This window comes from Callorhinus ursinus, unplaced genomic scaffold (genome assembly GCF_003265705.2).
Source record: "Callorhinus ursinus isolate GAN/ISIS: 27379988/994484 unplaced genomic scaffold, GSC_fseal_2.0 scaffold3, whole genome shotgun sequence".
In the NCBI taxonomy this organism is placed as follows: domain Eukaryota; kingdom Metazoa; phylum Chordata; class Mammalia; order Carnivora; family Otariidae; genus Callorhinus; species Callorhinus ursinus.
The window spans coordinates 45,253,103-45,397,281 of NW_027397065.1; the positions used below are offsets into that span (position 1 = coordinate 45,253,103).

The following is a 144,179-nucleotide window of genomic DNA, read 5'->3' on the forward strand; positions in this document are numbered from 1 at the left end:
TGGAAGGGTTTGAAAGTTCAGGTCCAAGTCAGAATATTAGAGCAGGGAGCTGCACCTATGTCACCGAACACAATTTCCTCATTTTATAAATGAAAGAACCGAAATCCAGCAAGGTTATATGACACAGCCCAATTTGTGTCAGTACAAGGCAAAGAATGAAGCTCAGGAAAGGAGTGGAAAGGGCCCATAAATGTGAGGATAAGGAAGATGCCATTCATCCTGGTATTCTCCAGCTCCCTGTCCAGTTCCTGACACACAGTAGCTACGAGCTTCATTAACATTGGTCACGTGACCAACCAACAGCCTGATCTGACTGAATGAATGCATGGATGCTATGTTCCTACCTTGTGTTCCCTGGTAACCAGCTGGACCCACACACCATCCATTTCACACAGAGGATTATTTCATTGGAGGTGCTAAGAGGCCTCTCTCTACTTGCTGAGAGTTTTCTTTCTTTCTTTTTTTTTTTTTTAGAGAGAGAGAGAGTGAGAGAGAGTGCACAAGAGGGGGTAGGGTCAGAGGGAGAAGCAGACTCCCCACTGAGCAAGGAGTCCGATGCAGGACTCAATCCCAGGACTCCAGGATCATAACCTGAGCTGAAGGCAGTCACCCAATCAACTGAGCCACCCAGGCGCCTGAGAGTTTTCTTGACTGAGAGACACTTTGCTTCTTCTGAGTGTCGCTTCCTCATCGTTGATACTAAGGGTTAAATACCAGAGACTGACAGGATGTCTGTGGTGTAGCATGACAGAGAACTGGGGTTTCCTTTGATGTAACTGTGTACTTGGAAGCAATAACAGAGGGAAGATTGGTAGTCAGATGTCCTGGTGTACTGGGCCAGCAGTTGGGGATGGTGGCCACAGCTCCTGTGATTGCAGAGGAGATTGTATTGCAAAAGCCACCCAGTTCCACTGGAGAATTAAAACTAAACAGAGCCATTATTTGACTTGGCCTCTTCCGAATCCATGGTTTCACCTCTTTGCTTTGACTGTGTCCTGGTGTGGCTGCTAGTACTCACAGGTAAGTCTGGGCACGGACCTTCACAATTGGATACTACAGGATAAAGATACAAGGATGGTCATTGCAATGTTTGCAGTAGCAAGTTTGGAAACAACCTAAATGCCCACCAGTGGGGGAGTAGGTGAGTAAGCTGTGATAGATGCTGCAAACAGGGAGGCCAACTACACAGAGATATGGAATGTCTCTGAGTCCAAATGTCAATTGAAAAAGGTGCGGAAGGATGCGTATATTAGATTTTATTTGTGTATGTATGTTGCAGGAGTGGGAATACATGGGTGCTTCTTACTGTATGGACTCTGGGAAGGGGGACTGGAACATGGGAAGGAGGAGAGAGAGGGAGTATCCTTCTCATATACCTTTTATATGGTTTAAAGATTTTACTATATACATATATTTATTAATATGTATATGTAAAGGCAATTAATTTTAAACCTCAAAATAGCCTGAGTGGTTTCAAATACACAAGCTTCATATTCAGCCAATGGTTTTTATTCATTATGTGCCAAGTGCTTAAAAAAAATGAGAGAGGGGCGCCTGGGTGGCTCAGTCGGTTGAGTGTCTGACTTTGGCTCAGATCACAATCTCAGGGTCCTGGGATCGAGCCCCGCATCAGGCTTTCTGCTCAGCTGGGAGTCCGCTTCTCCCTCTCCCTCTGCCTGCCACTCCCCCTGCTTATGTTCTCTCTCTGTCAAATAAATAAATAAAATCTTTAAAAAAATTTAAAAATTAAAAAAGAGAGAGAGAGATTTATGTCAGTTTAACTGCCTTTCTTCAATGAGCGGCCAACTAGCCCAGACCGCTGAGCTGTTTTACTGGCTGACAATGACTCATTTTCTGATTATCTATTTCCATTGGCCTTACCCTCCAGTGTTCACAGGGTTGGACCACAATTCTCTCTTAGGGCATTGGTTTTCAAAGTGAGTTTCCAAGACTGGCCATCTCAACAGCTCCTGGGAACTTGCTAGAAATTCAAATTCTTTTACCCCACCCCAGACCTATTGAATCAGGATCTCTAGCAGTTGAGCCCAGCCATCTGTGTTTTAATACATCTTCCCAGTGATTCTGATGCTCCTCAAGTCTGAGAATCATTGTCATAATGAATCATCTTCCAAACAGGATGGCAGCACTGGTTTGCTTTTTATTCTATAAGGCATTACAGTTTTCTTGAAACCAACCAACCTCACTCATTGCCTGATCTTCCTCTCTTTCCCTGTCTATTTAGGGTCTTTGGAAGGGGTATACGTAGCTGAAGTGGGTCAGAATGCTGATATACCCTGCACCTACTCTCCAACCACTTCTGATGATCTTGTGCCTGTCTGCTGGGGCAGGGGACCCTGTCCTGTGTTTGAATGTCATAGTATGGTGCTCAGCACAGATGGAAGGAACTTGAAATATCAGACATCCAACAGATACCAGCTAAAGAGGAATATCCACAAAGGAGATGTGTCCTTGACTATAGAGAACGTGACTAAAACAGACAGTGGGACCTATTGCTGCCGGATCCAATTCCCCGGCCCAATGAATGATAAAAAATTAAACGTGGAATTGTTCATCAAACCAGGTGAGTGGACCTTTGCATGCCTTCTTGAATAAAATCACCTGCAGGCAATAGTAAATATACTGCTTGGTCTCTCTTCTGATCTCCCCAGTTACAGCCGTGGGGGTGGGTCACTAAGACCTGAAGTTTAACATGTTCCACCAGCGATGGCCAGCCACTTTTAATTACCTTCATCTATTTTAAAACTCATGGACAGGATCTACAGAATGGGAGGAAAGTCAAGATTGGTGGTTCGAGAACCTGACTGCTCATTAGAATCACCTGGACAGTTTTTTAACACCTATAGGTCCTTGGTCCCTACCCACGAACCAGAGAAATGGCATCTCTGGAGGTAAAGCCCCAGCACTAGGATTTTCCAAAGTCTACCTTAAACGATTCTCCCCCTTGTGCAGCCAGGATTGAGAACCACTGGACAGTGTACAGGTGGGGTGCATGTGCTCACACGTTTTAAGATTTATAGAGCATAGGGGTGCCTGGGTGGCTCAGCTGTTGAGCATCTGCCTTCAGCTCAGGTCATGATCCCAGGGTCCTGGAATGGAGCCCCACGTCTGGCTCCCTGCTCCTTGGTAAGCCTGTTCTCCCTCTCCCACTCCCCCTGCTTGTGTTCCCACTCTCGCTGTGTCTCTCTCTGTTAAATAAATAAATAAATAAAATCTTAAAAAAAAAAAAGATTTATAGAGCATATAGTGTGTGGCTGATGGAGCTGAGTTCAAATCCAACTTTGCCTTTTAACTATCTGTGTGATCTTGGGCAAGTTATCCAAACTCCGTGAACTCCTCCTCTGTGAAATATGGTAATTCCTACCATGCAGGCCCCTGGAGGGATTTTATGAGGTGTTTTATGGAAAGCATTTAGCATGGCCATTTGGGTGGCTGTTAGTTCTATTATTAACAATTAGACTGTGGCAATGATGACTGTAACACGCCTCTGCCCAACAATTTAAGAGTGTCGTACACTCTCAAGGAAGGTGTTCAGGTAGGTTTGGCAGTTGGGCATCTGCTTCTCTTCATTTGTCGCGTTTCCTATTTTTTCTGCTGCCCCTTTGATTCCCTGCCACAATCTCTCTGCTCTCAGAGGAGCCACATCCTTATGTGATTATTATTCTGATTATTAGCCAAGGTCACCTCTGCTCGGACTCCATGGAAGGACTTCACTGCAGCCTTTCCACGGATGCTCACCACCAAGGGACATGGCGCAGGTAATGATATGGGAAGTGTAGCAGGAAGCCCTCAGGTGTTTTCAGAGTTCGGAGGATTTTGAGTATGGGAAAGAGAGGAGAAAAGGGTTTGAGTGGAGGCGTGAATATCCCTGGGCACATGAGATGTTGTGCGTGGGGAGGGGAGTGGTGGGGACAAACCTTTGCTGGGAAAAAGGGGTCCTGAGCTAGGATTCGGAATTAGTCACAAGCAGCCCTGTGACCTGGCCGAAACCTTTCACTTCTCTGAATCTCTGCTTCTTGTTCTCTCCAAGGAGAGGGTTTAGAGACTTTGGATTTTGTAACCTAGTAAAATTCCCACTCCCCCCAAAACCAAAATTCTGGTGATCTACATATTTTGCCACATAAGAAAAAAAAATTCTACTAATGCTATTATTGCATTAAAAAAGACATGTTTATAAATTAAATAAATTTAATCTAATAAAAAACTCATTACATTGTCATTATTTTCCAATTGACTCCCAAACTGGGATGTTTTGTCATGGATTGGCTCAAGTCCATATTTGGGGTTGGATTCAGTGATTTAAGGATCTCTTCTAACGAGAATGAAGCCCACCATCTTCTTTCGATTCCAGCCTCAGGAAGAGCAGCTAAATTCTTTGAGTAATTTGGCAAGGATTTTTTCATGCTGCTCTGGTAGAGAAGATGGGGTCAAAAGAGCAGACCTCAGGTCACACTGAGCAGACCTCAGGTCACACTGAGCAGGGAGATTAATCTTAAATGTCTCCTGTCAGATTCCTGGTCCTTCTTATACTCTCTGGAGCTCAGTCTTCCATTCAGTAAGATGAGGGTAATGACCGGCACATCCCGTATCTTAATCTCATAAATCTCTTAAGTCCCACCTCATGAGATATTAAGTAAGAAAGGGTGTCTCAAGTGCTTAGCCCAGTATTTGGTCATAGTATGTACTCAGTACATGTTGCTTATTGTCTTTAATGTGACCAGTAAGATCTGGAGGCAGAATGAGATTGTGGTTAAGTATGTCAGTGACAGGGTTCCAATATCAGCTCTTCATACTACCTTTGTGAGCTCAAAGGAAAACTGCTCAAACTCTATGCGGCTCAATTTCCCTACCTCTTCACTGGGGGTAATCCCAGTGTTTATTGCATAAGATTGTTGTAAAAATTGAGTGTGACAATGTATGCAAAGTGCTCAGTGTAGTACCTGGCTCACAGAAAGCACTGGAATATTAGTTATTATTATAAGTATTAACTCCAGCTCTCTACTGGCTTAATCTTTGGTGGTTCTTTAGTGATTGGTAGCCAATATCTCTTATGCAATTAGTGAGAAAACTAAATATGGTGGGGCCAGATGACAACCCTCATCCCGAAAGGAATTTAAAGTTTAAGAACCACATTGGTGGAACTGCTAAGTAAACATGAATCTTAACCACACGCAAGATTTTCTAATGCAAATGCAGTTTCTGCTTCCCTGTAATTAACCCTAATCAAGTCATACCCCATATTTATTGTATGCCCATGTTCCCATCCTGGCCTCCAATGTTCTTTACAATGTCACCACCAAGTGGGCATTCACTGTATGCCCACACACCTTCCTCACGAGGCAGTGCATTTCCTCAGGGTTGTCGAGATCATAAACAAGTCCTTTTCTCTTGAGTTTTTACTTGTTAGTTCCTTCCCTCTAGGGCAACAAAGATGGGGTCTCCTCTTGCAAGTCAACTTGGTGTAGGTATATATACCTTTTCTTTTAGTGTGGAACGTGGGTACATTGAATATGTTTGCTATTAAGTGGAGTGGAGCATTAACAAGTAAAAGTTCCAAGAGTCTTGGAAGCTCCTAAACATACCTTGAACACAAAACAATGTCCTGTCTCTTCCACCTGAAGGAGGCAGAACCAGGTTATGGTGAGTCCTCAGCTCTGAAGGTAGACTTGGTTTGAATCTCAGGTTTGCCAATTACTGGTTGTGTGATCTTAGGGAAAGTACTTCTCTGAGACTCAGGTTCTTCATCTGAAAAATGGAAAAATAATAGTACCTATATATTGAGGTGAAGATTAAAAGCTATTATGCAAATAAAGTGCTAAGCACCATGTCTGGCAGGTAATATGTGCTAGATGGTAACTATAGTTTTATGTACTTTTAAGAACATTGCATCCCACCCCTATTACCCTCTCCACTCCAGCCGAGTCTTGGGTTCTCTAGGGAAACCAATGCAGATTTTTCTAACTGTGCCAGTCACCTTGGTTGATGGCTATCTATGCAAAATTAAGCTGTGATAATCAATAAAATAGAGTGCTGTCGGAGTATTTTCACTGTAAATTGAAAAAAAAATAGAAGTCAGTCTTACCTTTTAGACCAAGAAAAATAATTATAGGGAAGCAGAAACTGGAATTACATTAGAAAATCTTATGTGTGGTTAAGATTCATGTTTACTTAGCAGTTCCACCAATGTGCTTTTTACACTTTAAATTCCTTTTGGGTAGTAATAAGAGCAAAGGTAAGTGGAAGAGAATCTCTTTTATTTCCTTTTTTAAAAAATATTTTTAGGCTGAGAATATTAAAATTTTAGTATTAAAATCATGGTTTGTTAAACCAGGGGCTCTACATGAAAGGACTTAGACCTTTAGGCTTTCAGAAAGTGGCCATGACATTTAAGAAGTTTCAGAGCCTGGAGTGGTGGGGGGTGGGAGGGGTGGGGCCGCTGGTGATAGACATTGGGGAGGGTATGTGTATGGTGAGCGCTGTGAATTGTGTAAGCCTGATGAATCACAGACCTGTACCTCTGAAACAAATAATACATTATATGTTAAAAAAAAAAAAAGTAGGAAGAGAAAAATGAAGGGGGGGAAATCGGAGGGGGAGACGAACCATGAGAGACTATGGACTCTGAGAAACAAACTGAGGGTTCTAGAGGGGAGCGGGGCTGGGGGATGGGTTAGCCTGGTGATGGGTATTAGAGAGGGCACGTTCTGCTTGGAGCACTGGGTGTTATACGTAAACAATGAATCATGGAACACTACATCAAAAACTAATGATGTAATGTATGGTGACTAACATAACATAATAAAATAAAATTAAAAAAAAAAAAGAAGTTTCAGAGCCTCCGACTCAGCCAGAGACAGGCGCAGGCATCCTTAATTTTCCCAAGGCTGACAATCTATTGATTTTTAGAAGGCTGTGTCTGTGAGGTTGTGGCCTGTGCCCATGCTGTTGGCCGCTCTGCTCCCTGTGCCTGGCACAGAGTAGGGGTATAGACATGTTCATCAAATACATAGACAAATAAATAAATGGTAAAAAGGAAAGAAGCTGAGCTGGCAACTGGGCGATGTGACCACTTAGTAGTGACCGTGCCAAGGTGAAGGTTGTTGAAGGCAGCATAGTTAAGAGTATATGTTTGAAGCCATGCAGACCTAAACTGGAAGGCCATTTCTGTTATTCATTAAGCTGTGTAACCCTGGGTAAGTCCCTTCCCTTCTGAATTCTCAGCTTCTTCATCTGTGTAATGGGCCTAATAGTCCCTACTTTAGGATAATTGTTTTGTACGCTGAATGAGATCCCTTGCTCAAAGAATTTAGCACAATGTCTGCTCATGATAAATTAGAGCCATGGTTATTATTATTTTCCTTTTTAGACAACTAAATATCCTGTCTCCCTCTTAATGAGTAAAGGTTAAATTTTTTCAGGAAAATTAACTTGTTATCTTTCAAAGTCTAATTACAATATAATGCCTGCTTGAGTGTTATCAATGTTGTTGGAATTCTGCAGCCCTCTTTGGGGCCCTGTGGACACAACAAACCACATACTCAACAGAGGTCTTCCTGGCAGAGGTCTCCTTTTCATGGAACCTAAGTAGTTGGGTTCATTATCTGGTTAAAAAAGATACGGTCATCCTAAAATTGATTTGCAAGTGTTTAGAAAATTTTGTTCTCACAATAAATTGTTGTGAAGAGTATAGAGTAAAATTAATTTCAAATAGGATTATAGGCATAGGCATCTTTAGGATTTTTTAAAAAGCCAGATAAAAGAAAACATTCTAAACTGTTCTTTTGGCTATTTTTTTTCTCTTTATGGCAGAGACACAGACACTGGAGGCCCTCCATGATAACCAACAAACAGTAAGTGACTTTGTGTGTGTGTGTGTGTGTGTGTGTGTGTGTATGTGGGTGTGTGCACTAACCTCATGCTCAACCCAGAGAAAAGGAAGTTCAGCTTTAGTCTTCCTTCTTGTTTGCTCTGTGCTTGGGGAAGAAAAAATGCCTTAATCTCCCTTAGCCTCAGAGCCCTTGGCTGTGACATGTTGATGATACCAGTTCTAACTGCATAGGCCTATTGTAAGGGTGAAATGAGGGGATGGAGGTAAAGTGCCCAGCACGTGGTAAGTGCTGGGAAACCCAAATGAAGAAACACTACCCCCTTGTCCCTCTTCTCCTATTTCAGAACTGTATGCCACTGTGGATGGTTCAAGGACCCTCCAGCTCCCTAGAGTATATTTCTTCTCATTTCCATGGCAACCCTAATGAGAAAGATTATTTAAATTTTTTTATATGTGACAAGACACCAGTCAGGAATATTTTAAGCCAAGAATTTCTATATCCAACTATAAATAAATCAATATTTTAATTAACCACAAATTTAGTGTCTCCCACCTTTTCAGAATAAAAGGGAATCCCCTAGATAGCAAGCTTACAGTAGCGACTTAGAGATTCTTTGGGGACATATCCAGGAGTCTGCCTTCATTTGACTAAGTCCCCTACTTGTGTGTTCACTACCGAGGCTCAGCACTTTGTGTTTGTCCCTCCCCCTCTCTGCGACCAAGGACTGACTCTAAGTACCTCTGGACATCCATAGTGTTTAATGCGTAGTATCTTGCATATAGCACTCCTGCAGTAAATGTTTATTGAGTAAATGGAAGATTTAATTCCTTTGACATCTTTTTTTTTTTAAAGATTTTATCTATTTATTTGGGAGAGAGAGAAGGAGATAAAGAGAGAAAGCATGAGGAGGGGAGGGTCAGAGGGAGAAGTAGACTCCCTGCTGAGCAGGGAGCCTGATGCGGGACTTGATCCCAGGACTCCAGGATCATGACCTGAGCCGAAGGCAGTCGTTTAACCAACTGAGCCACCGAGGTGCCCCTGCATCTTTGTTTTAAAAGTGTTTACTATTATTGTTTTTAAAGGGGGAACATCGGCTGAAGTTTTGAAAGCAGAAGAATTTTCTGACTCTCAGTTAAAAAATCCAATTGATTAGAGCAATAGCCATAATAGTTGTCACTGCTTAAGCATTTATTTGTATACAAGGCCCTGTGCCAAGCATTTTATATATCTCATCACCTAATTTTCCCAAGAACTCTACACAATGGTGGCAGAGCTGGGGCTTGAACTCAGAACTGTCTGACTGCAAAGGCCCGGCTCTTAAATCGCTGTCTTTCTGTGAGTGTGGGTGTTTCTCTGCAAGACACCAAATTTTGACCACTCTGAAACTCCCTGGAATGCCAGGGACCTTGAATGAATGGGGTTCCACTCTAAAGCCCATTCTTATTTGAGGGGGAGGGGATTCCATTTACTAAGGGCTCCTTGTGCCCCTAACAGCATAGAAGTGACACATTTTATTCCCTTACTAACTCTGAAGAGTATGCTCATCCCTTTCTTTGGTGGTTTGAGGCCTGTCTGGAAGGAGACACGTCACGAGTAGTCTCAAGGTCCCTGCACCGCTGTGGTGCTGTAAAAGGGACTGTCTGGTGCACAAGTCACGAGAGTGGCTGAGCACACAACTGATTTCTGGCCATCTGCTGCAGTCCAGTTTGTGTTTCCCTAGCAAATACCTACATGGGCTAATGAGTTACAAGACGCTGGTACGACCACCAGAATGGCTGTCTACATCGGAGCAGGGATCTCTGCTGGACTGGCTCTCCTTCTTATCATTGGCGCTTTAATTCTCACATGTAAGTTGGTTCATGTTGCTTCTCTCTCTCTCTGATGAGGAACTGTTAACAAAGGAAACAACACAAACCTAGATATAAATATAAGCTTATATTTATACCTGAAGGTGATAAAACTGAATACTCTGTAGTCCTCCTGAACCTACCAATAGTAATAGCTATTTTTTACTCAACGTTTACCGTGTAATATGCAGGCATTGTGCCAAATGTTTTTACCTCCATTTTATCATCACCGTCTTATGCAGTGGGAAGTATTTATAACTATTTTGTAATGTAGGAAGTAGAGCTACGAGAGAGTAAGCTGCTTTGCCAAGTTTTCAGAATCCCTAAGAGGCAAAGCTGGAATTCAAACCCAGGCAGGCTGATTCTAGCACCTAGTCTCTTACCTTTGGCTAGGAACACAAAACTCTTTAAGTAATGCATTAGGTTTATTAGGAAGCACAACAACAAACGTAGTTTCTTTCTGTGAATTTTCCTATCTTATTTGTTCCTTAGCACAGGTCTTTAGAGAGAGATGACAAGTCCTTTTACCAATGGGCCATTGGCCGGGATTACAGCATTTGTGTTTTGCTTCATGGCACTCACACACACATTGTTTTCTAAGTTATTTTTATTTAAAAAAACCTTAAGGTATGGTTTATATACTCTTTTTTTTCTATATAATTTATTGTGAGGTGATCAATGTTAAATATTAATATTCATCTGTTTCAATTCATGTCTTCTTGACCAATTCTTCTTTTTTTCCTTCCAATTGCATGGCTTTGAGGCAATGAATTTTAACCACAATAGTTTTGCACTTGAATATTCATCTGTACTACCTATATGCTCATTACATGCAGTTGTGGTCCTAGTGGTTTTATCAGAGCCATCCTGTGAACAGTTTCTGGAAAACATCAGGACAACCTTCATTCATCTTCACCTCATAGGGCTCTATTGCACCTCGAAGAGCCCAGCAACTGGCCCGCAGACCCTGCAGCCCGGCCCGTGTGGCCGACAGTGCCCCACACCTGGTTTATATACTCTAACTGCATATTTAAAGTATGTTCAACTTGATGAATTTCAGTAGAGAATCACACTTTGGGACCTATCACTACAATCAAGACCCAACTATTGCCATTGCCCCAGAAGCCTCACACACTGTTGTAATTGCAATATATTGTCTTCTCTTCGAGGGCAGAGGCCAAGGCCTTATACCACAGGGCTTAGTACATTCTAGCAGCCTTTCCTACTAATACTTAAACATGGATGGCATATCAGGTGACCAAACATCCCAGATTTTCCCAGGTATGACGGGGTTCCTAGGTTGTGGGATTCCAGTGCTAAAACTGGGACAGTGCAGGGAAAACCAGGACGAATTGGTCACCCTAGTTGTGCGGCTTAAAGCTGCTGAGTGCTTTATGTGCATTAAATCCTCATAACTACCCTCCTGAGAAAGATACTCATATTATATTCTAATTTACCAAATGGAGAACTAGCAGCTGTCCAAAGTCATATGGTTAATTGATAGATATGGAATCTGAAGACAAGATTCTCCTGTTCCTCTCCATTATGCTGTTCTGCCATTATCGGTAAATGGATTGTTCAAAGAAAGAAGCTACCCCATCCACACTTACCTGGGTTTACTGAGAGGTAGCAGGGGAGTTTGTGAATCGATCACATGAATGTAACGCCTACAGATTGATCAAGAGCAATAATAGCCCTCACTACCTTTCTGAGTTCTGCCATGGCCTGGATATTAGGGGCCATTCTAGTTCATTTAAAGAGGCTTGAAGTGAGGTTTAAAACCAAGGTGACAGGTGTTTAAGTCAGGACATCAAAGCCATTAACTGGCAGCAATACAACCGGCAATCCTGTATCTTTCTAGTGCGCTCTCTGCAATGAGCATCCACACCTCAGTACTACTCAAACCTCCCTCATTTCTCACTCAACTGATGAAGTATCAAAGACCTGTTCCTTCACCTTTGCCTTAGCCAAGACTTCATTCCTCCTTTTACCCCTTTCTCTGGAATCATCTACCTCTTCCTTTCTATTTATTCTACTGTCATTAGCATAAAAATACGTTCTAACTCACACATTCCTCCTTAGCTACTCCCGTTTCTCTGTTCTCCTTCACAGGCAAATCTCTCAGATGAGTTTTTCCTACTTCTTATCCCCTGAACTCCTCCAACCCATCCTTTAGCTTCTGCACCCGAAGCACCGAGGAAATAGTTTTAGTCAAGCTCACCGACGACCTCCATTTTCTAAATCCAGTAGACACCTCTGTCTTCATTGTTGTCAATCTTTTAGCAATATTTAACCAAATCAATCCTCACTCATTCTATAAAGTCTTCCTTCTCTGGCCTTCTAGAACACCACTCTCCTACTTCATTGGCCATTTCTTTTCAGTCATTTTTGTTATTTCTTTTTCTGCTTGACCTTTAGATGTTGATATTCTTCAGGGCTGGCCCTTTCCCTTTCTTCTACACCCTTTAGGTGATGATCTATATTTCCACAGGCTTACAGGTCATCCTTAATTTCCCTCTCCAACTCAGAGTGTTTGTATTGTTGATATCTCCACTTAGATGTCTCCCACATTTAACATGTCCAAAATGGAGGTCTAGAGTCCATATTCCACCTTCCCAGAACACAACTTCTGTCTCTCTGGTCTTCCCCATTATAGTGTTTTTCTACCATCCATCTGGTTGCTTAAGCCAGAAAGCCAGAGGACGTCCTTGAATCCTGTTTCCTCCTAAGACAAAATCCAGTTTTAATTCCTGCAGACTTTCTCCAAAATACATGTAAAATCCATTTATTATTCTGCATCTCCCTTGGTCACCACCTTACTCTGATCTGAGGCATCATGATCTCTACTTCTTCATTTTTTTTTTTATACCTCCTTTTATCTTTTCCTCACATAGCAGCTAGGGTGATCTTAAAACCCAATCAGCTCTCATATTTCTGCTCTCCAATTATATCTTAAAGGTCTTGGAATAGAATCCAAAATCTTGATTATGACTTAAAGGGTCCTTTGAAGCTAGCCCCAGCCTAGCTCTCAGAACTTATCTTGGGCCACTCTCTTATTTCAGTTTCAGGAACCCACCATCATCTTTATTAGGGGTTCCCTCTACCTGAATTCTCCCCCTGGCTCTTCACTTGGCTGACATATTCTCTTTGTTCAGAACTGAGCTTAAAATTCACCTCTTCAGAGAGATTTTTCCTGACTGCCTTCTCCGTCATCTGTTCCAGTACATTGTTAGTTCCACCATTAGAGGTTATTATTTTAAATGCCTCCCTCACTAGAACACAAGTTTTAAGAAGTCAGGGCTCACAATTCACTTTTGCATCCCCAGTGCCTAGCATACTACCAGGCACATAGTAGATTTTCCATATATTTGCTGAATGTAAGAAATGCATCTTTATTACTTACTGGCATTATCCATGTAATAAATCAAGACACACACTGGTAGTTTGATTTATTTCAATCCAAGGGGAGACCAGATTTCCCTAAACAATCCTTGCCTCCAGTGTGTTCATTTTATTTCTTATCTCATTTGTTTTATGAGAGCATTTTTAATCGACTTTTCTTCCACCTTTTACCTAGGGTATTCTTATAGAAAAGAGAAGTTACAGAATTCAAGGTAAGAATAATGGGTGGGGTAGGGGAAGGTGGGAATCTTGGAGGCCCCTACTCTATGGCTTTGCTCTTAGAAGTCCTGCCCTAGGATTTAAACTTATACTTCGTTCCTACCTTAGGCATGGATTAATGCAATACCAGTTAAACACTGCTCTGTTTTCCTTTCTTATTTCTCTAGCTTCCTTGCCTAAAGTTACAGAATTCATCTCGCTATTGATAGGAAGTGCTTTTATTGTATATTAATATATATATATATTTTCCCAATGAATTGACCCTTCCAGTGATTGAGCTACATTCAGGCTCTCGTTGGGCACTGGGTTACAAAAGTGAGCAAGAAACCCAGAATCTACTCTTAGGGCTTTTATAGCTAAGCCCAGGCATTCTTAACTTACATGTCTATTAGAATCACCTAGGGCACTTGAACATATTGCTGCCAACCCCAGAGCAAATAAATCAGAATCTTTGGGGATGAGACCTAAGCATAGGTGTTTTTCTAAAAGTTTTCCAGGTCATACTAGTGTGGGAACAGGGTTAAGATCTACGGGTCTATTATACTGCAGTCTTGGTATCCATTTTTGACTATATACACATGTATACATATACACACATGCACACACACGTCCATTCCAAATACACAAAGCTTAAATAACTTCTAGTAGAATTTAGTGATATTTGGTACATGGGTAGAATGCAGTAAAAAAAAAATGACTCTGCCTATTGAATACTATCTAAACCACGAGTAATTATAGACAAAGTATAGATAGTGTATTTATGAAGACAAAATACTCTACAGTAAAAAAGTCCAATAAGGCCAAATAAAATATTTAATTATCATTGGCTTTCAATCATCTGTACCAGGATTTGTTATTAGAGCTGAAACTTGAAATGTGATACTACCCATAGGTAATATTTACATGCATTAATTCATTATTTGGTTGAAATTATTTGGTTAATGTTCATCTCTATCTATATATGTAACCTCATAGAAAATTAAGGCATTATTGCCACATTAGCATCTATATCCCTTGATACAGCACATGATGCTTAGTAGGCACTTAAATATCTGATGATTGAGTGAATAAATATTCCTTATGGCAGCCCTGTGAAATAGAATGCTTATTATTCCCATTTTATAGACTAGGACACTGAGACGCAAAGTTTACTAACATGCAGCCTTCATGGGATTTTCGTGTATTGTTCACTGAAGCATTTCTTGCTTCTTAGAACAATATGTAACACATTAAATATTTCTGGATTGAGTGAATGAAAAAAGAAACAATCAGCCACCCAATTTACCCAAGGTCATATGGCTGGTTAAGAGACAGAATTCAAACTCAAGTCTGATTGGGTCCATTACATATTCATATTTTTTTTCTTTTTGAAATTGTTCAAGCCCACAGAAGAACTGAAGTTACCGTACAAGGAACAATAGAAACTTTCAAGGAAACTCGTGATTTAACATTTTGATGTACTTGCTTGGTCTGTTTCTCTGTTTATATAAACAGTTTTTTTCCTGAACCATTTGTAAGGGCATTTCAGGCATCTTGACACTTCACCTCAACACCTCATTCTGTCCCTCCTTATAATACGATGCCATTTTTGTGCTTAAGAAAATGAAGATGAATTCAAATTTCCTCAATTGTTCCACACATTATTTTATTGATGTATTATGGCCTTTTCCTCCTAGTTAGGACCTGATCAAGGATCATGGGCTACATTTGGTTGTTGTCTCTTCAGCCAAGCTTGTTGTCTTAACTCTATTCTATGCTGCCTAGGAGATGCTGAACTCAACTGCAACATTTCTTTCCACAGCCTCGTCACTTTGGCCAACCTCCCTCCCTCGGGGTTAACAAATACAGGAGCAGGAGGAATGCACTTGCAGGAAAACATCTATATCATTGAAGAGAACATATATGAAATGGAAGATCCATATGAATACTACTGCTATGTCAACAATGGGCAGCAATCCTGACAACCTAGAAGTTTAACTCTTTAAAGGCCACCAGATCCCACTATGTCATTTTTGAGTGTGGTTTCATCTTTGGAAACTATGAAATGTGTCAGCTCATTGGTTTTAGAGACTCTGTCCACAGCCACCGAGCAGAGTTTTTACATTTTCTGAAGATAATTAGCTCCCACAGGGAGGGAACTGTGACCTGCACTGTAGTTAGGCACAACATTACCTCTGTGTTTCAGCCACCAGGGCTACCCAACTCAGAGACTGCTTAATAGGAGCATTAGAGCTCAAATGGGCTTTTATATAGAGTAGGAATTCTTAATATGCGGTCCCTGAAATGCTGGGAAATTCAGTCACATGATGGATCCACAAAACTCCTGAAAATATAGGAAAAATTACATGTTGAGATACATGCATGTCTTTTTGGACAGAAAGTCAAAAGGGGCCGCTGATTTTCAAAGAGATCTGTGACCTATAAAAAGTTAAGCTACTGGAGGGGGAGGAGATGGTCTCGAATGTTCTCTCTGAGTCTCAAGACTTATGCTTCTCTGAATCTTGATTCTTTGACAGTGTCACTGCAGAGCTCTCCTTTGCCAGTTAGGTAGACTGCCCATCAGTTCCTGTGGTGTGGCAGGAGCTCCCAGAGAAAAAGGAAGTGTGCTCTGAGTGTGTTGTGCCAAGTTTTGTCTGGGGCGCACTCAACGGGAAATATCTCCCAGCAACTTCTCCATTCATGGAGAGAACTGGAACTCTGTTTTTCATAGAAGAAGAAGAAGCAGTGACTGGGACACAAATTCTGGTGGAAAGAAGGCAAAGGCCTCCATCCAGCAATCTATATTTATCAGCATCAAGTCTTTGGTGGAAAGACTGTAGTCCCCAAGCTTCAATTTCAAGGTGGTGGCGACTCTGTTTATCTTGCTTATTTGTTGCCTGCCCAGTGCCTGACACAGCTCTTACACATCACAGAAATTTACTAAATAATCTTTGGAGTGAAAAAACATAAGAAATGTAGCCTTCTGTAGTCTTTTCCATTGCAGGGCTTAGATAGAGCTCTTCTCGGAGAACTCACAGATACTCCTAAGATCCCATATCTGCTCTTACCCAGTTCAAAGTGGTGTTTGTTTCTTAGCATCATCTCCAGCTCAGGCCTTTGGAGGTCTGTTACTCTCTTGTCTGTGTCCTCCTTTCTCTTCTCTTCTCTCCTCTCCTCTCCTCCTTTCCCCTCCCCTCCCCCCTCCCCTCTTCTCCTCTTCTTTCCTCTTCCCTTCCCTTCTCTTCTTCTCTTTTCTTCTTCTTCTTCTTCTTCTTCTTCTTCTTCTTCTCTTTTTTTGGAGAGGGGCAGAGGGAGAGGGAGAGAGAGAATATTAAGCAGGCTCCATGCCTGGCATGGAGCCCCATGTGGGGCTCAATCTCACAACCCTGAGATCATGACCTGAGCTGAAATCAAGAGTCAGACACATAACTGACTGAGCCATCCAGGCACCCCAATATTCCTCTTTCTGCTGAACCTCCTTAGCACATAAAGAATCAACAATAAAGACCTGCTGCTGCCTTAAAACCACCCCTCCCCAGGTAATAACTAAACAGCTACCATGCTCTAAGCAGAAAATGTTGGTCACCAAGGATGTAGGCAGGTTGTTTTCTTCTAAGAGTCTTTCTGGCAGTCTTGTGTGAGTCATAATGTTCAGGCTGCTTTTAGACGGTTTTAGGAAGTACTGGCTTTCTACAGAGAGATATAGAAGGGAGATCATTTTGCAAAATTATAGGCAGTAGCTCTCATACAAGACTAAAAGTTAATCATAAGTATTTTAAAGTTATGAAATTCTAGAGGGAAGGGACCTCAGAACATATTGAGACCAGCTCAATGGTTTCCCCAGGAGAAAGAGATTCTTACCCAACAAAAATCTTTAAACAAGGGTAATATATACGGGATGATCATTGCAATGGTGCTTGTCAGAGACTTTTTTCATCAACTGGGGAATAGTCGGTTATTGTGATGTCAGCATGCTGGTGCAGTTAAAAAGAATTAAGTGGTTTCCTCATTGAGGTGTTTTGCTAATTGAATGAATATTTAAGTGTCTACTGTATGTCAGGTACTCTGGTGCTGAGACCCTAGAGAGATACCAAATAGACAGACATATCCCTGACCCCATAGAACTTGTATTTGATCGGATGTAAGGAGGTTTCATTCCATTCATTTAGTCAGTGAGCATTTATTGGCATCTACTTTGTGCCAGACACTGTTCTAGTCCCTAGAAATACAGCCATGAGGGAAATAGACAAAATCCCTACTCTCAGAGAGCTTATGTCACTTGTTTGAGGAGAACGCTATCTTGCTAACAAAAAAAAAAAAAAAAAAAAAAAAGAAGGTTTTTTTTCTTTCACCTTAAAGAAATCTGGAAGAATATACCAAAATTAATATGGCAACCCCATAGGGGTAAATGGCCATGAGACAGACTTTTTCCTTTTATGTGCTTTTATAATTGTTTGAATTATTTTCTTTTGTAATAGAAAATGAGATTTCAGCATTAGAGTAATGTTTTCCTGTCTGCCTTCCTGAACACAGAAAGAAATGAAGACTCGGATAGTTAGATTCAAGATCAAGGCTGGCAGTAAAGCCAGAACTGGAATCCCGGTTTTCAGAGTAGGATCTACTCTATGTCAATGATGTGGAAAGGGGAAGTTGGCAGAAAGGAGAAAGAACCCCTACAAGACTACTACAAAGAGCCCAGGAGAGAAGTGGTCACTTAATTAAAAACAGTCAAATAAGATTGAAAGTGTGGCTTGCTCTTAGAAGTTTAGGATTTTTCTTCCATAGGAGATCCACAGGATGAGAGGGGGCTCCTGGATCTTTTGAGACTGAGAAACATGGTGAAACCATGTTTTATCTGCATATCACTTCCTTCTAGATTTGGGATTCCTGAGGCAGAAGTTCCAAGCAGTTCAATCCCTCCTTAGTTGATTTTTGGGTACCCCCTCATGCCTATGCTCATTTAAACTTAATTTTCATTTAAATATAAATTTGAAAAATGAAGCTGAACACACTTTTGGCTCCAGTTTCTATTCAGAAAATCTGTATCCTTCTGGAGATCAGTATAGATAGATGCCCTAGAGCAGCAATTTTTGAGATTTTTCCACCATCCTTTTCTGGGACCTAGCTGGGAGGAGAGGAAAAGGGAAGGGGCAGCTGGATCATTTGGCTGAAAGGTTCTCAAGCTTGGCTCAGATTTTAGTCCATTTTCACTGGAAAATCTATGCCAAGAAGCAATATGAATCAGAAATGTTTCAGGCTTGTAGATCCTCTGTGCCATTTCTTCAGTAATGGTGACCACAATTATAGAGATCATTCCAAGTCACTCATTTACTCATAGCAGTGATAATCTTTTGTGAATTCTTGTTCAAATTCCTTCTGCTTATGGTGTGACTCTCCTTTTCCAGAGAAAGCAGTGAGTTTTTTTTTTTAAATGATTATTTAAGCTATTCATGTGTGGTGGCAGTGGGACATCTGTTTAAAAGTGCACATTATTTTAATGTAATTGTTTTGTGGGTGGGTCACCTTTGGAAAATATTTCATTATAGTTTTATATTCTATACCTGCAAGCTGTTTCATGATAAGTTGATACATTGTCCTTTGTAATTTCTACATTTTGTGTTTGTACTTTTTCATTCATTTTAAACCCAGTTCATGTAAAATAGAGATATTTTATACTCCAATGCAGTGTTTACCTTCTTTTGATCAGCTCTGAAATATCCATAATCTATACATCTATATCTAATCTGTTTTAAATTTTACTTGCAGTTTCATTTGCCATTACTGATCAACTGCATGCTGAATTTAGTTCTTGTTCAGAAAACACTTCAGTAAAAAGTAGTATAAACATAGGGGAAGATTGTTTCCCACAGTTTTGTTATATTGTAACAAATAGACTATATACTCTAATATATATAGCTATATTATGATACAGACTTTTTGATTCATTTCTTTGTCCCAAAGTTCACCACTATGTCTTAGCAAAAATATCTTGACCTTAATATTGGTTGAATCTGAAAATTTAAAGTAGGGATCCAAGGGAAATGAGCTTAAAAGCCTTCAGCTACCTGGGTCTCTGAAAGGTTCTTGGGGGGAGCGGTGCCTTCCATCATTCTCTCCAGCAACCCTCCGACTTCAACAATTCCTATTATGTAAACAGCAGCCAAATAGCTTCTGATCGCCATGGGAGAAAAGAGTTATCCAAACTTATGGAATCTCAGGTAAAAACTAAGAAATATGATGCTATCCTAGTTCCCTTATTTTAAGCAAGTGTGTTTACAAGAGGCAGTTTGGGTGGGACAGCCGATTTGGAGCCTTATAATTGTTCGAATTATTTTCTTTTGTAATAGAAAATGAGATTTCAGCATTAGAGCAATGTTTTCCTGTCTGCCTTCCTGACCATAGAAAGACTAAGTAAGAATCTATGAAATGGAAGATACACATGTTGTTAGATTGCTGTTTCCTTATTATTGTTTTTTAACTTTTTATTTTGAAATACTTTAGGGTTTACAGAAAAATTGCAATGATAGTACAAAATTCCTATATTCATTCACCAGTTTCCTCTAATGTTAACTAGCTTATGTAACCATGGTACATTTGCCCAAACTAAGACATTAGCATTGCTATAATATTATTAAGTACAGACTCTGGAACTGTTATTGATTTTTAAAATTTTAAATTAAATGTTTTTTGATAAATATAACAGAGTTTAGGCTAAAGGTCAGTGTCCCTATTCCCTGTCCTCTTTATCAAAATTTCTCCCCAGTCCCACTCCCCAGGAATAATCAGTGTTATTGCTTCATTCTTTTCAGCCAGTACCATCTAGTAGAAATACAATGAAAGCCACGTAGGTAATTTAAAAAAAAATTCTACTAACCACATTTAAAAAGGTAAGAAGAAACAGGTGAAATTAATTTTTAATAGATTTTTTTAACTCAACTATCTGAAGTATTATTTTAATGTAGAATAACTATAAACATCCTTAATGAGTTCCTTCCCCCCCATTTTATGCCTCAAAATCCAGTGAGTATTTTTTATTTAGAGCACATCTCATTTCTGACTAGTCACATTTTAAGAGCACTATAGCCACATGTGGCTAGTGGCTACGGTATTAGTACTGTTCTAGATCATTCCCTATTCTCTCTCATACACAAAGACACACATTGCAACTTCCTTTTTCCACTGTTTGTAGAGGTCCATCAGTCCATGTCAGATTATATGGGATAGAAACATTCATTGAGATAACTGTGTAGTATTAAGTAGAACAAATGTGCATAATCTATTAAATCATTTCTCCATGCATAGATATTTAGCTTTTTTTCCATTTCAGATAAGGCTGCAATAAACATCCTTTATACAAAAACCTGTGTGTACTTGTGTACTTCCAAGGCATAGAGTTCTAGATATGGAACTGTAGTATCAAAAGCGATGATTGTGTTTCAAGTATTATGACTATAGAACAATATATTTTTAAATAGATATGCCAGTCATTGTATTGCTAAATGTGTATTATCTTCCTCAAGGCAGTCATTTTAGAAAACTATTTACTCCAAAGTTCCTTTATCTCAAAATAGTTTTTGTTTTTTGAAATTTGACTTAAGAACCAGTTTAATCTAAAAATACACAGGCCAAGAGAATCTCTTAGGCCTGTTCCTTTGTAATCACAGCTATCATTCATTTATTCACTTCCTTCCTTCTTCTCTCCCTCCCTTCCTCCCTTCCCTCCTCCCTTCCTTCCTTCATTCCATCCATGCACCCACTCATCCATCCCAGGAATAGCTTCCTGTCGTTATCCCCCATTCCACTTTTGCTCTCCTAGGAATCCATTCTCCTTACACAGCGGCGCAAGTATTTTCTTTTTCTTTTTTAAATTCATCACCCAGGTTCAATTGCTCTGTTATTTAAAACCTTTCAACAGCTTCTCATGGGACTGGATTTTTTCTGACCTCACCAACCTCTTATTCACTCTATTTCAGCCATGCTGATCTCCTTTCTGCTTCCAGAACAAACTAAGTTCTTTCTGGTTCCAGCACCTTTTCAGTGGATTGTTCCCTCTGTTTGGAATACATCTCTCAGAACATCTGCAGAGCTGCCTTCCTCATCTTTCTTGGTTAAATGTCATCTGAGGGCTTCCCTGACCACCCAGTTGAAAGTACCAACCTACCTAGCTTTAGTTTAGTTTACTTCCTACATAGTTTTTGAGGTGGAGATTCCCTTATTTGTTTACGTGTGTGTGTGTGTGAGATTTGTCTTCCCCAATGCTCAACTATATTCTATCCTTCATCTCCTATCCTGGATGCCTAGTACAATACTTGGCTCATAGCGGGTGCCAAATAAGACAGAATGAATCTCTGCCTGCTCTGTTACAAACTCAAGCCATGACACAGGTGCCACAGAAACAAAGATTTGTAAGTTTTCCTTCAACGAAGTCAGAGTTCATCAGGGCAGCCCCAAAGCCAAACAACTGATTACAATGAAAGACCGTAAGCATATAGCAGACCGGGCTACTAGATTCTGAATAATACAGAAAAGTATTTTTTGGTGATGTCTTCATTTTTTTTTCTCTTTCCTTCCTATTCTAGTCCTTGTCTTTACCACTTCCTTAATATAACTCTGTAAAATTCCAAGTGACTCTCATAGAATAAAGACGGCCTGGCACACAGCACCTGCTCAATAAATATTAATTGGGTGAATTCATGAAGCAATATAGGTGTCATAGATTCTAATGGCAGAACCCACGAGTAAACATAGAGGGACTTGATGTATTTTCTCTTTTGTAGAAAACATGTGCTTTACAGTATAAGCATTTGTATATTGATTAAAGCATTATTTCATAATCTGCCATCTTTCTAGGTGCTTGGTGATATCTGAATGTGGCTTTAGGCAACTTAAGCTGCTTTCTTTTCTGTCTGGGATAAAGAAAAGGATGGTTGTAATTAGGTTGTGAAAAATATATTACATGAATGTAAAAGACTTCTGCTTTTGTGAGAGCATGCAGTTTGGGGACTTGCTTGATTTTTTTATTTTTATTTAGTTAAAACAATTTACATACATTATTTAAGCAGTACATTGGTACATTCTTGTTTTAAAATATTGAAATGAGGGCGCCTGGGTGGCTCAGTCGGTTAAGCGTCTGCCTTCGGCTCAGGTTGTGATCTTGGGGTTCTGGGATGGAGTCCTGTCCGGGCTCCCTGCTCAGCGGGGAGTCTGCTTCTCCCTCTGCCACCCCCCTCCCCACTCATGCTTGTTCTCTCTCCCTCAAAAAAAAAAAATTAAAAAAAAAATACTGAAATGATACATACATAGCCTTAAACTGAAAGTCCCCCTTGCTTCTGCTTGCCTCCCTGCCAGAGAGGACACTCTGACCATGTTGGATGTGTATCCCTGCTGTTGTCATTTGCTCACACTGTTTTTTTTTTTTTTTTAAAGATTTTATTTATTTATTTGACAGAGAGATAGAGAGCACAAGTAGGCAGAGTGGCAGGCAGAGGGAGAGGGAGAAGCAGGCTCTCCGCTGAGCAGGGAGCCGGACATGGGGCTCGATCCCAGGACCCTGGGATCATGACCTGAGCCGAAGGCAGCCGCTTAACCGACTGAGCCACCCAGGCGCCCCATGCTCACACTGTTTTTACAAAAATGGGTTTCTATGAAATAGATTGTTGTGTGAACTTTTTTCCCCCTACTTAATATTTCTTGGGAACAGTTCTATGTGAGTGCTCTAATAAAATGTTGACACCCTATCAAAGTATATTATTAATGAGCAGAGGGTGTTGCGGACATTGTTGAAAGTCTCAATGCCCACCACCAACATGGTGCCTTGCCTAGGGTTTCGACAGAACTCTGTGTATTTTGCCTAACTCTCCTAGCACAGGCAGTTTACTTACCTTGGTGCCGCAGTCCTGCAATGGTCTTGGTTTGGGAGAGTCCTTTTGAAAACTACCCTAACTCTATCTAACAAAAGCCCATACTTCTACCTGTCTTTGATCCCCCATTTCCCCTAAAATTGGTGTGGGTGAAATGTCTCAGGATCATGTGATTATGCAGCAAGACACAGGGAAAGACTGAAAGTTTTAATCCAAAAACAAATCTGTGATGTCGTTGTTTTTAAAGAAGACGACATTGTTTTAGTTTCAGGCAGAAAAAAAAAGGGCCTGTCTCGTGTCTTGGGAAAACATTCTGCTTTAAACAAATAGTGCCCCCTAGCTGTATGAGCAGGAGCTTGGCTTACAGCCAGCTTTCTGACATTCTTGTCATACACAACTTCAAAACTCTGAGTCGCAATCGGCATGTTATTAACATCTGAAAGATGAATATATAAATTCTGTTGGAGCATAGTATAGCTCTACTTCTTTCTTATTAAAGGTGGCAGCTTGTTTTCCTAAACTTCTGAGGGCAGAGACTGGAGATCCGCTTTATGTGCTTAGAATGTTCCGTTGCTTAGCATGGGTGCTTAATAAATACTTGGTGAAATAATGTTTGTTGAGTGACAAGAATAGTAGGGTAGGGAAACCTGGCTTTCGCTACTGCATCTGCCCCGAGTGACCTCTATGGGTCTCACACTCTTCCTCTTTTTATTCTTCATTTTATTCATCTATGGATTGAGAGGTTTGGCCCCCATTTCAGGTCCCATCAGGTGTAAGCAATCTCAAAGTCCATATGGCTTTCCAGGCCTGAAGCCTGACCTAACACCAAGATCTGTGCTGAATCTTTAAAAAACGACCTAGCAGAGAACACATACGGTTCCAGCACACCAACATCTCCTTACAATCTATGTGAGGTAGTAAATAGATCAATTCCAGCAAAAAAGATTGGGAGACTGGAGAAGCTTAACTTTCAAAGATACAGGTGTGGCAAAGAGATAAAGAATGGAATGCTGGGAGAAGGTTGTCTTTCTCCATAAAATCTTTTGAGGGAGGATCAGTGACAGACCACCAGAGGAGCAGGAAAACTACCTCCTAGCTTGGCTGTACGTAAGTCCTCCGGAAACCAGAAGCTTTGCCGCTTGACCTTTTTCAGTATTATGTGGGATCTTAGGACAGTGATGATGGAGCCAAGAACTAGGGGAAATTTGCATAAAATTGGATAAATCTTTGCATTTCTTGGGAGGTAGATGTCTCAAATAGATAGAATCATGGACTTACACAGTCGGAGTTATTTATGCTTTTCCTGGGCAACATCAGTGAGAGGAATAGTGTCACTTTGGAGGCAGCCATATTCATTTAGGCTTACTTGAGGGCTGTGTGGCCTTAGAGTCAACACATACCTTTGTTGAGCCTCTCCTCCTCTGTGAAGTGGGTATTATATAATATTATGGAAATGGGAATATGTGTGTCTACAGCATAGCTACATTAGCAGTTTGGCTTATTGACTTTTGTGATTTGTAAAGTAAAAATATTTGTGATTTGTAAAAGATAATTAGTTGTATAAAGTGTAATGATCAGTCAAGGAGGAGGCTCGTATTGGCTTCTGACTTTCACAGGTTTCATCGTAGTCTCTTCTGTGTCAGAAACTACTGGGCTTACAAAACTTAGCAGATACTGATGGTTTAGTTTGGTGGGAGTTTTGTGAGGCTCTGGGTGGACCGGTGTGGTCAGCTTGGGAGGGTAGGCTGCTTTCAGAGTTTGGACTTTGGCATTGGGAAATCATTGAATGCTTTTAAGGTGGGGGCACTGGATTAGATTAGAGAGAGAGAGAGAGAGAGAGAGACTGGAGAAGATTAAAAAACAAAAAAGCTGTACTCCGATGTGGAGTCTCCCACCCCTCTGCCATCGCATGTGCCTACGGGTAGCTGGAGAGCACCGCCAGCCTCTTGGGCTGCTCTCATGTTCACGCCCCTACCTCCAGGGGCACTTTCCTGCTGCCAGATGGTCCTACATTAGTTCCTCGTCCATTTGTTCTTATGAGGTACTGCCCTGGTCATGTCCAAGTGAAATCCTATACTCGGACACTGGATCTCATCCCTTCATTACTCCACACATTTTTCCTCTCCTAGGTCAATTTTTCTTCCTCCTCTGGATCATCACCAGATCATAAAAACTGCTGCTAATTTTTATCATTTTCAAAATTTTTCTCGACCCTTCTCCCCAACTCCCTTTTCCATTTTTTTTCCCTGTAAAACTCCTTGAAAGAGTTCCCTGTCACCAATTCTCTCTCATTTTCCCTTTCCTTGTGAACCTCTTTCTCCAAGGGGTAACATCCATGGGGAAAGTGAATGGTCACTCAGCTGTTTTCACCACAGCTGCTTTTGTCAAGGTCATTGGTGATTCCCAGGTGGCACCGCCCGTGGAAAAATCTCATCCCTTTCCTTTGTAACATGTGCTGCATGATAATTGCCTCTTCATTGGATGCATTTGTTTCACTTGACTTCCAGGATCCCATTTACCTTTTGCTTTTCTTCCTACCTCCTTGCTCTGCTTCTCTGTGTGTGCTGGTGCCTCTCCCACTCCAGCCTTCAGGGGGAATGCCCCCGGGCCTAGTCCTTGGCCTCAAGCATTCCCTTGAGTGTCTCGTCCAGGTTCATGACTTTGAAATACCATTTCTGTACCCATGACTCCCAGATATGTATCTTTGTCCAAGACCTGTCTCCTGAACTCCCAACAGCCTCCCCCTGAAACTCAGCACTTTCAAAATCCAGACTGTTCCTTCCCAAACCCAGGTCACATGCAGCTTTCCCTGTGTCAGTTGGTGGCACTTCCAGTTCGTCCAGTTGCTCAGGCCAAAATCCCTTGGAGTCATGTTTAAGCTCTTACACCTCATATCCTGTAAGAAATTCTGTTTGCTCTACTTTGTAAACATCTAGAGCCTGCACTATCCACTCTCTTCCTTTCCTCTCTCCTGACATGCTGCAAAAGTCTCCTGACAGGTCTTCATGCTTCTCAACTTAGCAGCTACAGAGCCCTTCTCAAAGGTAAGCCTGATGTTGTCACTTCTGTGCTCCTTCTCAGGTAGAGTAAAGCCCCCGGAAATTCGTGTTTGGTGCCTGAGCATTGCCACCCACTGAGCCTTACCCCTTAACTCGGGATGTAACCTTCAAGAGTAAAGAGTAGTGATTCATGGAGGTTGTTTAGTTCAAATTAAAAACAAAACAGAACCACACTATGCTGTTGGGGAGCCTTTGGGACACAATAGAGGTTGTCATGGATGATGGACTTGCCAGAAAATTCAGTCCTACAAAATTGTACAGTCAATGGACATCTTGGAGCCCTGGTTCTGTGTCCCTGTTGTGGCTTTTGCTCGTTATTACTTCCACTTAAAACACCTTCTGCCCTTCCCCTATTTTCTGATGATGAACCTCACAGGTCACTTTTTTAAGGGATTTTTCTGCCACTCCCTCCCTTCCCCCCCGACCCAGTCAATGAATGATCTCCCCCCATGCCTTCATGCTTCTATTAGTTTATTTAATCAATACTAATTGGATCCCTTACAATGTTTCAGGAATACAGCAGGAATACTGTCTTAGAGGAGACTATGGTCTAGAATTGAGTACTTTCTAAGACTGTTGGCATGCATGGCTATTTAAGTTAATTAAAATTAAATTAATTTTTTTTTAACTTCTCAGTTGTGCTAGTTACATATCCAGTGCTCAATAATCAGATGTGCCTAGCAGCTACTATGTTACACAATACCCATGTGCTGGATTAACCCCATCTTCATGGAAAGTTCTAACAGTACAAGAGAGGGGGGATGAACAACACACACACACACACACACACACACACACACACACACACAGAGTCAAGGGAATAAATGCTGCGTAGAGAACTGAAATAGTGTCGTAGAGTGACTGGTTGGCTATTTTAGACAGAGGGACCCAAGGGATGTCTGAGAAGGTGGCATTTAAGCAGGGGTTGAGAAGAAAAGGAGCAATCTGAAATTGGTGGGGTGAAGGAATGGAGATCAAGGCAGAGGGCACCACTAGGGGAGAAGTCCTAATGTGGGGACACATTTGAAAGAACCCCAAATGGCTGGAGCCCTGTGGGAGGGGAGAGAGACACAGAAGAAATCTGAGAGGTGGGCCGGGGCCAGATCACTGTGAGGGACTTTGTGAATTTGGGTAGGAAGTGAGTGCTTTTTTTTGTTTATTTGTTTGTTTGTTTTCTGAGACAGCCATGGGAGTGTTCTAAGGGGAAGAGTAACACAGTCTGATTATATATTTACCATTTACATCATTCTACCCAATTTTATTAGTTGCTTACTTACCAGTCTCTCCACCTGATTGCACAATCCTGGGTTTTTTTCATTCTTAGTTTGTTGAGTCATGTCCTGTTAGCCTCCATATATGGATAATAACTGTGGTAGGATTGAATTAAATTAGAAAAGTCCTTATCACTGACCTGCTGGGCTATGGCTGAGTCTCAGAGTATAACAAAACTAGTCATGACATATTTTGCTTCCCAAATAAATATAAGGTATGACCTACTTCTTTGTGAGGCATTTCAGAATTTGTCCCCTCACTTTTGGTGGTGGTCAAGGTGGGGGTAAATATTTTTCCCTTCAAGTATATAAAGGTGGAGAATAAGAGCAAAATGGGTGTCCAGAAATGAGCGTTTCCCTTGTGAGAACTCATCTTGTTGCCTAATTGAATTCAAGTGTGTGGCATTGAAAAGCCAGGAGGGCTATTACAGATCATATAGTACAACTGTTTTATAGAAGAGGTGAATTTCAGCAACTAGGCCAGGGGATATCTTGTGTGAAGTCCCGGTGTCAGGAAGGAACTTGTGTTCATGGAGGTGGAGCAGAGTCTAAAGCAAGGGCTTCCTCTAGTCAAGGCCTTCTTCAGACATGGCTGGACCAGTGTAGTGGCAGGCTTGAGAGGGCACACTCTAAGGGCACTGGGTGGTACGGGCCATGTATGGCCGTCTAATTATATCTCATAACAAAGCTGAAAAGCTGAGTTCTCACACGGGCTCTCTAGATTTCTAAATCTTGGCCATTAATTAAGAAATGAATTTTTAAACACTGTGGTACAAAGTACTTCTGTGGGCCAAGTATAGTCTTCGGGCCACCAGTTTGTAGCATCAGGCTCTAGGTCTTTCTCCAAGTGCGGAGACTGCTGGAGTCCAGGGTTTGTGTTCCCGGGCAGCACAGGACCTAGTGCCAGAGTATATCCAGCCCATCATCCATGTCTCCATGAAGCCTGTGATGGGCTGCAAGCAGCCTAGAAATGGAGCATCAGTGCTTCCTTGGGAGGAAATTACTGAATCTTTAGACCAGAAGGGCAGTTAATGAAGTACTAGGCAGGCTTACACATACTTGTATGGCTTAATAATTAAGAGCAAAAGTCAGAAGACCTGGGCTGGAACCTCAGCTCACTTAACCTCCCTAAGCCTCAGTTTCCTCCTCCATGAATGAGGTTAGTAGCAACACCTGCCTAAGGGGGTCTGTGAGGATTTAGTGCATGTGGGTGCTTGGCATAGAACCTGCTACACAGTTCTCCAAAAATCTTGCTTAGCATTAATGCGCATTTAGGTTTCATTTTCAAACGTCTCCCACATCACTTTTGCTCACTATAACAATCCCTTGAGGGAGACAGAGCAAGTATTTTAAATGCTATTTTTACAAATGAGGAAATCAAGGCTTGAAGGCACTCAGTAACTGGCAGGTCTACCCAGCTTCGCAGGTGGCAGAGCTGGGATCTGAACCCAAGTGTGATCCAGAATCTGCTTCCTGAAACATTCTCCTGTCATCACTCAGTAAGATGTGGTCTGAGTCATCACTTCCGTAACACGAATGGTTGGGCACAGTGATTCATGTTCTTGATTAATTCTTGCTACCGGCAGACTTGACAGTATGACAAAGACTGGGGACTGATCATTGTAGCCACAGAGCCCAGGGTACCCTGCACTCACCAACGGGCCAGTTGATGCTCCTCTCAGAGGCCAAGGGTAGGTGAAGACTAGCCTTTGCTGTGATGTTCCCCTCATCGAACCTGCCTCTGGTTTCTTTCCCGTTTGCTCCCTTATTCCTTGTGTCGACATCAGGCGTCAGTTTGGACTCTGTGGGGAAGGAGCTGAACCTGAGGGGCTGCTCTATGTTGCAAGGTGCAGATCCGTCAGCCACCCCGGAGCTAACTGCGACCTGCAGCTGTTGTGCTTGGTTTCTCATCGCTAACGGGACAGGCTTATGTGATTCACCCAATTAGGGAGAAAGGAGAAGTTGTGAACAGAATTGAGAAATGTTCTAAGACCATCTGGTAAGAGGAACACTTACCCGTCTGCTTTCTTTTTCTTTCAGGCCATGACCATCATGCAACCTTGGGTAGCCATCTCCAGCTTCATACTACTTCTGACGGGTAAGCAAATAGGTGGGCTGGGGTCTGGAAGTCCTGAGGATGGGAGACTGTAGGAGATGTGTGAGTGTACTATAGGAAGATGGACGTGCTTGGGCTTTGGTGGAAACTAGTGGGTCAGCTAGTGAGCAAAGAACCAGGCTAAGTCTTACTCAAATAAATTGCTTAAATGCTATGAATTGCAAAATCCATGGGTAAATGAACGAGGCACAATGCAGAACAGTGTATCATATCTTGCCATTTGTGTTTGAACGAACAAACAAAAAGGGGTGGGTAGATAGTCCTGTGAGCATGGACTACTCAAGTCTATATAAGACATAGTAACAGTGTTAGCATAGGTGGGAGGGGATGGGGAGAAGAAACTGGACTAAGATGGAAAGAAGATCAGTCCTTCACTGTCCTTTGATTTTTAAAAAATGATGTGCAATTATCTCTTTTAAAAATATTTTAGTTCAAGCATTCCATGAGATAGAGGGGAAAGTTAGGAATAGATGTAATCTGAAATTTTAAAAACAATAATCTCTAGAAGTCAGATTATGGGGGAAAGTTCATTTCTTATTATAACTCTTATATTGATTTTTATGATTAGCATATATTATATTTGTAATCCAAAAATGATGTTAGGCAAAATGAAATATTATAAGAATTCAGTGAAAAAGTTATTTTCTTATTTTATGTAACAATGAGCATTTTTATTCCCAAAGCATTTCCCAAAGTCATAGCATTATTAAATATGGGTGATTGGTGAATTTCCAACTTCTTTTAAGGGCTACCTTGACTGCATTTGGCACTATAGGGTTTTCATGCCACTGTTCCAGAAGAGACTTCTTGTTTTATTTTTTAAGTGGCATAATTTAGTACATGATTGAGTATTTTCCAATTCTCTCTTTTCACGGAGAAAGTGGGCCTCACTCAACTGTGGGGCTGTTATCAACTTATGAGAAGCGGTTCCTATTGGATTTTTTTGGACTGATCCTAAAGCCCCTGGTAAACCTCAGCTCCTCCTAGAAGTATTAGAAACACATTTTCTTTTCTTTTTTAAAAAAGATTTTATTTATTTATTTTAGAGAGAGAGTGTGAGCAGGGGGAGGGGCAGAGGGAGAGGGAGAGAGAGAATCTCAAGCCAACTCCTCACTGAGTGCAGAGCCTGATGCAGGGCTCGATCTCATGACCCTGAGATGATGACTGGAGCAGAAACCAAGAGTCGGACACTTAACCTATTGAGCCACTGTCAGACACAGAATGAAATACACACTCATGTATTATTGGAGTGTCATTTGGTTCAAACCTTTTAGAAAGAAATTTGGCCATGTTCATCAAGAGACTGAAAATATTGCTGCCCTTTGTCTTGGTAATTTCTCTCTTAGATGTCTGTGCTATTCCTAAATACAGAAAAAAAGTTTAAATTATATTTTATCTACAAATATCAAATAAATAATGCTTTTAAAGAACATGTTAATGTAAAAATGCTTATAATTTTTTAAATTGAAGATATAAAGTCCTATCATTACAAATGAAATAAACTATGTAAAAAGAAAAAAGTGAAAATACATGTAAAATTAAAAGACTGAGGCCTCATGCTCTGTTTTCTCTTTATTTATAGATGCTGTAGTTTCTTACACTCAAGTGATTGGAGTGGTGGGTCATTCCGCCATGCTACCCTGCACCTACTCAACAGCTAATGGAGTCACAACCATGTGCTGGGGCCGGGGGCCGTGTCCCATGTCCCATTGCTCAGATGAACTGGTCTGGACTGACGGATCCCATGTCACTGTTCAGAAGCACCCGCGTTATAAGCTAAAGGGAAACATTTTAGGAGGGAACGTGTCTTTGACCATAGAGAACGTGGCCCAGACTGATAGAGGTCTGTACTGTTGCCGTGTTGAGCACAAGGGGTGGTTCAATGATATGAAACTCACCATCTCATTGGAGATAATGCCAGGTGAGCTTGTCTTTCCATCTTCCTTTGATCACTTCATATGGGTGAACTGAGATGTTTCCTGTTTGGTAGTAACTTTCTCTTCCTTTAATAGGGAAAGGGGAGGTTCCTCCAGTCTTGTTTTTCAGTAAGTGTTGGAAAATAGAATAATTTCTATTGGTATAAAATGAAGTGTTCAGACCAATCTTGAGCAAGACTATAGGTGAGAGGATCTTTCCAGTCAGCAAACTATCTCCTAAAGCAGGGCTTCAAAAGTGCTAGTTGGTGCAGGGGCACCTGGATGGCTCAGTTGGTTGGGCGTCTGCCTTTGGCTCAGGTCATGATCCCAGGGTCCTGGGATCAAGCCCCAAGTCAGGCTCCCTGCTCAGCCAGGAGCCTGCTTTTCCCTCTCCTCCCACTTGTACTATCTCTGTTGCTATCTCTGTTTTTCTGTCTCAAATAAATAAATTAAAAAAATGCTAGTTGGTTCATGAAAAAGCATTCAGTGTTCCATTGTGAAATAGAGTGAACATTCCTATCAAGCTGAATTTGCTCAACTTAAAGAACTGCCCTTTTTTTTCTCTGAGATTATGTTTTAGAAGAATTTTTAAATGTCCTTAACATTTTAAAACTGTTTTGGAGAATTTCAAACATATAAAGTAGGTAATATAATATAAGGTCTTATCAAGTAGGGATATCACCCAGCTCTAACAGTTGTCAACTCGATCTAGTTGCATATACATCGTAAAGGGATATATAGTTTCATCCTTCCCTCTGCCCTGCCTGAGATTTTTTGAAGCATATTTCATATCATATCACAAAATTGCTTGTTTAAAAATTAAAGTGACCTATTGCAATATGAAAACATTTATATCCCAACAACTATTCAACAGTTGCTTTTAAGAATTTGATGAAATTGAAAAATCTGTCTTGATGTGAACATCCTTATTTTTGTTACCTTGGATGAATGGAGTGGATTCTTCAGGATTTCCTGGTTTCTGGTGTTCCTTCCTAATGAATTTCCTTCCACTAAGCTCTGATATTGACCACAGAACCCAATACCTGTGGCCTTAATAAACTATGTGTCTCTCTCTTTCTTTCTTTCTTTCTTTCTTTCTTTCTTTCTTTCTTTCTTTCTTTCTTTCTTTTTTAATTAAGAGGAACTTGGTTTTGCAATTGGTTTTGCAGTCTCCCAACTTTTGGACTTGGTTTGTTTCTTTTGTGAAGACTAGTGACATAAGGTCAGTTCTGATGGAGAAAATAGCTGACCGTGGGGAAAATCATCTATGGGAAGCAATTTAGGGAAGCCAAAAGAGGCTGGTGATAATTGTGTGCTCTAGACAGATGCAAGGAAGCAGCATGTGGAGAAAAGATTATGATTGCAACTTTTTTGGATTTGTGAAATTTATTATTGTTTTGGCTGAATGTTAAGAATTGACATAGCCGGGAAATTAGTAGGACACTTGTGAAGTGCTCCGAAATTTTTTAATAGGTGGGCACTTCCAAGGGCGGTGCTCTTGTCAAGTGGGAAGAGGGTCCTTAACTGAGCCAAGGAGACTGCCTCCGATAACCAATTCTTTGCTTAAGTTTGCTTGCATTTTTCACCGGCTGAGCTTATTCTTCAAGCTTCTGTTCAGGCTTTTTTTCACCAGCATCTACAGTTACAGTTTCCTTGCTTCCGCCGGGGAAAATATTTGCCACTGAAGATACCAAGTTCATTAGACAATTTGATTAGGTTACCTCCTCTATTGTTTCCCTTACTCTCCTTTGATCAGATTTTCTGCATATGTGCTTTTTCCCCTGTAGATTAGATTTTTTAAACTGGAAGGAGGGAATTGGATTGTACTCTTTTTGAAAGTAGCTAACTACACCTTAGATCAGGGTCAGCAGACTGAAGCCCCAGGGCTAGATCAGATTACAAAACAGGCCTGCTGTTTTATATGTTTTTATCTGAGCAGCCATACCCATTTGATATATACATTGTCCACCGTGGCTTCCCCATAGGCAGAGTGGAGCAAGTGCCCCGGAAGCTTAAAGCATTTACTGTCTGGACCTTTCCAGAAACTTTGCTGATCTCTGCTTTGGACTAATGCTTTGCATATAATAGACAAATATTTGTTGAAAACAAATTTTTCCTCTTCTGATTCTAAATTAAATTGGATCTTTCAGAAAGAAAAGTTTTCAAAGCAACTGTCCCCTATTTACGTGACATGGGTTTTCTTTTGTAGTAAGTCAAGTCGAAATTTAAGGAAACTTCTTACAGAGAAAAAAGGTGCCTAGTGAGATCAAGAGTATACATTCTTGATTCAGTCCTTCATTGGTTTGCTTTTGTTTGGGCTAACTTCTGGTTTTAGCTCCGTCTGGGTAGCCCTGACACATTCACTAAGTGATTTGGAATCCCGCTGCCGAATTGGAAAGAGCGAGTCAACGTTACTAGCTGTTGTTACCTCTTAGGTGGGAAGGAATGCAAAAGGTCTAGTTTACCTTCTAACCAAATGTATAAATCATCTGTGTGATTTATCTAGCATATGCTAATGGGTGTGAGTTAGTCCTCATTTAGGATGCAGGTCCTTCTTTCGGTATGCCTCCCTCAGGCCTGACTGGACTGAATGCTATTTATTTGGTAAGCATTCTAGGCCTGGGAACTACTGTTGAAGTCTTAGTCATTCACCACGGAGAGGATAAAGGCAGCTCCAGGCTCTAGACATTTTCCTTATCTCACAAATGTTTATGAAGATACAGAGATCTGATATGCATGACCGGTCTTTCAAAGTGCTTCAGTGCAAATCCCAGGTGACATTTTTCACCTCTGAACCTCCCCAAATATATCCTTTTAATGCAGCTGTTTCCTTTTTGCAAGTATGTCTTCAGAGCCCTCTGTCACAGATTCTAGTTGATCAGTGACAAGAACTCTGCTTTCAGGGAAGATCAGTGCCTAATTCTGTCTGGGGACAGTCTCTCATTGGTTGCATTAGTACATGCGTCCAGCACAAGGCTCTTGTTTCTTGCTGCTTGATTAATCCTTGCTTTCATGTTGGTTTCTAACTCCAGCTGAGGTCACCAGTGTTCCAACGTCACCTAGGGTCTTTACCTCTACTTCTTCAACGCCAGCACCCATGCAGAACCTCAAGTCAGGTAAACAAATGTGTTTCTTGAGCCCGGAGATCATCTAATGAGATGTCGACCATCCAAGGCATTGTGTTAAGGTAGAAGTACAGTCTAGGCTAAGAGTTCTTACCTGGGTTCCAAACATGGGCTTCACAGGGTCTGTCCCAGATTATATGCACCCTTCTACATATAATCATTTTTAGAGCAAGGGAACTCATAGCTTTTGGTCAGATTCTCCAAGGCATTCATTATTAACAACACCCCCCCAAAAAGCCAGACCATTGATCTTAGACATCTAACGAGGGTGGAGTGGATTTAGCCCAATTGAGCACAGGTTTTTGAGACAAAAATAGGAATACCAGAGAATAGGGGTCAGGTTAATGAGATTCTGTCCTTACAAGGAGCTCTGAGTAGAGATCAGTTAGTCCATTCTCAAGTGAGACCTCCACTTGAGGATGAGATTTCAGTGAAGTTAACATTTACTATTTCCTGTGTGACGGGACCCATGCTAAGTGCTTTACAAGTATTATATTGCTTAATTCTTATGACAACCCCTATGCACTATAGGTGTGATTCAGTTCCATTTTATAGTTGTGAGAACTAAGGCACAGAGTCTGAGTTCATGGTGGAAAGTTATATGGATAGAAACTACTCGAAATAGGATTCCTTCTCCATGTATTTGAATTTTGGGCCTGTGCTTTTAACGACTTGACTGTGCCTTCTGCCATGAGCACTGAGCTTATGTTTCGGTGAATTTGTCTCGATCTGACATCCTCACTGAAAAATACTTTATACAATTACCCTGTCTTCTCTGGGCAGTTAATCTACTTACACAGTTTTGCTTCCAGCCTCCTTTAATTTATTTATGTAGCATGGAAATAGCAAAAGATGCTATTTATACTGATGAAAAAGTAAACATCAGATTAAAGACTTCAGGGATTTAGAATTTACACATCTTTTTTTTTTTTTTATTCAGGCCACATGGTTCATACTTCAAACTTCTGATAAATAAGAGCTTAGATTTAATACGAGTGGAGAATAATTTGACCTAAAGGTATAGAAATAGCTTGCCATTCTGAGGACAAGGTTAGGTTCAAACCTTCTATCTCTAGGATTAAAAAGATAACTTTTAGTGAAGATTCTTAAAGCCTCCGAAACTCTTTGACCCCTTGGGGTAACGCTGGATTCTGAGGAATAATAGAGATGTCACAACCTCTTAGCCAGAAAAATATGATGAAACATACTGATTTCCCCTGACTCCTATTGAACCATGTGTATACTTAATCAGGAGGCATCTGAAGGATTGGGCTTTGAGCTGAGTTTGGAAGAGAGGGCTTTAGGTTAAAACTGGGATTTTAGAGCCATAAAAGTTTGTAAGAAAAACAGCTCTGTTCATTCTAGGCAGCTGAACACACTAGAGAATCTGTTGACTTTCTCAATATTGATTTAGCTTTGTAATACTTAGTTTGTGCCTGCAAATGTGGGTGGATTAGTAGACTTGGTTTGGTGAATATGCATGTTTAAAGCAAAGATTCAGAAGAAAGGTGTTGGCTTATATGTCCCTGTGACCTCCTCAGGGATAGTATTAATTGAGCCTTATCCTTGTCTTGATGGTTTTCTCATGAGTTTCAGTTGAGTTGAACAGGAAGGAGGTGCACTCTGGAGCAGATCCAATGTAGGGACATTTATCTTTACATCCACGCTCTTCCTGTGCTCAGTGCCTCTTGTGTATACTAGTTGCCTAAAATATTCATGGAATGGTTGGATGTAAGGTTGTAGAAACAGGGAGAAAAGAAAGATGCCTGCTAAGACCCAGACTTGGAAAAAAAAGTTAAGCCCAAGAGGTCTTTTGCACAGATCCAAGTTGAATAAAGTTTCTAATCACCTAACTTCATTGTATTGTCCTGTTCTTAGTTCTTAAACAGAGCTACATCCTGTTATGGATTTGAGCATTAGAGAGAAGCAGGAAAATAGTTCAGAACATGAAAAAGGGTGATGTTGAAATGTGGAGGCCACTGTGGGGAAGGGAAAACAGAAAGACCAATGAAAGGCAAGAAAAGCGCCGGTTTGGGAATTCTTGTCCAGCCAGCACCACTAACTTGCTCTAAAACTTGTGGTGCTCTAGGAGTAAAGTGTATAAAAATAAAATATTTAAAATGTTAATAAAATACACAGAGGCAAGTGATCAGTGCTGCATGTAAGGTGAGATATCTGACAAAAAATACAGGAGTGATTTTAGAAAGGAAAGGGAAACCTAGCCCTGTACTGGAAGATTCTTAGTGAAGCTTTTTGGTGCAAAACTGAAGATAAGTCAGGTAACAGAGTAAATCAGTCTTACAAAAGGAGTGACCAGAATGCCAGTGCTAAAGGAACCAGGTTAAGGTCCACCGAGAACGAGGCTTTGAGAGTTATTAATTATCACCAAGGTTCAGACATTGGACAGTGTTGTCACCTCAAAAGAGACCTCAGGGAATTAAATATTGTTGGGTATATGTTCTGCGCTGATCCATATGTGCGTCTCCCTGGAAAGATGTGTGGATGGATAATGGGGAACTTGAATAAAGCCAGGAAATCTAGATTGGGCTGTTGTGAAGGGGGACGGGCAAATTAGCACAAACTCCCATGCCCTGTTTCGTGCAAGTGAAATGTCACTTGTATGAATAAAAGCTTAATTGGATGTCCTATGTAAGGTGTGCTATTGTAGGCTTTGGACATTTAGAGGGATCCTAGGAGTAGAAGAAGTGTGAAATAACCCTAGATATTGAAACTGCAGATCGCTATCTAGATCAGATTTCTTCATGATAATGGTATGCCTAGATAGCAGTGTATTTCCTCAAGGCCATCTTTCAATACATTTCTAAGATGAAGTTGGAAGGAGTAGAAGTGGGTGGGTGCAAGGCATGCCTTCAGGGGATGGTTGGGTGTGGGCACTGCGGGGAAGTTGATGGTGATTCCTGATTTTAGTTTTGTTTTTTCTTTTTGTTGGGGGTGGGAATTTTCCTCTACAAAGAGAGCACAGTTCTTTCATTCTTTTCATTTCAGTAGCTACCTCGTCTTCTACAGTGCAGACAGCAGGAACCCAGCCCACTGTGCCACCACAGGAAACGAGCACAAGGCAATCCACCAATTTACCACTGTACTCCTGTCCAACAGGTAACTTCATTTTCTTTCCTGGATGCCTGGGCATACTCACTTTGGATAATCGTTGATGCATTGTTAAAAGACCACATTCTGAAAAAGGCAAATCTGACATGAATGCTCATACTGGCCACTCGAATCAGCCATGTGACTTGAGCAAGTGTCTTATTTAGAATCTGTTTTTATCATTTGTGAAATGGGTGGAATAACAATGATCTTGCTTTTGAGGATTAAATAAGGTGAAAAACCTAAGACATAGTTAAAATGTGGTAAGTAATAGATAAAATAGCAACTGCGACTCTTACTTCCAAAGTCCAGAATCCATATACCTGACTGGCCCAGGGAGCTTGTATGATTTGGGAACATCCACGTGCATAATACCCACATGCAAATCACTCTTTTTCTTATTCAAATGAGCCGCTCTTGACTCCAGACTTCTTAGTGGGCTTGCTCTCTTGGGCCAGAGCCATAAAATAGTTGAATCCAGCCCTCCATTATCCAGGCCCAACTGGTCAACTATATTCATGCTTCATTGAAGACCCAGACCCTAAGTACATCTAGGAAGTTCCCCTGCTGCCCTGTGAGGCTTGCACATGGACATTTTGAGATGGGCTGAGGACATCAGCACCCAGCACCAAGAGGCATATCCGCTGAGAATGTTTATTGCTTTCTCCAATTTTTTCCCACTGTCCCCATTCTGGGCAGGTTTCATATAATCTTTGCTTTTTTGAAACCTAAGATTCACCTGTCTTTCCTGTGGTAGAGAAAGGTGATGCTAAATCCTCTCATTTGCCCCAGATAATTCTGTTACCCATAGTGGTTATTTTGGGGAGTGCCACAGGCTGAACCCCTTTGTAATGTGGAGCTGGTTTATATGTGCTTGTGTCTGTGCTGAATCCAGACAAGGTCCAGCCTTGCAAGACTCCTCCTTGATGTCTATGACTCACTGTGCTCAGGAGTTGCCAATCTGTAGGGGGCCCCCCTGTATGGCTTACCTTTCGCCAATCATTCCTGGAAGCTGGTTAATTTAAAATGGACCTGCAGTGAGATTCACAGAGGGGCCTATTCAGCTGGAATGAGATAATGGTGACATTTGGTTTTGAAAGTGGAATCCTTAGTGTCAACTGTTTCTGGGCACAAAAACAGAGTGAAAATAAATAGAAACACAAGGTAGCAGCAGCAGTAGGAAGCAGACGTATTGCACACTTCTTGGGTTTGAGTGGGAAGCGCATCAGAGTAGGGAATCATAGGACTAAAACCTGGTCAAGGTAGAGCTTTCCAGAGTGGAACAGACATGGGAGCAGCTGTGTCCCCTATGACTTATGTGATCATTGCCACCTTGGCTGTGTACCTGAGGGTCTCAAGCCAAATCCTCACTGTGCCTGTGTCAGCCTTCAGTGAACTGAAGACTCACAGGAGCAAAGAATGTTAGTTGGATCTGGAAGGGATTTTGGTGCTCATATGGCCCGCCACCCACATTGGATAGATGTATGTGCCAGGCGACTGTCATACGTTATCTCACTTAATTCTTTGAAGGCAGGTCTCACTGATTGCCATTGCTAGATTAGGGAGGCCCTATAGTTCTGCTTTAGAGACAGGCAGCTCCCAATTCAATGGCCAGCTACTAGCTGCATGCCCATGGGCAAGATGTGGCATTCGTCCCCGGATGTTAACCATTATAGAAGGATATGATGTTTGGGAGGTGCATTACACAGTGTCTCTCTCCCCACTGCTCCCTCCAATGTAACATAATAATTAATAACAGCTAGTATTTATCAAATATGATGTTCAGTCCTTTACTTACATGATCTAATTCGACAGCTTTATGAGAGGGGTACTGTTATAGCTTGTAGTTCTAGCTATATTTACAAAATCGATATTTCAAAACTCTAGTAAAGCTTGAACAATTGAAGCTTTAAGGTATAATATCCTTTTATATTAGGATTTTTGGCAGTATAAGATATATTAGTTTCACAGCTGATATAACAGATATTTTATAAAATACTTCTGGATCAAAGTCTGGGCATATTGGCATATAATGTAGGAGTTATATACCACTTGTTTTAGATCTCTTAGTACATTTTACTCATGTTCTGAATAAAGCCAATGTAATGTCCATTCGGAATAGAGTGGTCCTGATCTTTGGATGTACATGTGGCCTTTGGGGAACTCACCGACAGGTTCTTAGCTGGCATGAAAATATTGATTACCTATCATTAAGTGGCATTCTTAACCCAGTTCCAAAAATGGGCCTCTGTAATTCCCCTAAAACTGTAGGTAAAACTTTGTGTATACATGCATTTTTTTTCCATAAGGAAGACAGTGTCCATTTTTGAAGGGTCCAAGACAAAATGGTCAAGAAACACAACCTTACAGGATAAATTAATACAGCTTAGTAACTTGGTATGACTTTTGCAATGTCTGCAGCATTTGGCCATATTATTATTCAACTTTTTATTTACCACCAGAAGGCAATGTGAATATATTTAGTATCTACAGTGAAAATTCAATATTTTTTGTAATTATGACTAATTTTCTTTCTTGTTGAGCAGATGGGAATGGCACTGTGACACAGTCTTCAGATGGCCTTTGGCATAGCAATCAAACTGTAAGCATTTTTCTTCCTACTTTACTAGCCAGATTCACTTGTATATCTCCCTGGAAGCAAGTTACATTTAGAGATTATTTCTGTAAGACTAACCCAAAGATTGATTCTTTCTAGTTAAAATAAAAAAAGAGGAAAATAATTTGACTCAAATAGGGATACTTTAATTAATTTGAAAAGTTCATACAGGTAGACTGGTTTGTTAGAGTTTGCCTGATAAACAAGATATACACACAAAACATACTACAGACTTTCTCCTGGCCAAAAATTAGGAAGAAAGAGTGAACTAATTCAAGGAGAATGAGTTAACTAACCAAGGAAGACTTCAGTTATCATTAGGGAAATAACACACTTCGAATCAGTGGAGTGGAGGCCACCCAAAACAAAAATACTATGTCAGTGAATGTGAGTTTGCTTAAGCAGATCCTGCCTCATATTCTTTTCTAACCCAATTGCCATCCTTTATAGAAATTTTGAGGCCACTGTTGAGTTTTTCTATACATAAACCTCCCCATATGATGACTTATTAAGGTATTAACATCTTAAATAAATTTGTGATTTTTTTTTAAAAAAGATTTTATTTGAGAGAAAGAGAAAGTGAGAGAGAGCATGAGCAGGGGGGAGGGGCAGAGGGAGAAGCAGACTCCCCACTGAGCAGGGAGCCAAGCAGGGAGCCAAGCAGGGAGCCAAGCAGGGAGCCAGACATGGAGCTCAATTCCAGGACTCTGGGACCATGACCTGAGCCGAAGGCAGATGCTTTAACTGACTGAGCCACCCGGGCACCCCATATAAATTTATGACTTTGAAAGATGTTCTTATACTTTTTCCACAGTGAGCTTGAGAAAAATCTTAGGGGTCTTAGTCTCATGATGCTCATCAAAGTCTCATCTTTGCAAATAAGTTAGACAAATTTATCAATAGGACTTTTTCTTTTGGTTCCTCTGGGAGAAATAAGTTTCCTTTTAGTATGTGCAAATAACTCTTAGAAACAGCAAACTAAAAGAGTTTGATGTATGAGAATAATCTTACTGGTCTCAAGTAGTGAGAAATGACAACACAGCCATGATAAGAGAAATTCAAGCTCAGGCATGGTGGGGTTATTTAGCATGGGGTCAAATGGCTTTATGTTGTATACATCAGTGACAATAAGAACACTACATAGGAGTGATATAAAAATTTTGAACAACTTATGTGGCATGGGCACTGATTGATCTAATGGATATGGGTTGAATTACTGAATGTTGGAACTGCCACTGTGTGAATGATTCTTCTATTGCTATGTGGCCAGACCTATGCTGGATTAAAAAAAAAAAAAAAAAAACCCTTCTGAGTGGGGAGATTGTTCTTGACCTCAGTTACCTGTAGATAGGTATGTTTAGCAGCAAGTAGAAACGATTTAGAAGCAAGTTCACAACAGGCAGCAGTGAAATCATGGGCCTTTTGTGTCTTGACTCTGAGGATGTGGAGAGGTATCCCATGTATCTTGAAAACATGCTGCATATATTTTGACCCAATAGGTCAGCTTTCTGGACTCTATTTTAAGGAGAGAATTGAACAAGTACATGAAGATGTAGGAGAAAAGATGTTCATTGTTGCTATTTATAATCATGAAAATGTTAAAAACAACTTAAATGTTTAATAGTAAGGGATTAATTACTTAGTCAATTAAGTGTGCCCGCATACTGCCATTAAGAATGGAGTCACTGCAGTGCATTTACTGACATGGGAAGACAGTTACTACTGATTGTTAAGGGAAAAAAAAAAACTGTTAAAATAGTGTGTGTGTGTGTGTGTGTGTGTGTGTGTGTACATGTGTAGTAGCATATATTGAATATAGTAATTGTTTATGTTAAGAAAAACACTAGGAAGATAAAATTCTAGAAGAGTATATAATAAAAATGGTAATAGTGTTTGTTCTGGATGTTAGGATTATGGTTGTTTTTAGTTTTCCTTTTTTCATGCTTAGCTGCACATTCTAAAATGAACATGTAGTGTTTATGTCATATTTTTAAAAACGAAAGCAAAGCCTCCCTCCTGCAGCTCCATGTTCCATCTAACCACTTTACCGCCCATTGGTAAGGTAATGACAGCACAAGCTCTTCTGTCCCGGACCCTGGCTGTTTCCCCTTTAAGCCCAAACACTAAGTATTTTCCCTTATCCCTATCTTCCTCATAGTATTATCAGGGGGTACCTAAAAGTACCTTTCTCAAGAACCCTGTTTAATCCATAGTTGACAGACACAAACACAGAGGTTCAGAGAGGCTGAATAACTTGTCCAGGGTCACACAGCAACTAAGTTGAAGAGAGGAGATCCTGACTCCAGAGATTAAACTTTTATACAGAAGAGACTTGATCCTTCTCTCTGATCTTTTCTCTTAAATACTTATCCTCTGGGATCTCTTTAGGATTAGAACTAAGCTATGTAAAAGGGTTGAGTGTGATGCTTGGCATATTTCAGGCTTATTCCAGAAGGTAGTGATCCTTTACAAACTGCACTAAGATGTTTAAACAAATTTCTGCATCTCCACCCAATTGACAGCATTTCAGGTTGGTTGTTAAAGAGGGCCATGTCTGTGAGCACCTACTTTCAAGTCCATTTATGTAGACAAAGAATCTTAAATTATAGCTTAAAAAAAAAAAGGACTATAATCAAGGACCAATTTCAATAACTGAGCATATTCAGGCAACATCACTAGGTCAACTTATATATGAACAAAAATTATGTTTTCTTTTTTAATATCAGGATATATTTATGGAACTAGCTTATTGATTTTTAAAAATATGTATAATTTACATACAATAAAGTACACCCATTTGAAGCATACAGTTTGAGTTTTGAGAAATGCATACACCTTTGTAAATACCACCCACTCAAGATACAAAACATTTTTACCATCCCCAAATACATTTTGAATTTTAAATGGTCTTTGAATTTCACCATATGGTTATAACCTCGGATCACTTGGTCTTAGCTTTCTTGAGCCAGAAATAGCCAAGGGCCAACAAAGATAAATGGGTCCAAGTACATTATTTTAGGGAATGTCTTTTTTTTTTTTTTTTTTTAGAGAGGGAGAGAGAGAGCATGGGGTGGCTGTGTGGAGTGGGGGAAGTGAAGGGGCAGAGGGAAAGGGAGAGAGAAAGAATCTTAAGCAGGCTCCAAGCCAAGCTCGGAGCCCAATGTGGGCTCAATCTCATAACCCTGAGATCATGACCTGAGCTGAAATCAAGAGTCACACACTTAACTGACTGAGCCACCCAGGTGCCCCTTAGGGAATGTCTTCTATCCATAACTCTAACATGATGCTTTTCTGATCCACCAATGTTTCCTTAGCATGTGTTGCTGGCACAAAATCCATGGATGACCACCAGTAAGGGACTCTACATTGGCATCTGCATTACTGCTACGGTATTGCTCTCTGTGCTGGTTGTCGTGATTACCAAAAGTAAGTTATTTCAGGATTGTACCTAAGGGAACAGAGCAAGGGGTCCTCGAGGCAAACTGCCATGTGATTGAGATTTCACCTAAATTTCTGTTTCCTAAACTATTTTCTTTTTTTAAATTATTGACCTACAAAGAGAAAGATGCAATATAAATTCTCCAGATGTGGAATTAAATATTAAAAAATGAGAATGTTTTGGGTAGACTGGGGATTTGGAAGACAACAAACCATATATGATTTGTTCACTCCTTTTCCACTCCCCTCAAGAACCAGTTTTTGTCCCCATGAGGGATGATGTTGTTGAGTTTTATAAGACCCATTTAACAGGAGAGGCAAATGAAACATTGGAAGGGAAACTGACTTCAGGGCTAGGGCTAGAAGCAGGACTTCAAGAGGTAGCAATCCAGCTGTTGTGTTTGGGTATATTGTGTGCGTACGTGTGTATGTGCACGTGATGTGTGTGGCATGTGTGGTGTGTGTATGGGTGTGTGTGTGTGGTGTGTGTGCATGGTGTATGGTGTGTGTGATGTGTGTGTGTGTGTGTGTGTGCATGTGGTGTGGTATGTGTGTGTGTAGCCTGTCTCCTATGAAAGAGCCACATTCATTTTTTTAAAAATGATATTTAATTATTAATAATTGCATTAAAAGTAAGCCTGGGCATATGGGTGAATACACTAAACCATTCATGAAAATGAAATACTTTATACTCAGAAATTTGTTTGGATCTTACTGATTCAAAAGGAGTTACCTGAGTAACTTGGGAATCGTCCAGTCTGGGTTTTTTTTTTTTTAAACATACTTTCTTCTAAATTTATTTTTTTAGGCTCTAGCTCTGTACAGATTTTGTTCATAGGAAAGTAATAGAAATAATATACTTGTTTGAAAAAAGATTTCATAAACTCTTTGGCCAATGTGTTTAATTTTTTCTTCAACTCCTCTCCAATTTAGAATACTTATGCATAAGAAACAAGCTGGAACAACTAAAGTAAGTTTGAAAGAGTTTTTGTCAGTACCTTTTGATATTTCTACTCTACCAAAAATAAAGAAAAATTTCTCTCTGTCCTCTTTTTCTCCTAAACTCTTCATTTTATACCCTAGATCCTGAAAAATCTAGCTTAATGAGCACCTCTATTGTTATCTACAACTTCTAGTGATATTTTTAGCTATCTATATTTCTCTGGAATTGTCCCCTAACGCTACAGAAGGAGCATCTCAGTCTTAACCTCTTAGAGCAAGAGATCACAAATTTTGTTTGATGGAACATTTGAATGAGTTGTTTGGTTTGTTCTTTAATTTCATTCAGTGCTTTGTTTATTGAATGTCTACTATATTTCAAAGAGATGAACAAAACAGAAAACACATAAGCAAATAAACAGAGTCCTTTTAATGCTTCTAGACAAATACCATGGGGGAAAACAGAGCAAGGTAATGGGCTATTTGAGGGAGTCTCAAAGGAACAGAAGGCAGCTCTGCAAAGATCTGGAAGAAGACAACTCCAGACTGAAGAAGTGCAAAGGCACTGTGGTGGGGCAAATGCCTTCAGCTCTCCACAGTTCCTGTCTTCCCCTGCTGTTCCATTCCCAGCCTGTTCTGCTCATTTGCATTGGTTTTCTGGGCTCATAGGCATTGGAATTTACAATTTTTGTAAATCCATCCTACTGCCCAATTAAAACTTAAATCCCCTTTACTTGCATATGGCCTGTGGTCATCTGCTAGAATAGTTACAATAGTAGGAAGCTACTACTTCCAAATCCAAGTAGCTTGCTTCATTTGGTACAGCTTGGGCTTTAAGCAAGGTCTTTGATTCAAAATCCATCCCTCTTAGATTGCCACACATTATTTCTAGTGCTCTTTCATTGGATGTTTGCACACAGTCTTGCCTAGATCTGTGTTAATTACATGAGCCAATCTGCTGAATGCACCTTGAACAATGCCCACCACATTGTAAATGCTCCATAAATCCTGGTTTTCTCTTATTGCAGTTATGCCTGTTGCGGCAATACACCCAAGAGATAGGCGCTATTATTCTCAGCGTACAGACTGGAGAACAGGTTTAGAAGTGTTAAGTGACATCCAAAGTCACACCATACAGCAGTTAAAAGACTCAGTCTTAGATCTTTTAAAGTCCCATACCCATACTTATAGAAGTTTTTGACTATGTGCTTCCAAGAATGGAAGAAAGAAATTGCTCCAAACAGGCAGAAAAGCATGGAACGTAGCATCTGTTTAGCTGATCTCTGTTCTTTCACTGCTAACTTTTTCTAGAGGCTTTTTATCACCTAATCATAAAAGAAAATAGTTACTGTAGAAAATCTTATAAAATATATAAAAAAAAAAACAAGAACAAAAAACCCTGAGCATTTCATCATAACTTTTTTCATTTTTTTTTTCATTTTTGCAGTTCACACTGACTCATTTCAAGCTACTGACACCTAACCTATTCTCACACATGCGTGAGTGGTCACTTAAAGATCAAAGCTGAGTGAAGCCTCAGCATGTTCCATTATCATTTCTGGGCAGGCTTAAGTAATAAAAACAGGCACTCTCTACCAATTAGAAAACAGCAGCTGTATCAAAATGGCACACATGCCCTTTCTGTACACTTACGTATGAGTGTATATGTTATGAACGTTGTCTAACCCGTGGCTTTCAAATTCGGATCATTAAGACACTATGTTTTCTGTAAGATTTCTGACACCATGATCCAGTACACACTTATGTGAAGCAATACTATTTTGCTGTATCCAGTATGTTCTGATATATTTTGTATTCTGTATATATCCTAAATGCAGGTTGTAGACTGCTAAATAGACTTAATGACCCTCTCTGGAAGAGTACAATCCACAGTTAGAAAAACAGCAACCAAACCATTTCTTAGTTACCCTTGAGAATAGGCATCTTGATTTAGGACTTCAATTCGATGTTTGACACCAGTCTTCTTAGATTTTCAATTTTTGTATTCTATTGCATGAGTTTTCTCAAGAAGAATACTTAGGTTTTCTACCTGCTTATTAAACAGACTCCAGCAACTTAATATGGATCTCCTATTCACTATTTCATAGGGCTCTGGGAGTTGCAAATACTCAGCCTTGCCTGCATGTACATAAATGTGCTCATCATACTTTAGAAGTGGTCTGCTTTTCCTTAAAGACTCATATTATTCTTTCTGTAGCATGGTTTCGTTGAATGACTCTCGGACTGGAGCTTTGCAAAGTGCAGCTGAAGTGGGTGTCCGAGCAGAAGACAATATCTACATTATCGAGGACAATCTTTATGTCATGGATTAAGACCCAGTGGCCCTCTGAGGATTTATGTCCTTGACTGCAGAAGACAGTGACAAGATATCACCATGTCAGAGTTCTTTTAAGCTCTAGAATGATTTTTCTGTCAATTTCCAATGATATTCTAACATGTCAGTTATGTTGGGTAGAGTGACTTGGTTTTATCTGTGTACAGTCAACCTCATTGGTCATAGAGTTTTAATTTTTTGTGCTAAAACTTTTTCAATCTTTCTCCCAAACATGAACACTGTAGAATTACATATTCTCACTGGTGAGACAGGAGAAGAACTACCACCTTGGTCACCAAAGCTGTCAAGAAGAGCAGAGTAGGAGTTAAAATCAGTAAATCTGATTTGGGACTTAAAGGACTTCACTTGGAAGCATTTCATGATAATCTCTTGTTTTTTACCTTGTAACTCCAAATGTTATATTTCTTAGGTTCCCCAAGGCTTTCAAATCACAGGGTTACACAGGTCTTTATTTCCCCATGGGGAAATAGAAGTGAATGTGATTTTGCCATTATAGGTCAATCTGATTTCTCATGGCTCTGGAAATATACCATATTAAGGCTTTCCCTGGACCCAAAGTGGGTATTTTAGCAGTTAGAAGAAACTAAGGTAGTAAGTGGACCAAGTAGATACCAGGGAAAGATAATCAGTTGCCATATGATTTATTGCATGCTATTTCTCCTACATCTGTTCCACAGTTTCAAGCACTTGTATAGACAATTGCCATGCTCTCTGAACTAATTTTTAGAATGAGGCAGGGCAGAAATAAATAGAAGAAAAAAAGGGAGAAGGCTAAAAGGCTTCCTGCTTTAGAAAAGTTTCTTTACAAATATAATAGTGTTGTTTGAGAGTGTTACTAGTTTGAATCAAAATTCTAAATTGTCCTCATACCACTGCAGTTTTTAAAATTGTTTTGGAAAGATGAAGGGTGGGTTTTTTTTTTTTAAATCTTCTCTTTAAATTTTTATTATGTTAATCACCATACATTACATCATTAGTTTTTTTTTTTTTGCTAAATGATTTTTATTATTTTTTTTTAATTTTTTTATTGTTATGTTAATCCCCATATATTACATCATTAGTTTTTGATGCAGTGTTCCATGATTCATTGTTTGTTCATAACACCCAGTGCTCCATGCAGAACGTGCCCTCCTCAATACCCATCACCAGGCTAACCCATCCCCCCACCCCCCTACCCTCTAGAACCCTCAGTTTGTTTTTCAGAGTCCATCGTCTCTCATGGTTTGTCTCCCCCTCCAATTTACCCCCCTTCATTCTTCCCCTCCTGCTATCTTCTTCTTTTTTTTTTCTTAACATATATTGCATTATTTGTTTCAGAAGTACAGATCTGTGATTCATCAGTCTTGCACAATTCACAACACTCACCATAGCACATACCCTCCCCAATGTCTATCACCCAGGCACCCCATCCCTCCCACCCACCACCACTCCAGCAACCCTCAGTTTGTTTCCTGAGATTAAGAATTCCTCATATCAGTGAGGTCATATGATACATGTCTTTCTCTGATTTTTTTTTTTTAATAGCAAACCAATTCCAATGCTATTCCTTTTTTCACAGTTCAATTAAATTTTTGGTTTTTCCAAGAGTTAAACAAAGGCTAATGGCGAGGATATCTGTGGTCACCAGAAGATTTGCTACGTGAACAGTTAAGGAGGCTGGGTATTAATTTCAGTCTGAGTACACACTGAAATAACTCCTGCTTAGGAGTAACTCCTCCATAGTGGTCTAGGAGGGCAGGATGTTAGTTTATTTCTGAAGACAACATCTTTGACATTGTTCTGCAGAGTCCTAGGAAATGGACAGGACCTCTGAATAAAGGTTATATGGGGCAAATAAGATTGTTAAACATGCTATACTGGGTTTCCTAATTGGGGCCAAGACCTGATCTGGCCCAGGACATTTTGTTTAAACTGTAGTGTTTTTCTTTTAAATTCAAGACAACATGCATAAACATGGAGATCTTGGGTTAAAGCCTGGATTTGTAGCTTCTCTGGAAAGACCTGGCAACATTCCTACATTGTCAGGGCCCCATTAAATGGTGCTACATCCCTTCTGCCCCTAGTCCTCACCTTGCCTGCACACACACACACACACACACACACACACACACACACACACACATTTGTTCCCTGCTTTGTGACTGGGACTTTGAATTTATGACAGCCCTATTCTCCATTCCCTTCCTGGAGATTTATGATGCCACATTAAAATTCTGGGAGTCTGGTTAATTCTGTTAATCCAGCATTTTCAAAATTTGCTTGAAACCCATGAACACGGTGACTACTGGCCTATCCAGGAGCATTCTGTGAAACAATATATAAGGACATGTGGGAAGGAGGTGGTACACAGAATCAGGACTAGGACCTGAGTTCTAGTCTTAACTCTTAACAGAAACACTGGATGACATTAGGGTAAATCTTTCTTGTTGCCTACATTTTCTAATCTATCAGGCATAATTATTTCCATAATTATATTGGTGTGTAGCAGTAATTCCAATGACATGTTACTTCAACTCTTTGGAAAGTAGAAAACACTACAGAAATACAAAGAGCTTTTTTGTTTTGTTTTTGTTTTTTGGTTGAGTTTGCAGTAATAGCAGATTTAGCCTTAGCACTGAGTAAATAATTTCAATGGTGTTGCATTCATATGTCTTTTGCTATATGGTACTTTTTTGGGGGTGGGTGGGTGGGAGTAATGTATCTTTTTTGGAAAAGTTGATATTGGGTAATTTGGCTAATTTTATACTGTAGAAAAATGTGTACTGTAGAGGATGAACAGGTGGGAAGAGAGGAAGGGGAGGTATTTAGTTAATACTTAATTCTTTTCTGTGACTATATCCATCTTGTAGAATGTATTGACATTTGTTTTCAATCCTTCGAGACAATTGAGGTTCCATTTTCTATAATCTATCTTGAGACATTGGGACCCTGGTGTAAGTAGGATATTTAAACCTGGGAAATTTTGCATGTCTTTAAGAAGTAGCAGAACCAAGCTTTCACTAATGGCTAATCACTAATCACTAAGATAATTTTGTGAGTACATGAAAGTATGAGGGACTCTTTGTGACTAGTTTCATTTATAGGTACACTCATTAATAAAAGAAATTTTTGTTTTCATTTTGAAAAATTGACTTGTTGCTTTCTCAGTTTCATCTGTTAGTTGGAGCCTGGCATCTTCAACTTGCTGTGGGCTCCCAGGAAAAGGGCAAGTGGGGCAAGATTTAACTCCAGTTCCTGAGGAGCACCAATTTAGTAGGGGAGAAACCCCCAAACTATCAGTTCTGGTACTAATTAATATGGAGGGGAAAAAGAAGATAGTGGTAGCTGGGCTTCTCAACTATGGCATTGGGGCCAGATAACCCTTTGTTATGGAGGTGGTCCTGTGCATTGTAGGATATTTGGCAGCATCCCTGTCCTCTACCCACTGGAGGAGACAGTTGGGCCCCTCCAATTGCAACAACTACAAACGTCTCCTGAGAGGTACTATCACCTCTGGTTGAAAGCCACTGTGAGAGAGAGACCTGGAGGATGTGGGTGTTGTGGGGACTGGTGTCACTTTAGCTGGGTTAGTTGGTCAGGAGCTGCCTCTGAATAAGACGTGACATTTAAGTTGAAACCAAATGAATGTGTAGGCAGCAGTCTCTTCAGGGAGTCCACCAAATGCAAAGGCCCTACGTCAGGAGGAAGCTTGCATATTGAGAGAGTGAAAGCAGGGTGTGTTCTGAGGACTGAAAACCAGTATGGCTGCAGCAGTCACCCCCCAGAGGACTGGCAACAAACGGCGCTGGAGAAGTGGGCACAGTAACTGGCAAGATGCTGGGTGGAAAGGGCTCTACGAACACAACTATGGGAGGAGTCCCACTCTTGGAAAACAATTGCATATTTGGGATTAAACCTGCTATCCATCACCAAATTATATTGTAATGTGCCTTAATGTGCTTCACTGACACTGTTCTCAGATTGGTCCCTAGGAGTTAGTTTGGTTGGGGTAACAGAAGAAGGGGAAGGAGAAGGGAAGGGGGATGCATCCTGGAAGTGAGGGGCTTCCTACAGGGCTGTGTGAGGGCACTCAGGCCTAGCAAGAGGCCTCCCGGAGGAACGGGGATAGGGTGCCAGTTTGGCTCCTATCACCCTGGGCCCGGCAGCAGCTGGACCCACTCCTCCCAAACTTGCTGCTTTCAGTGGTAGGGTGGTGCAGGGGTGCCTTCAGCTGGCCCATAAGAAATTTTTAAAATAGTTAGGTTTTGATGTGTATTTTTGGAAAACAGTGCATTAAAATTGTGATGTAATGGATATTGTTTAGGATGACTACAATTTTACAGTTCATCTAAAACAACTTGAGTCAAACAGCCAAAGGGGCAATGTGAGGATAGCAAAGGTCCTGTGGATGCATGAAGTCAGGGAGGCAATAGGTTAGATCGGCTGGGAGGTTATTAAAATACGGACTCCTGGGCCCCATTCCTAGAGATTCAGTTCGTAAGACAGGTGGGACCTAGGTATTTATTTATTTTTAAAAGCTATATTTATTGATTTGAGGGAAGGTGGGGAGGGGCAGGGGAAGAGGGAGAGAGAATCTCAAACAGACTTTCCACTGAGCACAGAGCCCGATGTGGGGCTTGATTGCAGGACCCTGAGGTCATGACCTGAGCCAAAATCAAGAGTCGGAAGCTTAATCGACTGAGCCATTCAGGTGTGCCTAAGTATTTATTTTTTGTTTGTTTAAATTACAGAAGGCAAGCTACTACAAAGTATTTCACATTTCAACCAAAATACTCAGATTTCATGAAAGAGTATGTAGAAATAAGAGCATGTAATTGTCCTTCTTTTCTACCTATTTCAGAAGTGACTCTCAGGAAATGAATGCAGCAACTTGATAATTAGAATGGGTGGGTATTTTGATGCCAGTTTTGAGGATAAATAAAATTCCTCAGAGTCCCCCACATATAGGAAAACCATAAGAAATGTAGGGGAGGCATATCTACACTGCATTTCATAGCCTAGTTTGTGCAGAACTGTTTCTTCTGGGTTCATAGTGCTCTCTAGAAGGAAAGAAATAACAATTTGTCATTTGTTCTTCCTCTGATCAAGGTCTTTTGTCGGTTGATTGTGGGCTGCTTTAGATACACATCCTCCCAAGACCTGGTTTCTTCTTTGGCTCTTGATGGCATAACAGAAGGGCAGTCCTCCACCCACAGCAAAGGCAATGACAGACGACTACAACAAGTTTCTTTGATGTGACATGTGAGCATGGTGTACAATGGGCTGTGGGAGAGTCTCATCATTAGGACTCCAAGGAATCTAACTGTAAAGTTCCCTTGGGCCTCTCAAGGGCCCTTCCAGCTCTGACTTCTGAGTCTTTGGTTGCCATTAGTGTCTTTCCCCACTTCTTCCCGTCCTACCCCCACAGGGCCATCAGTGTAGTCTAAAACACCGAGATCTGATTGTGCAGCATGTTAGCCGAAAAGCTCCCACTGCTCACCAGCGGGTAAAAGTTCCACTGTGTCATAAGCCCTTCCCAGCTTCCTTGTCTGCCTCGCGCAGCCCCTCTCTGCTGTGCTCTGGTGGATAGAAATGCCTCGGATACCCACTCTGTACTCTGTAGGTCAACTCATCTTCCGGGGACACTTGTCTCCTCCCTTTCCACTGGCTATGTCATCCTTTAAGGCTCAGCTCAAGGGTTACCTCTTCAGCTTGTCTGGACCTCATCCTCCTCGACAGTTTTATGAATACTTCTGTTTGGCTCTTTTGCTCACTCGGGGAATATAGTGGAGTGCCTCGCCAATGCCAACCATGGTGCTGACGCCTAGCCCAGCACCTTATTCTGCATGATGCCAGGACCCTCCCTAGCATGTGTGGCATCTTTGAGTGAATTAGGAACAGGCTCCCTCCTCCTTCTGGCTGACACGGCTCTGAGCTAGGGCAGACACCTGTCAAATGGAGCCTGTACAAACTACAACCAAAAATAGTAACCCTATAACTCAGTCCTTTGTATTAAAGGTGTTTGTTTGATAATGCTTTTTATACTGAGTTCTTTGAGGGAAGTATTTAGTTTCTTAGCACCTAGCATTCACATGTAGGTGCTTAATACATATCTGTGAACAGGAATGAATAAATTGTCTGAAAGAACATTTCCTAGAACCTTCCTGTATGTGCTGGGATGGGGTGGGGAAGGGAAGAGTGTTTTTAAAACTCGTTTATGAGATAGAAACAACTCTTTTCTTTCTTTTCTTTTTTTAAAGATTTTATTTTACTTATTTGACAGAGAGAGACAGCGAGAGAGGGAACACAAGCAGGGGGAGTGGAAGAGGGAGAAGCAGGCTTCCCGCTGAGCAGGGAGCCTGACGCGGGGCTCGATCCCAGGACCCCGGGATCATGACCCGAGCCGAAGGCAGACGCTTAATGACTGAGCCACCCAGGTGCCCCACATCTCTTCATATGACTGGCTGGAACGTAGGAGTCTCTGTGAATCTCAAGGACTCTCTGAGACCAGTAATTTGCAATCTTGGCAATAAATTATAATCACCTGCGAAGCTTGGCCAACCTACCCGTGCCCCGACCAATTGAATCAGAATTTCAGGAGGCGGGGGCCCAGATGTTACAGGTCTTCAATCTCGCCAGGTGATTTCAATTTACAGCTGAGGTTGCAAACCACTGACCTAGAGAGAGGGGGAGGGAAAATGACAGCATGTTTTCTTGTTCTGTGTGACCAGTGCTCTGGCAAACATGACACAGTACAAACTAAAACAAGAAAATATCAACAATGGGCCGAGGCAGGTGAACAGCCAAGTAGGAAAGGGCATGCCACTGGGTTAACAGTAGACCTGTCCTACCTGGCTTCCATGGTAACAGCATTATATTGGCAGCCCTGGGAATGAGAAGTCTGGATGCTGCCATGCTTTTGTAAAGCTTCTCAGGAAGTTGGCCCATGGCTGTCTAGCTGACTGTCCCTGGGCCCCCTAAGAACTAAATGTTTTCTTTCACAAGTTGTAAAAATAAGCAAAGAAGAAAATCCCCTTCGGCCTGTGAGGAAATGCTCTAAGGTAACCTCCTTTGTTTTGTACTATGGATTGCTGAGATGGGGTTTGTTCTATCTGGCAGTTCCTGCACCTTGGATGATCGCCGATTCACACATTTTTCAATAGACTTTTTTTTAGAGCAGTTTTAGGCTCACAGCAAAATTGAGTGGAAAGTACAGAGTTTCCATATAAGCACCCTCCTCTCTCCTAAACATGCATTCTCCACCATCAACAGCTCTTCCCAGTGTGGGACATTTGGTACAACTGGTGAACCGACACCTCATTATCAACCGAAGCCCATAGTTTACATGAGGGTTCATGTTTTGCTTTGTACATTCTGTGGGTTTGGGAAAAGTTATAAGGATGTGTATCACCATCATAGTATCATAGAGAATAGTTGTACTGCCCTAAAAAGGCGCTTTATGTCCCACCTCTTCATCCCTCACTCCCTCCAAACCTGGAACAACCACTAACCTTTTTTTTGGTCTCACCTTTTCCAGTACGTTATGTGGTTGGAATTATATGGTATGTGGTCTTTTCAGATTCACTTCTTTCACTAAGCAGTATGCATTTAAGGTCCCTCTATTTCTTTTTGTGCCTTCACAGCTAATTTCTTTTATCGTGGAATAATAATTCATTGTTTTGATGTACCACAGCTTGTTTATTCATGGACCTGTTGAAGGACATTTTGGTTACTTTCAAGTTTGGGCAGCTATGAATAAAGCTGCTATTAACATTCACATGCAGGTTAAGGAACATATTTGATGGATTGCATGGGAAGAGTAGGTTTAGTTTTGTAGGAAACTATTAAACTATCTTCCAAAGTGGCCATTTTGCAGTCCCATCAGCAGTGAATGAGAGTTCCTGAGGCTCCATATCCTTGCCAGCAGTTGGTGCTGAACTTTAGCCGTTCTAGTAGGTATGTAGTAACATCATTGTTTTAGTTAGCATTTCTAATAACATATGATGTTGAACGTGTTTTTATATGTTTATTTGCCATCTATGTATCTTCTTTGGTGAGGTGTCTATTCAGATATTTTGACCATTTTTTAATCAGGTTGTTGATTTTCTTACTGTTGAGTTTTAAGAGTTATTTGCATATTTTGCATTTTGCATTTGGTCATATCAGATATGTCTTTTGCAAAAATTTTCTCCCAATATGTGACTCGTTTTCCCATTCTCTTGACAGGGTCTTTTGCAGAGCGGAAGTTTTTTAATTTTAATGTAGTCCAGCTTATCATTGTTTTCCTTACATGGATCATAACTTTGGTCTTGTATCTAAAAAGTCATTGCCATGCCTAAGGTCATCCAGATTTTTCCCTACATTATCTTCTAGGACTTTTATAGTTTGCACTTTATATTTCAGGCTATGAGCCATTTTGAGGATTTTTTTGAGGGTGTAAGGTCTGTATCTAGATTTGCTTTTTTTGCCCACGAATATCCAGTTGTTTCAGCACCACTGGTTGAAAAAACATTCCTTTCTCCATTGAATTGCCTTTGCTCCTTTGTCAAAGAGCAGATGACTGTTATCTGTGTGGTTCTCTTTCTTGGCTCTCTATTTTGTCCATGTATTTCTTTTTCTAACCTCTGGTTAATAGAACACTGTCTTGATTGCTGCAGATTTATAATAAAGTTGAAATTGGGTAGTATCAATCCTCTGACTTTGTTCTTCAATGTTATGTTGACTACTCTGGGTCTTTTGCCTCTCTCTATACAGAGAGAATCAGTTTGTCAATATCCACAAAATACCTTTCTGGGATTTTGATGGGATTGTATTGAGTGTCTAGATCAAGTTGGGAGGGACTGACCTCTTGACAATACTGAGTCTTCTGATCCAGGAACATGGAATATCTGTACATTTATTTAATTCTTTGATTTCTTTCATCAGTTTTGTAGCTTTCCTCATATATATCTTATACAAATTTTATTAGATTTATACCTAAGTATTTCATTTTTTTGGTACTAATATAGATGGTTTTATGTTTCTAATTTCAAGTTCCAATTTTTCATTGCTGATATAGAGGAAAGCAATAGACTTTGGATATTAATCTTGTATCTTTCAATCTTGCTGTGATGGCTTATTCCAGGAATTTTTTTGGGGGGGCAATTCTTTGGGATTTCCTATGTGGACGATTATGTCACATGTGAACAAAAGAGTTTTATTTCTTCCTTCCCCATCTATATACCTTTTATTTCTTTTTCTTGTCTTTTTGCATTGGTTAAGACTGCCAGTATGATGTCAAAAAGGAGAGAGCATACCTTGCTTTGTTCCTGATCTTAGTGGAAAAGCATTTAGTTTGGGCTTTGAACAAGGACCATGACTATGAGAACTTTATAAGAGGTCTTGATATATGCACATTCCATTCTTATCTATATCTCTGGTCTTTTGCTTTCTTTTGGAGCCTTCCCCTCTGCCTGTGAGCATAACAAACAAAAGCCCCTAACAACTTTCCGTTGACCCCTTAGCAACCTCTGGCTACTCTTCTTTCTCTTTCCTTTACTTCTGAGCCAAACTTTTCTGTTCCAAATATCCATTTCTCTGCCTCCTATTTACTCCTTAAACTAATGCAATCTGGCTTCTGGCTCTGGTCCTCCAATGAAGCCATTAAGCAAAGGTTCAGTATAAGTGCAGTAGCTATTTCTTAATCTTTATCACACTTGACCTTTTGGTAGCATTTGACCCCACTATCTAAACAATACTTCTTAAAACTTTCTCTTCCTTTTGCTCTCAGGGAGCAATACCATTTATACTGATTTTCTTCCTATTGTTCTTTGTTTGTTCTTAGTATCTGTGGCTGGATCCTCTTTTTCTATGTCCCTAAGTGTTAATGTGCCCCAGGACTCAACCTACCACTTCTTTTTTGACATCTATTCCCCATTTCCTGGAGAGCCCCAAATCTCTATTACAGTCAGATTCTCTTTAGCTTCAGACCCAGTTGTGATCATTATATTATCAATGTTTTTTGAAGTGGAGTGTTGAGCAGATTACACACAATTTAGTAGCAGAAAATCCCTTTCCACAGATGAAGAAACTGAGTTCAGAGACTGACACTTAGAAAGTTCTAGAAACAGGATGTGATTCCATCCGTTTTGATTCTAGAATTGTGCTGTCCAATAAGTTAGCTGCTAGCCATATATGGTTGTTTAAAATTTAAATTAATTAAAATTAAATAAAAAATTCAGTTTCTTGGGGTGCCTGGCTGGCTCAGTCGGAAGAGCATCTGATTCTTGGGCTTGTGAGTTCATGCCCCACATTGGGTGTAGAGCCTACTTAAAAAAAAATCAGTTTCTTAGTCACACTAGCCGCATTTCAGTTGCTCAATTGCCACATGTGGCTAGCGGCTTCCCTACTGGAAAGCACAGTATAAAACATTTCCATCATCCCTGAATGTTCTATTGAATATTGCTGCTCTAGAGACTTCCTCTCATCACATCTGGAAAAAGTACTTTCCTCGGTCTTTCTCATTCTGCAATGAAGAGGTAACCCTTATTCACAGTTTCCAGTATATCCCTCCAGACTTTCTCTAAACAAATGCAAATATAAATACCCATATAATACACATTTTGTTCTGTGTTGTGTGTTTTTTAAAACAGGATCAAATTATACATATTGTTCTGTAACTTGCTTTGTTACTTAAAATAGATCTTGGACCTACTTCCTTGTCAGATATTTTAAAACTGCCAAACTGTTTTCCAGAGCAGATGTGCCATTTACATTTTCACCAGCAATTATAGGTTATCCAGTGTCTCTGGATACTTGTCAGCATTTGGTGTTGTCACCATGTTAAATTTTAGCCAATCTGATGGTTATGGTGGTATCTCATTATGGTCTTAATTTGTATTTCACTATTGACTAATCAGGTTGAACATCTTATCATGTGCTTCTTTGTCATCTGTATCTCCTCTTAAGTAAAATTTCAATTCATGTCTTTTGTTTATCTTGTGACTGGAATTTTTTGTTTTGTTTACTGTTGAGTTTTGAGAATTTTTCATACATTCTAGATACTAGTCTTTTGTTGGATATGTGGTTTGCAAATATATTCTCCTAGTCTGTAACTTATCTTATTTCCTCCTAACAGGATCTTTCACAGAGAAAATGTTTACAATTTTGATATAGTCCAATTTATCAATTCTTCCTTATGTGAAGCATGTTTTTAGTGTCTAGTCTGAAAAGCCTTTGCTGAGCCTTAGATCCAGAAGATTTTTCTCCTATAATTTTTCCTAAACAATTAATAGTTTTATGTTTTATATTTAAATTCATGACCCATTTTAAAGATTAATTTTTGTATAAGGTTTGAAGTTAGGTTGAGGTTCATTTTTTTTTTGCCTATGGATTTCAGTTGTTCTAGCACCATTTGTTGAAAGGGTATCTTTTCTCCATTGAGTTGCATTCGTACCTTTGTCAAAAAATTTATTGGTTATATATATATATGGGTTTATTTCTGGGTTCTCTTTTTTGTATTGAGGTATAATTGACATTATATTATATTAATAATGACCTTAATTTCAGGTACGCAATGTAATGGTTTGATATATGCATATACTGCAAAATGATCACCACAATAAATCTAGTTAACATCTGTCATCATACATAGTTACAAAATTTTCAAGGTTCTTTTAGCAGCTTTCAGGTTTGCAATACAGTATCATGAGCCACACCATCAACTGATGTGGTCGTATGATTTTTCAGTGGATTATATTGGTTGATTTTTTTGTTGTTGTTGTATCAGTCCTGTACCCTTGAAATAAATCCCATTTGGCCATAGTGTGTAATTCCATTTATATATTGCTGAATTCTACTTTCTAATATTTTGTTAAATATTTGTGTGTCTATATTCTTGAGGGATATTGGTACATAGTCTTTTTTGTATGTCTTTGTCTGGTTTTGGTATCAGGGTAATACCAGCTTTATGAAATGAATTGGGAGTTTTCTCCTCTTCCATTTTCTTGAGAATATTGTGTAGAATTGATATTAATTCTTCTTTAAATATTTGGCGAAATTCTCCAATGAATTGGAGATTTCTTCTCTTTTTTTTAAGATTTTTTTTTTTTTTAAGATTTACCTGTGTATGAGAGAGAGAGAGAGAGAGCACAGAGGAAGGAGCGGAGGGAGAGGGAAAGAGAGAATCCCGAGCTGACGCCACGCTGAGCATGGAGCCTGATGTGGGGCTTGATCCCAGAACCCTGAAATCATGACCTGAGCTGAAACCAAGAGTCAGACACTTAGCGGACTGAGCCACACAGGTGCCCTGAGATTTCTTTTGGGGAAAGTTTTAAGTTATAAATTCAGTTTGCTTTAATACTTAGAGAGCTATTCAAATTATCTATTTCATATTGGGTGACTTGTGAAATTTGTGTTCCCCAAGAAATTGGTCCATTTTAAATAAATTGTCAAATTTATCTGGGTAGAGTTGCTCTTAGTATTTCCTTATTATGTTTTTGATATTGGCAGGGCCTTCAGTGGTTTCCTGTTTCTTTTGTGATATTGGTAGTTTGTGTTTTCTGTTTTTCTTTCCTTTTACATTTTTTTTGTCAATCTTGCTAGAGGTTTGTCAATTTTACTGTTCTTTCAAAGAATCAGCTCTTTGTTCCATTGATTTCCATTATTGCTTTTCTGTTCTAAATTTCATAGATTTTTGCTCCTTTATTATTTTTTTCCTTCTTTTGGCTTAGGTTTCTTTTACTCATCTTTTTGCAAGTGTCTGGGGTAGAAGCTCAGATTACTGATTGAGATTTTTCTCCTTTCCTAATGTATGCCTTAGTGCCATAAATTTTCCTCTCCACATTGCTTTAGCTGTGTCCCACAAGTTCCAGCATGATTTTTATTCAGCTCAGCATATTTTTTTACTTCCTTGAGAGATCCTCTTTGATTCATGGACTATTTAGAAGTGTGTTGTTTAGTTCCCAAGTGTTTGGAGATTTTCTTGGTAGCTTTTTGTTACTGATTTCTAGTTTGATTTCACTGTGGACAGAGAATATACTCTAGATGATTTCAATTTTTAAACATTTGTTGAGTTTGTTTAATGACCCAAGATATTGTCTATCTTGGTATATGTTCTGTGATAACTTGAAGAAAATGTGTATTCTGCTATTGAGGGGCATTTATAAAGGTTGATTAGATCTTGGTGGCTGTAGTGTTGTGGAATTCTTCTATATCATTGCTGATTTTATGTCCAGTTACTCTTTCAGTTATTGAGAGAGGAGTCTTGAGGTCTCCAACTATAATTGTGAATTTTTCTACTTCTTTTAGTTCTGTCAGTTTTTGCTTCACATATTTTGCAGCTCTGTTTCATGCATATACATTTAGGATTGCTATATCTGGCTAGATGGGTCATTGTCCCTTCCTGCCTCTGGTAATATTTTTTGGTCTGAAGTATACTTTATATGATGGTAATATAACAACTCATGCTTTCTGAGATTAATGTTTACGTTAGTGTTTGCATGGTAGTATTTGTATTAGTTTGCTAGAACTGCCATAACAAAATACCATAGACTGGGTGGTTTAAAAAATAAATTTTTGGGATGCCTGAGTGGTTCAGTCAGTTAAGCTTCTGCCTTCATGGCTCAGGTCATGATCCCAGGGTCCTGGAATTGAACCGCATGTCAGGATCTCTGCTCAGTTGGGAGTCTGCTTCTCCCTCTCCCCCTGCCCCTCCCCCTGTTCATGCTTTCTCTCTCTCTCCATCTCAAATAAATAAATAAAATCTTTAAAAATATATACATGTATATTTTCTCACAATTCTGGAAGGTAGAAGTCTGAGATCAAGGTATCAGCAGGTTTGGTTTCTTCTGAGGTTGCTCTGGCTTAGAGATGGCTGCTAAGTCTTACTGTGTCTTCACTTTGTCATCCCTCTATTTTTGTGTCCTATTCTCTCTTCTTATAGGGACACTAATCATATTGGATTAGGATCAACCCCATGGCCCTTTTAACTTAGTTACCTCTTTAAAGGCCCTATTGCCAAATACTGTTACATTTTGCCTTACTGGAAGTTAATATATCAACGTGAATTTGGGGGCAATACAATTCAGCGCGTTATAGTATATTTCCATCCTTTTATTTTCAATCTGTTTATCTGTGTACATTTGAAGTGTAGACAGCTGATCATGCTTATAAACTGATCATGCTTTTTAATCCACTCTTCTAATCTCTCTTTTTAAGTGAGGTATTTAGACCATTTTCATTTAGTGAAATTATTGATACATTAAGAACTAAGTCTTCCATTTGATGTTTCATTTTTAAATTTATTCTGTTTTTCTTTCTCTTTTCTTTTTCTTGACTTCTTGTGGGTTACTTGAATTTTTTTTAGAGTTCCAATCTGATTGTTCTGTCATGTTTTAAAGTGTGTCTCTTTGTACAGATTTTTAGTGGTTTCTCTCTGTATTGCATAATATATGCATAACTTGTCATAGTCTACTAGTGTCAATATTTTACCAGTTTGGATGAAGTATGGAAACTTAATCTCCCTTCACCTTCTCCCACTCATAATTGTTTTAAATAGTTCCTCTACATTAATTAAGAATTTCCTTCATTTGAGAATGTTTTTATTTCCCCTTTGTTCCTGAAGGTATTTTTGCCAGATATAGAATTCATGTTTGACAGTTCTTTTCTTTATGACTTGAAAATGTGTCACTTCCTTTGACCTCTATGGTATCAAATGAGGAATCCACTGTCACTCAAATTAGTGTTTTCCCCCAAAACAATGAGTCATTTCTCTCTTCTGCTTTTAAGATCTTTTTCTTTGTCTTTAACTTCAGATATGTGACTATGATTTTTCTTGGTGTGGAATGATTTTTTGATTTCTCTTATTTGAGGTTTTCTCAGGTCCTTGAATATATGTTTCTTTCTTGCCAGTTGAAAAGTTTCTAGCCATTATTTCTCCCCATTATTTCACTTCCACTCTTTCTATCCTCTCCTTCTGGAACTCCAATGATATGAATGTTAGCTCTTTTGTTTTAGTAGTTCAGGTTGCTAAGACTCTGGGTTTGTTTTTTGTTGTTGTCGTTGCTGTTTTTGTCTTTTTTCTCTCTGTCATTCAGGTTGGGTAAATTCTATTAATCTGTCCTCAAGTTCTCTGCTTTTCTCCTCTATTACCTCCACTTTAGTATTGAGCCCATCTGTCAAGCTCTCATTTCAGTTATTGTATTTATTGTATTTTTCAGTTCCATGATTGCCATTTGCTTCATCTTTGTGTGTGTGTGTCTGTGTGTGTGTGTGTGTGTGTATGTATATGTATGTATACTGGTCCATATTTGAATTTCCTGATTTCCCCCAAGTGTCTGTTTATAATTGACTCATCCAAATTAGTATCCCAACAAGACCTATAGAATGTATTTTGTTTTTTTTGTCTTTTAGTTTCTTCTCATCTTGAATAGTGACTACTCCCTTTTGTCCATGCCATTGACTTGTTGAAAAACTAGATGAACTGTTCTTTGAAATGTCCCAACTTGTGGACTTTTCAAATTGTTTCATTTCTGTAAACTGGAAGTTATACTAAGTGCTTGATTAGATCCAGTTTCAATATTTTTGTGAAAAATACTTCATAAGAGGTATTATTAAATGCTGTTTCTAACAGTAAAACACTGAGGGGAAGAACTTAACTATCTAGTAAAGGAGACTTATTTAAATAAATTATGACATTCCCATAGTGGGCAACCAATACTGAAGACATTAAAAAATACACAGTAAAAAGAGCATTTGAATAAAAATTTGAGAATATGGAGCATGTTCATATTGCAAGAAATGAAAAAAGCTGATCACCAAAGCTAAGATATGCCCTGTGTGATTATGAATGGCAGGATCTACATCATAACACTATCGATTAGTGGTGGGATCAATAAGCTGTTTGTCCTGTTTTTCCTTTGTAGGAAATAAAGAAAAGAGAGTTACATAATTATGATTCATTACTTGGTGATAATACTAATATAAAACCAATGGATGTCATCTTATAATAAATATTTTAAATACTAATAAAAAATAATAAAATTTTAAAAATTAAAAACTTAAATAAATAATTTAAATTTGCACCCCAGAAATAAAATGCTGTAAAGTGGGTATAAACCTCTGTGGCTTCCTGCAGGTCCTCCAGTGCTCCCAGAGTGAAGCCAAGCAACACATGCCTGGCTTCAGGATCCTCTTACATCAGGAGTCCAGAACCCGGGAAAGGAGGTAGACAAGACAAATTAGAAACAAAATGTAAATGTCCCCCAGTTTAACAAGGAGGTTTGTTAGCTGCTCCTTTTCAACCCAGAGATTCAGGGAGCCTTCAGCACATGAATGCCCCACCCCGTGACTGAGACACACTGGGCAGTCACCCTAGGCACAGTCCAGGCTGTGTCATGTGGGCACCCCTCCCCCATGCCCACGGTAAGGGGCACCAGAGGCCAGCTAGGCCACAGCTGTGAAGGGAGGACCTGACTTCGGAGGCCTCACCATTTCCTCTCTGGGCTCCTTCTCCTTGTATACCCCCCAACCTTTCACACTTCTTATTTCCAAAAATCTTCCTCCTCCCAGACTCCCTCACCAGACCCACATTGATTCTTACTGTATATGTATTCTGCAGAAAGCTTCTCTTTGAGGCAGAGTAGGGTGGTGACCAGGTGTCCAGGCTCCGAGCACGTGGAAGCATCTGGCTTACCCAACTTGCTAGCAGGAGTCTTCAAGCAAGTAATGTACAGCTCTGAGTCCGTTTCTCTAAAGTGTCATTAGAAACAGAGAATGTGAGCGTGAAGGTTTTCCAAATATGTGACATCCAATGGCAGTTTTGGAGGTTTCCAATGGCAGGTTTTGGAGTTGAAACTGAGGATGTTTTTTCTCCTCTCTACTTTCCAACTAAGTATTTAGCAGAGAAAAGAATTAAAATAATTTAAAGGATATATATTTTTCCCCTGAACTCTTACATAAAATTTAACACTGTTGAAAAGAAAAAGGAACAGACAACAATTATTCTTTTTCTATTTGCTTACACCCACTCCCTCACTTATCAAAGGGAAATTTTCATTAGCTGGATATATTCCAAGGTAGTTTCTTTGTGCATTTTTTAGTTTTAAGAGAAATAAACTTAAGAAAAATTCCTTACATTTCCATAGGGCTTTACATTTTACAATGTATTTTTACATACTTGGCTGGATAGTGTATTTTTTTCCCCTTAAGTTCTGCTGTGTGCTTTTATTTTTTATTTATTTATTTATTTATTTATTTATTTATTTATTTTTGCTGCTGTGTGCTTTTAAAAGCAGCTATATGAAGGTATAATTTACATATAATAAAATTCACTCATTTTAACCATATATCCTATTGGCAAATATGTACGTTTATGTAACCACCACCACATTCAAGATACAGAGCTTTCCATCACTCCGGCGAGGTCCCATGGACCTCTTCGCAGGCAGTCCCCTCCCTTCCTCTCCAGCCCCAAGCACTACTGATCTGTTTCTTTATCTCTACAGTTTTCCCTTGTTTTAGAATCTCATACAGATGACACAGTATATAGTCTTTTGTGTGTAGATTTTTCACCTGACCTCATGTTTTTGAGTTTCATCGATGTTGTTGTATGTATCGGTAGTTTCCTCTTTTTTTTATTGCCAACTAGCATTTTGTTGTGTGAATATTCCAGTTTTTGATTACTGGGAATATTACAGACACTTATGTACTTGTGTGGACAGATTTTTATTTCTCTTGGGTAAATATCTAAGAGTGGAATTGCTGTGTCTTTGGCAAGTGTACATTTAACTTAGTGCTAATTTTTTGCAGGAAGATGTTTTGCAGGAAGATTTGACGCATAACAAAAACTCTGTACCAGAGGAAGGCAGTTTTTCCTACTTTACAGATAAGTAACTAAGGCACAAGGAAAGTTCGGTGCTTTACTCAAACTTCTCTGCCGTTAAACTTTGGACTTGCTAAGACTAAGACATAGATATCTGGAGTTCATTGCCTTTTCATTTTTTTCTGTTTTCTTTCTCTTTGGATCTTTTGTTTTAATGTGAGAATATAAATTAATTGTTACACAGAATTTAAAAATATAGATATGTAAAGAAAAAGGAGCCCAAAATTGCCTGTTTCCTCTGCTCAGAGGGGACCATTGTTCATGATTTTTATATCATTGTGCAGGCTTCTATCTCTGTGTGTGTTTTTTTCCTACAAAGACAGTTAAGATTGTATGTAATCTTTTGTGTCTTGATTACCACATTCAATCATGAAGATCATTTTCCTCACTTCTATCCTGAAGATCTTTTCACAACAATAAATATACACCTCCAACATTCTTTTCAGAGATTGCTGAATCTTTATATTGATGATGCAGTATGAATTTTTATATTGATGGCACATGACAATCAGTTATATTCAATTTTGTGCTATTATTAGCAATAATCTTTTATTCATTTTTAAGAATTTATTTGTATCTCCACCTATTTGCAAAATATACTTTTGCATTTTGAGATAAATTGTTTGATTTTCAGATTTGCCGTTCTTCAAAAGCATGACTTTGATTTCTTTCCACGTTACCCTAGAGATGTTGGTGAGGGGACTGGGCTCACTGTGGAAATGAGAAACAGAACACATCTGAGTGAAGAAATAGCTGTTATGTAAGACACGCAGGTGGTAGGTTTTGTACGTTGTCTCAAATATTTTTTTTTGAATATGAAAAAAATCCCTCCTGCCTCACAAAAGAGGAACTTGGAGTAAAAATTTGGCAGCAAAGAGTCTGAGAAGAACAAGTTTTCTTTAACAATGCAACTCCAGAAGTTTCACTTCTCCCACTTCCTCTTCTCTGCCCAAGTGAGAAAAACCTTTAAAATGCACGGAGCCAGTTGAAAAGAGCTTCAACTTTTTGAGGAACCTCCATACTGTTTTCCAGAGCTACCGTACAACCCAGCAATTGCACTACTGGTAATTTACCCCAAAGATACAAATGCAGTGATCCGAAGGGGTACGTGCACCCCAATGTTTATAGCAGCAATGTCCACAATAGCCAGACTATGGAAAGAGCCAAGATGTCCATCAACAGATGAGTGGATAAAGAAGATGTGATATATATACAATGGAATATTATGCAGCCATCAAAAAAACCCCGAAATCTTGCCATTTGCAATGACGTGGATGGAACTAGAGGGTATTATGCTAAGCGAAATAAGTCAATCAGAGAAAGACATGTATCATATGATCTCACTGATATGAGGAATTCTTTTTTTTTTAATTTTTTTATTGTTATGTTAATCACCATATATTACATAATTTGTTTTGGTGTACTGTTCCATGATTCATTGTTTGTTCATAACACCCAGTGCTCCACGCAGAATGTGCCCTCCTCAATACCCATCACCAGGCTAACCCATCCCCCCACCCTCCTCCCCTCCAGAAACCTCAGTTTGTTTTCAGAGTCCATCATCTCTCCTGGTTCGTCTCCCCCTCTGACTTACTCCCCTTCATTCTTCCTCTCCTACTATCTTCTTCTTTTTCTTTTTTCTTAACATATGTTGCGTTATTTGTTTCAGAAGTACAGATCTGTGATTCAACAGTCTTGCACAATTCACAGCGCTCACCATAGCACATACCCTCCCCAATGTCCATCACCCAGCCACCCCATCCCTCCCACCCCCCACCACTCCAGCAACCCTCAGTTTGAATTCTTAATCTCAGGAACAAACTGAGGGTTGCTGGAGTGGTGGGGGGTGGGAGGGATGGGGCGGCTGGGTGATAGACACTGGGGAGGGTATGTGCTATGGTGAGTGCTGTGAATTGTGTAAGACTGATGAATCACCCACCTGTACCTCTGAAACAAATAATACATTTTATGTTAAAAAAAAAAGATAGCAGGAAGGGAAAAATGAAGGGGGGGAAATCAGAGGGGGAGACGAACCATGAGAGACTATGGACTCTGAGAAATAAACTGAGGGTTCTAGAGGGGAGGGGGTGGGGGGGTGAGTTAGCCTGGTGATGGGTATTAAAGAGGGCATGTAGTGAATGGAGCACTGGGTGTTATACGCAAACAATGAATCATGGAACACTACATCAAAAACTAATGATGTAATGTATGGTGACTAACAAAACATAATAAAAAAAAAGAAAAGAGTTTCAATATTAGAGTGGGGGTAGAGCTGATGGCAGGGAAGAGACAATTCAGTAACCCGCCAAAATGACAGTGATAAAAATAATCCAGTTCCTCTCTAAAAGCAGCCATTCCCAAATTGTCTCTGTTCAGTCACATGAACTACACTTACTCCCCTTGAGTTCCCATAGAGAATAATTCTTCTCAAAATTCTCTTTGCCAGAGAAAACGGTAGAAGAGGAGAGGCAGTAGAGGAGATTAATTCACACTTAAAATTATTTTTCCGCTCCCACTGCTTCATTTTCTAAAAGGAATATTTTCAGAGACTTGAGGTAGAAGGAAGTTTAGATACCATTTAGTTCAGTCTCCTCGTTTTATAGATGGGGAAGTAGGTGGAGAATATAATGTTTAGATTTCATTTTGATCTTGTTTTCTTTTCCTCTGAAGGTCTAGTTCTTCAATTTTGGGCTTCTGTAAGTCTTTTTGAAAAGAGTTGTTTCCCTACTAACTCCTTGATCACCATGACTGGACTGGGTTTTCTAACATAAAAATATTTTCTTTCTTTAGGGGATGTGGTTTAAACCTCTCAGGACTATTTCAATTCATGAAATGATCTGTTCAACTCCCTTCACTTAATCCATTACATTTTTCTTTATCTTTAACCTTTCTTGTTTCCTTCTTTCCTGTTTTAGAGGAAAAAATAGCATTTTTCCTACAAAGGCAAACTTTTCATATTACTCTTTTTCCCTCTTTTTGTTTCATTTTTAAAAAAAGTAATCCATGTTAATTGAATACAAAGTGGAAAGTAGCTGTCAACAGCAATCTCTATCTCAGCAATAATTGTCTGGAAAATATAAAAATAAGGTATAAATCACATTAGCAAGAAAAAGCATATAGTATGTAGTAATTAAAGATGCACAAGACCCTTATGAAAAAAAATTAAAACTCTATTAGGGAACACAAGACAACCTGATGTGCTAAATTAATGAATGGAATGATTTAACATTTGTAAAGATAGCAATTCTTTTTTAAAAAATCATTTAAAAAAGTCATTTAAGCCAATTCCAATAAAAATTCAAGAGGGTCTTTTTCCCCAGTTTTATTGAGATATAACTGACATATAAGATTGTGTTAGTTTTAGGTTTATAACACAATAAGTTGGTATGTGTATATATTGCAAAATGATGACCATAATAAGTTTTGTCAACATCCATCACGTCATGTAGCTACATTTTTTTTCTTTTGATGAGAACTTTTAAGATCTACTCTTTCAGCAATTTTCAGATATACAATATAGTATTATTAGCTTCAGTGACCATGCTGTACATTACATCCCAGAACTTATTTATCTTATAACTGGAAGTTTGTGCCTTCTGACTACCTTCACTGCGCCCTCCCCATCCTCTTAATGGGATCTTTTTAAGCACTCAACAACTGATTCTAGAATTTTCATGGAAGTATAAAATAAAAAATAGCAAATAATAATAATAAATAAAAATAAAACCGAAGTAACGGGAGTGTTCAAAACCACTCTTATTAATATTAAATCCTGTTACCAAGCCATCATACCAAATAATGTGATAAGGGCACAAGAACAAGAACCCCATCAAAAAGCACAAATGCAACAGAATAAATAACAAAGAACACACACATATACACATACATTTATCTACCTAATATTCTACATGGCATATGATAGAGATAGCATCACCAACCAGTGAAGAAAGGCTGGAGTTTTAGGAGAAAGTAATGAGAAAACTAGCTTATTACCTAGAAAAAATAAAGTTAGATTTCTACCTCATATCATATATAATGGTGAGATCCAGAGGGAGACCATTTAGAGACCAATTGCAAAACCAAACTATAAAATTAGTGGTAAAGCTATACGCAAATATTGTAGTAATCTTGGAGTGGAAAAAAAAAAAGCTCTCAAATAAGAGTCCCCCTAAGTAGAAGTCATAAAGATAAGCTTGATATATTTTAGTAAATCATTATTAAGGATTTCAGTTCAGTGAAGTATTCAATGGACAAAGTTGGTAGAGGGATGATGGAGCAGAAAAAATGGCTTTTAATGTTTAGAGATGACGTCACACACACACACACACACACGAAAAATAGGCAAAGATAAGAGAAGTCCGTTTACTAAAGGAGAAATATAAACAGTTAAACAGTATGTGAAGAGATGACTAAACTCATAGTAGTAAAAGAAATCTAAAGAGAACAAAGTAGCACATTACATTCATCAGCTTGGCAAAAATTATAAAGAGGGATATGGTTATTCTCCCCTTGCTGAAGCCAGCTGCTTCTGAGCAGGGCCCAGAGCTGCCCAGATGTTTACCTGGATGTGCAAATCTTGGTTCTTTAGCTCAGGTTATGGGAGGTTCAGAATTTGTTTCTGTTGTGGAGGAGAAAAAGTCTCCCTTTGTTGGTGGCACCTTTGTTTTTCTCCAGATTTCCATTTTATTTCTTCTGGTTAGACCATTAATAAATGACTCTCTAGTGTGGATCTGTGACCTGCTTTAAAAAAAGAAAAGGAGGGATATTGTTAGCAAGGATGTGGGGAAACAAACAAGTCTCTCATGCACAACTGGTAGGAGTAAAACTGGTCAGGTGTTTTAGAGAGATATTTGGCAGTACTTATGAAAATTAAGTGTGTGGCTAGCCTATGGTTTAATCCCTTTCCTGGATATCTACCCCTAAGAAATCCTTTCTCTGGTTCATGTAGGGATATGTAAGAGATTGTTCATTGAAATATTTGTGTGTGTGTGTGTGTTAGTGAAGAGTTGGAGGCAAACTAGGTAGTCATCATTAAGAGAATATATGAGTATAACAGGGGATATGCCTACAAGGGTATATTCACCAATTAGAAACTATAAGATTAATGTACATATGGTAACAGATCTTAAGAACATAGGGTTAAGTAAAAAAAAAGAGAGAGAGAGAAGCAGAATGAGATCTATAGCAAAATGTTTTGTAAAAAAAATAACATACAAAGCATTACTCTGCATCTTTCAAGGATACTTACATATGCAGTGACATTTATTCAGTATATTAAAGAAAGGCTGGCATAGTTATGCAGATATCAGAGAAAATAGGAGGAGGTATAACAGACCATGAAGATGTTTTGTCTTAAACTGTATGTTGAACTCCACTCTGCACCTGTGAAGCAATGCACATGCTCACTCACACAAAGAGAATTTATTCATTGAACAAATACTTATTGAGCATCTGCTGGAAATGAAAGAAAACATCCCACCAGATCTCAGCATATAGAAATAACCACTCTTGACATTTTGTACACTGGTGCTTTCCCCCCAACTCCTTCTTCTATTTCTGAATCTTTGACTAACAAAAATTAAACTATTCTGAGGAAACACATTTCCCCCTTGGAATGGTATCTTTCCCAATGCTATAAAACCTGCTTTTTGCCCATCCTAGAAATAACCCATTCTCTTGACCACCATCATTTGTCTTTCTATGTCTTGTGTCAAGACAACAACCTCAAATAGATAACCAAACTTACCTTCACATCCACTTCTCAATGTAGAATGATTACTTATTTCTCCCACCTTCTCTTAGAGCTGTTTTCTCAAGGACAACCAATGGTTTCTTAATTTTCATCAAGTGGTCTTTTCTCTGCTTAAATAAATAATCATTTATTGGGTACATACTTTGATACATAGTATGACATGAGGTGCCAGCACAAGAAGATTCTAGTACAGTCCCTGTGTTCTAGGAGATCTAACACTCCATTTAGAAAGTACATCTGGACATGGATAACCTTACTACAATGTTCTAATTACAGAGATAAGGTGTGCCCAACTTGCCACCAAAGCTCAAGTGAGACCTTTGAATTGAGGAAGACTTTTTGTAGAAGATTCAGTCTGAGTGTTGAAAGATGAACCAGTTAGGTAAAATTAAGGAAGCCTAGACAAGTGGTTCTCAAACCTAGCTGCACATTTGAGCTTAAAAAATATTAATGTCTAGGTTCCACCTGAGACCAATAAAATCGCAACGTTTGGGGTAGAACTTGGGCATATTTTTCAGAAGTTTCTGTGGGGCACCTGGGTGGCTAAGTCAGTTAAGTGTCTGCCTATGGCTCAGGGCATTTTCCCAGGGTCCTGGGATCGAGCCCCATGTTGGGCTCCCTGCTCAGTGGGGACTCTGCTTCTCCCTCTCCCTCTGCCCCTTCCCCCCTCCCTGCTCATGCTCTCTTGCTCTCACTTTCTCAAATAAATAAATAAAAATATAGGGGCGCCTGGGTGGCTTAGTCATTGGGCATCTGCTTCGGCTCAGGTCATGATCCCAGGGTCCTGGGATTGAGCCCCGCATCGGGCTCCCTGCTCTGTGGAAAGCCTGCTTCTCCCTCTCCCTCTCCCCCTGCTTGTGTTTCTTCTCTTGCTGTGTCTCTCCCTGCCAAATAAATAAATTAAATCTAAAAAAAAAAAAGAAAATGTTTAAAAAAATAAAATATTTATTTATTTATTTATTTAAGAAAAGTTTCTCTTGTGATTTTAAGTGCAGCCAAATCTGAGAACCACAGATCTAGACTGATACAGGAACAAGAGCAAGGCTACAGAGGATTAAATGGTAGCCATGCAGCTAGTAAGTGTCAGAGCCTCTGATTGTGGACTGTGTCACTTGAATGTTTTTTACCATTCTTCATTGCTGTTTCCATAGAGCTCAGGTGATATTAGGATATATTATATGATGCTGCAGTTAGACAAATAATTTAGTGGTTTAGAACGATAAAAATTTGTTTTTGTTTTTGTTGGCTCTCAGTGAATGTCATTGGGGGGGGTTTCTGATTGATGTCATTCTCACTCAGGGGCCCAGGATTGTGGAACTTACACTATTTAGAGCCAGTTGCTCTGTCAGGGGGAAGGGAAAATAGTGAATTGTATGCAAATTCATACAGACTCCCACCTACAAATGACCCATGACACTTCTTCCCACAGGCACTGGCCAAATCCAGTCATGTGGCCATATCTAGCATTCTGAGGGTGGACATGCTACTCCACCATAGGCCTGTAAGATAACTGGAATATCTGTAGCAAAAACTATCACTAAGCTATATGAAATCAAATTGAACTCAACTGTCCAAGGCCACCAGTTATATTTATCTGAGGTTCTGCAATATAATGTGACTTGGAAATAATGATTTCTTTATATTTGAGCCAACTAGGATAGCTCCAGGGAAATTGAATGATGTACTTTTTCATTTTTTACATCTAATTCTTCCACTTTCAATGTCTTAATCCAAGTTTTGGTTTTACCAGGAAAACAAGAATTAGGTTTCCAAGATTTCAGCACTTTCCATATTATTCATATAGAAACTCTCTTTTATCTTTAGAGGGTAAAATCCATGTAACAGTGACTTCTTGAACCAGTCAGAACATGTATCCACCCAGGCACCATTTCTCCTTTTCTATTTGTGAGGATGACTTCAAAGGCCAGTTGACTCATGCTAGCTTCCTCCTATCTTTGTTTCCATATCTTATAAATCAAACCAATATCTTCCTAATTCTTTATGATTCCAAGGTACTTGCCCATAAGTGGTCTCATTTAATCCCCAAATCAACTTTATGGTGAAGAGATTATTCAATCCTATTTTACAGATGAAGAAATTGAGATTCAGAGAGGTAAGACAAAGTTCTCATGTAGATTTCTGAAATATTTGCATTTCTGGACAGCCACCCTAGTCTTCTTTCTTTTTTGTTATTAGTTTATCCCTTTAATGAGTCAAAATAGTAATTTATTCATTCATTCACTCAACAAGAACTAGCTATATGTCAGATGCCTGGCATGGGTCCAGCTGCAAGGTGAGTGTATACATGGTCCCTTGTCCTGGAGGAATGCTCTGTTAAAGAAGATACTGTCTGTTGCTCAACCAACAGCCTTTCCTTCTCTTAATATCCTTCTTTAATTTTTTCAGGAAACCAGCATATTCCATCTCTTGATCTCAGAGACCCCAGGTCCCTGCCCCAAGCTCAGCACATGGACCTAATTGTTCTAAACCGGTCATAAATATGTCATAGGATGGATTTGAGAGTTGACTGGTGGCCTCATTCTAGATAATAAGTTATTAGGGGAAATTTGCTTAGAAGGGCTTCCCTTCCCAAATAAAAATCAAGGAATAATGATGTGAAAGCCTCTATGATTCTCTTTTCCTCTTCCCAAAGATGAATTTGATGTTTGGAAGTATATCAGCCCTCTGGTGTTCATGTTGTGACAAACCAAGCTGGGCCCAAGTCCTTGATGATATTTTTGAATCCCTGGGTTACCTGCATCCAAACTTCTTGTTATGAGAGGGAAAAAAAAAATACCCTTAAATGCTAAGTCTTCTGTGAATTGGATTTTCTGTTACTCACAGTTGAATGGATTCCCAAGTGATTCAATGGACTATTTTGGTGACCGAATCATATGCACATTCTTATTCTTATTTGTATTAGAGTTCTTATTTATTGCCTGTCTACCTCAGTCCCTTCTGAGGGACTGTACCTCATCCATAGCTCCCATTTTCCAAATTGCAAATGGGATGATTGAGTTCTGCACTGGATCTTTCTCCCCATGGACAAGGTTGATCCTAGGTAGCCAATTACAGATCTGCCAATGAACTATAGCTTGGGCCTACCATGGAAAATGAGAACTGGAGGGGCTGGAGTTCTCTTTCAGAAATCTGGAATTTAGAATTGAGAGAATGAGTCAGTGAGCTCAGAGAGCTGACTTGAGGGTCACAGAGAGGATTTGGGGTTGGAGTATATGATATAGACCATGAGCGAGTTGAAATCATGAGGAAGCTAGTCATGGGGAGATGTTCAGAGAGAGGCAGAGGTACCCAAGAGAGGAGTAGAGCAAGTGATGCCTTGGAGATTCCTGATGGGGTACTGATTCCAGGCCATGTGCGCCCGTGTCATGAGTCAGCTCTTCTTTGGGGCAATATTAGTGAACCTCTGTTCTTGTCCTCAAATAAGCTCTAACATACTAGAGAATAACAGCTATATTATAAGTTAAATTTTAAATATCTTCTAATCCCTCTTTCCTTGTATATGTAGTACAAAAGATAATTTTTTTTACAGATGTGTTGAGATTATATGTGAACACACCTAGCACAGTGCTTAACACATAGCCGCAATTTGGTGACTATTAATTCCTTTCTATTTTCCCTAACAACTGGGGCTACACAGAAGTAGAATGGACTACTTGGAAGGAAGTATGCAAGCAGAAGTGTGACCACATATATCAAGCTTTGTATTGATGGGTAAATTAGTGATCCTTTACTTGCCTTTTTTTCCCCTAAGATTCCAGGATTCCATAGTTCTCCATGTCTCTGATTGAACCAACTTCTCCAAGTAAACCAGTCTATTTTCTTTGCTTTGTATCAGTCCCCACAAGGGAATGGGTTAAAATGAATGGTTATACCTAAGGCATATGGCTACCCTACTATATGCCAGACAGGATCCATATAGATTGAAAAAGGGTTGGTTCCACAGAGGAAGGGATGCAGAGCAGGTAACTACAAGATATGTCCACTATAATAGGTCATTCTGTCTTTTGTGTTCTTCTAATTCTCCCTGAATAATACTACTTGAATAATAACTATTTGTTGGGGGTTCACTATTTGCATGGCACTCTGCTAAATGCTTCCCATAGACCATAACATTTAGTGCTCACGGCAATCCAAGATGTAGGTACTACTATCTCCATTTTATAGAAGGGTAATTAAGCACAGAGACATTTGAGTAATTTGCTTATAGCCACACAGCTGGTATGTGGTCAAGATGGAACCCAGGTAGTGCGATTTCTCATCCCATAGGAAGTCACAAAAAATAAAGAAGCTGATGCAGGGGTAATAGAGTGAGAGGAAGCTTGCTAAATGGACTCTCATGGTTGACAATAAGCAAGGGAGCCTACCCTTCTACCCCCAGTAAAAGAACTCAAAAAATAGCTTCCTCCCAGGTTGAAGTCATTTCCTGACCTAAGAGACTATGTAGTCATAACCTGCCAAAGCTGGAGGAGATTTAGAGATCTTACAACTAGTTAGTTCTAAGCACATTTTGATGAAAATGCTCTCAGTTGTGGAATTCTTTCTTTATGGATTTACTCTCCAGCTCAGTAATCATCCATAAAAGATGGATTCCTCTTTGCCCTCAGACAGTGCCCTCCTTCATGTGGCTTATCAGGCCCTTCATGATCTGCCCCTGGCCTGTGTTCCAGCCTTCTCACATGGCACTTCCATTTCTTCCCTCCTGATTTAAGGTCCAGCCATAGAGAAATTTACACACACACACACACACACACTAATCATAATCCTCAGATCACTACATTGTCTCAGCGTTGGTCTACACATAGCCCTGTTTTTCTTCTTCTTTTTTAAAGATTTTATTTATTTATATTTGTGTGTGTGTGTGAGAGAGAGAGAGAGAGAGAGAGAGAGAGAGAGAGAGAGAGAGAGAGAGCATGAGTGGGGGGGAGGGGCAGAGGGATAAGCAGACTCCCCACCAAGCTGGGAACCCGATGTGGGACTTGATCCCAGGATCCTGGGGTCATGACCTGAGCCGAAGGCAGCCGATTAACCAACTGAGCCACCCAGGCACCCCACATAGCACTGTTTTATTCTGTTTCTTCATTTGCTTGTGTGTGTGTGTGTGTGTGTGTGTGTGTGAACATTTAAGTTCTACATTTACTTTTTTTTAAGAGGGAGAGAGGGAGGGGGAGGGGCAGAGGGAGTAGGGAGAGAGAGAATCTTAAGCAGGCTCCACACCCAGTGCAGGGCCCACTTTGGGGCTCAATCTCACAACCCTGAGATGGTTGTGAGAAATCTAGAGTCGGATGCTTAACTGACTGAGTCCTCCAGGCACCCTAGTTCCACATTTACTTTTAAATACTATAATAAAGACTGTGAAGCTGAAATTCTTTGGTTAGTCTAAAATACCTCACTGTTACCACCACTGAGATTTTACACTCTCTTTACTCTGCCTGAAATTCTTTCCATGACATCCCAACCCTCTCCATCGTCCTTGAGGTCTGTATTTAAAAAGTGTCCTTGATTCTCTTCTTCCATCTTCAAGACTGGGCCAGGAATCTTCTCTCAACACTCCCATACTGTTTGTTCGGTCCTTTCCCTACCAAAACATGCTATATTGTCTGTTAACTTGCTTGTCTCCCACTAGGAGGCACTAGCCTATGAGCTTATTGAGGACAAGAATGACTGTATTCCTGTCTTAGTGTTTAGCACAGTGCACGGCACATAGCATGAATTCAACATGTAGTTCAAAGGTTGGTGAACTCTTTCTATTAGGACCAGATAGTAAGTATCTTTGGCTTTGTGGACCATGCAGTGTCTGTTGCATTTACTCAACTCTGCCACTGTAGTGTGAAAGCAGCCATAGACCATATGTAAACATATGGGTATGGCTGTGTTGCAATAAAACTTTATTTACAAAGATGGGTGGTGGGCTGGATCTGGTCCATGGGCCACAGTTTGCTGACCCCTGCTATAACTGATGAAGAAATGAATGAATAAAAATGAATGAATGGGATTACATTTAACCTCATTTATCAGAAAGGAAATACTGTTTATTATAAAGAACTTTTTATTAGAAAACCTGGATTCTATTTCCTTCATATTACTTAACAGTCTTTTATCTTCTCTGGCCTCCAACAGCCTTATCTTTAAATAGTAATTTAAATAATACCTCTTTTGCTTAAAATTTGAAACTGTCAGGTCCTTATGAGTAGGATCTATGCCTTATTTGTCTTTATCCCCAGAGCCTAGCAGAATTCCCACATGACTAAAGTATAATAGATTGACAAGTCACTTGCTGAATGATTGAAAGTTAGGGTGAAGCAGGTGTTTTGTGAAGCAGATACCTGGGCCAGATAATTGTGTAAACTCTTATATATTGGAAAAACTTTAGTCATTCAGCTGAATTACCACTATATAGAAGTCTTTCTAGGTTTAAGAACATGGGGTCTTTTGATTCCAAATGACTGAAGACCCCACACAAATTGGTTTAAGCTCAAAAGGAAATTTATTGGCGCATTGAAGTGTCTTGTTTCAGGGGTTCAAACTTTGTCAAGCACCTAGGATTCTCTGTTTCTCCACTTACCTTCTGCCTGATTGGTTCTCTCATCAGGCAGTCTTCACCCATTGGTGACATAATGGATATCTTTGGATTCAGGCTCATATCCTCACAGCTGAAAAATCTGTGGAAAATCGGGAGTGTTCCTACCTTTCAAAAGTTCCAGGAAATGTGTCAAGATTATGTATCCTTGACTTTATTTGGATCAACTGTTCATCCTTGATCAAACAGCATAGGCCATGAATGAAATCATTGCCATCTAAACTGCACTTAATGAGAATGAGGGAGGACTGACTCTCCAGACACAAACCTCCATATGCAGAGGAAGGTGGCAAAGACATGAATTACCAAAAATTGCTATGGCCCTCTCTCAAGAATAATATGCTTTAGGGGCATCTGGGTGGCTCAGTTGGTTAAGCGACTGCCTTCGGCTCAGGTCATGATCCTGGAGTCCCACATCGGGCTCCCTGCTCGGCAGGGAGTCTGCTTCTCCCTCTGACCCTCTTCCCTCTCGTGCTCTCTATCTCTCATTCCCTCTCTCAAATAAATAAATAAAATCTTTAAAAAAAAGAATAATATGCTTTAATACAGTAATACAAATTGAGCATCCAATATTAGGATGTTTGTGAATTCCCTAAAGACTGTCCAGGGACCTTAACTTAGGAAGAGAAGGTAACCAAACTTAGTCTCAGTCTCTCTTTCCAGTGTGTGACCCCTTCCAGGTACTAAATTAACATTTGCACTTCTAAAATAAAAGAATATGTGCACTAGGAAAATCTTTGTTTTAGAATAGCTTTAGATTTACAGAAAAATCATGAAGATAGAATAGAGAGTTCCCATACACCCTACACCCAGTTTCCCCTATTGTTAACATCTTACACTGTGGAAAAGGTATATTTGTAATAATTAATAAACCAATATTAATACATTATTATTAAACAAAGTTCAAAATTTCCTTTGTTTTCACCTACTAGCCTTTTTCCCTTCCAGGAGCCTATCTAGGATACCACATTACATTTGGTTGTCACCTCTCCTTAGGTTCCTCTGAGCTGTTCACATTTTTTTAGACTTTCCTTGTTTTATATGATCGTGATGCTTTTGAGAAGTATTTGTCAAATATTTTGTAGAATGTGCCTCAGTTTGGTTGTGTTTGATGTTTTTCTCATGATTATACTAGGATTATATTTCTTGGGAGGAAGACTTTACCACAGAGGTAAAGTGCCATTTACACCACATATCAAGGGTGCAAACCATCGACGTGACTTATCTCTTGATGCTGACCTTGATCACGTGCCCGAGGTAGTGTTTGCCAGATCTCTCCACTCTAAATGTAGTCTTTGTTCTCTCTGTCTTTGCTGGATGTTTTGGAAGAAAGTCACTGTGTCCAGCCCACATTTAAGGAGTGGGAGTTATGCTCCACCTTCCCTTTAAGGGTAAGTCTCTACATAAATTATTTGGAATTCTTTTGGACAGATTAGTCTCTTCTCCCTCACTTATTTATTGATTCAATCACTATATCAGTATAGACATCTATTTTATACTTTGGGTTATAATCCAGTACTAGTTTATTTTGTTGCTCAGGTTGTTCCAGCTTTGGTCATTGAGAGCTCTTTTAGTTGTTTCCGGTGTCCCATTAACAACTGCACCATTGTGGGTTCTATCTATCTATCTAGCTAGCTAGCTAGCTAGCTAGCTAGCTAGCTATCATCTATCTATCTATCTATCATCTATTTATCATCTAACAACTATATCTATCTATCATCTATCTATCTATCATCTATCTATCATCTATTTATCATCTAACAACTATCATCTATCTCTCTATCTATTGTCATCAATCTATCTATTTATTCAGCATTTTCATACTTTCTAGTATAAGATGCTCCAGATTCATTTGAAGTATTTGTTGCCCTAGTCCTAGAATCAGCCATTTCCCCAAAGAGCCCTGGTTCCTTCTATTGGAGAGTGGTATTTAGAAACTAATATCTGGGTGGTAGGAGTGCTCAATATGTACATTTTTAAAAGTAAAATTATTCTAAAAGGCATAACTGAAAAAATAGTCAATTCCTTTCATATTCTTTCCCATAAAATGTAAACTCTTCTGAGTTGTTTTTTCTGTTTTTTTCCCTTCCATATTACAAATAATGTGCTTATACTGTTATTGTGTGATTGATCACTCTCGTCACCATCTATTGACCTCCTCTAAGGGTGAGTAGGGTTTGGTTTTCTTGCACCCCTCCTCTGCTTCCTCTCTGCCCATCTTCCCAATGTATTCATATCACAGTTTTGTGTTAAACTAGTAGCTAGAGTTTACATTACCATGACCATATAACTATCTTTCACATTGAGCAAATGTACTATAATTACATATTCTTTCTTTTATAATACTTTATCTTTCATCATTGTAATAATTGTCTCGTTTTCCTTTTCTTAATTTTCCAAGCGTTTATCAAAATTCATCCCAAACGATTCAACTATTTTCTGTCAAAGACCTATTGAATCTATTTTTAAAATGCCCAAATGCATGAGACTATCTACCAGTTACATTTATCACCGCCACCCCAAACCTTATCCCTCTGCCCTTCTGCTCCAACCTGGTTTGCTTGATGTGGTAACTAGTCTGCAAAGATGCTTCCCCTTCATCTCCAATGAACTTCCTGGTATTCACACCCTTGTATTGTTCCCTCTACTTGAATCTGGGATGGCCTTATAACTTACTTTTTGACCAACAGAATGCAGTAGAAATGATACTGAATCACATGTAGGTTTAGGTCATAACCTTTGCAGGTTCTTCCTGAGCCTGTTGGAACAATCATTTTTGAGAGAGCCAAATACTATGTAAGAAATTCATTTACTTTGAGACAGCCATACTGTAAGGAAGCCCAAGATGCCTTGAGGAAAGGCCATGTGGAGAGAAAGGGTTGCCTGTCCAGCTCCTAGGCCTTCTTGTCATCCTATCAATTTGCTATACGTGTGAGTGGAAAAAGTCATCTTGGATGTTGTCATCTTTTTCATCCTGAAGACTTTCCCCACATGTCTCAGATCCTTGGTTTTTCTATTTGTATTTAAAGTGACACACTAAAAACTAATTAGGAGTGCTGCATACAAGACTGAGTCTCATGCACTGGTAACTTTATTGAAGGACAATTGTGTTGATATTGTTGGGGGATACCTAAATATCAATATCTGTAAGTGTTTTATTAGGGCCATTCAGTTTATCCAGAGATTAAACCCCCCAGTTCCCTAGGAAGAGGATTCCACAATTCAATGGGTATTCAATGGGATGGTTTTCTCTGAGCCCCTCTATTTTCATCCCTTCCCCTTGTTTTTCTGGCTTCTCTGAGTCCAGAGTCTTATCCGATATTTTTATTTTCACCAATACTTTTACCGTGAGCAATGTTGAATGTCTGAGGCTCGTTTAGTGGGTTACAATCAAATGAGGATTTTTTTTTTTTTTTAAATCTAGAGCATTTGTGAATCCTTAAGTTCCTTCTCTGGGGCTGGGTGGGATCTGGCCGGCCACTGGTATGGGTGGTCTCATGGCTGTATTACCCTAAGGATCACAGGTCAAAGGAGGGTGTAGTGATTAGGGGCATGGACTTTGGGATCAGGGAGACTTGGGCTTGAGTCCTGTTTTCACACCTTCTTAGCTGTCAATGTCATTTATGTAGCTTCCTTAAGCCTCAATTTCCTCATGTGTTAAATGGGCAAAAATATTATCTATTTCTTATGGTTGTGAGAATTAAATAATACATCTGTATCATGTAGCAGAGTGCCTGGTATATAACTAAGGATTCAATAACCAATGATGATGATCTAAGTCTAATTAATTAATTAATTAATTTCTAAGTAGGCTCCAGGCCCATCATGGAGCCCAGCATGGGGCTTGAACTCACAACCCTGAGATCAAGACCTGAACTGAGAGCAGGAGTTGGTCGCCTAACCGACTGAGTCACCCAGGTGCCCCTAAGTCTATTTTAGAAAACACATCCAGTTGATTTGTTTCCTTCTCTAACTGGTTCTGTGGTCTTGGATAGATCATTGTATCTGTAGAGTCAAGCCTTGTAATCTGGTTCGTGAATTATTTTTTATGCTCTTCTCTATCAAGTGGCTTCACTTAAAAAGTGGTAGAATTGGGTCCTGACCTTGGGTTTCTTTAATACCTGAGCCCATCCCATAATGGCCACAGTATGCTTCTTCTATTGAATTCTTTCCTTGTCTAGTAAACTCTAATGGTGATTTTGGCTTATGTGATGGTTGATTGCAGTCCTGCTTTTCTTTCTCCATGGGGTAAAGGAACCAAAGATCTGGGTGATGGAGAACCAGGTGAATCAGATAAATGGAGCAGAGGCAAATTCTAGGCTAACTTTCCTTTGGCCCCTATGAGGATTCTATGTGTAAACAGCTGCCAGTGAGGAGACTTCATTGCATTTTATTCTGAGCTGCACAGTAGCCAGGAGGACCGTAGCTCAAGCACAGCTCCCACATGCACATACACAGAAGCACATGCATGGATACTAACACACAGGTAGAAATTCCTTGATATGCATGGACAAAGGAATACAGGTGCAACCTCACTATCCATGTACACATTTGTACATATGCTGGTGGCCAGGAGAAAAGTGCTCAGCACATTTTATCATACTCCCAGATTAAGGGAGACCATTCAGGAGGGGGAAAGGGAAGATTATGAGGCAGAAAGAGAAATGAAACTAAAAGGTCCTGCCCTGTCAGCATTTGCTGGAGTATAAGAAATGGGCTTTGGACAGACAGACAGACTCCTGGGGCCTGCCAACCATCAAAATGTCCAAAGGGCCTCTTATTCTCTGGCTGCTGATTGAGCTTGGGCGGCTTTCTCTGAGTAAGTGTTCTGAATCCTTCCATGCAGGAGTCCCTGGATAGCTTGGCATCCTGTGATGGATTCTCATGGCTGATTCAGCCTCGGTAGAGCAGAAGCCTGCTTCATTCCTCCTTCCTTCCAGGCTTCCTTCTTTGTAGGGTCTCTCCCCTTCCTTGTTACACAGGATTTTATCCTATGACTGGTTTTGGAGTTTTAGGATGGGATAATTTGTGTTCATATCAGAAATGACCATTTAAGAAGAAACACAAGGGGTCAGATGAAATGCGGAAAAGGAATTTCATCTGCAGGTGTTATTAGCACAGTTGGAGCCTGGGGAATTTGTTCTACAAGTGCTCTTATAATTCTTATTTTTTCCTCTTGATTTTCAGGAGTTATAGTTTGCTTTTTGTTTGTTTTATTTTGCTGGGGATGAGGCTTCAAGGTGAGGTTTCTTTTCTATGCATTGTTTCCAGGTTTTGGATGATACAGATGTACACACTCAATTTGGGCCAGCTTAGACTTCTGCATCCTGGCAGCATAGGGCAAAATGCTCTACACTGAGCTGCAGTTGTGTCTCAGTCACTAACCATTAACATTAGGAAGCTGTTGAAATTGCTCTGGCTCTTCTATGTATGAAATGAGGGACTTTGGTAAGACCAGTTTGAACAATCCATGATTCTAGAACTAGATAGTCTCTAATGTCCCTAGCACTTTTAAAAGTTTATAGTTATTTGCACATGATCTTTCCAATATGCTGCATGAGAAAACACCCACATTCCAAGGAAAACAAATGTGTTCTCTCTTACCTTCAAAACTTTGTCATGCTGACCTTTTTCTGCCTTTCTTTCCTCTGAAACTATATGCATTCTTAGGTCTCCACCCAAGTGAGGCTTTTCCTGAGCACCCAGAGCCTCTGGAGTGGTTTAGGTGTTTCTGCTCTGAGTTCCTATCTCCTATGGAGTCATTCATCAGAGAACTTATTTCCCTGTAGTAACTGATCATTTAACTGCCTCTCTCCCCAGACTCTGTAGGAGTTCACAGAATGAAGGTGTTCCTGTCACTTTCTTTATCTGTGTCTTCACTGGTCTTTATCTTGTCCTGAGTATGTTGAGGTATGGAGGTTTTATTATGCTGAAGGTTGCTGGAGTCTAGGTCCACATTCCCTGCCACTGGCTGGACACTGATTGTGTGGCCTTCTCTAATCCTACTTGAAGGAAGCTGCACCTGGAGAATGGTCTGTTGGTGCTGTTCATTTGTGCCTTTTCTAAAATGACCAATTCAGAAGAGAGTGACTGCTCAGAATTACCAAAGATCAATCAGGGCTGGAGACGCTCTTAAAAGATGTGGAATGAGGGGTGCCTGGGTGGCTCAGTCAGTTAAGCATCTGCCTTCAACCCAGGGTCATGGGATCTAGCCCTGTGTCAGGAGGAGCCTGCTTGTCCCTCTCCCTCTGCCCCTCCTCCCCCTGCTTGTGTGCGTGCTCTCTCTCTCTTTCAAATAAATAACAAATAAAATCTTTAAAAAAAAAAAAGATGTGGGATGAAACCCTTTATTCTGTAAATGGTGAAACTGAAACCCAGGTTGGTAAAGGACCTTTCTTGAGGTCACCAGCTGGAGAAGGAAACCAGCGGGCACCAGAACCTTCATTGCACCTACCATCCTGGGTAATTTCCAAAGAGGGGAATTGACCTGATGCCAATGATTCCTGTACTCCAAGATATTTTTATAACAGCAAGGAACAGGTTTCTCATCGTATTTCTAAATTCTGAAATGCTTGGTTACTTGTACCTGTACTTTATTAATTTCATGTGGTATTTGATACTTCATTTCATGTGAACCTCAGAACTATTCCTGAAGCATGTATTATATATCTCCTTTGTCTTTTGATGATAATGAGGTCAGGATTATTGTGGCTTTCCTCCAAGAACACAAAAGCAGTAACTGGCAGAATGAGGTTTACAACATAAGCCTAATGGGTGTTTTTCTGCTGCACCAAATTGCCTGCTTCCTTTTTTTAATATTAATTTTTAATTAGATCAGTGATACAGAAACACCCTTGGTGAAAAAATAATAGCCATTATAAAGCTAAAATCCCTTTGACTACTACTTCCAGCCCCAGTTCCTTTTCTCTGATCATGGAGGTGACTCGTACAATGAGTTAGGTGTATATCTCACCAGACACTTTTCTATGTATTTACCTTCATTCGTCTGTGCCCACAAAAAAAAAAAAAAAAATGCAAACTGTTTTATTTATGTTAACAGATGCTTTTATATTTTATGTATTGTTATGAATTTGCCCTTTTCATATATTAATAGGGCTTGGAGTTTTCATGTCAACTGATATAGATCACTCTACTTTTACTAACCTTGGAACGGTTACAGGGAATGAATGATTCATTCATGATTCCTTGGAATGTGTATGCCATAGTTTTGCCATTCCCCATGCACACATTGTTCATTTCATTCACATATACATGAAAGCTGCAGCAAACATTTACAAATAGGTTTCCTTTGCATGTGTGTTTTTCTAGGGTGCATAACAAAACACGAAATTGCTAAGACTTAGCTTGGATACACGCATGTTCAGTATTAATGGAAACTGCCAGATTGCCCCACAGTGTGGCTTACCAATTAACCTCCTACTTTATTCCAGTATACTCCAGTAGTCTATGTCATTTCCTAAGTCCCTGTCTGGCCAACCTTAATATCATCGGCATTCTAAAATTTTGCCTGTCTTCCAGGTGAAATTTGCCGGCTGCTCACATTTCCTCATCTATGTCTGTTTTGTCTGCTGTCAATTTTTCTATCTGGTCTTTTCTTTTCTTTCTTTCTTTTTTTTTAAAGATTTTATTTATTTATTTGACAGAGACACAGTGAGACAGGGAACATAAGCAGGGGGAGTGGGAGAGGGAGAAGTAGGCTTCCTGCCCATTAGGGAGCCCGATGAAGAGCTCGATCCCAGGACCCTGGGATTATGATCTGAGCCGAAGGCAGATGCTTAACGACTGAGCCACCCAGGCGCCCCTATCTGGTCTTTTCCTCCTGAGTGGTAGGATGTCTCCTTCTATACTATGATACTGGAAAAATAAACTGTCCAATTTCCAGCAGAAATAATTCCTACACATATTTGTTATTAATCTTCCAAATATAGGACAAGCTCATATTGTAGGAGTTACTAGTTTTAGGAGCATATGTTCTGTGTTGCTAATATAGGTAAATGTGATGACAATGAATTTCTTATTTATTTATTTTTCCTTGTTTCATGGTGGGCAAAAGAGACTTCCAGAGCATTTACGATCATTGAAACATTTCTACTACAACAAAATGAAGAAACTGTGATTTCAGGAAAGGCTCCAGGCTGGTCTGAATTTGGTGACTCTTAGGGTTTGTGCTCACCTTCTTCTAGAGAGGGATATGTGGACATTCCTGACACCTGAGTCAGAGAGGAACCTGGTACTGCTGGCCATGTCTTATACAACTGAGCCAAATGGGTCCACAAAATTAGTGAATGGAGAGTCTCACAGGAAGTTACATTGGAGAAAACAATAAGCAGGATCTATGTACCCCAGTGGGAGCAGGATGGAGTCCTGATGATCTGGAGCTTCAGCCTGTCTTCAATAGCTTTTTTTGGGGGGTGGGGAATTAGAACAATTGCTGATACTCTGTTAAACCAGTGGGCTTGATATTTGCAGCAGTGAAAATGTTTCAGATTCTCAGAGATGGAAGTTATCTTAGAAGAGCTTGTCTAGTGGTCCTCAAACACTGTGAGTAGCAAGCGACATCAGAATGACTTGGAGAATTTGCTTATTGCATATTTCTTCCATGGGTCTTGGCCTCAGAGATTCTGGTTCAGGGTTGGACAATACAATTTCCATTTTTAACAAGCTCCCCAGGTCATGCTGATGAGCAGCCAAAGCTGGCAAAGATGACTACTTCATTTTAGAAATAGTGATACCTCCCATCTCACACAGCTAATTTGGTAGGACTAAGCTTCCAGCATTTCTGTATGTCACAGCTGCCATTCTATCTAATTCCTGTGGTCCCTTCCAGTTCTAACATTAAAAATGTTTTCATACTCCACCTAACTTCATATTCTCTAACAACAAATAAATGGTCCAGAGCAATTAATTTCTATCCAGTACTGAAAGAAGAGAAGGAAAATAGAATGTAGTTCAACAGCCTATGTTACTACCATAGCATTCTCTGGGTTGGAGGGCGGAGGGAGTCCCATTTGAGGCATTTGGGTCTGTAGTACATGCTCACTGCTTATTGAGATACAGTGGGTAGAGTGCTGGTTTGGGATCTGCTCATATGAGTTAGTGGAATTGGATTAAAGAGTTGGCCTTTTCACTGGAGAATTTTTTTGTTTATTGAATGGTATTTTTATTTATTTTATTTTTTAAAAAGATTTTATTTATTTATATGATAGAGAATGAGAGAGAGAGAGAGCACGAGCAGGGAGGAGGGGCAGAGGGAGAGGGAGAAGCTGAGCAGACAGCCTGATGCGGGCTGGGATCATGACCTGACCGAAGGCAGATGCTTAACCAACTGAGCCACTCAGGTGCCCCAAGATCAGAGTTTTTAAATCAGCCAAAACGTCTTGTTGTGGAGACGAGTTCAGACACTCAGACACTCATGTGGGTCAACTGTCTCCCGTTAGGGGACAAAAGGGTGTGGAGTTAGGGACTCAGCAACAGCTAAGGGCACATCAGAATTAGGCTAAAAAGATATACACTATAACTCTTTTCATCATCCTGGAAGCATTGTTCTACACAAACACTGTGTAGCATATTTGAGAGATTTTAGAACCACACAGTCTATTTTTCTCATCTTTCCTCACAGCTTCACCTGCACCAGAGACTGTGAGAGCGTATTTGGGTCAGACGGTGACTTTGCCCTGTAAGTACTCATCCTGGTCTCGCAGCAGGAACAGCATGTGCTGGGGCAAGGGTGAGTGTCCTAAATCCAAATGCAGCGAGGAGCTTCTCCACACCAATGGGATGAGGGTATTATCCAGGAAGTCACCAAAATATGATCTTCAGGGCAGTATCTGGAGAGGCAATGTCTCGTTGACCATCTTCAACACCAATGAAGGTGACAGCAGTATGTACTGCTGCCGCATAGAGGTCCCTGGCTGGTTCAATGATGTGAAGAAGAACATTCGCCTGCAGTTGAGGAGAGGTGCGTGCACGAAGGGGCTTCTGTCTGTGGAAGGAGGGATCTAACAGTTAATGGGGAATGGATTCAGTGGGTGGTTTTGGGGAGGCTGTAGGTGCTTAAGCATGAGTGGGCAGATTAAATCTAAGCTGTGTCTCTATGGCTAGAGGAGCCACAGGATGGAGCAAATGCCCATGGGGGCCAAGAAAACCTGAGAAATGAATGAGTGGAGGGTATATGGAGAAAACAAGCAGGGAATTGCAGGGTCAATGTGCAGAGGGCATCTGATTCTTATCTAGGAGATTGCCAGTTTGCAGAAATTTATGTGCAGTGCTTTCGGATCTCCCAATTTTTATGGGCATGACATTGATTTTTGCATGTTGGCAAAGATTAAAAAAAGAACTACCATGTAAACAAAATAAAATATATCCATGGGTCAGCTTCAGTCCATCAGCCAATAGTTTGTGACTTCCAGCAGAGGGGAAAGGGTGTGAGATTTGGAGACAGTCATAACAGTTTTTAGGTGGCCTTTCCTTCTGTTACTATTAGTTGCTTTTGATGAAATTGGAATAGGGCGCAACTCTTAAAGATTTGAGCTGCATGGAAGGCAGCCTATGGTTGAATTATGCTAACAGTAATCAGCTTTCCTGCTTGTTTGGAATGGAGCCTCTCAGAGTAAGCTCTGTGTTCAACCTGCATCAAAGATGGAAGATTCTTGTGCTTTGTTCCTCACTGGGTAGGCATCCTGGGAGGCAAGGTCATATGCTTATAGCCACATACTTAACAAGATTCTCAGGTGACTCCAATGCACTCTAAACTTTGAGAATAATTTATATGGATCTTCTCATTAGAGAACTTTCATACACATTAGTGTATTTTTCTCGAAAAGTGCCTTTGTGATAGAGAAGTATTTTTCTGATTTATTGAAGTTTTATTGAAGTTAAATGATGCAATCCAAGCTTTCTCTTTTCAAGCCTGGTATAACCAGCTATTATTTTATAAAATACTTGTTGAACTCAATAGCTATGGGTCATTTCTAAGCTCACTGGAATCTGTTAGAGTTAATTGAAATTTGTCATATTTAAGAGAGGGTAGCACATATAGAATAACAGTGGCTGATGAACCCAAATTCAAATGTTAGGGGTGAGTGGTGTTGGCATAATCTTATCTTTAATATCTGAAAGAGACTATATTCTCACCCCACGTTGCGTACTTCGGGCGCACTTTTTTAAGATTTTAATTTTATTTTATTGTGGAAAGAACGTCTAAGATGAGTTCTAAGTCAGCAAATTTTCAAGTGTATAATATATTATTGTTAACTACAGGTATGATGTTGTACAGCAGAGCTCTAGAGCTTCATCTTGCTTGACTGAAATTTTATGTTTGGGCTCATTTTTGATGCAATTGTTCATTTGCTCATTGATGCAATGTTTTTGGAAACCTACTATGTGCCCAACACTGGGGTAGGTATAAGATTTGTAGCAGAGAACAAAGTAAATACCAGATTTCCCCTCATGGAGCTTACAGTTTCGTGGGAGAAACAGGTGTTAAACCATAATCATCAGATAAAATGTGCAGTTACAAAATGCAATAAATGCTGTGAAGGTAAAGTATGAAAACCAAGGTAAAGTGCAAAACCAAGAAACCTAATTGCGATTGCCAAATATGGGTGTCCTTTTAGCTGCAACAAGAGGGCTCAGTAGGAGTCAGCCTAATGAAGGGAGAGGCTAGGAAGCAACAGGTATGAAGTCCCTCCAGTGTGAGGTCACTGTTCAGAGAGATGAAGAAAGGTCACAGGGCTGGGGAAAAGCAAGAAGAGTAGAGTGGAGACATGAGATGGTAAAGAAAGAGCCAGATCAGATAGAGTTTTGTGGGCCAAGGTTGGGGATTGGGTCCTTTATCGCAAGGGCACGGAGGACCCAGTAAAAAGTTTTAAGCAGGGGACTGACATAATTATTTGTCATTTAAAAAGATTATTTTAACCAATGTGTGAAGAACAGATCAGAAAGGCCAAGAGTAGAGGTAAGAAACCCAACTTCCATGGGCATTACAGTGGTCCAGGTCAGTGGACCAGGTGAGGCAGCAGAAATGGAGAGAAATGGACAGATCCCACATATATTTGTATGCTTTCCCTTTTCCTCCGTCTCTGCTTGGTACCAGACATATCTTCCATTGGTTACAGCCCCAGCAACCAGGCCATCAACAACGCGTCTCCCAACCACCACCACTGCTCTGACGACAGCCACAGCTGTGCTTCCAACAACAGCTATGACTATACCTGAGCTCACAACCAGAACACGACTTCAGACAAGAACCACCACTGCCCTCACAACAGTGGCAATGACATACCCTCCAGCAACATCAACCTTTCTTTTTGAAGCCACCACAGTGCTTCCAACCACTGAGCTTTCCATGGAAGGGCCCACCCTCACTGCAGGTACGTGGTACATTTGGCCATTCTTTCCCTTCTGCCAGTCAGATGTATCTTGGGTCCCTTGAAACAGGGTTCTTTTTACTGAATGGGGCAGTCCAGAGACTTGCTCTTTGGTTTCAGTGTGTGTGTGTGTATGTGTGTGTGTGTGTGTGTACGTACTGGTTTGCTAGGACTGTCATAACAAATGCCACAGACTGGGGGACTTAAACAACAGAAATCTATTTTCTCACAGTTCTGGATGCTAGAAGTCTGAGATAAAGGTGTCAGTAGGGTTGATTTCTTCTGGGGACTGTTTCCTTGGCTTAAGATGATCACCTTCTCCCTGTGTTTTCACATGGTCTTCCCTCTGTGAACGTGTGTGACCTAAACTTATCTTCTTATAAGAACACCACTCATATCGAATTAGGGCCCATCCATATAACCTCATTTTACCTTAATTACCTCTTTCTCCAAATATGGCCACATTCTCAGGTATTGGGGGTTAGGATTTCAACATATGAATTTTGGGGAATATAATTCAGTTTATAACTGTGTGTGTGCATGTGTTTGTGTGTGGGGGTGTCAGTGAGGATGTGGTTTCACTAACCTGTTCCTTTTCTCTGTTTTATCATTTCTTTTTCCCCCTATTTTTTTTTTGAAAGTCAGTTTTTTGTTTTTTTTTTTGGTTCTCCAGTTGACCTTCCAGGAATCTTAGAGATATTTATTGAAGAACCAGGAAATGTCACCCGGGGTCAGAATCCAGTTTCAGTCTGCCAGGGCTTAAGTCTCTGCCTAGGCATTGAGGAAAGGCCTCTAGATGTCTTAAAATAGTCCTTGATGATGAACTAGTTCTACCCTTATTTCTTCTTCCTTTTTTTCTTCCCTCCCTCCCTCCCTTCCATTCTGTTCCTTTCCTCCCCCCTCCCCCCAATCCTTTTTGATCCTGCATCTTGTAACCTCACTGAGTTACTAGCTCCATTACTTAACGGGGCTTACCAAAGCTCCCACCATGTTTCAACCTCTGATTCTGATGTAAGAATATTGGAAAATCATTAAGAGACAGCGTGAAGCCTTTCTTAGGTGTCTCAGCTGCCTCAGTAAGGCCTCGATAGTTTAAATAGCCTGACAATATTGAATTGGCTAATTCTGTTATATTCTGAGTAGTCACCTAAAGTCCATGAACCATAACCCAGTCAATTTTTGTATGTATTTTTTATTCTTTTGGCCTTTAAAATAATCATCCTAAAATATAACATTTGTATTTTACTCCCCTTGATCCTAAAAATTACTTGCAATCCTTGAAGAAAACCTGAAATATATAAAAAAGCACAAAGACAACTATAAAAATAGCCCTGAATCCCACCACTCAGCACAAACACTTATTTTTTGCTCCCTTTTATTGAATTTTTTTCTCTTCCAGAGTCAGAAACTTTCTTTCTCTCCAGTGATCCTGAGAGAAGCACTGAGGTGACTTCTGGAAACACTACCTTACTTATATCCAAAGATATGTGGACACTTGCTTTCTTTTTCTTTTCCTCATTTCCTACATTGAGGACAGTAAAGTGTTGTTGAATTAGATGATTAGAGATGACTTTTGGGTTCTGTGTGCCATGAGCCCCACCTAGGACAAATTGGACAGCATCTGTGGCTCATTCATTCTTGTGGCTTTGAGAGAGAAAGGGAGGTAGGCAGGGAGAAATTGGGACTGACCTTGATTTGTTTGAGCAATTCTTCATGGTAGCACATCTTTGGAATATTTGCCTTTCCATTCTAGGCGAGCTAGTGCTTAGCTGTCTCGGCCTAATTCCAAGCACAATGATCTTTGTGGATCCCCTTGAGGGATGTTCTCACTTGACTCACTAGCTTTCTGTAGTAGAGGGAGAATTCTTTCATTCATGTGACCTTTCATCTATCCCTCAAGCCTTCTTTACGTATTTACTAGAGCCAAAGGGCAGAGAATACCCTAAAAATAAGGCATGATTCTCATCCATGGGGGTGCTAGAGAGAACTGCCCAGCCTTGGCTCCCTGTTCTACTCCTTTTTGCCAAGGGTCTCTGGCCTTGGTTTATTCCCAGGTGAGTTGGAGGGTTGTATAACTTCATGCATATGATGGCTGAAGGTGGGTGCCTGGCATGTTACTAAGTGCTCAAGTGGTAGATATTACTTAATGGGGCTTATAATCAAGTAGAAGAAAGTGGATATCTATGGAGTAAAAAAAAAAATCAATCAATTCTTGTGTTAGTACAACATAGGGAGCTAGTATGGGTGGGGGGGTCATGTGTGTGTTCTGGCATCACACTGCCTGGGTGTAAGTCCTGCTTCTTATCTGTTGTGTGACTCTGGGAAAGTTATTTTCTCTCTCTGGGCCTTGGCTTCCACACTGGTAAAATGGGACTAATAATAACACCTATCCTGTGTCTCTTTCTGAGGATAAAATGAGAGGATGCGTGTAGATCACTTAGAACACTGTCCAGCATGTACTAAATGCTCAGTAAACATTAATTAGCTCTTCTTTTCTTTTTTATGACAGAAGTTAGTTTAGGGGGACAGTGAGGCACCAAAAATAAAAATGACAGATGTTTACTGAAGTTTGTTTTCTCTTTTCCTTTTTTTTTTTTTCCCCCAGAGTCCAAAGGTTGGTTTCTCCAGTCAACATCCCAGGAGTCAACGTGGGAAATGAGTGACTCTGTGACTTTTCCTCAGACAAGAGGTAAGGGGCTGTGCTCCTGAGGGTGGTTTTGTCTGACCGTGGGAATGATCTGATCTGTCATGTTCCTGCTTGTCTTGGGATTCGGCTATTTTGGTTCCATTGTGGTCACATCCTCCATTTTCCCACAAGCTAGGATGAAAGTGAAACCTGCAAACAGCATCCAAGCTGGCTTCTTCCCTCCTCTGCCTCATTTCTGAAACCCCTCTGTTGGGATTCCCCTTCTTCCTTAGCTGCTTCTGTCTTGAAGTTAGAAATGCCAGAAAATCACTCATTCATTAAAAAAAAAATTAGTAATTTATGGTAGATTGCACAAATACTGCACTAATGTATTTTTGTTAGGGATGCATAAAAAGAGTAGAAAATCATGCTCTTTGACTCCCTGTCTTGAATCCCAGCCCTTCTTCTGAGATAATCACTGTTATTAGTTGAAGATGAGCATTCTTCAGATCTTTTTTCTATTGCTTATGTGCGTGTATAGATACAGAAAAATGCAGTTTTGTTTTGTGTGTCGATTTTTTAAAAAAATTCTCTCCTAGTGTACGCAGCCTTCTGCACTTTGTTGTGTTCACCTAACATTACAATATTGGACCACTTTCTTTTCCAGTCCATGTAGATCTGCATCATTATGTTAAATTGCTGTATAGTATTTTATACTATGGATACTTATAGTATCCGTCACCCACTAAGGGACATTGAGGTTGTTCTAATATCTCATTACCATAAGTAGTTTGCAGGGGACATCCTGGTATGTGAGTGTCTCCTTAAGTGTCTATGCTGGTGTTTCTCTCACTAGGGGGGTGACCCAGAAGGAAAAATGCTCTGCTGAAAGAAAATGTGCACTTTTAAATTTAATAACCATCACAAAATTGTCTTCCAGAAAGGGTTTGCCAATTTATTTTCCCATCCACAGGGTGTCCGCTTTGCTACATCCTCCCTACACTTGATATGACCATTTGTTTAATCTTTTTCGATCTCCCCAGGAAAAAAAAAGTCATCTTATGCTTTTGTTGTTCTGATTAACAAAGAGTTTAAGTGTCTTTCTATATGTTTATTAGCCAGAAAATGGTAGTTCTTTAACTCTGTGAAGGAGGCAATGGGACATTACTCACAAAAGCTCAGAAGACACAATCAGAGGGGAGAGACAAGAGTGAGTGAAAGGGGGATACGTTTTGTAGGAAGAGTATAAATCAAAATGAAATGTTAGGGTGATCTAATGTTGAAAAGCTTTGGCATGCACCCCCTCATCCAGCAGGAAGACAGAAAATCTGGACTAGTTGTTGTGAACTGAAGGGAAACTAGATGCCCAAGATCTAAACTTTCTTTGTCCATGGCATGGGGTGAGGGTGGGGGGCTATTTTCTGGCAGAAGAGAAGGTAGCAACTAGAAAAACGATGGAGGGTGGGCAAGGAGTTTTCAAAATGTTATCTATCATTCAGTCCATTTAAATCTCAAACCATCTTACATTGAATTGCAAGGGAACAAGGGGTCATCTTGATGTTTTACCCTCTCTTGTAATATCCCTGGTAATTTCATTTCTCTCTTCCTTGATAAATCCCGGAGGAGAGAGAATACTCGCAGCCACTAAAGGCTGCACTGCTGAAGAGGAACTTGTTATAAGAAGGCCTATCTCTGTGTTACCTTTACTTATTATGGAAGAAACCAGGATTTATTGAACGCGTATTATGTGCTGGTGCAGAGCCAAGCTCTTCTCATGGGTCACTTCATTCAATTCTTCTTTAGCAGATGCTCATATCCCTACTTTGTGCAACTTTCCCAAGGCCTCACTGCTCTCAGGTGCCAGATGCAGGAAGTCTAGCTCTGAGTCCCTGCTCTTAGATATATATAGATATATATATATAGATATATATATATATATATCTATATTTTTTTTTGTCTTGCCTTCCGTTTTTTTTAAATTTTTATTTTATTTTTAAAATTTATTTTATTATGTTAACCACCATACATTAATTACATCATTAGTTTTTTTTTGTTTTTTGTTTTTACAGTACAAAGAACTTTATTTTTCCCTAAATAAACATAGAATAGGTTATCAACCTAATCCAATCATTATTGGATACTTTGGGATATGTTTTGTACAAACAAGGTCATTCACCTACATAAACTCGATCCAACTACTAAAATCAGGAGACTAACATTGTCCCATCACTATACCAGTCTTCATTCCCCATTCAAGTATCCCCATAATATTTTATATGTCAAAAGGATCCTGCTCAGGATCAGGCATTTCTTTTTTTTTTCTTTAAATTTTTTATTGTTAATCACCATACATTACATCATTAGTTTTTTTAAATAATTTTTTATTGTTATGTTAATCACCATACATTACATCATTAGTTTTGGATGTAGTGTTCCATGATTCACTGTTTGCGTATAACACCCAGTGCTCCACGCTGTACGTGCCCTCCTTAACACCCATCACCGGGCTAACCCATCCCCCCACCCCCCTCCCCTCTAAAACCCTCAGTTTGTTTCTCAGAGTCCACAGTCTCTCATGGTTCACCTCCCGCTCCAATTCCCCCCCTTCATTTAAGGCCTTGCCTTCCATTTTTGAAATAAAAGGTTAAGTTCATTTCCTTTACTGTCCTCTCTTCCCATTGGTTTTTGTCACGAAAACTTTGTAATCATAATTGCACTTCCCACCTGCTGAGGAGTTAATTATGTGTCAGGTACTGTATTAAGGGTGTTTAATGTGCATTTTCTGATTTAAATCTCACAGTGACCTTCTGATCGGGTACAGATAATGTCCCCATTTTACAGACAAAGAAATGGAGGGTCAGAGACTTTATTAGAGAAGCGGACATCCACTGAAGTCTCTCTTTGTTTTAACACTGTGCATGTTAAGCGCATTACTTCATTTGGCTTTTCACAAAATCCTAGGAGATAGATACCATTGTCACCTCCGTTTCAGAGTCCATGACAGTTATCTAACTTAGCTGGTAAATGGCGGCCTGGTTTTAACCTGTGTCTGTTCAACTGTGATGCCACTCTGACACTAGGCTGAGCTGCTTCCCTCCCCGCCGCACCCCAACCAGTACTCCCCTCGGGAGCCACTTACAGAATAATTCAGAATGAATCCTACTTCTTCATTCCTGTGAAAATGGTTTCAATCCATTTGGGAGCCCACATGCTTCTGTGAGTTTTTTTCTTGGCTAAATATCCCTGATTCCCTCTTCATTTCTTCATGTAATTTTGGAAGGCAAGCCTTCCATAGATGAGGGCTGGTTTAAATCCAAAGAAGATCTGGTCAAAATTATTATTCCCTAAAATTAGCATTACCCAGAGTGGCAATTCTTCATCCTCGCTCCATGGCTCCCTAGAATGGAGTTCAGAGATGTGGGGTGACTTGCCCACGATTACACGGTTGGGCAGAGGGAGAGTTAGGACTCACACCTAGACCTCAAAGATTTTAAACTGTGGCCATGGGCTCCTGGGTTGTCTGTGGATGGGGTGGAGTGTGGTATGAACCCCCTGAAATTACATATATAATTCTGTGTGTATATGTGCACACACATTTTTTGGAGGGAATAGTCTAGGACATTTCTTGAGATTCTCCAGGAAAGCTGCAAAGCTCCAGATGGTTTGGAACCACAATTCAAACACAAACGAACAACAATAAAAACTCTCATAGCTTTCTCCCCTCAACTGAAGAGAATCTGTTCAAGGAATACAAACTCTGACCCCTCCAGGTGCTTAGGAACTCAAATCATTCTGTCCAGCCTGAGGGTTGATTTCATTTCTTGCTTGGCTGGAGGAATGTGTGAAATGGTTCCAGATTGTTCCCTTAGGACCTAGTCTCTAACTGGGGAGGGACCCTGAAGCTGTCACCATGAGGCCTGGGATTAAGTCTTCCATTCATTATGCCTCTGGTCCTTCTACTGCCTCAGTAACATCTCCGATCCTTTCTTCCTAGTCTTTTCTCCTCACTGTCTCCCAGGAAGCATTGAGTGGGCTTTGAGTACTCACCACGGGGTCTGAAGTCTTAGGATTATATCCCAGCTCTGACATTTTGTGTGTGTGTCGGGGGTTGCTTTTTGGAGGGGGGTTGTTTGTTTTTTGTTTTTTTCCAGAACCTCAGGTGAGTTACTTGTTTTATCCTTTTCTCAACCTCTGTTTCCTCAAAATGTACAGTGACGGTAATAGGAGTACTTGGTTCATAGGACTGTTCAGTGAGGAAATGCATGAGACAGACGCCTAGGACCAAATTAGTGGCTAGTAAATGATAGTCATCTTGCCGGATTCCTATCTCCTCTCTTCTTTCCACATCTGCTGCTTTTCCCACTCACACACCTTCGTCTGCAGGCCACTCCGGCAGGATGACAAGAGGCCACTTCCACCAGCTTCCAGCCGCCTTGCTCTTCCTTAGAAGTACAGACACTTTCTGGTTTAAGGATTTTTTTTTAACTGCTAACCATACCAGGGAAACAGCCAATGAGTGACAAAATTACAAACTTGGGAAAGTTAGAAAAGTTTTTAAAATCTCACGGTAGTAATTCTCTACTCGCGATTGGAGGAAATGTGAGATTCTGAAAACTCTTCACTGAGTCCCTTTTAAATCCTCCTCGGATTTCCCAATTATTGGTTTCATTCCTGCTTCTGGACACCTTTTGTCTTCTGTTTCTCAACTGTTTTGTCTCTCTCACATCGCTCAGTCTAGGGAGGCTCCTCTCTATAATAGAGGCTTGGAAACCAAGTCATGCCGGAAAAAGAGCTGTAGTTGGGTGTGTTGTGGGACAGTTTCTAGATTCGTGTTATTATTCCTTTTATAAGACAACTCCAAGTATGTATCTCCTGCTTCAGTGCCCCCTCCACTTTTAAGGCGTTTGCTGCAGACATCCTCTGAGGAAGCCCTACCCAGGCTGGCAAATCCTCACATCCACTCCAAGGCTGCCTAGAAATGGAGCTCAGAGATGTAGAGTGACTTGCCCAAGATCACACAGCTAGACAGGGGGAGAGCTGAGACTCACACCCAGGTTTCAGGGGGTTTAAACTTGTGTTTCTGAACTCCTGGGGAGCGGTGTTGTCTGTGGAAAACCAGGAAACTGAGAAGATGGGAAACTGAGACCAGTGAAAGCCTTGTGAGTTGAGAGGCCTTGCAGTGACTTGGGAAGAGAGCTGAGACCAGAGGCCAGTTCTCCCGATCCCATGTGTAGTTGGCCTTTGCTCCAGGATTGGCAGCCACTGTCTCTCAACAGAGCTTCCCCAAGGAGGGATTTCATATTTTCTCCTAAAGTATTAGGATTCACTTTTTCTCCGCCCCCAAATTGATCATTATACCCATCACTAGCATGAAGTCAAAGCTACCAAACCATTTCAAATTTAAGGCACCCATATATGCATGAGGACTTTGCTGTCAATCCAATAAAATTAAGAAAAAATGAACATGCTTTGATAATAATAACATTTTCCCTTTCTTAAGATTCTTACAGTAACTTTTTCTTGGTCCCAGGGTAGGATGGTGAGAGAATGGGGAGGGAATGCTTTTAGGAAGCTCTGTTCTATTCCTGGATCTTTCTGTTTTACAAAGTCATCCCAAGCTTCATGGTCCAGAGCAAGCTGGCCTTTCCATGGAGTCAAAGGAGTCTCAGAGGACAAAGTGGTTGGAGATAGGATTTTCTGTCTTTATCTTGGCATTTGGTTTGGAAACGTGGAAATAGGCAGCATGATTTTTGGTAAAAGCTTTTCAAATGTGTCATTCATTGAACATGGCTGATTGAGTGGCCTCTCTGTGAATAAGCTGTAACATCTGCTCCACAAGGGGTCATGCTTTAGTGGGATGGACAGGCCGTGCAAAGCAAACAATCATCCAGTTGTTTTGAGATCGAAGTATGGAAAGGTTTCCTCCTTGGATGAGAACATTTCATTGTTCAGGGAAGGGTAAACAGGCAGGCAGAATGGCATGAGCAAAGAGAGGAGGACTTGATAAGAGCATGAAGTCTTCAGAGATTGTCTAATAGTCCAGGTTCATCTAATGGAGATGGGAAGTGGGGAATGGCCTAGGTTCTTAAAGGACTTGATTGATGGGCTGAAGAATTTAGATTTTATTCCAGGGTATAAGGAATAATTCATGTTTTCTGGGTAGGGAATGACATTTCCAGTTCTGTTTTAGGAGACATTGCTCTGGTAAGAGTGTGGAAGATGTATGAGAGAGAGCAAGCCTGGGGGCAGAGAGGCTACCCAGGAGTCTCCTGTAATAATTCAGGCCAGGGATGAGTGTCTAGACTAGAATGATGGCAGCAGTAACTACAGAGAGGAGACAGAGTCAGAGCCACTTCAGAGTTAAGATCCAGAGGACTTGGTAACCCGAGTAAGAATGAAGGATGACAGACTCTCCTTACTTGGGAGATTAGATCGATGTGACAGGTTAACAAGTGAAGAACCCCAGGAGGAAGGATGAAATCTGTTTGGGAGAGCTGGAGTTTAAAGGACCCCTGAGGAATGCCTAATGAGCAGTTGGAAATGTGGAGCTGGGTTGACTTATGGATGCCTGGGTGGGGATAGGTGTCTTTGATGATTGGCATCTACTTCTGATCAAATAATAATTCCTGTGATCCACATTTTAATTGCTGAACAGGGACTTGCTACTTAACCAATACTTTAATACATATTATCTCATAAGGGACAGTTCAGGGCTGTAGATACAACTTGGAGAATCACTGATAATAAATGACACTTATTGAGTGCCTATTATATACTAGGCCTGGGTGCATTGTCTCATTGCTAGGCATTGTCTGGATCTGTGAGAAAGATTCTATTATTATGTCCATTATAAAGGAAAAGTAACTGAAGTTTGGAGACGTTAAGAAATTTGCCAGAGGGGCGCCTTGGTGGCTCAGTTGGTTAAACGTCTGACTCTTGATTTCAGCTCAGGTCCTGATCGCAGGGTCCTGGGATTGAGCCCTGGGTCAGGGTCCATGCTCAGTGGGGAGTCCGCTCCCCTGCCTCTGGCCTCCCCCCTCCAAAATAAATAAATCAATCTTAAAAAAAAAAAGAAAGAAATTTTCCAGGGTTTGGACCCTGGGTCTTTTGGCTCTTGAAACTGAACTCTTAAGCACCTTATTATATTGTCTCATTAGCACAGGGGTAATTGAAGCTCCCGTGGAATCACCTAAAGATATTGTGTGAGAGGAAGAGGGAAATGAGGAGGTACAAGCCCATAAAGTAACAACTACTTTGGGAGAGGAGGCAGAGAGGGAGACAACAAAAGTAGGAAGGCATCCAGGAGACCAGGAGTGCAGAGAGGGTTGGCCTGACAAAGATTATAGAGGGTGTAGTCAAATATTAGGAAATTCAGAATGCTGGTCAAGTAGGATGAGCACTTAGGTGGCTGTGAACTGTGACAGGGGGACCATTAGGTGAACAGTGTTAGTTCTATGGGTGGAGGCACTGAAGTCCAAGATGAGCAATTGTTAAAGAATAATGTTAGGTGTTCTTTCAAGAAGTTTGAGGATGAATAATTTAGAGAAGGGGATAGTGAATGGAGCAAGGTTGGTCCTGGAATCAGTCAAAAATGAGGGTTTGGTCTAGAAATGGAGGTAAGAGGAAAGGGAGTGAAGCTAGAATAAATGAAGGTGTGGAGCAATCTGATCTCATGTTGACCTCCCAGGGGGACAGGAGAACAGAACCAAGACCTTGAACTTCGAGGTCATCTAGTTCATGTATACCAGACCTGGCCATGGCCTGGAACCCAGGGTGCTTAGTAAAAATATAGATTGCTCTAGTCTACCCAAGACTTAAAGAATTAGAACCTCTGGGGGTGGGTCCAAGAAATTGTATGCTTACAAACTTCTTCGGGAGATTCTTTTGAAGCCAGCCCATCCCTGGCCCCAAGAAGGCATTTAGGATTTGCTGGTGTAGTGCACACTCCTTGTTCTACATAGAAGGAAACTGAGGCACAGGCATAAAAATTTCAAAGAGAAGTGGGAATGAGGTCCCAGGTACGACTCCCTTCTGACTCTCAAAGCAGAGCTCTTTCCCCTACACTGTGCTATTTCATTAAAGACAAAATCGAGCCGTGTCAGAACTTGACACTTTTCTGGGTCCTCGGTTGATCAAGGACATAAGGAAGTTGTAGGGGGAATTACCATTTCCAGTACAAGTTCAGCAGAAGGACCAGGGGAAGGCAGGGGAATGAAGCAGAGCTCATTTTCACTCACAAATGCCTTTTTTTAGGAGGAAAGAAATTGGATGTAGTTGATTTCAAAGTCAACATTTTTTGCGAGGCATTAGCTGATTTGTTTTATCTCTCATGGCCACGCTGTCCACAGGCTCGAATCAGTTGGTAGGCCGGCAGTCTGGGGATTAAGGCAAAGGACAAAGAATGGATTCTCATGATTCTTCTCACAATAGCATTTCTATTCTACCAACCGTACAAATGATATCTTTTCATTAATAAAGTTGGGATTGAATCTGTGTAATTCTAACATCTAACCGCTCACCTTCAGAAAGGTCAACCAAATAAGAACAAAGAGCGTTGCCAAGCTTTAAGAGAGGTACAACCGTGGTGAAGCAAGCAGAGAGGAAAAGAAGTAAGATGCCAGCCACTGAAATAGAACAGGGAGCCAGTCCTAGGATGGGTCCCCGTTACTGGATATCCAAGTGAGCTGGGTGACCACTCTGACCAAAATGTGCCTCTGACATGGAGCTAGGCACCGGAGAGATCTCTGGTCTCCCAGCAGGTAGGATAAATGGCACACCTGAGCTAGTTCTGTGAGGAGGTGAAGCATCTGTTCTTGCACTGTGATCAAGTCATCGACTTAAAGGTACTAATACCCTTTGGCAAGAGCCTCCCTGCACTTGCAACTTGTGAACCCTGGGATGCTCAGCAGCACAGCAGAGGGCGGGCAGACATGGGATGTGGAATCAGATATCACTGGGAAAAGTTTTCAATCAACAATAATCATGCCTCAGATAAACCTAGCTGGCTGTGATACTGTCACTGAGCAAGGCTTTACCGTGTGCTAGCAATCATTACTAGCTATGCAGGCTTGGGCAAGATATGGGACCTCTCTGAGTTTCAGGTTCCGCCTCTTTCAATAATTCTGCCCAAGTTTACTTACCTCAGTAGATTTATTTTTTTAAAATACTTTTTAAAAAGATTTTATTTATCTGAGAGAGAGAGAGAGAAAGAGAGAGAGAAATCATGAGCAGGGCAGAGGGGCAGGGAGAGAGAGGGTGAAGCAGACTCCTGGCCGAGCAGGGGGCCTGATGCCAGGCTCAATCCCAGGACCCTGGGATCATGACCTGAGCCGAAGGCAGGTGCTTAACCAACTGAGCCACCCAGGCATCCCATCAGTAGATTCCTTTTGAAGTTCAAAAGTGATAATGAATGTGAAAATGTTTTATGCACATTTGGCTGCTTACATTGTGCTCATCATCATCATCATCAATAATAATAGTTAGAATCTCCTTTCCAGAAACTGCATCCACCAAAGCAGCCAAAGATTAGTGTTCCATTCCAAATGGATCCTTCCTATTGTGCCATGAAATAGCAAGATCATTCACTCTCCAGCACTGATCTTTCCATAGCAAGTGTGTATGAGCACTTGCCATGTTTTCCAAAGGCTATAAAGCTCAGAGGATAAGAGCTTGGGCTCTGTAAGTAGATAATCCTGGCTCTGAGATTTGCTCTCTCCTCTCCTAGCTTCATGACTTGAGCACGTCACCTGACATCTCTAGGCCACAGGATTCTCACTGTGCCGTGAGAACAATAATGGAATCTACTGCAGAGCATTTTTTGAGAGCAAACATGGAAGTCCTTCACATTGTGCCTGGCATGTAGTATAGTTAAGTGCTTGATATCTGGTGTCCATTTATTATTATTGTTCTTGTTGTTAATGCTTCTGAGGTTTCTTGGTAAAATGAGGACTTTGCCACCTCCCTCAATCAAGATTTATTGATCAGCTGGGTATAGGAAGAGCTGTGCCAGACATTGCCCTTCAGAGAGGAGTCTGGGGGGGAAGGATTAGGGATGGGGTCTTACCTATGCCTCACTGAGACCCTCAGATATTGGCACATGAGAGCAGGAGCCTGAGGTGACAACTCTGCGCTCTCAGAATGAAGACATTTTTGTTGGTGGGGAATCCTTGGAGGCAGTGGAAGCTTGAGGCCAAGTTTGAAACTCAGTGAGTCTTAATGGTGTTCTACAGTCCTTGGTTTCCTTCTGTCACCTCATCGGCATGGAATGTGAAATCATTTTACCATTCCTTCTGCTTTAGGAACCACATTGGGTGCCAAAACAATTTGCCCACTGTTCCTTTTCAAAATTTAAAAAAAAAAAAATGGTCCTCACCCAATTTTGCCCTCGGTGCTAAGGAACATCTGACTCAAGTATGTATTAATTGATTTATTTAAGTATATAGTGCTCTTCTTGATCATTGCACATATTAAAAACATTCAGAGGTCTCCAGAATTTAAGGGAAGTCTGTGAACTCAATAAATGTGCGTTTCTATTTTCAAAAGGTTTTTTGAAATTCCAAATCTGTGGGAATGCTGCCAGGCAAGTTCAGAAAATATGGGTTCTAGTCATTTTCTTTGTTACTCATTGCTGTGAAACCTTGAGTAAGTGAAACTGTCTCTAGATTTTGATTTTTCTCTTGATGATGAAAAAAGAGGGGGGTCTCAGAGGAGATAATTTCTAATTCTTTTCAAGTCTAAAATACTCGGACGAATTAGGGGAATCTTTTATCTTTCCTTTGGATTTTTTAAGACCATACCACCAGTGGTCCAGAAGAGGGCAGCATAAGCCAGATGCTGCCGTGAAAAAAAACCACTGAAGGGTTGAAGTTGTCTTTTTTTTTTTTTTTTTTTTTGCCTAGGGACTTGAATTTATTTATTTATTTGTTTATTTATTAATTAAATTTTATTTTACTTTGTTATGTTAGTCACCATACAATACATCATTAGATTTTGATGTAGTGTTCCATGATTCATTGTCACTTTAAAAAATTCTATGATTACGTTAAGATCGTATCATTGAGTTGACTTGTATCAGAACTAAATTTAAGAGTAGAGACAGATAAGTCCTTGTGTCTATGAATTTAATGATGAGTAAAAATATGTACTATCAGTTTTAAAATGTACCCACTGAGAAGATAGAGTGCTTTTATTTCCAGCATGAAGCCCACTGGCTAGAAAGTTTATATTTTCAAATAGGATTTTAATATGCTCTTTTTCTTTTCTCTCAGAGTGGTTATAATCATGATTTTTTGAGTCATTCAGAGTTGGGTTCAAATTTCCTTTTATTATGTATATTACCTTGGGTGAGTGATTTAAACTCTTTCAGCCTCAGTTTATATGTCTGTAGAATGGATTGTATAAACATTAAATGAGATCATTTACATGAAGTGCTTATCACTATGCCAGGCACACTGTAGTGCTCAATAAATTGATTTTGACAGGGAGTACCTAGTAATTTTGAAGACAATCTCTGCCCAATGGGATGGGAACAGGGGTGATAATTCAAAATGGATTTTAAAAGATTTTCTTATCTAAAAATTCAATGCCATTCCAGATCTGCAAAGAGCACATAGTTTTATTTTTGTGGGTGGGTTCGAGTCTACCACCTTAGGCATAACCACCGTGAAGGGTAAGTCTCATCACCCTAGGGTCTGAAGGTCTGAAGGTTTTAAGATTAAAATTATACTCTGATAACTACACAAGAAGTCAGCAAACTTTTCCTGTAAAGGGCCAGATAGTACCTATTTTAGGCCTTACAAGCCATGCTGCTAGTCTCAACTACTCAGCTTGGCCCTTTTGTGCAAAAGCAGCCAGAGGTAACGTGAACAAATGGTTACCACCGTGCTGCAATAAAACTTTATTGATTGACATGGAAATATGAATTGCCTGTAGTTTACATGTGTTATGAGTTATTCTTTTTTTGTTTTTTTTCTAAACCACTAAAAAATATAAAAACAATTCTTAGCTCTCAGGCTATACAAAAACAGGCAGCAGAGTGGATTTGACCTTCAGGTCATAGTTTGCCAACCCTTGATCTACACCATCCAGATACAGGACACATTCTTTAGAAAGAGCAGATGTGAGTCTCTTTCAACAGGGCTCTTCCAGTACAGGCACTGAATATTGCTTCCTACCCTACCCCGGATGATAAGTCCTTGAAAGGTAAAGGGGGTGTTTTTATGTTACGGTCTTCACATTTACACTTTATTTTTTATATGTTTAAAATAAGTACATGCTCTTGTGGTTTTTTTTTTTTTTTAAGATTTTATTTATTTGACAGAGAGAGAGACAGCCAGAGAGAGAACACAAGCAGGGGGAGTGGGAGAGGGAGAAGCAGACTCCCCGCCGAGCTGGGAGCCCCACGTGGGGCTCGATCCCAGGATCCTGGGATCATGACCTGAGCCAAAGGCAGATGCTTAATGACTGAGCCACCCAGGTGCCCCAAGTACATGCTCTTGTAAAAGAAAACAGTAAAACAGTATAAAGTGAACATTCCAAACATTCTTCCCAACCCCTCACCCTAAATGACCAAGAAGAAGAAATAATTACTCCAGTGTGGGCTATATCCTTTCAGATCATTTTCTTTTTCTTTTTTAAAAATATGTATTTTTTTATTTTTAGAGAGAGAGCAAGGGAGGGGCAGAGGGAGAGGGAGAGAGAGAGAATCCCAAGCAGGCTCCATGTACAGGTTGGAGCCCAACATGGGCCTCAATCCCAGGATCCTGAGATCATGACCTGAGCCAAAATCAAGAGCCTAATGCTTAACCGACTGAGCCACCCAGGCACTCCGGATCATTTTCTTTTTCTAATGACGTAGTAACATCTATCATTGTTTTTTACAAAAATTTTAAAAATTTTTACAAAATAATTTTAAAGCTTGCTTTAACATCCATTGAACAATTTTTGTTCAACAAATCTTTATTGCAAAGCAACTATGTATCATGCATATATTAGGTTGAACCATATGAAATGCTGATATTTAAACCACTTTTTAAAAGCTTTTTGTTTTGAGACAATATTAGAATCAACACAAACTTGCAAAAATAGTACAGAGAAATCTATACATTCCTCCACCTTCCCCCAAACATCTTACATAACTATAGCACATGGTCAAAGAGGGAAACTGATATTGGCATCATATGATTAACAAGTCTACAAACTCTACTTGGATTTCCCTGGTTTTTATATGCAATCATTCTTTAAAAGCAAGCAAACAAAGAAGCTCACTTTATATACATATATATATCCTGAACATCTTTGTATGTCAGTACTCATATCTAGGGGTGTGTCTTACTAATAGCAACACTCAGCTCGTCTTTAGCTGTGAGTTAATGGGTTTCTAACAGCGATCTCCAAAGTTTCGCTTAGAAGGTCCCTGTGGCATTGCTTCAGAGAAATGATACACACCCCAAGAATTTGCTCTTGACCCAGGCATCTTGCAAAGTTTCCAGTGATTAACATGTGGTATATATTTTACAGTTAAAATTCTCTCATTTGAGAAAATTTAGAAAGTATACAAAGTACTGAAAAAAATTTTAATTGCCTATAATATTTCCATTCAAAGTCAGATGCATGTCGTCTTTCAGGATTTTTAAATTTTCTTTGTGGAACAAGATGTATGCATGTGTTTGTATGTTCTTAAGTATTTACATACTCAATTCCTATACTAATTATAGCTTTTCATCCTTTTTAAAAAATTACTGTGAAATGATCATTTTCTCGGGTCATTCAAATTCTTTGTAAAAAGGCATCCAGAAATATAAAGGATAAAAAGGACATAGGAGATCAGTTGTGCAATACCAGCATTTTCGGATGAATAACCTGTGGCTCAGAAAGAGGTAATGTTGTGCCTAAGGTCACGCAGTCAGGAAATGTGGGATACACAGACACTCAGTGACAGTGAAGGGTGGGGGCGGCCCAGGTGCAGCCTCACAGCGCTCCAAGGTCTGGGCTTAAGTTTTGCAGGAATTCCATTTTGCCAGAATACCCATGCCTACCAAGAACTCAGTCAAGAGCCTAAAATTAAACCAGCAAGCCAAGTTACTAATTTACAATGAGAACTCTGCCAAGAGTGTCCATGTTTTGGTATTTTTTCATGTAAATATGTTCTCACCCCGTAGGCAAATCTAATTATTAATCAGGTATTGGTGAGTCCATAGAGCTGGGAAAAGTATAGTTAAGTTGAAGATTCTTTTATTGTTATTACATGTTAATTAATTTCTTTTGGATAGAAAACATATATATGGTGAAGGTACAAAGTGCATAAAAAATTTTTAAGTGAGGGGCGCCTGGGTGGCTCAGTCGTTAAGCGTCTGCCTTCGGCTCAGGTCATGATCTCAGGGTCCTGGGATTGAGCCCCGCATTGGGCTTCCTGCTCCGTGGGAAGCCTGCTTCTCCCTCTCCCACTCTCCCTGCTTGTGTTCCCTCTCTCGCTGTGTCTCTCTCTGTCAAAACGAATAAATAAAATCTTAAAAAAAAATTTTTTTTTAAATGAAAGGTCACTCTTCCTTGCATCCCTTGTGCCCATCCCCAGGGGAAGATCGTAATGACCACTGTGTCTCTGTATTATTTTCCCAGGGATGCTGTAAATAAAAACTTACCAGAAATGTAGTGATGTGAAACGACACAAATTTATTATCTTTATGGTTCTGGAAGTCAGAAGTCCTAAAATTGAGGTGTCAGTGGGGCCATGCTCTCTCTAAAGGCTCTAAGGGAAGATCCTCCCTTTGCCTCTTCCAGCTTCTGGTGCCCCTGGGATTCCCTGGCTTGAGGCCACATCCCTTCAATCTCTGCCCGTCCTTACGTGGCCTTCTTTGTGTGTGTCTCTCTGTGCCTCCTCTCCTTATAAGGACACCTGCCATTGGATTTAGGGCCTATCCTAAATCTAGGATGGTTTCATCTCAATATCCTTAAACTAATTACATCCGCAAAGATGCCCTATTTCTACAAGTTCACAGTTGGAGGTTCTGAGGGCACACACATTTGAGGAGGACACTATTCAACTTACCACAGTTCCCCTCCCACAGAATTGCTTTTCTTGCAAGTCTTGGGGCGGGGGTGGGGGGCGCTCCTGTCTTTGCCCGAATGTGCTTGTTTAAGAGTTCAGGGTCTTAAGAATGTAAGGGCCAAGATAGCACGGAAGACCCAGAAATGAGTAGTCTTCACTTGTCTGCCCCATGCCCTAGCTGTTAGCATCGCTGTTTCACAAGGAACAAAAATCGCCGTCCACTCGTGTGCCTTGTTGCTATTCAGTGTCTAACACCATCTAACACTGTGGCTTTGGAGAGCTTCTCAGTGGGGCTTTTGGCATTTTCAGAAGAAGAGGAAGAGGAGGAGGAGGAAAAAGAGGAAGTGGGGGAGGAAGAGGCGGAGAAAGAAGAGGAGGAAGAAAAGGAAGGGGGGAGGGGGAGAGGAAGTGGGGGTCGGTATCACCCCGCAGCTCTTGTGTTTGCAAAATGTCTCTGCCATTAGACAGTTCCTATTTAAAATACGGATTAGCTCTGACAAAACTGACCTAGGCTGGCTTTTCTCTTTGGTGGTTTCAATTTCGGTCTTATGCATCACAAATGATTTTAATACTATAGGATTTTGACAGAACAGGGGTAGGAGTTTTGAATTCTTACCTGCAATTCCCAGCTCTAGGGAATAATAGTGGAGAGAAAAACAACAATAACTGAGTTGTAGGATATGAAAACATGCTGAATCTTCCCCTCCGAGTTTTATGCTCGTAGGCATTCAACAAGTCACTTTCCTGTCGAACAAATAAGCTCTCTTGTACCAAACTATGAGCCTCAGAAAACCTATCACATTTTTTCTTCTGCCTCGAGTGCAAGGAAACTTGGGAGAAACAATGATCAATTTCAGTAATTATTCACCTAGATTTTTACTATACTCAGCCCTTGTCTATGTGCAACTTTATGTTCTGTTTCTATCAGCAGGTTTTATTGCACCTACGATTTCATATCCTTTCCAGGCATTTTCTCCTGCCCTGGCTTCCATGACACTGGTCTCACTTTCTGCTCCCTGCTGTTTGTTTCTTCTGCTTCTTTCTCCTTTGCCTTCTCTGTCCACCTTTCAAGTGCTGGGGTTTCTTAGGATTCCTGCTCTTCTCTCTCTGACATGCGACCCTTGGATTTCTTATACATTCAGTGGATTTTAACTGCTCCCTGGAGACTGACAACTCCCGAACCAGTATCTGCAACTCCAACCTTTCCCTGATTTTGGTTCAGATTCGAATCCATCAACTGCATGTGAGGCGAGTGGTGTTTGCGTGTGTCTCTCGGGTGCCTTACTCGATGCCTATGGATTTGAGCTTGGCACCTTTCTTCCCTGGACTGCCCTTTCTGCTTTGGCTGTGCCCAGTCTAGGAGGACAGTGAGGCAATGGCCCAGAGTCTCAAGAAGGAATCTGCGAGTTATCTAAGACTTGTTTCTTTCTCACCCTGACGTTCAATGTCCACATGCTCTTGATCTCCTTGCTAAGCATTTCTAGAATCTCTCTCTCTCCCTTCATTTCTGTTAGCTCTGAATTTCGGACCTGGGATCAGATGGTAATTGATCATCTCATCTTGGCTATTTCCTTATTCTCTTAACTTGACCATAGCATGCTTAAAATGTTTCTGTGGTGTCCCACTGCTTACAGAATTAAACGGAGACTTACCAGCATGAAACAAAGGCCTTCCCTGACCGGTTCCTGCCCGTCTCTGTGGTCATCCCCTGCCACTCCTCCCCAGCCCCACCCCCCCCATTCTCTGCCTTCACGGCTGCCTGCCATTCCACCCAGAAGCACACTGTTTCATGCTTCCATGGCCTTGCTGGGGCTGCGCTTCCTAAAAGGCCTTTACCATCTTTCTTTGCTAATTCTTACACAACTTTAACTCAGCTCAAATGTTATTCATTCAACAAACACTTATTGAGCACCAAGTGTGTGCCAGGCTGTGTTAGGGTTCCCCTGTTGAGCAAGCAGAGAGGGACACTGTCCTCAAGGAGTTTTATCCTAGCAGCTCTCACTGAGCTACGATGTTGGGCTACGTGCCTCTCCCTCTGCCCGCCCTCCCCAGCAACCTCTCACAGCCCATCGTTACCCGTGGCCTATGAGGCTGAAATGACCTTCTGGTCCTCATTGTCTAATGTACTGTGAATTTCATGGTTGGCGCGGGGCATGCTGTATTCATCTTAGTGTTCTAAGTGCCTGGGACAGTGCTTAGCACAGTATGACTCACTTGTTGAACTCAACTATCAGTTATAAATAAATGAGCCCATGACTCAGCTTAAACTTTACATTCTCAAGGATACCTACCCTTGATCCTCCAGAAGAGGTCAGCCATCCTTGTGATATGTCCCTCTCCATATCTATTTATTGTACGTATTGTACTATTTATTCCCAGGATGTTGCACAATTGTAACATTATTTTTTTCAACTATTCACCTTATTTACTTTAATTTGGTTTCCTGCACTAAGTTGTAAATTTCGTCAACGAGGCTGATGGTGCAGCTAGCAGAGTACATGGCCTATGATAAATGCTTAATAAGTATTTGTTAACTGATAGGCATGTTTTCTTACTGGGTAAAAATCCTGGATGCATTGCTGGCACCTGCCGAAAATTTAGATCCAGTCGCCAGCTGGCCTAGTGCCCCATTCTACCCATCTATAAAATGGAGATGTTCCTGTGGGATAATGTTGGATAGTAGACGAGCTTCAGATAAAATCATCTTAAAAGAAATGTGTTGTAAATAAATCATATAGAAAAAGGGAAGATGGGATTACAAGATTAAACACATCAACTAAAATTCCAGATGAGCTTTGAAATGCCCATTGCAGGATGTGGTATTTTATTCCCCCACAGGAAATATAAACATTTTCCCCCTTTTTCCTTCCCAGCAACGGAGACAGAAATGCCTGTGCCAAATGGAGTAGAATCAGAACAGGTAAAATTTTTGTGAAGTATTTGAAGCATATGACTTCGATTTTTAAAATCCACAATAGAGGTTTGCAGAAATAACTGGGGAGGCAAATATATCTGAGCAGCAACTGTGGGGAAATAGCTAAGCAATTTGTAGACTGGTGCCTTGTGCTCTTGGCAGAAATAACGTTCCTATCGTTACCTCTCTATGTGCAGACACCTTGAAAAACAAAAAGAAATAAAAAGTACAAAATCATGGAAAAATCATTATGTGTGCCTTCTGTGTGGCCCAGGATTAGTGACATCCTGCAGGATCAACACTTGCCACCAGCATCCTTCTTATTTGCTGAGTGTACCCTTCATTAATTCTTATTATCACAAAAGTGATTCAAGCCGCTTTAAGTAAAAACTGCAGGCAGTATCGACACCTATAAGGGAAAAGTGAAGGCCCCCCCATCCCTTCTTTCTTCTTTCCCTTCTCCCTCCTGAGAGGGAGATTGTTGCCCCTCCTTGCTGCTGTGTCGAGAAAAGGTGTCAGGACCCCTTTATACTCATAAACATTAAAACAGAAATTAAAAATGATGTTTATTAATTCATTTAAAAGCAAGAATAACAAAACAAACCCATGACATGTTGACGTAAGTAACACTTTATGAAAAATAACTATATTTTCCCAAATGAAAAAATATTAGAAAAATGGCATTAGGTGACATTGTTTTACATTTCTGCAAATCTCGTGAGTGTCCGCCTGACCGGGAGGCAGAAATTCTCTTATCTGCCTGCATATTCTAGCATCGGAAGGATGACCTCAGCACATTACTTGTGAAGTCACCTAGGGGAAAACCCCACTGTCCATCTCATGAGAGTGACAGTGAAAATGGCAAATAATGTTTCGTGAAAATCATTTTGATCTCATGGGTCCCCTGGCTACACTTTGAGAACCGGTGCTGTAGAAAATTTGAAATTGAGTTCCATTTTCTCTTGAATCTTGTTGCCTCTGGAGGGCTGAGTCAGCTGTGAAGAGAGCTGCCTGGGACTGGGTAGATTTCCTATCTTCAGACCCCTGAACCCCACAGCCCATATGCCTGAGGTCGAAGACAGGAAAATTGGGCGGTCTGAGTAAATGTTCCAGGTTTTCAGAGATTTTCCAAGAAATTCTGATTTGTAAGCCTGCTTTGTTTTGATCTTGAGCCCTATCAGGCAAAGTGGGGGTGGGGGACAAGCAATGAAGCTACTTGGTGAGTGGAAGGTATGACTGGGACAGGAAAATCGTGCGGGGGTAATGTTCAGAAAGGACTGGCCCAGTCGCCTTCCCTGTGTCTCACCAGGTAAAAATGGCCATCAACTCCGACCTGCTAATGATCATCGTTCCCTCCCTGGGATTCGTGCTGTTGGTGTTGCTTGTGGCGTTTTTCCTTCGAGGTAAGGAGGGCAGGCCCCGGGTGGGATGGTGCCCTTTGGAGCTGTGGAGCCTCTAGGAGGATCTGGGGGTGGACTGATTCTGCTTCCTGCCCCTGTCTCCTTCCCTCAGAGTCCCCTTTCCATCATTGTCTCCATCCTGGTCAAGGAAGTAACAGGGAAACTCCTTCTCCCTTGGATGCTAAAGCCTTCATGTTATCATCTTCCTGATGGAGTTTATATTTTGGAAAAGAAAAACAAGAGCACCTTCATTCTCTGGAAATTCAATCTCTGGCAGTCCTGCTGTTATACTCCTGATGTGTCTAACTGCTTTCCTTCTCATGACTGCCTTAAGTGAAAAGTGCTATTATTATCATCATTGTCTTAGGGCAGAGGAAACCCTGGCCCAGGCTCCTCCTCTGGCTAGGACTGCCCCAGGAAGAAAGCCATGAATAATCTCGGGCTTCTTCTTCCCTTAAAGCAAGATTTGTTTACCTGGGCTCGACAGATAGACCTCAGGGGAAAGTGAATCCCTTGAAATCCTGTGCAAAGGTACTTGCATGTTCCTATCTGCACTTCTCAGGGGGTGGGGTCCACGGTTGTTATTAGATTCCCCAGCTGGTCTGTGACCTTACACCTTCCACCCCCACCCCTCATTGTCAAAAAAATAGTTTTAACACGCTGCAAAAAGGAGTCATGGAACAGGGTTTATAGTTGTCATGCAAAGTAGAGGCATGTGACATCTGGTCCTGCTGTAAAATGGGGGAAAATTGTTCTGTAGTCATTAAGAGAAACTGTTTCGAGGTGGCAAATGAGGAGATACGACTGCTAACCAGCTTGGCCTGTTCAAGCAACAGTAGTGAAACTTGCATATTTCAGTACCTGTCCCTAGTGAACACTGACAAAGGCAATTCGGAACTCAGTGGGAAGCCTGCCATTAGCCTTCCTACAAAGCCCTCATAAAGGCAGAGGACATTGGTTCTCACACAGTTTTGGAATTTCTGAGTATGTCTCCTAAGGAGGTGTTTTAAAACTCAAGTGAGTGCTTGAATTCTGGGTGGGCAAATGACTTAAGAATGAAGCAGCATGGGGCGCCTGGGTGGCTCAGTCAGTTGGGCATCTGCCTTCGGCTCGGGTCATGATCCCAGGGTCCTGGGATTGAGCCCCGCATCAGGCTCCCTGCTCAGCGGGAAGCCCACTTCGCCTTCTCCCTCTGCTGCTCCCCTTGCTTGTGTTCTCTCTGTCTATCTCTCTCTCTGTCAAATAAATAAATAAAATCTTAAAAAAAAAAAAAAAGAATGAAGCAGCTTAACACTATTGCCCACAACATGGGAACAGATGTGTAATTGATGGGCACTGCCTTGGGGCCCGAAGAAGCAATCACTTGATCTGATTAAAGGAACAGCTTTCCCTGCCAAAACCATTCCCTCAATTCTCACCTTTGGTCCAACTCCGCTCTTGGTAGGGCAGCTTTGGGCTTTCCCAGCATTTCACATGTTCTAGCACAGCTACTCTGCTTATCCTATGGCCTTGTCTTTTCAGGGAAAGTCATGAAAACCAGTTGGTTCCCGAAACACACAAGGTAATTCATCTTGCATGACTGATTGTTGTAATGATTGTACAAGCTGTTACAAATGATTAGATACTACTCAGTGGTTTAATGACTTGTGCTCGTGTTCTGATTAAATACAGGGTTGGAGAAGTATGGCATTAGAGGTGAAAAAATGTGGGATTTAACTCACTTTAACCTCTGTCTTGGTTAACACTATGTTATGTTTGTCTGAAATACAAATATAAAGGCAGTTTGCATTAATAGAAGCATGGCATGCAAAAGAAGGAAGGTGATATGTCTTTGTCCTCTGTGCTCAGAATTCTTTGTTCAACTCTGGGCAATTCATTTTATTTATTTATTTATTTATTTACTTACTTACTTACTTACTTATTTGTGAGAGAGTACAAGCAGGGGGAGCGGTAGGCCGAGGGAGAAGCAGGCTCCCTGCTGAGCAAGGAGCCTGATGCAGGACTTGATCCCAGGACTCTGGGATCATGACCTGAGCCAAAGGCAGACACTTAAATGAGCCACCACCGCATCCCTAGGTGATTCATTTTAAAAGACATTGTTAAACAGGAGTTTATGGAGAAGAGAGTTGGCAGTATGGAAAATGAAAAACATGTAGAATATCATTCCTGGGATTTGGTTCCTCTGCCCAATATTAGACCATAAGAGCAGTTTTTTGTTTTGTTTTGTTTTAAATAGTTTGAAGAGTCTTTGGAAAGAGATTTTGGATATTGGTCCTGTTCTATAGCTTTTTGGGAAAGAAATGAAAAGATCTGGTGTAAACTGTGATGAAGACTGTGGCTTCACTTAATTGCATCAATACGAAAATATCTATTAACAAATATTAACAAGTAGGGGAACTGAGACTCAGCAAGGCAGCTTTCCAAGGTCATACACACATTTCGATCTTGATTTTATATTTTGCTAATGTAAACATAGAAATGTTTAATTCCCTTATTGGAATAGACTGGCAAAAGCCCTTTATTTCCCGCGGCGTCAGTTTTCCCATCTGTGAATGGAGAGGCTTAGACAGGATGGAGTCTGAGCCATTTTCACTCTAACAGCCATGGTTAGTTGCGTTGTGAGTTAGCAACATCCCATTATTTCTGGTCCTGGTGTTCCCCATTCTCAGCCTCTCTTTTCTCCTTACAGGCTAGACAATGCTGGAGAATGTAAAAACAACTTTGATGACATGCAGCATGGAAGAGAAGACGAAGATGGTCTTTTCACGCTCTAATGTGCCACTTTTTCTCAGGATTGAGGACGGGGCCATGATCCGGGAATTGTCAAAATAAGTCTTAGAATGTGTTGTTTTGTTTTGTTTTTAAAGCCGCATCTATTCCATTGGTGTCACGATCCAGTCTTGCTTTAATGTCACAAGTGAAAGTACCGTAGAGACCTTTAGCACCTTCTCTGCCAGGTGCTTTAATCTCCTGGGTAGCATCATGCTAAGTGATCGTCCAGACTGTGCTTGAATAATTTCAGTGATGGTGAACTCACTACCACATCTAAAGGAGATCATTCAATCTCAGGTAGGTCTGAGACTTAGAAATATTTAAAACAAAGTCTGTCTCCGGACAGCATCTGCCTATGGATCGTAGCGGAACTCATTGTGTTTACACAGAACATGTGTAATGTCTCTTCTCTCTGGCAGCGCTCCAGATACTGGAAGGAGGGCCTCACGTCTCTCCAAATTGCCCTGTGTCAGGGACATGATTTCTGGTTCCTTCTCTACCCTAGTTGCCTTTGCCTCCTATGCATTTGTATCTCACTGTTTATGCCCAACTTTCGGAGTGCAGCGCCCCCCTCCAGGGATGGTAGGAGCAACCCTGGGTCTGGGTCTCATCAATAATGCCGGAAGCGATGTAGAACCGCACCATAATTTTGGCTCACCTTTTCTTTTTTGAGAAAAAATTCTCCCTTAACCAGGGCTCTGGGGGGGTGGGGGCGGGTGTGGTGGCATAGAGTCAGGAGTTTCCTGCGGCACGAGGCAAAGGTCCCGGTGGAGGTGGGTGTCAGAGACCTCACTGAAGCTGGCGTTTGCCTGAAATCCCCGTCTGTAGTCCTTCCCCTCTCCGATTTGTTCTCCGAGCTGTGGCAGATCTCCTTTTCTAAATGCAGATCAGAGAGTCCTGTCTCCCGACTTCTGCTGTGGAAGAAGCACCTGGGCTCAGCCTGAGGCCCCAGGCAGCTGCCACAGATGAGTGAGCGAGGGAAGTGCTGGGGCTGTTCTAAGTGCAATGTGCCTGTGTCCACTTGAAGGCTTTACCACTCCAACTTAGTTAGGATAACGTCCTGGGCAAGCAACACGTGGCCACGGGCTGGAACAAGGCAACCAGTCTGAGACTCCAAAGTCCAGGAGGTAGGGTGTGGGTTTTACCAACTGATGAATTAATAAATACATAATTCTTACACTGAGACTCCCTGGTCAGGGGAGATTGTTGGTCTAGTTAATTCTCTCTTTCCCTCTCCGTGTAATCAGGATGCATTGGTAACCTCCTACGATAACTTCCGAGTATCTAGGGCCCAGGAGAGAGGATCACTTCGCTTGGAGAGCTTAAAAATCTAAATGAGATGGAACACACATGGGAAATGCGACAGAATGGAATCAGTATTGATTTTCCATTTGCACAAGGAAGGACTTTGATGGAGACGTGGTTCTTACAGCTGATTTTTACATGGTGGGTCCACAGTCCAACCTTGAGGGTTTAGAACAACCTATTTCTGCAACCTTGACCTTGGCCTTTCTAGACTAAATCAGAGATAACATCCAATCCTTAAACAGCATTTGCTTTGGTCTAGTTTTCCTACTAAGTGTTTCAAGGCAATTTCTCATGGAATCCTCATAGCAGCCCAGTAAAACAGGTATATTACTCCTGCTTTTGGAGTGGAGAAAACAGAAGCAGAGAGAGGCGAAGGAACTTGCCCAAGGTCACATGGACCAACCCCCTATGACAGAGCAGGGCCTTGAACCAGGCTGGAAGGACTCCACACTCTTAACCACTACCCTGTACTTCACAGCAAGGGCCTTAATTTAACATTTTGCGCGTACAGAACTGCAGTATTGGCCTCCGTTGGGTCCAAATGGATTTTAGTTTGCTCAACTAAAATCTGGCGGCCTGAGTGTTTTGATGGTTGTCCAATCCCAACCCCTTTATAGCTCAATCTTCCCTTGTCCCCATATTATTTGCTCAGAATCTTATTTGCATTCGCAGAGGAAGCTGCAAGTGGAGAACCTGGCAGGAACCTTAATGAAGCCAGGTGGGACACATTTAAATGGGACTGTGTTGAACTAACTCATGAAGAGCTGGAGCCAGCTGTCAGCAGGCTTAATGAAAGGTTAACAGGAATCCGGCAATGGGTGGCTGGAGAGACTCTTTGTCTCTCTAAAGAAAACACAAATTTGAGAAGTGAGCTCCCTGGGTGAAGGCAAGATCAGAAGGAGGAAGCCACTTGTAACCAGAAGGCTGGGTCTCAAAATAGAATTTCATTTGGATTTGTAAACATGTTATAGTCATTAAAAAAAAAAAAAGGCATTGTGAGTTCTCAGCTCTCTGAACATCAAAGGACAGTGAAGAGAAGGATGCTGGAAGAAGATGAATGCTAATATTGTTATGAGGGTCTTGGGGCGTGCTGGAGATAGCCACTCATGGAACAGAAGATGCGTTTACTTTCCATCTGAGCTGGAAAGGTGCTGTTTGGCGGTTGTATGTTTTATCCATGTTGCGTATGGAGTGGGGGTTGGGGGGTGTCCAGGAAAGACCCTGACTCATCCAGCAATTCAACTCCCATGTTTTATCTGATGAAACTGAGGCCCAGACTGAGGGGGACTGAGTTACCCCAGGCTACACAGGGACCCAGTGCCAGAGCACAGACCTAAACCATGTCTCCCGAACTTCTCTCTGTGGCCATGTCATAAACCTGTTCTTGGATTTTTCTAGGTCCACCTGGATCTGCCTGATTATTTACCCTTCTGAGGTCACATTAAGTTCCTGGTGCATGCAACTCAGCATTTCTTTCCCTTGAACCATCTTTCCCAGCACACCCTTGACCCTGTGGTGGACTGCCATTTCCAGGAAGTGGAATGAGAATGTGGAAGTGCAAAGCCTGGCTGTTCTGTTGCTTTTTGAAGAACACCACCATAATGAGGGTGACCAACTAGTCCCATTTTAAAACTCAAAGTCCCACATGCTGGGAACCCCTTCAGGAGCCCCTAATGACTGTAACATGTTTACGGATCCAGGCAAACTGGGATGATTGGTCCACTTAAGTCTGTAACTAAACCAGAGATGGAAACAACCACCCCCTGAGTTCTTGACTCTCTTGCAGTGATCATTTTTTTGCTGCAATAGTACCCAAGTGGAATTTAATTTGTTTAGATCCAGTCTTAAAATAGACTACTAAATCTAGATGCTAGACCCTTATTAATCAAAACATGGGGCTCAGACCAGGCCATGGTCATCACCTGGGAGCTTGTTAGCCATACAGAATGTCGGTCCCCACCGTAGAGCCCAGAATCATAATCTGCATTTTAATGAGGTTTCCATGTTATTCGTATGAACATTAAAAATTGAGAAATACTGGCCTAAAGCATTGATTTTTAAAGTCAGCTGCACATGGAAATCATATGGGGATTTCAGTAATAAAAAATACTGATGTTTGACTCCTTTTTAGGATCCTGATTTTAATGGGCATGGGGGAGACCTGGCTCTCAGGAGTTCTTAGACCACCTCGGATAACACTAAGGCACAGCAATGACTGTAAGCCACAATTCTAAAGGGAGGGCAGCTTTGCACCAGAAGGAATTGTTGCTAATTCATCAGGACAACTTTTGGCCTAAGTTACAAGTTTATGTGGGTCTAGTACCCCCACATGATTTTGCTCAAAGAGATGATCAATAAAATTGTTCAAGAATATCTGAGGAGACATGATAATGACCTAAATGTCCCAATTACTATGGATGAGGCCCATTAAAGTAATTAAAAGCCAAGATATAATATTTGGTCTGTGGAAAGTGATAATGAGAAAACAGAAAAGATAAATGGAGAAAGAATATCTGGGGGTAAAAGGGATGCTATTAATCTTTCAGAGACATCAGAGGGATAATGAGATGATGCTAGGATTATAAGAGAAACATGGAAGACTGGTTAAGTGGAAACCTTTGTTGCAGAATAAAGAACTTGGTAAAAAGGCAACTCTCTGCCCTCTTGTACCTAAAGATAATGGGAGACCCTTCTCAGGGCACAGTTATTCATTGTCTTAGAAAGATGGTATTCAGCTGCAAGTAAGAGAATACTAAAAAGTAGTGACTTAATTAAAGACTTTTAATTAGTTCACATAACTAGAAATCTGGATTTAGGCTGTTTGATGGTTGGTTCAGCAGCTTCGCAGAAATGAGATATTAGAGTCTCTGTGGTTTCTTTTGGCTTGTCCCCCAAGGTTGCAATATGGCTGTCACAACTCTAACGTGCCCTCACACAAAAGGATCCCAAACAGGAAGGCAGGAGGTGGAAGGGAATGGAACTTTCCCCCTAATATGACTTTTATCCTTTATCAAAAAGGGAAATCTGCCATAGAAGTTACCAGAAGACCCTCCCATATGCTTCAGTGGACATAACTTCACTGAATCACATGCCCACCCTTTGGCCAAGGGGAATGAGAGATCTGGGACTAATTTACATCAATCATGACTCAGCCCCCAGGGTGTACACATGCCATTTAGCCAAAACTTACAATCAATCAGCATGGGAGAAACTGAGAATGGCTGTTGGGTCAACAACCTTGATTTCCAGCACACTCAATCATCCAACCAAAGTATCTTGGGTGTCTCCTATGTGCCAAAGGGCCCTGTTGGGTGCTGGGGTGTAGGAATGAACTGGACAGACCGAGGCCCTCTTCCCTGACAGCTTATAGTCTACAGAGTCACCTCCATCTGTATTATGCATTCTGTGATTCCAAATGTTTGGATCATTTTTAATGTACCTGAGAGGCAAAAGAATGAAGGGATTTAAACAGGATAAAAGTTTAGAAATTCTGCATACACACCTTGAAGCTGGGGGACTGAACCTCTCATGCAAGTGTCAGGAGTCAATCGAGGAATGAGGCAGAAATATTTAGCCCTGGTAGATGAAGAAAATTGTAGCAAAAATTCTTAGCCACAGTGACACTTCGTAAGTATGGCGGAGAGTAGGCAGCTTGGGGTAAAAGCACATGGTAGAGTAAGGAAAATAACCTCTTCTGTGTTTCTATGCAGTTTCCTACTTTTGTAAGAGTTTCCAAACCCATAATACTTTGTGTCAGAGCCAGAGCATATCCCCATTTGATAGGGGAGAAAAATAGAAGCCCAGACAGGTAAAGTCACTGTGTTCTCGCCAGGGTGAGTGAGACAGGACTAGAAGCAAATGTCCCGATTCCCCCTCAATCCAACTGATAAATATTTTTATGGGGTGCCTACTATGTGCACCTAGCTTTGTGCTTGGGCCCAGTAACAGTGCTAGTAGTCATCACTAATAATACTTGAGCCCTTTCTGGATGTCAGACGCTACCCTAAGCACTTTACATGCATTATTTTATATAATCGTAACAGTTTCTCTATGAGAGGGTTGCCAGTTTTATCCCTGTTTGACAGGTGAGGAAATGGAAGTTCAGATTCATGAAGTAGGTAGCCTGCAGTTGAGCTGGGATTCAAACCCTGCAGCAGCTTCAAAGCCCATGTCCTTGACCCTAGCACTCTGGCCCTTCCAGGTGTACGAAGTGCCTTAGTGATCTCTTCTTTGGCTCTACTCCCATGTGAGGTGGACGGGATTGCACTGGGGATCCTAAGTTTGGTGTCCTCCTTCTCTAAGTCTGTCTGATTGGGCCAACCTGGAAATGGATGGGTGAGTGTGAAGGGCACAAAGCCAGAGGGTCTCACATTCTTGAAGAGACTCAAATTTAGCTTTACCTTCAAATGGAACTATCTATTCAGGCTCAGAGATTGAATAATGAGGATCTGGCACTTAAAATATTCTATGAATGTGGCTCCCATCCCCCTTTAAAAATATACCTGAAGAAAGAGAATGCAAAGGGCCTGGGTCCTACTCTCCTGCAGGGCCCCTGGTCCTGTCTTCCTCTTCCCTGCCTCGTCCTCATGCTGCCACTTATCTCTTCTCTCTACCCTGTTTATCTCTGTTTCCTCCTCAGCTTCTTTTCCTTCCCTTCTCTGAGATGTGTCTTATCTCCCTTCAGCAGCTCCATCAACAAAGTCCTATCATTTTTTCTCCTGCTTCAGGGTGCCTCAGCATCATTTTAATCTGTCCCTCTGAGCTTTGCTTTTCAATCTCTTCCCAAACTTAATCTCAGCCCCTCCTTCACTTAGATGAAGAAAAGACCTGAACAAGATTACATTACCTGACAATACCTTCCGGCTCTGGGATCAAGATGATTAGAAAAGACAGCAGAGTCTTGCTTCACCACTGTGCCCTGGGTATGCTGTGGTAAGAAAAGTTTTTTAATTAACCTAAGACTCACCATCAATTAATGCTATAACCTCCACCACCAGCGCCCTGCTTTCCTGCCTTTTTTTTTTTTTTTAAAACTGTTGTTGAAAATCTTGCAACATGTTGGTGTGTTGGAAAGAACACAGGTCTTTGAGTCAGACTGGCCTAGAACCCAAAGCTGCTCTTGCCCAGCTGGATAGCCCAGGACAAGTTGCTTGGCTTCTCTTAGTCTCAGCTTGATCATTTGTAAATATGGAATAGTCATGGGACCCTCATAAGTAAGCATTGAAAGTAGCAATATCAGTAAAGCAGTTAACACAGTGCTTGGCACAGGGTAGATGCTCTATGACTAGTAGGCTCACTCTGCTAACTCTGCAGCCCTAACCAGTTTAGAGTTATAAGTCTATGTTAATTGGAAATTGTTGGCAGGACTTGCGGAGTCCCCCACTGAGGATACGTACAGTGCACTTGCAGAACTGGAACGTTGAGCCTGTGGACTTCCGGTCTATCTCAGGAGCTGCACGTATGTCCCCTGATCTGGGCTTCTCATACTTTAGATGGCCTAAGAATCATCTGAGAACATGTTAAAATGCGTATACCTGGGTCCATCCCCCAAAGATGCTGATTCAGTGAATTGGAATTGGGCCCTACTACCTGAATTTTTATGAGACTGACTACCTGAATTTTTAATGACCTCAATAGAGTTCTGAAGCATTGGACAGTGGATCCTCTGAGAGTGTGGCTCAGGGGCTGACATTTAGACAGTGCTCATAGTAGCTAGCCTGATTCCTAGCCACTCTGCCCTCCCTCCCTTCCCTGGATTCTGACCCTGCTTTTTACCTTTCTTTGTCTTTGGACCCTGTGTTCAGCTCTAGTTTGGCTCTGATTTTGTTCTTTCTTGGTTCATCATGGTCAGCCCCAGGGCATTCTCACCCTCTGGTTCGTACCTTCAGCCACCCCTACCTGCCTGAGGTTTGGCTCGGCTTAATCTTGTGTTCCATGTTAAACTGTTCTGAAGTGACCCTGGCACTCCTGAAGCTTCTGTGCACCAGTTATGGTTGTCATTTGTCATCCTCTCCTGCCTCTCTTGTATGCCTTTGGGACCCGCCACCCCTTTGGACTTCCAAAGGGATGAAGACCTAAGGGAAGATGGCAAGGGCACCCTTTTGAATTTGAATCATAATTTTAAAGCACCAGGAATGTGGAGAGTGGACCCTGCACTGAATTTTTATTGCCCCTAAGATATATGCTGGATTATTATTTTTTTAAGATTTTATTTATTTATTTGACAGAGAGAGACACAGTGAGAGGGGGAACAGAAGAAGGGGGAGCGGGAGAGGGAGAAGCAAGCTTCCCGCGGAGCAGGAGCCCCATGTGGGGCTCGATCCCAGGACCCTGGGATCATGACCTGAGCCAAAGGCAGACGCTTAACTACTGAGCCACCCAGGCGCCCCTGTTGGGTTATATTTTATTTTAGTTTTAAATTCACCTCATATATCTTGGTTCATTGTGGGGGTTTTCCATCCCTGCCAAATGGTAAAGAATATAAGGAAAATGCTCTAGATTCTGTCTGGATTCTTTTTTTCTTTTTACATTGTGGATATACAGATAGATAAATAGATATATAATTTTTTAAATTGTGGATATATATATACATACATATATCTCATGAAATTTTTCATTTTAACCATTTTAAGGTGGTTAACCATTACAACTCAGTGGTATTAATTACATTTACAGTGTTGTACAACCATCACCATGATCTATTCCCAAAATTTTTCATCATCCTAAACAGAATCTCTCTAACTACTTAAGCAATAACTCTCCATTCTCCCTTCCCTCAGCACCTGGTGACCACCATCTACTTTTTTGTCTCTATGAATTCGCCTATTCTAGATATTTCATATAAGTGGAATTCTATAATATTTGTCTTTTATGTATGGCTTATTTCACTTAGTGTAATGTTTTCAAGGTTTGTCGGTATTGTAGCATGTATCAGAACCTCATTCCTTTTTATGGATGAATAACAACCCATTGTATGAATATACCACGTTTTGTTTATCCATTCATCTATTGATGGACACTTGGTTTGTTTCTATGTTCTAGCTGTTGTGAATAATGCTGCAGTGAACATTGGCATACAAATATTTGTTCAAGTACCTGCCTTGAATTTTGTTTGGTATATATGCCTAAGAGTAGAATTGCTGGGTCATATGGTTATTCTGTGTGTTTAGTTTTTTGAGGAGCCACCCTGCTGTTTTCCACAGTGACCGCAACTTTTTAAGTTCCCACTAGCAATGTATGAGGGTTCCAATTTTTCTATATCCTCACCAACACTTGTTATTCACCTATTTGAAAAAAAATATTGTCATCCTAGTAGGTATGAAGCGATATCTCCTGGATACATTTCAATAATGACTAATAGCATTGGGCATTTTTTCATATGCTTACTGGTCACTTGTGAATCTTCTTTGGACAGATGTCTATTCAAGTCCTGTGCTCATTTTTAAATTGGGTTGTTTGTCTTTTTGTTGTTGAGTTGTAGGAGTTCTTTATATAGTCTGGATATTGATTTCTTGTCAGACATATGGTTGGTACATATCTCCCATTCTATAGGTAGTCTTGATAATGCCCTTTGCACAAAGATTTTTAATTTTAATCAAGTCCATTTTGTATTATTTTCTTTTGTTGCTTGTTATCTTGGTGTCGTATCTAAGAATCTATTTCTAAATCCAAAGTCATGAAAATATACCTCTGTTTTCTTCTTTTATTTTTTTAAAGCTTTTATTTATTTATTTGAGAGAGAGAGCACATGAGAGAGGGGAGGGTCAGAGGGAGAAGCAGACTCCCCACTGAGCAAGGAGCCCGATGGGAGACTTGATCCCGGGACTCCAGGATCATGACCTGAGCGAAGGCGGTCGCTTAACCAACTGAGCCATCCAGGTGCCCCACCTCTGTTTTCCTCTAAGAATGTTTTGATTTGGCCTTATATGTAGGTCATTGGTTCATTTTGATTTGTATATGGTGTGAGGTACAGAGTCCAACTTTATTTTTTTTTTAATGAGGACATCCAGTTGTGCTGGCACCATCTATTGAAGAGATACTCCTTTTCTCCTTGAATGGACTTGGAACTGAAGCTTAACTTTATTTCTTTGAAAATACTAAGCATGCTTGTCTGATAATTCCACTCTTTGGGGTCTTTTGGGCTCTGTTTCTGTTGTCCTTTGTCTCGTCATGTTCTTACTCATGGTGTCTTAATTTCTTGGGTGCCTGGTTATCTTGATTATATAAAGGTTATTGCATTTGAAAATTATTTTTAGGAATAATTTGAGTCCCAGCATAATGTGATCTTCTCCAGAAAGAACTTGCTTTTGCTTCTGTCAGGCACTTTTGTGTGTCATCAATCTACGACCACCATAACTCCACGTTTACTGCTTAAAGTTCCATGGATTACTTAGATGACTTGAAGTCAGGTTATAAGCTCATGAGAGACCAGAGTTCTTACTGGTTCACCCTTATCCTGAGGGTATAGCCCTTTCTGACCTAGATAATACTGAGTATAGTTTATCAAAGTCCCTAAATTTGATGAGTTCTACACCCTGACATTTTTTATCTAACTTCATGAGGCAGCCAAAATCACAATTCAATTTTGCAAATATTTCTTCCAGATTAGAAAACACTTCCAAAACAAAGGCAACTTTAAGTTCTAGACTTACTTTTCTGATTTAGCATGTTCTTTGGTTTTAGGCCTAGAGATTTTTCATTATTTTGTTAGCTCTTTAATATTTTAAAGAACATTGAAAAGTATTTTGTTCAGCCTTCCGTGTCTTCAATGGTTAGTCCAAATTACCTAAGGAACATTCTCAGAACTCATTGTTCTTAAAAATGTCAATTTCCCCAATAGCCTTGCCAATGCTAATCATTATCAAACTTATTAATAAAACAATTTTCTTTGAAACAAAGATGAACAGAACAAAAATATATTTAGTTCCATAATAAGATCCTAGTGTCTACTTAGTAGTATGCATTGATTTATTTCCAATCCCAAAAATCTACTTCCTGGTATGTTGGTACGTTTAACCTGGAGAAGAATAGACCAAGGGAGATTTGATATCTGTTTACAAACAGTTGAAAAACTGCCACTGGAAAGAGGAAGTAGTCTTGTTCTATGTAATTCCAGAAGGCAAATTTAGGACTGGGAATTTTAAATTCCAAAAATCAATTTCTATCTAACCAAAGGAATGCTTTACCAGAATAACTTAGAATATTGTGGTGAGTAGGGGTTTAGTTACCTAGCATTCATCTGTTCTTTTCCATTTGGACTGATTTCTTTGATACTTCTCTTCTGCCTTTTCATTAATTGTAATTTTGTTGCACCTGACTTATCCCCTATCCAACCTTGCACCTGAGTTATCCCCTATCCAACCAAGCCTGGGAAATCAGAGCACTGCATCACCCTACCCTCCTCTCCACACTAATGGGTGGGTCAGGGGTGGACACAAGACCCAAGTTAGGCCAATTAGAGCCCAAAGACCCAATTCTAGGGCTTTTGTTTCAGTTATGCAGGATGTTGATCTTTTCCCACCGACTGTGAAGGAGAGAATGGGAGATTGCCACTGTCACTGTGGAGCTCAGATAGGAGAATTAAAAAAAAACAACAACAACAAATGTGACATTGGTTGAGCTTTGATCATGCCAAGACTGAAAGTATCATCTTAGACTGTCCATGCGGTATGAGGAAATAAATTGCCATTTTGCTTAAACTAGTTTGAGTTGGGTTTTCTGCTATTTTAAATGTAAAGAGTTTTAACTAAAATGGGTAGTGAACTCCCCATTCACAATAGTATTCACATAGAAGGGGATGGATGACCAGCCTTCAGAGTAGTTATGGCGGGGACACCAAGATTATGCTAGTTTGGCTTTGAGGACTTCCAACTCTAAATTCTTAGCTTCCCCAAAACTCTCCTTTACTTGGCTTTTGTTCTGCCCAGCAGACCTGGTAGCTTCAAAGAGGCTGCAAGAACACTGGGTTGGCCATCCCTCGGGGTCATCCCTCAGGGCCAAGCAAGACAGAAGTTAACACATGTCCAGGCCTGGGATGCATATATAACAGAGAAATCCATAATGTTTAATCCCAGAATGAATGGTTTAGAGTCAGATTTTTCACTTTGCACTAAATTAAGTTGTTTTATTTAGCCAAAACAAGGCTTCTTGACAGGATTTTCGTCATCACCTTGGCTGAGTAATGAGTTTCTTTGGCAGGATGAAATTATTGATTAGACCTTTGTATCATCTGCCTGGCAGATGAAGGAAAACTTTAATTTTAAAGATGTTCATATTCAGATGTATATGCAGAAAAGAAGTTTTGAATACTGTTCTTTCACGCTCCATCGCTTAATCTTCCTATGATTATTTATGGAACAGGATCCAAGTTATATGACAGTGTTGGGTTATTTTTAGGCCCAAATAAGTAATATTCCCCATCTGTGGATGTAAATGTTTTCTCTCCTTTTGTTGTTACAATTCTATATGTTTAGATCCAGATGTTTAATTTATTTTAAGAAATGGCGAAATTTCTTTTCAAGTCAACTAAAATACCAAATACTTAATAATGATGACTTACATTTTTGTGATGTGTTTAATTTTGTCAAATGTTTTCACATCAACTTCCTCCATGTATAATAGTTAATTAGCACTTAGAAATGTACCAAGCACATTGCTAGGAGCATTACATGGATTATATTATTTAATTTTCACAAAACCCTACAAAGCAGCCACTATTATCATCCCCATTTTATAGATAAAGACATTGAAATGTTGGCAGGGTAACAAGCTTGCCCAAAGTTATACAGACTCACACAGAGCCAGGGTTTAAACCCAGATGTTCTGGCTCTAGAGCTCAAGGTTTTAAACCATATCCTAAGCAATATATCCAATGGTTACTGAAAATGTAACAGGGTCGTCTGCATGGGATGCCACATCTCTTAAGCACCATGCTGGTAAAGCTCTCCACTACTTTGTGGATTACCTCCATCCCCTTTTCATTCTTGGAGTATCTCTTCTTTTTTTCTTTTGCTTCACTCGTTCTGCTTCAAGGGCCATCCCCTCTCTCTGCCCTTCCTGACACCCCCCAAGTCTGCCAAGGAGTATAAGATCCAGGAAAACAAAAGTCAAGAATGTTCTGAGAGCAACTTCTGTTCTTAATTTTGCAACACAAACCTCCCCAGAAGTATGGGAGCACAAAGGTCCCGCTACCTGGTCTGGTAGTGTGCTGAGAAATATAGGAAGCACAAAACATAAACTGTATCTCCATACATCATCCTGCCACATCATGCCTTCCATTTACTTCCTTCCTGAAAAAGAGAGCCAGCAAAACAGCCAGGATGAGTCCTGTTCTCTTCCATGGCCAAAATACAGATTTCAAATTCAGGTGCTGCTTTTTAAAAGCTACATGAACCCACTAAAGAGATTTGGAACAATGTCTTAGGAGGAACTGGTGATGCTTCATTAGAGAACAGTAGCTGGAAGGCTACTCTGAAGAAGAGGGGTTAAGGGGATTTATGAGGAAAAACAGTCCCAGTAGGCAGAGTGACCAGAAGTCAGATCTATGACCATAAACTGAGGGAAACTTCTGGAGGGCAGGTGGAATGGTATGGGCTGCTTTGGAGGTCATTAGTTTTCCCCCAAATCAGGATACTTAACCAGAGACTGAAAGATGTGTTTGTCATTGTAATGTAAAGGGGATGTTTAAATATTATTTGGGGTCCTTGATCTGTGTTGAGGGTAATCAGCTGTGCTTATGTAGGCTGTGGTAGATCGATCTCAGGTATCACTACATAGCAAATACCAAAGAGGCTAAACTATTCATCTTCATAAACTCTCTCTCTATGTATTGGTGCTATCCCTCTTTCTGTGAAGAAGCCTTATGTCCTGAGAGAAGCTTAGACTTCCACAATCTGCGTTCTTGAGTGACTAACAGGACCCCCCTGAAGCAAAGAGTCTTGGAAATGCAGACCAGGCTGGCCTCTAGATAATTCTGAGTGCTTCTGGCAGAGTGACAGGCTGCTCAGCACAAGCAGGAAAGCCTAAAAGACCCAAATAGGCTCTAGCAAGAGGGCCTTGTGTAATCCAGGGGCCAAGGAAGGGGAGAAATTGAAAACCTCATAGCAGACACTGTTCTTGTCATGGATAGAATTGCCAGGAGGGGCCGTAGAAGACGGTCTCTTTCTAAAGTCTTCACGTCACTTGCAGGGAAAGTGAGACACAGAAATGGCAGAGAACTTGCCTGACATCAAACTGAATTAGTAATTACACCTGCAACAGAACCTTCATTGCAGACTTCCTACTCCTTCTGCCCCTTGGCATGGGGTGAACTAGGGATGCCATGCTTTTCGGCCGGAGTATCTTCCCAAAGCATCAGTGCCATGCCAAAATTTGAGAAAATAATAAATTTTGAATATTCTGCAAGCCTAGGCTGAAAAGGAAGGCTTTTTTTTTTTTTTTTTTTTTTTTTTTTTGCTGCTCTGTATTCAATGCAGCAAGTATTTCTCAGGACTGCTCCTTAACATTAGTGCAACTGAAATTATATGTGCATATGAATAACCTGGGGATCTTGTTAAAAGATTCTGGCAGATTCTGAAGTTGTGGGCTAGGGCCCATGATTCTGCTTTTTTAACAAGCTCTCAGGGGCTGCCATGGCTTGTACTTGCCTTGCTGGTATAGCAAGTAACCAGGGCTCAGCCTTCAGCCCCTCCCAGGACTCCTTCTAGTACCACCTTCCGCCTCTCAATGACCTGCACATGGTGGGCTCACCTGAGGGCCTCACAGATCTCCCGTGAACTCAATATAAGGCATAATGAGGCAGGGCAGGCGTTTCCAGACCAATTCCGTTCCTGTGCAGAGAAAGCGGCTGAGGTCAGAGTTTGGCAACCCATCCTATTTTGGTGGAGATTGCAAAGAGGCTCTTCCGAAGGTTATTCAACAGCAGGCACCATTGCGATTGGTTCCTACTGCATTTCATTCTAAAATCTCCCAGACACTGTGGCTTCATGTTTGTTGAATGGAATTAGGGTAAATTCTCAGAGGCTCTGGGGGGCTTTCTCACTGTTCTACAAAATCAAATTGAGTACATCAGACCTCCACGCTATTAATACTTGCTTTTCCTCTTTTGGCCCCCTTCCACCCTACCAGGAAAACCTATTTGGAGCTTACAGAAGTTCATTCTGAGAATTTCGTTACCATTGTGCCATTCGTAATTCACTACTTAACCTCCGTGGATGGCAGGAAGTACAATTTTGAATAGTCCCACTGGAATAAAATCACAGGGTTAATAATCTCTGCTCTTTGTGGGTAATTGGAAGAATGGTATCCTGGTAACAAGACATTAACAGAAAACTTGTTTTTAGTAATTTCCATAGGATAGAGGAAGTCAAGTAATGACTAGAATCATTCATTTCCTTGTAAGTTTTGTTTTCCCCTGACTCCCCCACCACTGGGACAAACCTGTGGGTGCTACATTCTGAGAGTGACTGCTTGTAACTCAAAAACAGTGTTCTACCGGAGCGATTTGATACAAGTACCCAGAGCCTCTTTCCTGGCTCCAATGGTGGTAAAGCACACTATTAGCATTTTTCTTCATTTAACTGAGTGTGGGGATTGTTCCCTATCAGTGTTAGGTAGATAAGCTTCGCTAGATTTTTAAGTGTTCAACGGCACTCGACTGCATGGAGATCCATAATTTATTAACCAATCCCAAAGTTGCTGGGCACTTAGAATGTTTTCCATTATTTTTAACTTGCAGTTTTACTAAGTACAGTGGGACAAAGGGAAGAAAGCTCACGGTTGCCTGCAGCCAGATGAATGAGTGAAACAGGCCTGAATGTTGGAGTCTACTTGAATCTTTTTAAGAATCCTTCCTGAGAGGAAGACCTTTCTCCCTGATGGGGGGTCATGAAGATGCGGGAGAAGGGGGGCTATTATCAAGACAGAGGAATGAGACACTAGTGTTCAAGTTCTCGGAGATGGGCTGAAAGGGAGCGGCTGAATTACAACCCTCTCTCAGGGTCAGGGCGAGCTGGCCCCTTGGTCCAGCTGGAGCAATTATGAGCTAACAATATCCTACCTCCCCCCTCCCCGGAAAGAGGCGCTAGGTTATTGGATTAACCTAGCAACTGGCCGGGCACTGTCGCTGAGGAACCCAAGTACACGGGGCAAGGGTTTACCAAGTGGGGGAGGCATATGTGAAGCCATTTCCAGGCCTGGCTGACAGACGGAGCAGGGCTCCTCCCGAGATCTCTTTGTGCTTTCTGGCTTTTGCAGCAGGTGGCATATGTTTAGTTGTATAGACAGATTTGCTGTGTCAGTACCTCACATACAGTTACAGGGGTCCAGTGCCTGGCAGGAACTCCATGAATTTTAGCTAGTTCTGATTCTCTGGTTCTGTATTTCCGATAACTTGTTCCCCCATTTTCACCATCACGGCCTGTTGTTCCAAACAGTTCTGGTCCAAATGCCATTCATGGAAGCCAGCATGTTCCAAAGCAAGCCTCTTGTCTTGGTGCTGCTTCCAGAGCTTCCTGGGGTCCATTCTCTCCTATGCCTGCTGCCTTGTCTGCTTCAGGCTCCCTGCTGTCTGCACTGTCCTGTAGCTTCCTAACTGGTTCCTCTGTCTATGGTGTTTGTCCTGTGTCAATTCATCAAGGACCAGCTCTTCCAGGGAGCTTTCTAAATCACAGTTCCAATCAAGGCCTTCCTTTTCTTCAAATCTTTGGCACACCTTGCCCAGAAGATGGTCCACCCTGCCCCCCACCTGCCTTTCCAGGTGTAGCTCCTACCATTTCCTAGGAGTGCCCTCTGTTCTGCGAAAATGGTCAGAGTAGAGGCTAGAATCCCCTATCCTCATCACTGCCTCTCTAGTTGATGTGACTGCTTTTTATCCTGTAAGACAAACAATTTCAGAAACAAGCTTCACATCTTTAATAAACCAGAATGTGTGGGGATTGGCATTTTCTGGGTGAACTGCATTTCCTGCAACATTAAAAGTTTCTTTTTTCCTTGGCCCATCCTCAAATCACAGCTAACTCTCCTGGATTTTGTTGTTAAAACTATTTCCAAATATTTCTAATCTTAGTAGCTGCTAAGATGACAGAAACGTTTATTAGGGTAACATTCTGAACCTCACTAATTGAAGACTCTAGGTTGAGGGGGACAAAAAGTTGAAGCAATTAGATTCGAAGTGACCTGGCCACCTTGAAAGTTTCTTTTTAGATCAGTTACTCAAGATGGTCTCCTGCATCCCCAATCCCCCCACCCCGTTTGGCTCCCTCTCTGAATAAAGAAGAGCCGTTTCTAAGACTTGGAGCATAGGAGCCACAGGAAACCCTGAATTCATGTAGCCATCACCCACTTCTGTGGAAGTGAGAGAGAGGATTTTTGAGCTAATACTTGAAAACCAAAAGCATTCCCGCATTTGTGCCTGTTTTGAACATTAGAGGCCATCTGATGCAAAAACGAAAAAACCACAAAAAGACAGGAGGTGCTCACATGTATGCAGTCCACCCCAGAAGTGCCCTCTCGCAGACACTATTTGTTGCACTTCTGTGATTTTTCAAGGCAAACCAGAGCTGAACAGTAAAAGTGGTAAAACCAGGTTTACTCAGGAACTATTGCAACAGGGAACAGAGACCTCAGTACAGAAATGGGCTCAAATCCAAATAGAACATGAACTAAAGCATCTGCCTTCGGCTCAGGTCATGATCGAGGGTCCTGGGATCGAGTCCCCACATTGTGCTCCCTCCTCAGTGGGAGCCTGCTTCTCTCCCTCTGCTCCTCTCTTCTCCTCTGCTCTCTCTCTCTCTCTGCTGCTCTCTCTCTCTCTCTCAAATAAATAAAATCTTGAAAACAAAAACATGAGCCAGTGGGGATTTAGAGCCAAGGAGCAGGGTAGGGGTCAGTGGATGGGAAATTAACTATTTGGAAATTTCAGGCTGAGTCAATGTCACAGGAGGCTTGCTGAAGGCCGGCCAGAGTGATCAGGTATCACACGGGGAACAGGAGGGATGAGGAATTTGATCAGATGATCAGCTCTCTTCTGAGGGTAGGGGATTCTTGCACTTGAAAACAAGGCCCAAGGATGAGGCCTAATCAAAAAGGGCTCCAAGAAGTCTAACCTTTGGTTAAGGAGAGAATCTTTGTTAGGTTCTTGCCTTTTTCATCTATAATGTTTTTGATGACCACTCTTCCAAAACATCTACTCTGCCCTTGAGATTTATTTAAACAATCCTCCCACTTTGTGTATAAATATAAATATAAATCATAAATAAAAATATACATAGATAAATAAAAGTTTGGTCCTCAGGCACAAGGCATGCTTTCCCTGGGCACCTTTACTCATGAATATTGGTTTCCAGGAGAATACAAAAAAGGATTTTCTATTGCTTGAGGATTTTGACTATTTAGGGTCAGAGGGCTTGAGATACTTTATTGACCAAAGAATATTGGAGCCAAAATGATCAATGTTTAATCACTTCAGCTTTGAAAACCCTGCTGTCCACATTTTGACAAGATTTTCAAAATACCATCTACTGCTTCTTTACCATCTGTAGTTTCAGGCAAGACAACAACCTTCTCCCTGATTATTTCTGGATTGGGACCTCTTGAGGATGAAGCTGAGATCTCAGGAGGAGAAGAATGAAAAAGTGGCAAGGAGCAAGGTGCAGGGCTGTGTTTAAGCAAACCAAATCTATGCCGGTAGAATATTTACAAATACCTTGTACTGAGAGCTCCTCATCCCTGGAGGGCAAATAATTGAGTTGAAGATCTGTCTACGTGGTTTTTGTCTGATGCCATTATTTTGATTCGCTTCCGAGTTAAATTCCCCCCACTTTCAGAAACTTTTACTTTGCAAATATGCCCCACAGGAAAGACTTGAAGGTGAGTTGGGGTGTGGGGAGGGGAATTAGGCATTTCTGTACCGCATAACTTTACCAACTATAATGCCAGATTTATTACTCCATTGTTTCCAGGCATTTCTTTTGGGTTTTACATTTTCCCATTGGGGTAACTGATATTTATATACAAAGTAATTTAAAATAGTTATGACTAGCTTTAAGGCATGCCAGATAATTGCATTTTGGGGGGTCTTTTTTTCCCCCCTCTCTGTCACAAATGTAGGTTTTTTTCCCCTTGCTAACAGTATTTCTCTATGCCTTTTCCTTGTTTGCAACAAATATTTGTTGAAGAATGGATTTGGATAAACACTCCGGATAGCACTCAGCTTTACAAAGGGACGGGAGATTAAGACGGCATCCTTGTGCTGAGCTGCCAGCATTTTTATAGGACTCAGCTAGTTTCTCTGGTTTCCCTGAAAGATAATTGTCAAAAATAAAAAAAGGGACTTTTGGAGCTTGTATTTCAAAATTGATCCTCTTTTAGTGGTGGGGGGAGAGAGAAGGGCAAAATTTTAGTTTTAAATGGCCTATGTGGTATGCAGGAACATTTGGACAGCAAAACTGTAATTGGATATTGTAGAGAAATAAAATGGTAATTGACTCCTAATGAGTTTCTAATAACACTGTTAAAAACGGAAAGGAAAACTGCCACTACCACATTTTTTTGAGGCTTGCATGCACACACACACACACACACACACACACACACACACACACATACACATTTCATTTTCCCCTGACGGTTATTAGCTATAAATTGGTATTCCCGTGACATTATATTTACTGCTTTAAATGCTTACAAACTTGGGACCTTCGCTTTGTTCTTGTGTTAAACTTTTGTGTCCATCTATTTGCTGTCTTCAAATTTCTTGTGCAGAAAAAAAAAGAAGACTGTATTATAAGAGAAAGGTGCTATTAAAATGCGACTCCAGACCTCTTGGTCTACCAAACTCCAAAAAAGTGACCAGGCGTTGCTCGATCATTGATCATATGAGCTTGTCTGAAGCACATCTTGGAGGAGGCAAATGCATTAAAAGAGGCTCATGAATTGCTCTGCAAATACCATGAAAACCTAGAGTCCCGGGGCTCTGTCCTTTTTCACCTTCCTACAATATTGATGGATCTGGCATGCCTGAGCATGAGGAGGCACCTGAGACCAAGGATATGTGCGCAGGCTTTTCCATCCTTGTTGCCAGCGACTCTATTGTAGCAAGACAGGGCAGTGCAAATACCAGGGACCATAATAATGTAACTCTTTCTTTTCCTGTTTATCTCCTCTAGCACTTAGTGACAGGCTGGAATTTGGGGCTGTAATGGACAGGAGAGGAGCTGATTTTCCCCTAACCCCTGATGATTGCTAGAAACTTAGACCCATCCCCCCTCTAAGTATCCTAGACCACTTGTGGAATCACTTGCTAGGAGCAACTGATGAGCAGACCTAAACATTGACCAAACAGTGCTCCAAATGTCCAGGAATGTTAGGATTTTATGGACAAAGTAGCTTCCTCAGTTGCTGAATATCTTTTGATCACTGCCTTCTGGGTGAATGCCCACCAGTTCCTCTCTCTACTTCTTGAGGGAAATGGGCAAGAATTAGAAGGCTGCTTTTGGATCCCGATAGGCTATTTCTTAGCTACTAACAAATACAAGTATGATGAGCTACATATGGTAATGAAGACCCTCATGAATATGAAAAAACTTGCTAAACTACAGTATAAGAATGTATCAAGTGCAATCAAAGTATAATTGGAAGGTAATGGTTGGTATTGGTATTAGTATTAATAGGTTGGTAAGTTTTATAATATCAGCTGTAGAATTGGAACCCACAGCTATCAGAGATGGGTTAAGGTAGTATAAGGATTATTGGGATTGGATGTCAAAATATGTGGCTTCAGATTCATTCCTTAGCCCTATCTCACATGTGCGATCTTGGGAAACCAAGTCACATCTTTGGACCCCAGTTTGCTCATTTGTAGAAGGATCTACCCACTTCGGGCTATTGGAAATGATTAGGACTGTCCAAATGATTTTGGACTGTGTGTCACGATGATAGGGGACTGTACTACTGGCATTTAGCTGGGAGGGTACATGTCTTATAATTCAGGGGACCTTGAAGCACAAAGAAAAATCTCATTTAAAATGTTAATGGTGCCTAGTTGAGAAACACTGTGATGATTGTGACCTGTATTACAGCCAGGCTAGTCCAGGACTAACAGAACTTATGAGAAATGCAGCTAAGGACAGAAAAAAGAAACCATTGCCAGACAGCGTCTTGATCTTTTTTTTTTTTTTTAATAAGGTGCCTTTGTAGGAAACAAGAAAACCAACATTTTCAGCCAGCTCTAGAATTCCTCATAGGTCATGCTGGCCTCTAAGACTTTTGTAAATCTTCTTTTTATACTTTTTTGATTCATTTTTCAAGAAGCTCTTGGGGTATTTCAGGAGACACATATTGTAACCACAGTCAAAAACAAAGTATTCCCATTTCCCTTAGCCTGTCCCTGTCTGGTGTGTGGAAGCTGCCCAATCCGGGCTGAATGAGAAGTCCAGTGTAAATAGCAAACTCCTGCTTCTACATGTGGCTCAGAGATTAGATTTTCTAGAACAAAATCAAATAATGCTCTGTGAAAACAGTCACCTTGGTCCCAAAGTGATGGGATAAAAATGCACTTTTTTCCTGGAGGAATTGGACAGACCTAAGCTTAGGAATCAGCATGGAGATGGTTGTTCAGAAAGGCCAGTTTCTTCATTTTATAGGCGGAAAAACTTGAGGGTATCAGGAACTTATCTGAGATCACACAGCAAGTTCATGGCCAAACCAGCCTCAGAGGTAATGAAAGGTAGAGTATCCTGGTTTTGTACTAGACTTTCCCTAGGTTTATTCTTAGTGAAGTGTGATTGTAGGTGAAGCCTTCACAGCCAAGATCAAAGTTTAAAAGGCCTATGTGCCCGCCAACCAGCCAGCATTTAGCATACTAGCAATTTGCATTTCCCTGGCACCAGGAGGAGGGTTATAGAGCGATCAAATGGCCCTGACTTGGTCGTCTTTTGGCAGAGTTGATGAAGGCTATTATAATGGCCAGGATTTCTGTTGTAAATGGCAGAAACTCGATCAACTTAAATAGTCCAGATTTATTGGCTTGTGTCCTTAGTAAGAATGAGAGGTCCTGTGAGATGCAGGGCGCAGGGAAAACCATCAGGACTACCACTTGCTTCTCTCACCATTACCTATCCCCTTACTGAAGGTGGGTCAGGTGTGTGTATCCGAACATGCCCATTTGGCAGGGGTGTTGGCAATCCTAGGCTTAGAAGCTTTTAGTACCATCAAAGCAAAGACAAGAGATGATCATTTTCACTGGTTCCAGCAGATGCCCCTGGAGGAAAGGTTCTGTTAGGGTCATGTCCTTTCTCTGAACCAACTTCAGTCACCTTGGAACTAGGGTTCTCTCATTGGGTTAAAAGCTTGAGTGGCACCTCAGAGGTTAGAGGACAAGGTGGGGATAGTTCATGTTTTCATAACCATGGGGAAAATGCTTTGAACCTCTAAAACCATAAGTATATACAGCATAATCAAGGGCTAAGTACATAACATAGGAGAAAGTTATGCCGGGGGCTCAAAAACAGAGAAGGTATAAGTCAGGGAAAGCTTTATGGACGGTCTAGGACTTGAACCAACCTTGAAGCTTCAGAAGGGAACAGTGGAGGCACTGGAAGAATAGGATTATGCAAGGGTAAGTAAGGGGGTGGATCTGATGGGATGGACAGTTATCAAAGAAGATACCTGGTCTGGAACAGTATTTATATTTCCAGGGTCCTGTCTTTCCCCTGAGAACACAAGAGATGTTCAATAATAGTTGGATAAAAGTGGATTGGCCATTATCATATTGTACTAGGGCTAGTGACACAACCTTCAAACTCAGGAGACTGCACATTTTTCCTGTAAAGGGCCAAATAGCCTCTGCCTCAACCACTGAACTCTGCTGTTGTAGTGTGAGAACAGCCACAGACTATACAGGAAGAAATGAGTGTGTAGTGTTGCAATAAAACTTTATGTACAAAAAAGGCAGTGCAGTCCACCAGATTGGGCTCACAGACTGCCATTAGATGATCCCTGTTCTCCCTCCTCCACTCCTACCAATCTCCAAGCCAATTCTTCACATTAGCTGCCAGAGTGATCTTTTTCAAGGTATACTCAGAACAGGTTAGTCCTTTATAACTACGATGTGTAGTGGCTGCCATATTTGTTTTGGATAAAAAGCCAACCCTTTCCCATGTGTCCAAAGCGATGCCTGGTCTGGCCCCTGACTATTTCTTGAACCACATCTCTGCTCCTCTTCTCAAGGATGTATGCCAGCCACTCTGGTCTTCTGTCCCTGGGACTTACACAGTACAGTCTGCTTCAGGGCATGTACATATCCAGTGACCTCACTATGGATTGTACTTCTCTTGTTCCTTTTCCTTTGGTTCTTGGCCTCTATGAAGAAGTTCAATTTAGCTATCTGTAATCACCTTGTTTGAATTGGGCAAAGCCCCCTCATCATTGTCCATCTCAACACTACATGCTTGTTCATCAGAATACTTATCACAGTGTGTAACTATTCACTCATTTGTTTACTTCTTGTCTAGTCTTCCACTAAACTGGAAGCTCAGAGTTAGGCACCACATCTATTCTCTTCAACCTTATATCCTCAGGACCTGGAGAAGTACCAGGTATACAGTAGAACTCTATAAATGCCTTTAGATGATTTAATTGGCAGCCTCCTGATCGTTCAGAGTTTTGTTCCTTACCTTAATCTCACTCAACTTCAGATTCAAATTATGAGCTGTTTATATCCCCCAAACCAGGCTGTCCAGAGCTTCTAATTCTCATGCCAGCTGGTCTTGTCTCTCAGCAATTTGGGTTTATTTTCAAAAGTATGATACATTTCAAATGCATAGAGCCATGTGCCTACCACCCAGATGCTAATATTTCCATGTTTCAGACTCTTTCTGTATTATCAACATTTTAAGTTAATTTAAAAAATTGTAAACACTTCTAAATTAAATACAAAATTTTTAAAAACAACTTTTTCCCTCAGACTTTGTTTCCTGAAGTGAGGACTGTTTCTGAGAAAATCCTGGGTAAGCAAGGACCACATCTTTTTTAGCACGTTTCCTGGGCCAGTGTGTACTCTCTTCTCTCTTAGCATAATAACATTACTTTCTGCCCACTTCCCCAAAAAGAATATGAAGCCAGATCATAATAACAAGGCACAGTTAACTCATTTTTGGATAGTGTTGGATTTTATTGTCAGGGCAAAGCTGCTTGCCAAAATTCTAAGCTAAGGAAATCAATTGAAATCAAACATAAAATTTAACCAAGTCTTCTTACAGGCAAGGTAGAAACACTAGGGCTGTCTTCCAGTGGTCTCACGATGCCACAGCGACTAGTCAGAAGACAAACTGTTTCCTTCTTTAGTGTAAAAGACAACATCAGTCTGTCCATCTCCCGTGTTTACTCAGAGTTCTCTCCACCCTCTGCACGCCCACCCCTCTCCCTCCTTGTTTCTCTCCTTCCTCCTTTTCTTGACACTGACCTCCGTGGGGACTGTCTGGCTAAAGCCCTCAGATCGGCTTCTGCACCTTCATCAGCTCTGGGGTGAGGAAGAGAAAAAGCCTGACGTTGCGGGACGGTTACTATAAGGTGCTTCATGTTACTGCAGGAGGTATTTTTCAGACATTAAATCCTTAAAACCCACAAAGCCTGCCTGATCCACAAGAGGTCAATATTTAATATTCTCCTCATTTTAGCAGATGGCAGAATAAACTGCAGAGCAGCTGTGACACTCATTTCTTCAGAGCTGCCATCAGAGATTTTGATAAACTCAGCCTGTCAGTCTTAAGGTGGCTGCTTGTGAAATAAATGCTCTTTTGTGTGTGAGGGGGAGAAAACCCTCCCATCAGAGGGAGTCTAACAGAGGACCTCCGGACAACACACTTGCGATGAGCTCCGCTCAAATCCCACCACTGCCAGTTACACCTGCTGTGTGATTCTGGGCAAGTTACTTAACCTCTCTGTGCTTCCGTTTCCTCTCCTGTATAATAGGAATATTAAGAGCATCCCCTATTGGGGCTACTATGAGAACTAAGCAGACGGAACTGCTCAGCACAGTGCCTGGCATATGTAAATCCTTGATAAATGTTAGCTGTAACTTTAAACCCCTGGAAGGGAAGCTGCTCCCCTAAGAGCCCTGACTCCCATTTGTCCCTACTGCCCACCACTTGTATCCCTGAGACATTTTCACAGAATGCCTAGGACTTTGTAGAGCACATGGTGGACACACTGGACTTGCTAGTTTTCCCCTGGGGTTTTGGATTTCGTGGTCTGCTGCAGACAAACAGGCCAGTCCTTCTACAGGAAAACTTAAGGTGAAAAATAGTGAAGCAGCTGCCCTGCAGTTCTCAGGAGTTACTAGCCACAGCTCCAGAACACAGCCAAGCTTTCCTGATGGCCCCGAGTGTATCCCTTCCTTCCGGGGCGGGGGGCGCGGGGCGGGGAACAGTGGGGGACTGGCCCACCCTTCTGCCTTGTCTGCTGTCCAGGCCCAAGAGAGACCACTCTGGGACCCTCTTGTCTTCCAGGGCACCACCTTGGAGTTTCCAGGGTGTGCTAGATGGTGAGGGCCCTCAGCTGGTTCCACCCGGGTTACAGACCAGGTCCCAGCAGAGATTACCTTTTGCAAACTCATTGTTAGGACAGCAGATGGCCCAGATTTTCTCCCAGGTGTCCTTGGAGGCTGTTTAAAAAACTCATCCACTGCCTCCCCGCTCCCCTTTTTTTCTCTACACTCTTCATGCAAGTCCATACTCTTTACCTCATATCCCCTGGCACGTTGACAGCACCATCTAACTTCTTGCTTCTGTCTCCTGGTTTACTGTCTGTTTTTGACAATGTGGCTTCAATCACAGGCAACCTCAGAGGGGCCTATCCATCACACCTGCACCACTGGCCTGGAGATTCTCCGCAGCACCGGGCTGTGTAGTTTCCCCCTCACCCACCAGGTTGATTTTTTTTTCCTTAAAGATTTCCCCTGCTGCTCTGCCTTTCATCACCTGATGCCCTGTCACCTTGGATTGTTGACAACCCTAATGCATGCATCCTTTCAGGAAGCCAAGGTGTCCCAAGGTTTATGAAAGTTGATTTTCATGAATGGGCATTATGGGGATGCTGAACTGTGAGATAATCATCATAATGACGTATACATAGAGATCTCTGCTTCCAGTTCCTAGCACAACACTCCCCAAACCCCTGTAATTGGGGGTACTAGGAGAATCTTTTGTACCAACATTTAGTTTTTAACCCCAGTTCCTGATAGAGACCTGCTAAAACCCTTGTCATTTCCTAAGTGAGAAGAGCACAAGGAGCATCTTTTCTTCTAACATTTGGTCTTTGATCCAGGTTCCTGACCTAGGGCTCCTAATTCCTTAGAACTTCCTGGTTGGTAGCAGAGTCTTTTATTCGAATGAGGTGACTATGTTCCCAAATGGGGGCTGGTCCCCAGAAAGATCAAGCCATAATTAGAAGCTTAGAATTTTCAGTCCAACCCCCACTCTTCAGGGAGAAGAGAGGGGTTTAAAATGCAGTTGGTAATTGATCATGCCTCCATGTGAAAGCCTTAATAAAGATCCCAATAGTATGGGTTCAGGGAGCTTCTGGGTTGGTAAACACATCTACGTGCTGGAGGGCAGCATACCCCAACCCCACAGAAACAGAAGCTCCTGTGCTTGGGACTCTTCTGGACCTTGCCATAGGTGGTTCTTCATCTCGCTGTTCATCTGTAACCTTTACCATATCCTTTATTATATAATAAACTGGTAAATGCCGGTAAGTTTTCCCTGAGTTCTGTGAGCTGTTCTGGCAAATAATGGGACTCCAGGATGAGGGAAAAGTCATGGGAACCTCTGATATGTAGCCAAGTCAGACCAAAGTTGTGGGTAACCTGGGACATTTTACTTGAGATTGGCATCCGAGGTGGGAGACAGTCTCTATTGGGACTGAGCCCTTGACCTTGGAATCTGTTTTAACTCCTGTTTGTGTGAGAATTGAATTCTAGGACACTTAGCTGGTAGCACAGAGTTTCTTGATGTGTGGAATGCCCAACCATCTGGTGTTAGAAGTATTGTGAGTGGGGTGGTAGTGGGAGAGTAAGGGAGACACACAGGAGTGTTTGCCTTACACAGACTTTCTGTGTTTCTTAAATTCTTTCGGGTTGGTTTGACAGATTGAGTTATTTCCTATGAATCCAACACATTGTCTGTTGGTTGAGAATAGGTCCTAAGAATTCTGAAATTTCTCATCCCTTATTCTTATAGTTCATGGAGAAGAAAACCTTACTCTTGGGAGATAGTTGACAACTCTTCTTGGTACATAAGTCTATATCTCAAATCATTATTTCTCCCCAGTACAATAAGGGTAGAGAATAGGAACCAGGTTGAAGAATAGGGCCGTCATCCAAAGGTCAGTGTATAGTTTTAGATCTACCACTTACTCAAAACTTTACTCCATGCAAGTCCTTTTCCTTCCCTAGGCTTCATTTCATCATTCATAGAATGAGAATTACTGAAATTAAAAGGGGGTTGTGAGGATTGAATAAGATGGTGTACTCAGCACAGTGTCTGATATTTAGTAGAAACTCAACAAATTTTTTTTAACTGTCCACACCTAAAGAGAGGATGGAATATGATGGTTTTTAGGTAGGACATCTGAGTTTCATTTAGTGATGGATTAATTTAGCTTTTTTGTTTTGGGGGGAAAAGTTTAAAGAATAACATCAAAAAGTTTTTTTTCTCATCAACGAGAATGAACATTGTCTTGATAGTTGACATCTCAACATCTATTCTACCTAAAATTACATGTCTAAGACAATCACACTAACCTCAATTCCCGTGCCAGTATTTGATTTAGGAATGAGTATATTTGGCTTGGGAATTGTGTGAGTGACGCAGCAGGGGCCATGAAGACATGAGGGTAAGCTTTTTTGGGGAATTTTAAAAGGGTTTCCTAACTTGGGGGGAAAAAAAAAACATAGGAAGATATTTACCCTTTCTGCTTCTGTCATTACTGAATCTTGCCGTGATGCCCAGAGCTGTGGCAGCCATCTTGTGGCTATATAGGGTACTAGCCCAAGGGGCAAAGCCACCACACTGAGGATGGCAGAACAGAAAGATACAACAAACCTGGTGTTTTGATGATGCTGTGAAACCATAAAGTTAACCAACTCTAACTTTTTGGATTTTGGATTTTCTATTAAATCACTTAAGCCATTTGAGTCACATTTTCCCATTATTTGCAGCCCAAAGCATCTATCTGTTATAGTAATTACTGACATTTGCTCTGTGTATCTCTGCACCAAATTATACATTATGTTAATTAATGTGGCTTAATTTTAAGTCCCAATACCTGGTAAAGCAGTCCTTTTATTCTTTTTGGTTATATTTGGTTATACTTGGTTCATTGCTCCTTCACATAAATTTAAGATTCAGCTTGCCCATTTATACAGGCACACACACATACACACTTTTGAAAAACAATGATAACAACTAGAACACTAACAACAGTCCTGTCTGGATAATTTGGAGGAGAATGGATATCTTTATAATAAAATATATCACATTTATAGTATTTGTATGTATGTATAAATGTATGCATGTGTATGTGTATATATATGTATATTGTATCTATAATATAAATGTAGGATTTTAGTGTCTTATACCTTAAGTTTTAAAAATGCATATATAAACAATACACCTCCTGTGAATGTTTTTAGTTCTTCTTACTAGGCAGTCTTTATACTTTTATACTATATAGAGTAAACAGTATATAGAGGCTACATTCATGGAAACATATAACCTACCAAGACTGAAGCATGAGGAAATAGAAAATCTTAATAGACCAATAGACTAGAAAGGAGATAGAATGAGAAATCAAAAACCTCTCAAAAAAAAAAAAAAAAGGCGGGGGGCAAGCCCAGGGCCACATGGCTTCATGGGTGAATTCTACCAAATGTTTAAAGAAGAATTAAACCAATTCTTCCCAAACTCTTCCAAAAAATTGGAGAGATCCCAAAATCATTTTAGGAGGCTAGCATTATCCTGATACCAAAGCCAGATAAGGACATTACAAAAAAAAAAGTACAGTCCAATATCCCTGATGAATATAGATGCAAAAATTCTTAACAAAATACTAGCAAACCAAATTCAACAGCCCATTAAAAGGATTATATGCAGTGATCAAATGGGATTTACTCTGGGATGCAAATAAATAAATGTGATATAGTATATCAATAGAATGAAGGATAAAAATCCTATAATGGTCTCAATAGGTGAAGAAAAAGCATTTGACTAAATTCAACATCCTTTCATGATAAAAACTCTTAACAAATTGGGTATAGAAAGAACATACCTCAACCTAATAAAGGCCACATGAAAAATCCACAGCTAGCATCATACTCAGTGGTGAAAGCTTGAAAGCATTTCTTCTAAGATCAGAAACAAGGCAAGGATGCCCCTCACCACTCCTATTCAACAGAATACTGGAAGTCCTAGCCAGAGCAAGTAGGCAAGAAAAAAATTCAAATGGCATCCAAATTGGAAAGGAAGAAGTAACGTTACCTCTGTTTGCTGATGACATGATCTTGTATATAGAAAAATCCTAGAGAGTCCACCAAAAACCTGTTAGAACTAATAAATGAATTCAGTAAAGTTCCAAGATACAAAATCAAAATAGAAAAATCAGGTGCACTTTTATATGCTAACAATGAACTCTCTGAAAAACTTAAAAACCCCATTTACAGTACTATCAAAAACAATAAAATGTTTAGGAATAAATTTAACCAAGGAAGTGAAAGGTCTACAGGCTAAGACATCAGTGAAAGAAATGGATGACACAGTTAAATGGAAAGATTTCCCATGTTCATTGATCAGAAGAGTTAGTATGAACATTTTAACAATATTATCTATGAGCTATAGAGTCAATGTAGTTCCTGTCAAAATTCCAATGGAGTTTTTACAGAATTAGAAAAAAATATTAAAATTCTTAGGAAATAACAAAGACCCCCAAAAGCCAAAGCAACCTTGTGAAAGAACAAAGAAATCTTATGAGAAAGAATAAAGCTGGAGGCATCAGGTCTTCCTGATTTCAAATCTTACTACAAAGCTATAGTGACCAAATGATATGGTATTGGCATAAAAACAAATAGACCAATGCAACAGAATTGAGAGCCCAGAAAGAAACGTACATGTATACAGTCAACTAATTTTCCACAAAGAAGGCAAGAATTTACAATGGGGAAAGGACAGTCTCTTCAATAAATGGTGTTGGGGAAACTGCACATTCACATGAAAGAGAATAAAATTGAACACCTATGTTATACCACTAACAAAAACTAAAACAGATTAAAGACCTGAAACCATAAGACTCCTAGAAGAAAATAGGAAAAGGCTCCTTGACCTCATCTTGGCAGTAGTTTCTTGGATATGATATCAAAAGCATAATCGACAAAGGCAAAAATGAAC

General features: G+C 40.7%; 3 protein-coding genes and 1 pseudogene across 8 annotated transcripts; 3 read left to right on the forward strand and 1 right to left on the reverse strand.

Annotated features, from left to right (window-relative positions):
- Positions 1-790: 790 nt before the first annotated feature.
- HAVCR2 (hepatitis A virus cellular receptor 2) lies at positions 791-18,975 on the forward strand. Its single transcript, XM_025867154.2, has 7 exons — positions 791-1,020; positions 2,243-2,581; positions 3,693-3,776; positions 7,828-7,868; positions 9,568-9,694; positions 13,272-13,308; positions 15,117-18,975. The coding sequence occupies exons 1-7, from the start codon at positions 966-968 to the stop codon at positions 15,274-15,276; spliced, it is 843 nt and encodes a 280-aa protein (XP_025722939.1). The 5' UTR covers positions 791-965; the 3' UTR covers positions 15,277-18,975.
- A 10,052-nt stretch (positions 18,976-29,027) lies between these two features.
- On the forward strand, positions 29,028-48,094 carry HAVCR1 (hepatitis A virus cellular receptor 1). Of its 4 annotated transcripts, none has more exons than XM_025867156.2 (9): positions 29,028-29,175; positions 29,525-29,582; positions 31,183-31,521; positions 34,549-34,632; positions 37,648-37,758; positions 40,296-40,351; positions 43,681-43,792; positions 44,738-44,774; positions 46,962-48,094. In XM_025867156.2, the coding sequence occupies exons 2-9, from the start codon at positions 29,528-29,530 to the stop codon at positions 47,074-47,076; spliced, it is 909 nt and encodes a 302-aa protein (XP_025722941.1). In that variant the 5' UTR covers positions 29,028-29,175; positions 29,525-29,527; the 3' UTR covers positions 47,077-48,094. The 4 variants fall into 4 exon arrangements, with proteins under 4 accessions (XP_025722941.1, XP_073746659.1, XP_073746665.1 ...); XM_073890558.1 differs by having other exon boundaries at positions 37,651-37,758; XM_073890564.1 differs by lacking the exon at positions 34,549-34,632 and having other exon boundaries at positions 37,651-37,758.
- Positions 48,095-82,003: 33,909 nt separating this feature from the next.
- On the forward strand, positions 82,004-125,442 carry TIMD4 (T cell immunoglobulin and mucin domain containing 4). Of its 3 annotated transcripts, XM_025867159.2 has the most exons (12): positions 82,004-82,107; positions 86,929-87,267; positions 89,426-89,680; positions 92,283-92,366; positions 110,223-110,269; positions 111,573-111,666; positions 113,185-113,224; positions 114,353-114,732; positions 115,322-115,562; positions 115,683-115,881; positions 120,558-120,675; positions 123,460-125,442. In XM_025867159.2, exons 1-8 carry the CDS (start codon positions 82,050-82,052, stop codon positions 114,435-114,437), a joined length of 1,002 nt encoding a protein of 333 aa, XP_025722944.1. In that variant the 5' UTR covers positions 82,004-82,049; the 3' UTR covers positions 114,438-114,732; positions 115,322-115,562; positions 115,683-115,881; positions 120,558-120,675; positions 123,460-125,442. The 3 variants fall into 3 exon arrangements, with proteins under 3 accessions (XP_025722944.1, XP_025722946.1, XP_073746666.1); XM_025867161.2 differs by lacking the exons at positions 115,322-115,562; positions 115,683-115,881; XM_073890565.1 differs by lacking the exons at positions 120,558-120,675; positions 123,460-125,442 and having other exon boundaries at positions 115,683-117,863.
- LOC141372427 (U4 spliceosomal RNA) lies at positions 101,255-101,334 on the reverse strand (annotated as a pseudogene).
- Positions 125,443-144,179: the final 18,737 nt, after the last annotated feature.

Excerpts from the sequence above, each read along its gene's own strand:
- HAVCR2 (XM_025867154.2), top strand. The coding sequence starts at position 966 with ATGGTTTCACCTCTTTGCTTTGACTGTGTCCTGGTGTGGCTGCTAGTA. Across the intron at positions 2,582-3,692 it reads GGAATTGTTCATCAAACCAG|CCAAGGTCACCTCTGCTCGG; the intron begins GTGAGTGGACCT and ends TCTGATTATTAG. Across the intron at positions 7,869-9,567 it reads TCCATGATAACCAACAAACA|CAAATACCTACATGGGCTAA; the intron begins GTAAGTGACTTT and ends GTGTTTCCCTAG.
- HAVCR1 (XM_025867156.2), top strand. The coding sequence starts at position 29,528 with ATGACCATCATGCAACCTTGGGTAGCCATCTCCAGCTTCATACTACTT. Across the intron at positions 40,352-43,680 it reads TTTGGCATAGCAATCAAACT|CATGTGTTGCTGGCACAAAA; the intron begins GTAAGCATTTTT and ends ATGTTTCCTTAG. Across the intron at positions 43,793-44,737 it reads GGTTGTCGTGATTACCAAAA|AATACTTATGCATAAGAAAC; the intron begins GTAAGTTATTTC and ends TCTCCAATTTAG.
- TIMD4 (XM_025867159.2), top strand. The coding sequence starts at position 82,050 with ATGTCCAAAGGGCCTCTTATTCTCTGGCTGCTGATTGAGCTTGGGCGG. Across the intron at positions 82,108-86,928 it reads GCTTGGGCGGCTTTCTCTGA|CTTCACCTGCACCAGAGACT; the intron begins GTAAGTGTTCTG and ends CTTTCCTCACAG. Across the intron at positions 92,367-110,222 it reads GACTTTTCCTCAGACAAGAG|CAACGGAGACAGAAATGCCT; the intron begins GTAAGGGGCTGT and ends TTTCCTTCCCAG.